We start from the raw sequence: 123,649 nt of genomic DNA, 5'->3' as shown, positions 1-123,649 counted from the left end.
TTCACACTGTGGGCTGGGCTGGCTGAGCTTTTGTAAGTGATTGCCTCCTCAGCAGGTCTTCCAGTCTCTCCTCATTCCCCCAGTGCTAAGGTTATATTGCCTAAGTGGGTGTGACCCAGCACATGTGGGTGGCATCTCACCAGCCACAAAGTGTTGAACTGATGCTGCATCATCTGCTGAATTAGTTCCCCTCTCCTTTCAATGGCACGTTCGTGGCAAGGTCACTACTGCAAAGTACCAAGAGTTATCCTCCCTGCCTCTGCCTTGTCCAGGCAACGGTTAACAGACTGTATAAAACAGGAATAAAAGTACCCATGGAGCTGAACTTGCCAATTTAAAAATCTAGGTAAACGTGTACAAATATGTGAGAACAATGCTAGAGGAAGGCACTGTATGCATGAACTCCTAATATGAGTAGGGCAACTGCATGGGTGACAGGGAAACAACTTGCTTTGGTTTATTTGAATACAAGGGTAGCATTTGTCCCTACAATGAAGACAGATGGCACGTCTGGTGTGTGTGACCAAGGCAGAGCAGAAACTGGTGCTCTGTCCCATCTGAATAGCTATTGCTTTCTCTGGAGCAATTGTTACGGATGTGATTTTTGCTGTAGAGGGGAAGAACAGGGCAGGTGAGCTATATATTGTTTGTCTGATTGCATATGCATGATCTAAAAAAAGTGACTATCCATTTCTCTAAGGATACCTGATGAGCATTAAAAATACAATTGCAAGAATAATCAGGTCAGACTTCAAACAAATGCAGGAAAGCAGATCTGTTGAAGAAACAGATACCCTGTTATGTCACACTTTGTCTGAACGGTTCTTAAAAGCCGATCTTCCTCTTGGAGATCAAACCAAGGTTTTTCAATCTGCTTGCCCACAAGCTCTGAGCAGCCAAGGAGTTCTAATGGGAAAGAAAAGCAAAGCCCATGGTTTTATGGGGCCTCTCCAGAGCTTACAGCAGTGCATAGGCAGGTGCAGGCTTTCAGAGAAGGCAGGGTGGGTGCAGACACAGGGTCAGGATGACAGTGTGTTGGTGGGGGGGACTACACTGTGGGCAGTGAACTGACCTGTCTTCCAGTGGACCCTGTTGCCTGTTTCACGGGGAGAGTTTGAAGGAGAGGCATGAGCCTGTTGCAGTGAGCCCGTGGTACGTCTGCAGTAGCATAAGCTGGCAAATGCCTAGTGCTAAATTGCTATCTGGGCGTGGTTGAGAGCTGCAGGGATGAAGCTTGTTTGTGCTGAAGCTCTTTCTTCCAGCAGACCCAGGGTTAAAAGTGCTGCCAGCTATCTGTGGGGTGTTAACACAGGTGCAGGGAGACTGAATTTCCCTATCCCTCAAAAACAAAGCCAATGATTTCTCAGATGTCCAACTGGGACACTTGTGTAGGCAGGGAACTTCTGCAGATCTGCAGTTGCTGGGTAGGGGCTTAGCCCCCCTGGGCTTGCTCCTTACCTTGCTGGGTAGGTTTACAGGCTGGGGTCTGCCCTGTCTGGTACAGTAAAGCTTGTAGCTCAAACCCTAACTCTACTGAAAAGCAGTAACTTGAAGAAGGAACTATCCATAGCTCAGCTTGTAAAAAAAAAAAAAAAAAAAAAAAAAAAAAGTCCAGATGATACACAAAAATGCCATCTTACAGTCACTTTACCTGCAGAGAGACACTTTCATGCATCACTGGGATGCAAACGCTTGAATAAGCTTCCATTTAAAATGGAAGTTTATCTGGAAATGCAGAAGTCTCCCATGGACATGTCCACTTACCAGAACTGCACTGGTTGACCTGAAGGGCTGTGGCACATGTCTGCAGGTGCCACTATTATTGCTTTACAGCTTTTCTTAGCATGTGAGCAAGTGAGCCTAGCAAATACACTGTGAGAACCATGTGTTAAGGGCTGCTAGAAGTGCTGTGTAAAAGGCAGGGGGTGGGGGAAAGCCTTCTCTGAGAAGATGGGACTGTGTCCATCTAGCTACAGAGCTTGGATTTTGCTGGCGTCCAGAGAGTGGCTCTTGAATCAGTCTCCTTCCTTAGGAACCAGGTGCTGGTGTTGCACAGAAATTCCCAGGGAGCTCCCTGCCTGCTGTTTGATCACTTCTCTGCAGGAATAAACATGCATAAATAAAACAAGCTGCATCGTTGTGCACCCCGATCACTGCTGCTTCTGCTCGGCAATGCTCACCTGGCAATCTGCTATCACCAGTGGAGGTGCTGAGGTTTCTGTCCAACAGGTGCTTTGGTCTGAAAACTGGATGAGTGTCTTGGGGCCTGGATGCGGTGTGGTTCTCTGTAAGCTCCGGCACTTGCCGGGTGGGTGGGGAGAACGGAGGTCTCCCTGCCAGATGCTGCTTTCAGAGTCTGTTCACAGAATCACCACGGTTGGAAAAGACCTGTAAGATCATCAAGTCCAACCACCAACCCAACACCACCATGCCCACCAAACCATGTCCCGCAGTGCCATGTCCACGCGTTCCTTGAACGCTTCCAGTGAGGGTAACTCCACCATCGCTCGTGTTTAACGGCGGCACGTTCACGCCTGCCTGTGTGGAGCCGCCGCAGGCCCTGTGCCCTGTCCCGAGAGCCCCCCCGCGCCCGGCCCGGCCCGGCCGCAGCCGCGGCGCTTCCCCCCCGTGGCGGGCAGAGGGCAGCAGAAGCCGCGGAACGGGCGGCGGAGCCCCGGCCGGGGCGGGACGGCGGAGAGACACCGCCCGGGCTCTGCCCGCGGCTGGCCGGGGCGGGCGCGGAGACACTTCTTTCTGCAAGGGGGGGGACTGATGAGAGCCGTGGAGGTGGGCAGTGTCCGTTGCGGTTAGCCCGGCCTGTTTGGTGAGCTCCTCCGCTGGGTTCTTCCCCTCTCCCTCCAGGCTCCTTCCTTGGGCAAGCCTGCAGGCAGATCGTGCCCCTGTACTCAGCACTGGTGAGGCCGCACCCCGAATGCTGTGTTCAGTTTTGGGCCCCTCACTACAAGAAGGACATTGAGGTGCTGGAGCATGTCCAGAGAAGGGCAACGGAGCTGGTGAGGGGTCTGGAGCACAAGTCTTGTGAGGAGTGGCTGAGGGAACTGGGGTTGTTCAGTCTGGAGAAGAGGAGGCTGAGGGGAGACCTTATCGCTCTCTACAACTACCTGAAAGGAGGTTGCAGAGAGGTGGGTGTTGGTCTCTTCTCCCAAGTGACTAGTGACAGGACTAGAGGAAATGGCCTCAAGTTGCTCCAGGGGAGGTTCAGGCTGGATATTAGGAAAAATTTCTTTCCTGAGAGAGTGGTGAAGCATTGGAACAGACTGCCTGGGGAGGTGGTGGAGTCACCATCCCTGGAGGTGTTCAAGGAACGTGTGGACGAGGCATTGTGGGACATGGTTTAGTGGGCATGGTGGTGTTAGTTGATGGTTAGACTTGATGATCTTACAGGTCTTTTCCAACCTTAGTGATTCTGTGATTCAGATTCTGCTGCTGCCAGCAATACCTCTTGCACTGATCTCTGTAGCTGCTGAGAGGGTCTGTGCTATCTGCAGTGGGCCTTCTGCTGGTATGTAGGCACAGAAAGCAGCAGGATCTCAGCTGGAGCAAATGTGCTTCTGTCCCATGTTAGGAATCAGCCTCATAGCAATGTCATTCCCCTGCAGGACTGTGGCCTGGCTGGCCCTTCAAACATGTCTGTTACTGCTATTGCTCCTGATAAATGAGTGATTTAGGGAGCCTTCCTTGCACTACAAGTAATTCCCTCTTCCAGCCTTGTCTGGGAACTGGGAGGGAAGCAGCTGGTTTTGGCAAAACAAACTTTCCAGCCCCTGGTCAGTCTGTGCAGTGATGCCCAGGAGGTCGGCTGCACCCCTGCAGACAGCACTGTACGCTTGCTGGCCACTGGCTGTCCTGGGATCAAGGCATAGTCCTGCACCAGGCATAGGGATGGGAGTGTGTCCAGCAAGGGCTGTGGGTAGAGCCTGAGAAAACGAAGAGGAAGTGCAGAAGGGAGGTAAGCAGGGGGGAAAACCTCAGTGCTGTGGTGAAGGGAGGCTCTTGGAAATGTGGTGTAAACCCGTGGGCTCCCCTTGGTGCACTGCTCCCTCACCACAAGGTAGGCAGGGCCCTGGGACACTGCCTCTTGGCCCCAGGGCAGCACAGAGGCTGGCCTCGGCTTGGCTCTGGATAGAGCTTTTTCTCTCCAGAGTAGTTGACTCCGGCCTCGCATTGATTTCTATTTGTGTCAGACACTTCTTAAAAGCCCCAGAGGGAGCTTGCACAGCATCTGTATCTCTGCAGTTTCCAGAGCAAGCGTCTTGCCAAGTATCTCGGTGTGTCAATAGCTGAGGGAATCCCTCAGTAACGTCCTCTTTATGGATGCTTCTTTCTAGGTCTCCTGAAACAGGGTATTCTGGTGCTAGTCATTGCCAATGGACAACAGTCCCTTTTGGAAAGAGGCCCTGATGTGCACAGCCCAGTGCCACGCCAGAGGTGGCTTTGCTTCCCTCAGCATTTTGGGAAAATGTGCAGCTATTCTCATGCAGGCTATAATCTCCCAATATCTGAGTAACTTTCACAGGTTTAATCCCACTGTAAAACACCTCTTCTGGATTGTGGTGGTGTTCCTTGGCCTTGTCCTCACGGGCAGGACCAGGTCTGGGTCTGTTCCTTGCAGTGCAGCAATCAGTGCACAGCGCTGCCTGGCTCTGGAGGCTCTGAGGTTTGTCTGTGAAGGGGTGAAGGCATCTTTACTGTTTCTCTTTACTGTCTCATCACAGGGCTTTGTTTTGCCAACCTGTTGATACTACCAGCCCATGTTAAAAAAAGGATCTTTAGGAGCAAGGAATAAACCCTCTTTTTTTTTTTTTTTTTTTTTAAGAGGAATGTCTTAGCACAAGAGTTGAAGCTGATTCAAATGGGTGGTTTCTTGGTGAGAAATAGCCTTCTCTTTCTTTGAATTTTCTCATGCATTTTCACCTGACAGAGCTTTTTAGTTCTGTTTTAATTTTTTATTTTCTAATGGGAAGACTTATCAGGCCTTTCCACCTTCCTCAAAGTGATGGAAACCCCTCATCGCTTTTCTAGTTGGTAAAATGAGAGTGAAAAATGGGACTAAGGCAGTAGCTACTTGCTCAAATATTCTGATTTCTTTGTCACTCAGATGAAGATAGAAGGATAAAAAGCAGAAAAGAACTGAAAAAGATTGTTCTGTTTCCTCTGAAGAATTCATCTTTCTTACTGCTGTTCTGGCTGGTAGAGAGCTTGGAAAGTAGAAACATAGGACCTTGAAGAAAAATGCAGTTTTTCAAAAGTTTCATTTTACATTTCTAAATCAAAGTTGCTGGGTTTTTTTTCAAAAAAGTAGAAAATCCAGCAGAAACTATTTTAAAATGAAAAAGCTGCCAGCATCACATCCTTGTAACTCTGATTCTTACTAGCAGGGCAGTGTGAAGCTTGGCACAGCTGATGTGCAGTGAGGTTCTGTTTGGTTCTTGGCAGCAGCTCCTCGGATCCATCGTACCTTTGCAGCGTCTCTTCCTCCTGATCTCCTTCAAAGGGGTTTAGAGCATCCTCACCTGCTGGCCTTGTCTGCATGCCCCAAAAGCAACAGGCGAGCTGACCACCTGCTTCAGTGCCATGCCCTGTGGAGGTGCTTTGGAGTCAAGACGAATGAAAACTAGCCCAAAAAAATAATCTGAGCTTTGGTGTGGGAAGTCAGTGCGAGGAGGGGGGGAAATAGGTTAGTTCCATGCCAGGCAGGAAAGAGGCCTCAGATAATCCTACTTCTAAACGTGTTAACCGGTATCCTGAGCGCAAGCTTGAGTTCCCTCATGCTAATGGATAGTAGGTGAGATTGAGGCAAAGAGCTTTTGCTGGAGACAGCTGTAGGTTGTGCTGCCATTTTATAAATGTGAATGAGGACAAAGCTGCTATCAGTTTCCATGGGATGAACTTTACGTAGGAGACAAAATACTGGAAAAGAAAGTGGAGTCATGGGCAAGATCCTCTGAAGCTGGGACATAAAGTCAAAGAGCTTCGGCTTGCATCAAACCAAACCACCTGACAAATGATTGGGATGGAAAGCAGTCTGACTCTACCTGCAGGAGACTCAGATGGGAAAGACTAAGTTCACTGAAGAAAACAAGAGCTGCAAATGGACCAGCCTAGCCTGTTGTAGTGATTCAGGGGCTCCCAGGCACAGAAATGCTATGTCCAGAGCAGAGCCCAACCAGCTGCCTGCATAGGTGACCACAAGCGTGGCTGTCTTACACTTCCAATTAAAAACATCACATGGAAGGCAGTAAAGTAAATCCACATGATGAATCCTTTCTTGGCCAACAGCAGTTTGCCATCCGCAGCTGTTCCAGATGTGTTTGCTGTGGGCTGGAGGCCAAGGACAGCTGGCTGCTGATCTGTGAGGTTCAAGCCACAGGAGCAAAATGCAAGCCAGGCAAAGGCAACAGACAGCTGAAAATTACTCCCCAGGGTCTGTGGTGAGACCTCATGGGTGTTGCAATCCTAGGAGGGGTTAGCAGTGCTTGCTGAGTGTGCTTTGCATGGCTTTTAAAATGCCTGGAGTCACTCTAATAGCCCTGCTTTCACATGTGTGCCTCCCCACCAAGAGACGCAGACCTTTCTACTTGCCCACCTTCCCTTTCCCCTGACCTCCACACTCTATATATCTTTTCTTTTATAGCTATGGGGTTTAGAGTAAATAAAGTGCTGGCTCTCAGATTAGCCTTTTCAAGAAGTTGTGCTTCCTTGTAAGCAGCCAAGCTTCTTTGCAAACCTGGTATTCTCTACCTTGATTTCATTAGTCTTTTTGGCCCAACTTTTTCTCTTGGGTTTTTTTTTTTTTTTAGCTTTATTTTAAACCTTCTGCTCTTTACCAAGCTTCTCTGTACTATGTATGCTGATGTTACTGAAATGTTCAGGCAGTGAAGCCTGATGTTTGGGAGTTGGGAGATGAAAATTGAATCTGCCTCTTTTACCATACCCCACTCCATGCTGTGCATATGCATCAGTACAGCCCAATTACCTGACCCCCATGGATCTTCTCTGAAGCACCTCTGCCTCATTGAGTGCACAGGATACCCAGTGCTTGCATTCAATGTGGCTCTTAGGTTTTTTTCTTTTGCCTATTGTAGGGTCTGCTTCTTTGCTGCATGGTAGTACTCATCACTATTGTATCAGACTGCTTTACACATGGTAATTAATTTAATTTCACACCACCACTACTGGAAGACAGGTTATTTTTATCCTCTCTTTGTGAGAATTGACATGCAGAGCTTAAAGTAGAAAAGCAGTGAATGCTTTTGGCTGTCAAGCTGAAGATATCTAGGGTCATGATTTTGGAATACTTAACCTCAGAGGGCTCTCTGCAGTGCAGCTGCTCCTGAGTAACAGTAGTGGGTGCCTTGGCACATCTGTAAGGCAGACAGAGATATATATTTGTCCCTCATTATCTGCAACAAATAGCAGTTCCCTGTAAACAGGAACTGCTGCTACTTCATTGTGCTAATTCAGTCTGGGATAGATGCATCTGGCTGTCTGAAAGAGATGGAGGTCCTGTAGTGAAGTAATAGGATTACATAATTGAACAGTATCATCATTTGCCACCTTTATATCTGTATGTAAAGGCATCAGGGCTGCTCTGAATTCTGGCATTCCTGATTTGAGTGCTTGACTCTACAACCTTGTGGGTATTGCTTCTGGAGAGGCTTCACAGACTGTTGGCAGCAGACACTTGTGGACATAGACGTGTTTATGGACTTTGGTCCCCTCCCCACATGCTTTGGCTGCTGTTTATAGTCCAGGGTCCTATGTCTTCAGCCCAGCATTTGACCAATGTGGCCTTGTCTCAGTAGTTCCTACCTCCCCAGCCAGTCCCAACATCCCTGACTCGAGAGGCAGAGCTGTCAGCTGCTGAACTCCCTCTTGTCCCTTTTAATCTGGAATTCCTACTGTGCATGTTCAGTATGTGCCTATGCCCTTGCTTTTTGAAGGGCATTCAGAAAGGTTGCTTGGGGGCTGAGTGGAGTCCAACTCTCTGCAGCAGTATGGGAAATACTTGTTTCTTTGTCTTTTGCATTTCTGCTTCTGCTAATACTGATGTTGGCCAACGCTCTGTCAGGGATGATGAAGAGCAAGGCAAATATGGACTTTAAGCAATACCACATGATCATTTTCCTTGTGGATAGATGCTTGGGTTGGCTCAGCAACACAGCTACAGAGCATGTGTGTGAGCAGGAAATGGGAGAGGAATGCAAGAGAAAAGAAAGGTGGCAATTCCTGCTGGAATATGTGAATAATTGCTGTGCTTTGAATTCAGGGGATTTGAGAAATGCCCAGGACAGAGGCTGATTAATTAGCGGTGATGTCATTCTGTTAGCAATTCCAAGGCAGGCCAGCTGAAACATCACCTTTGGATGTAGATATAATCTTCAACAAAGTAATTTGCATTAACCAAGTGTAAAATGTGTAGCAACTTTAAGACAGCCATAGCAAAGCTGGAAATACTGCCACTGTTGGGGGGAGAAAGGGAGTTTGCCCTTTTGTTTTGCAATTTGATAAAGGGGTGTGTGTCTGTGCATCTCTGAGGGTAGTCACTTGGGCTCTCTGAGTATCTGTCTGTCCTGGAGAGGTTGCAGCTTCATCCAGTTATCCTGCTGCTCAGCAAAAGCTTTTCTGCAGCATGCCACTCCCTGGCTTCCTCGGCATCTGAAGGCTGCTTCACTAAAACCTTTTTGTAGCTTTTGAACTTCTCAAAGAAACCCACGCAAAAAAATCCAAAGCCCCACATTTTGATCCTTAGGAAGGGGTGAAGTTTTGCAAGTATCTTGTGTTGGTCTGTGTGCAAGGCTGAGATGCTGTGCTTTATTGCCATGCCCTGCAGCAAGAGCCTTGAATTTGGATGAATCTTCTCAAGTTCCCAAAATGGCCCTTTGCTATAAGTGGGCAAAAGTTTCCCGTCTTACTGTCTTATCTGGGGACATCATTCCCTCCTAATAATGCTGAAGTGAAAAACCTGGGAGGACTTGTCTTCCCACAATGGTGTGCCAAAGCCCTTTCTGCCTGAGGGCTGCTTTGGCTTCGTGGAAAAAGGTGACAAGCAAAGGGATAAGCAAAGGACTTCTGGGGCTATTGGGGTGAGGTAGGGTTGAACCTCCTCCTCCCCTCCCAGCCTCTCTTTAGTGTCTTTTTCTTTGCTGATGGGTTCCACTTTCTTCTCACCTGATCTTTTTTCCTCCTCTTTATATGCTTTTTTCAATTTTGTTGTTGGCAGCTCCTCTGTTTCAGAACCTCTTCAAACTTAATTAATGTGCTGCTTATTCCCTCTTCCAGATTGGTAATTATTATATTTAATAAGACCAGCTCTAGTCCTGATCTGTGCATTACCTCCTGCTCTCTCAACACTTTTCAGTTTACCGTGATGTTGCAGCTTACAGTAATGCAATAGCACATCAGTCCATGCGAAAAGGTCCCTACCAATCTGGTCAGAATGGCTTTCTTTTCAAGTAAAGAACAAAAATATATCAGAACTAGGAAAAGAGACCTCTGCTTGTGCTGTTAAACAAAAGGTGAAAAGAGAAGCTGCTGTAGTGGAAAGAGAAGCTGCTGTAGTGGTACTTTTCCTGCAGAAGCTCCTGGCACCTTGGATGGCTCCAGATCTGCAATCCACAGAGCAAGGTCTGCTCTGCTGCTCCTGGCAAAACCTGTGAGCCTGCTCCCTCTGTGAAAGCTGATTGTGGGCTCCTGGAATTGAGCAAAGCTCTTTCTTTTCTTTCTGCCTTCCTAATTATCATCTCTGCATCTGCAAATTGTCAGGTTTTCATCAAAATCTTGGGGGGTTGTATGTGGAGAAATTTCCACTTATGAAAGAAAAAAATGTCCTATTGAAAACCTCTGGCTGGGGACCTTTCAGATTTGCTCCAGAACATGTGCCCTACTAAACACCACCTCCACAGCCTCCCTCCAGACAGGGAAGCTGTCTGGGGGTTGCATATCCAATGCCTAATGCTTCCCACTGATCACTTACTCTTTTGTATAAGAAATGTAACAAAGTAGCCTGATTAACTGGGATTGAAGGAACTAAGTGTGTGTTTGTGGAGATAACGATCAATGAGGTCTCTTTTAACACACTTGTTACTTTGGGCTTCCTTTGATTGGCATATCAGCAGCTACTCACCATAAATTACCTTGATGGATTCCCCTGTGCTTCTGAATTTAAAAGAGATGAGGCAGAGGGTTATTTTAGTTAATATTCCAGTGTGAGATTTGCCAGGTGCTGTGCAGCTTCTCTCTCAACTAGTAACCTCTGTTCTTTCACTTCTAAAGTCCTGTCCATGGAAATAGCACTGCAGCTGTCCTTGAACCAGCCTCTGGGCTTTCTGTAGCTCCCATATTCCTTGACCCAAGAGTCCTTTCTGCCTGGACCATTCCTTAAACAGTATATGCTCATGATGCCTTGAGGAGGGAGCAAGTGCTGTGAGACTGAGGCAGTTTAACTACTGACACAAACTCTTGGCAGGACCTAGTAGGTTCTCCCAGGTGACCAGCTGGGGCTGCTGGCATGGATCCTGGACTGAATTAGCTAAAGAATTGTTCCTGGATGCATGTGGGTCCACAGCAGAAATTTTGGTGCCTCCCCACTGCAGCCCATTAGCGGTGAAGTGAGAGGCTGCCTTCCTTGGATTAGAAAGCACTTGAGGATGTCATTTACTCAGGCAGATTTCCCAGCTGACTAAGCATTCTTATTCCACTAATTACAAATCAAGAGGGTGACGTGTGCAGTGGCTCCCAGACAGGAGGATCTCTTCTCCCTAATGGTGGGGCTGGCTGGACTGGGAAAAGCAGAATGGATCCTGCTAATTATTATACTCTCCCCTCCTATCAGTTGGAATAAAGTAAAGCTTGCTCTGGTAAATCCTGCAAAGTTTGATGCTCCGATGCTGCAGCTGGGGCCCTCTAACAGCTGGGCCCAAGTCCAGCCCTGCAGGTGAAGTGTATCAGCACTGGGGGTAACTCAGAGCCAGGACCCTGGCTCAGACTGGCTGCTGCTTTGGAGTCACCTGAGTAGCCCAGGACCTGGGACTAGGGGCATATGAAGAAAATATCTAACCTGAATCTTTGGTAGGTGTTTGACCAAGCCATTGCAGGACTGCCTTGTTCTGACTGTTTTCAGCTGATGTGGGAAGGAGAAGCCTTAGGAAAAGTTGCTTTTCCAATTTCCCAGTATTGAAGGCTGGTGCGCTTTGGGATATGGGGCTGAATGTAAGCAGTGATGCTCATCACAGTCCAACCAGCCTCAGGACTTGCCTCTGTGTAGGGCTGTTCTGGGTCATGCAACTTGGCCTGTTATGAGTATTGCTGGTTTGGGGGCAATTACAGCATCTCTTTTCTCATCTTGAATGTCCTTTGTTTCCCTGAGCCTGTGTTTTCCTATTTGGCTGAGGCTGGCTGCATTTCCAGGGGCTCCATGTCCCATTGCCAGACAGCTGATAGCGTTGTCCCAAAACTTGGGTTCGTTACCCAGTGCGCATTGCCCAGTTTACACACAGAGTCGAGGTATTTTCTTTCATTACTTAAAGGCGCAGGTACAGGTGCCTGGTCCAAACCAGCACAGCCTGAAATCATGACAAGTATTTAAAACAGTTAGAAAAGTTAGTTACATCCACTGGTCCCACCCCTTAACTAACTATTGGTTAGTTTCTTTCTTACTTCATCTTAAAGATACAGTTCTCTTTTAATTCACTACCCATGCCCAGAGAGTAGGGGGCTTATTAGGGCTGGGGGCTTTTTCTAGCTAGGTGTGGTTTTCACATTATAATGAGGCAGGTCAGCCTTAGGGTACTATTTTGGCACTCTGTTCTATTTTCCTGCCTTCCTTTACTATGCCTTCCTATCATAAAATGCACAACTTCTCTTGCTGCTTGTCTCTGATCTGTTTACACTAAATAATGCTCCTGAAGCAGAAGAGCCCTCAGAGAGCATTGACTATCGGTGGTACATTTGTAGTCACAACTACCGCTGGATTCTCCAAAGCACCGTGCCTGCCCTGGAACCCATAGCCTAATGCCTGTCTGCCTTAGTGTTGGCCCAATTCTGGCAGGCAACTGGTGTAGGGGTTTCCAATGCACGTGTCCAAGGGTGTTTCTGAGAGTGGGGGTCACCATCAGTCCTAATGAAGTTAGGGATGGAGGGGACCTGGACTGATGGATAAGCCAGTCCTGCAGCATGCTTCCACCCCTGGCACCAGCAGTGCAGATGGTGTATGCGTGAGAAGCTGTGTAAGTGACAGGGAGACAGCCCTTGGGCTTTGAACTGCCCCTTTTTTTTGTGTTTCACCACATGCCAGGGCAAGGCTAACAGATGAACCATTTCTGAGCAGTTCCTCCTTTCATTAACTACTGAGCTTCTGGCTCAGCCTCAGCTTCCCACGCAGGTGCCTCCAGGAGCCAGCGGTTGGAGTGTCCTGCCTCCCGCAGCCACCACTCACCATAATACCATGAAGAGCTCTTATTACCTGGGTCTCTGCTGTTTTGTTTCAGCTAATTAGAGCTGATGAGATCCACTCAGTGTTAGGCAGTTGCCTGTACCTCAGCTTCCTGTGGTCCTTGTAAAGTTTACCAAACATGACAAGAGATTATTCCTTTCAGGGACCATAGCACAGGCAATGTGGTGACATTTAGAGCTCTTGTTAAAGTAGCAGGTTCATCTGAAGCCTTTAGGAAACTTCTGCTCTCCTGCTGTCTGACTCTATCTACAACCATACTGCATGGCTAACTATCCTGCTTGATGGAGACAATCCTAATATTGCTGTTTCCATGAAACAGTCTCCAGATGTGGTAGGTTCCTGAGTGCACCAGAATTCATACTTCCCTTGAGATTTATTCTCCTAATGGCCTTTGCACCTGAAGCTCAGCAACATCTTTGCACCAGGAAGCTCACTGTTGTTTGGTGTGCAGCTGTAAACTGAGTTCAGTTTATCAAGCTATGATGACACCAGGGTCTCCTTTGAGCTGACAAAGAAAACTGAGGAAGGTATTTGGAGGGGAGGGAAGACCTGGAATAACGTATTCCATGTAATATGAACATAGGGCATTTTCCAAACACTTCGGCTAGTATTGTCAACTCCTGCAATTTCTAGTGTGAATGTCCTCATATTTGGCCCTGTTTCAAGTTCCAGGTTTTGGCTTCATGCCACTCTCCACTTCCTTTTGAAACAAAAAATGAGTTCACAGCTTTGCAGGTGCAGAGACAAACCCAGAAGGACCCTGGATCAGAAAAGCAAACAAGCAGGACTCTTAAAGCCAGCCTCCCTAAGCACTTGATTTAGGTGAGCGTTAGGTACCTAATGTTAGAAATAGAAATGCTGAGACATCTAAAACCTTATGACTCCACAGGGGGGTTTTTTAACTGATGCTGCTATTGTAGAACTGATGCTGCAGAAGAGAAAAGAAACAGTATGTGAACAGGTCTTTCTCTCTAGGTTTATTTTTGCCCTTGCCAAGGGACTGCAGGACAAATACAGTCTCTTTCAGGCCCATTAGCTTTTATGAATTCGTTCCACTGCCAGCATATAGTTTTTGAAATTTGAGACAGATATCCCTGCTAAAAGAGTTCTGGTACTTCTCCAGGTAGTTGGACCTGGCTTCTGGAGATTTGGATGGACATGTTTTGTCATAGAAACAAGGCTCCAGCTCTTTGATTTGCCAGGATCTGCTGAGACACAGACTTCAAGCTCTGCAGTGTCCTGCAAGAAGGGGTTTTTAGCTCTTTGAGTTGTTGCGTGGATATACGTGCTGAGCATCTATGTAAAATGAAGATATATAGCTATCCCAATGCCCACTTCTGGATTTCTGTGGGCATGTCTAAGCTGTGGGTAAAACTCCAGATATACTGGACCCCTTATCTAAAGCAGCAAGGATTAGATGATCTTATATAGAAACACCACATTGTGCCTCAAGCATCCCTTGGGATTATATACGTAGATCAGTACCTCTCAGGGAATGTGGAAAGGTGAGGAAAAATTATCATCTTTTCCACTAGTGCATGTTAGTGTCATGGATTGCATCTGTGACCTCAAGTGAGCCATTTCATGACTCTGCCTCAGCCCATCGCCTTTCTCTTCCCACCAGCACAGCCCTGCAATGCCCCAACAGCTTCTAAAGACGATGCTTCATTTCTCACTTACTTTGCCAGGCTTCTGTAGTCTAAACTTCTGGTGGTAGGAGCCACCTTTGCATTTGTATTGCCAAGATTTAGTCCCAACATTATCAGGTGCTTGAAATGTATGGATGAAATGACAAAATGCGTAACACATGGGATACAAAAAAAAAGCTCTGAGGTTTAGAGGTGGAGAGTTTCCGCAGCAAGAACATATTTTTGCTGTGTGTTTGAGAGGGTGAAAAGAGCAGCATGTCCTGCAGCCCCTTCCTAGTGCCACAGGGAAAAAGTGTGTGGGAAATTCTGCTCTTGTGGGGACCAGCAGATTCTTACCAGTCACCTACTTTTAACTTGCCAGCGCATGTGAGATAGATAGCAGCCAGTGGGTTTACTGGTAAGGTGGTGCCCAAAGGACAGTCCTGATGAGAGAACATTTTGAAGGGGAGCCTTTGAACTGTGCAAGGGGGAAGGTTGCTCTTGAGCTGTTTCTGGATAGCAGGGACAGCACAACGTTTCAGGTGGCTCTTTGTTCCCTCCTGGCAGGCTTTGAGGGCTTCACCATGGACAAGGAGGGGAGGGGCTGCCTTACCATGGGGGAAGGAGATGCTGCCTTTCTGCCTCAGCCCAGTGCTCTGCCTGTTTGCTGTGGGCTGGCCAGAACCCTGCTCCCTGCCCAAAGGAGGAAGAGCACCAGTTCATTGCTGGTTTGTATGGGTGGCTACAGTTTGCCTGCAAACTAGGAAAACCATCAGCTTTTTGATACTATTTCTTTGGATGACTATCCGACTTTGCTTGAGGCGTGCAAACGTGGTGCCACGGAGGGCAAACAGCAGGTCTGCTGTGCCCGCTGCCTGCATGGGACAGCCCCAGCAGGGAGGCTGGGACAGTGGCAGCAAGGCTCCCAGCAGCATGCAGGATGAGCGGTGACCCCCGTCTCTGACCGAGGACGCAGGCGGGTGGCTGATTTATGGCCAAGGCGAGATAGGGGTCTCTCTGAGTTAAGCTGTAGGCGAGTTGCCATGGAGATGGGCTAATAAAACACCAGGCAGCAGCCAGCTCTGACGCTGCGGTTGCAAAGAGCGGGAGGGTGGGGAGAAGGGGCAGCTGGCCTGGTGGAGATGGAGAGTGAGAATAGGGTAGCACCAGGAGTGGGGCAGGAGTTGAGCCTGTAGGGCTGTTGAGATGGCCCTGGGTGCTTTGAGAGAGGAAGGGGTGATGGGAGAAGAGAGCCCCCTTCTCCCAGCTCTTTGGGAGGAGGGTGTCAGCATGGTGTTCCTTGGCAGTGAGTGGGACCAGCAGCTTTCAGGGAGGGGGTTGCATCCCTATGCAGCCAGAGTATCTTTTTTTTCTGGTCTCCTGCCTGCATCAACCACATGTCTGCTTAGTGACTGTAGGCTGGCTGCTTCCTCTGGCAGCATGGGAGGGCCTCAAAGCGGATGTGGCTGTCAGCTTGCAGAGGCCACCTCATGCAGGACTGCTGCAAAGGACTCTGCTGTGCTCAAGGTTAGCTTATGTGTGGGGAGCACAGGACCTGCTCCATGCCAAGGCAGGGGCCTGCACACAAGGCAGTCAGGACCTTTCTAACTGCAGTGCTCTCCTTGTGCTGATGAGCCTTCAGCCTCGGAGCAGGTCTGCACCACCCAGTGCCCTGGGGAGCTGTGTGTTACCTGGGCATGTCTTCCTTGGCACTCTGCCCTTCTGCCTTTCAGCCCTGGGGAAGGTCACCTGTTCCCTGGCTCAGTCCTCCATCCCAGCCGTTGCAACATAACTGCAGACAGCTCCCTTGGATGCTGAGTATGGGTGTTGGGTGGGATGAATGGGGATGGCATGGACTTGCCTCCGAAGAGGCAGGTGTGCTGGAGCTGTGCTGCACATCCCTAAGCTCTTGCTCCAGCCTGCACCTTTAGAAAGGACCCTCCTGCTTTGCTATAGTAGGGGTTAAATCTGCAATCCCATTCAGCTCAAGGGCACCGTAGCATGGACCTATAACTAAGCATACTTTTATTCTGGCTGGTTGAGCAGGGTGATGGGAGGGAAAGGCTTAGCTAATTATTAGCAAGATATTCCCAGGCTGCTGTACTTCCATTTTGAGAGATTACTCTTCAACAATATGGTGACAGCTATATTTTAACCTTGATGATCCTAAGAAGGGTTTTGCCTCAAAGCCGTCTTCTCCTGGAGTGTGCCAGAGTTCAGGTAGGTGTTCCAGCAGGTAAAGGAGAATGGGGTAGCAAGGAGGGAGGTTATATATTTTAAGAAGGAAATAAAAAGCCTTATGATGGAGTGATGCATTAAAAGATAATTGCTTACAGGTTTCACAAGATGTTTTTATGCCTCCTAAATTGATGCATGTATCCACAGAGACTGATGCTCTTAGTGGAGGGTTACCTTTCCTTCTGAACAGCGCAGAGATCAAGAAAACTCCAGCTAGCTAATGCCAACTATTGATAACACTACCCCTACCTCCCAAATAAAAGGTCATTGAAAGCTGGACTTCTTGAGCTAGCCAATGCCTTCTTTCCCAGACAAAGTGTCTCCCCCCGTGACAGCATCCCCTGTTGTTCAAAGCCATCCTGTGCTACTGCTGAATAGCCTTTGTGTCTTTAACTCTGTCATCATACACTAGCCAGATGGTAGGAGTACTCCCCTCCCTTATGGGTCAATTGGCTTTCGGCATGGGCTGGGACGAAGGAGGACTTCCACTGCCTCCATTGTTAACAGGGCCTCCCTTGATGTCTCTGCAGGGCTAGCTGGTGGGGTGAGCCAGCCAGCCCTTATTGTTGCAACCAAACCATAAGGGGCACAGATCATGCAAAGCTTTGGAGTTTGTCTTGTGCAGCCTCTATAATCCATGAGGGATTTGACTGGTGGAGATTTTGATTATTGCTGTTTGGCAGCTAGAAGCAGGCCTCGCTATGGTGCACAGGTGCCTGCTCTGCCAAGGTTTTGCATGAGCTGATATGGTGTGGATCAGCACATCTGGAGAAGCAGAAAGGGTTGCAATGTGCATGTCCACTGACCTCATTTAGGGTGCTTTTTAGGTGCTTTATCTCTTGCTTTGCTCTTAGCAGCTCACTGTTCATGTGGCTACACCCTTGTAATTCCTTACCTTGTGCTTTCTTTCCTGTCTGACCCCAATTATGGCTACTTCCCCCACCTTTGTAAGGAGAACTTGGCATGTGGTGTGGCTACAAGGGGAGTGATTTCATTTGATTTTTAGATTCTTGGAAAAACTTTTCCAATAAAGGGCCTCGTGCTCAAGACTATTTCAGGCTGCTGGCAGTGTCAGAGGAGACCTCTGAGCGGAGAAGGGAGTCTTTGGAGAAGGCATCTCAGAGTGGAGTGAGATATGTTGCTCCTGGGGAAGTCTGTATGGCTGTTGCTCATGGATAAACAGGCCTCAAGAGAAGCATGGTTTCCATTGCCTGTGACTACCGTTAGCACTACTTAAATCTGTAAATCTTGGAATGTTCTTCAATATGAGCCACTTAAAATCCTGAGTCATTTCTGTCTCCAGATATGCTTGTCTCACTGATTCTGTTTCCTGCCTGTTCTCATATCCAAGGCAGTTCATACCAGCAGCTGAGCCAGTTTAGAAAGGAGGAGGAACAAGTATTAGGGCCTCTTCTGTGTTCAGCCTCCAGGCAACCAGTGTTCTTGCATTAGCCAGGTCCTATGTCTGGTCTCATGTCTGGGCATGGTCATCTCGGTGATATTCTCCAATGGCATGTCACCTTCTAGTGGGAAGATAGTGAACCAGATCCTTAGGTCTTTTAGACAAGTGAATGGCTGTGCCTTGGGACTCCCTCTGAGCTCTTCCCAGTTCCCTTGCCAACACTCTTGTGTTCACAAGCATATAAATCAGGAACGGAGGATGTGCCTTGGAGGAAACTTAGATGTAAGCAGAAATTCAGTGCGAATAAGTATGGCCAACTTGTGTTGCTCACAGGGCTTTTCCTTAGCTGACCATGCTTTGAGTAGGAGGTTGAACTAGATGATGTCCTGAAATCTCTTCCAATGTGAATTTTCCTATGATCCTATGATTTGCCCCAGTTGTGGAGACCAGCAGAAAAGCTCATCTGCTGGCATGCACACACAGCTCTCTTCTTGAGTGATGCTTTACATTATGGCAGGAGGAATTCAATGCAGAAACAGACTTTTTTAAATGGGAACAGCCCCACACCATGTACTAGTTGCTGTCATTCACGTATGAGCAGTCTAAGGACAATTAAAATGTTAGCTGTCCACACGAGATCTCAAAAGTAAGGTCCCTGCAGCTCAGGGAAATATCTTTCAGAGATCAGAAAATAATAACTTGAAGGCCTGGTTGCTGATGCTTCAAAATTGTATTGTGAGTATTTAATCTCCATCGGCTAGGGTTGGATGTGGTGTTGAGGGCTGGAGAAATTTATCTTGATTACATACGTTTCGTGGTAGCCACGAAGTTCCTGCAAGAGAGACAAGTGTTGCAGTAACACTAAGGACTCTTCCTCCTCTGGTCTAAGAGATGCCAGATTCGGTTGTGGGGGCACTGTGTTGGACTAAGCTCAGTTTTTGCTCAAGATGTTGGTCTTCAGATCTTATGAGGCTCATCAGGTCTTGCCTATGGCCCCTATCAGCAGAGGAAAGCAGAAGTCTACTGGCCTTTGAACTGCTGCTAACAGATGTAAGTCTGGATACCTGGATTAGTAAAGACCATGCTCAGATCACAGGGAGCTGAAGTTTTGCTTTGAAAGAGAGCCTATGTTCTCTTCCTACTGTCCAGAAACAAGTCATGATGAATGCTCCTATCTCACCAAAGTCGGGATGGCTGTGGTCTGTAGGGATAAGGTAGAACAGTGATTGCCTCTAACTTTCTCCTGGAAGCCAGAACTGGGTCATTTTCTTATATCAAAATGTGGAGAACTGACAATTAAACTGGGTTTAATCACTTACGCCTTAAAGGCCCTTGCCCTGAAATATGTTTGCATATTATTTTAAGTATTCAAAACCAAGAGTATTTTAGAGGAATTTTGGGATGGTCAGTAATGCCTGCAGTTGTGATCCTTTACCTCATTCCGCATCTTCAGTGATGGAGGAATGGTTGTGCACCTTGGAGTCACAGCTGCGGCTGAGTCTTGCAGTGCGTGTTTAACAAGGAGAGCTCTGCAGGGACAATATATTTTGAGTGCGCCTTCCTGTCAGCTTTCGCCTTCCCAGCTTCACTGTCGCGTGGCTCCACAAAACCTCCAAAGCCCAGCCAGCTCTGTCCAGCGCACCTCGCATCGCCCTTCCTCTGGGATGCCCGCACTGCCACGCCAAATCGGTCCTTGTTTTCACAGCCTACTCCTTGCTGCGTTTTAACCTCTCTTCCTCCTTCCCCCTTCTCCGCATTTGCTTTCCTCTGCGTGCCGTTTTATTGCGATACAAACCTCGGCGATTCCAAGTTGCGGGCCAAACTTACCTGCCCAGCTGGCAGACCCGGGATTTGGCCAGGCCTTGCAGCGAGGAGGCAGGTTGGCAGGAGCTGGGGCGCAGCGCACCCCTTGGGGTGCTGGCCACCTCCTTGCCGAGCACCAGCGCCCTGGGGAGCTCCCCCTTTCAACAGGTAGACGTTGGGAGCCGCCAGCCTTGCTCTGCTCATCCTCCTGCGTGGAAAGGATGGCGGGTGGTGCGGCCGTGCTGTGAGGCCGGGGTTTGGCGGAGGGCCCCGGGGCATTGCTTGGGGTGGTGGCCCCAAAACGGGGGCAGGGAGGGCGGCAGCGCCCGGTCCCCGCCACCCGCGCTGCGGGGCGGGCAGCTCCGCACAAAGCGGGTGCGTAAACCCTCCTCCGGGGTGCGGGGAGGAGGAGGAAGGCGGGGGGAGGCTGCTTCCCTCCCTCTTTCTCTGCCTCCCTCCCTCCCTCGCCGCGGCCGGAGGAGCGCGCAGGCGGCGGCTGGCAGCGCCGGCCGGGCGGCACGGCGGGCTCGGGGGCGCGCAGCTCGGCGGAGCCGTGCGGAGCGGAGCGGGCTCCGGCTGCCCCCCGCTGGGGCAGCCGGCGCGGCGGTGAGTGCGTGCGGGGCGCGGCGGCGGTTCGCGTCCCTGTCCCCCCGGGTCTTCTCTCTCCGCTCCGCGCCTCTCCGGCGGCTGCACCGAGCGGCGACTAACCGCCCCGCCGGCGGCTGGGGGGGGGGGGGCGTGGGGGGCAGTGCGGACCCCCGGCCGGGGATGGGGCTCCCGGGTGCTGCGCCGCCCCCCGGCTATTGTCTACGGGCCGGTGAACAATAGGGGGAGCAGCGGCCCCGCGGGGGAAGGGGGGCTCTGCCCTGCTCGCATCCCCCGGGCAGGGGGGCTCGGGAGGGCGGCCGCGGGGTCGGAGCATCTCCACTCGCGCAGCAACTCCGGGGCGTCTTGCTCTGCAGCAGAGCGCCCGCCCGAGCCGTGCCGGGGTCCTCCCCTCTGGGGACCCCCGGGGCTCCAGCCCGCCCGCCCGGCGCTGCCGGCTGGAGAGCGGGGAGAGGTGGAAGCGGTTGCGATGGAAAATGCCTGGACGAGGACAATACTGAGCCCCGTTCCTAGAGCCGGACAGCGAGTGCAGGGGAAGGGCTGAGCAGGGAGAACGGTGTAGTAAAGCAAAGTCAAATTTCCCCCTGAATTCTGCAGCCAGGCCTAATGGGCACTGATGCTGGGTCGGGGTGGGGAGGAAAGGGGGGAGGGAAAGGAGTTTTGGGGGCTGCAGTGTCTGAGGCTGGCACGGGGAGAAAGGGAAAAGAGCTCCAGATCTTTCCTCCTCTCACCAGAGTTACTAGGACTGAGATATGGATCATTAAAAAGGAGTAGCATAATGCAATTAAGCATTAGACAGACCCCACTGAAACACTTAGCCATTGTTCCTTGCTCTGCCTTCTGCCAGAACGATTCTCATCTGGACAAGAGAAGTATAATTGAACAAATAGTTCATTTCCCTGGCCAATTGCATCCATAGTCTCTCCCCTGAATCTGCTGCTGGCTGGCTGCAAAAACAGCAGCATCCTCACACAGAAACGGAGAACCGGGACCCTCTGGTGAGACTCCCGCTGTCATGGGCTAGCTGGCAAGAGCAGCTCTGAGAGGCTGCTCACCTGAGTTGTTCTGTCAGCAGCCGCAGAGCAGGTTTGCTCCCTCACCTCTTGGTCCTCTTAGCTTCCTTGTGGGAAGTGTGAAGAAGAAAAATAACAGGTGGTGAGGCAGGTCCAGCCTACCACTAGAAGATGCTACGTGTGGTTCAGACAAGTCCTCTCCTTTCTGTAGTCTGTCTCTTAACTTTCTCTTTACCCTGGAGAATAAAGGATTTCAGGCTGTTTTGAGGTGATGCTGTTTTGGTGGAGTGTGCCAGCCTGCCCTTCAGCCTGGGCATTTGGTGGCTGGGTGCCCTGCAGTGCGCACACACACAGATGCACAGAGGCAGGACCGCGCGAGCCCGACACTCCTGCTCTTTTCTGAGAGAGCTCTGAGCAGCTGAAGGGTTTGCGGCTGCATCTGGGCCCCATGGCACATGCTTGGCTGGAGGCTGTGTCCTCTCCCCTGGAATCTCCTCCTGGTTTGCAGCGAGCAGCAGAGCTCAGTGCATGGGTATGCACAGATGCATTCTCTGCACTGCTGCGAGACACACTCAGCACTGGGAGGCTGATGCTTTTCCTCGCTTCTGGAGCTTCTTTTCACAAGTCTGCACCATGCAGCTTTCCTCCTGCTGTTCTTTCTCCTTTCCTCTTTCTTCTTTGTCTGTAGACTGCCGCCTGTCCCACTTCATGCTCAGCTTCTTCATCTTTTCCTGCTTAATCCATTCTTCCACCTCAGTTTCTTCTTTTGTAAGTAGACCTTGTCCTCTTCAGCCTGCTCCTCTCAACACTGGAGGAGCAGCCCAGCCTCTCATCTCAGTAGGAGTATTCCTGCCAACTGTTTACAAAAAGTAGCACAATACCCAGGCTGAACACTGACATAATTACATACCCAGCCAGAGAGTGTAGTAAATAATCCTGCCTTTCAAGCTTTTGCCCAGTGGTGAGTCTTTTGCCATCTCCTTTGCCCATGGGCTAAACGTATTATACTTGCTTGCATTTACTTACATTCTGGAAACACTAAGTCAGTGCAGTCAGTACACAGATACATGGTATCAAAGTGGATGTATGTTGATGCCTTGCACCATATGCACTCACTGTGCCTGTATGCGTTGTGTATCTGAATATGCATCATACGGCTCTGCTCCTGGGTTCAGGCTTTGGCAGTCATGCTTGGCAAGCGCGAGGGCTGTCAGGGAAGGAACAATTGCTGAGGTGTGGATATTGTTCCATCGGTGAAGGAAAGATGGCTGTGGGGTGAAGGTCAAGAGCGCCAGCAAAAAGCACAGGGCTTGGCTAGCCGTGTTAGCATTGGGTAGGGTGCTAGCTAGTTTTTCAAGGATTTGTGTGTATGTATGATTGGAGACTGTGGGCATTGTCAGCACGGTTGTATTTCCAGTTGTGCTTGTGAGCCTGAGTCTGTCTGCAGTTGCTTTGATTGTGAGTCAGTCTGTCTGCAGTTGCAGTAGCTGTGAATCAGTGTCTGCCTGTAATTATGTGGGTGAATCAGTGTTGGCTTGTTACCCTTTGAGTGCAAATGGTTTCCTGTAGCGGTTGTGGGTGTGAATCACTCTACAGTCCCTCTGGATGTGTTTTTGAGCAGAGAGATGCAATACTGGGATTAATTTTGTTTTGATGAGGCAAATTTTCAAGCAGCTCCTCGTTTTGAAAAATTAAAGCTGGGTTGGGAGTTGGGCACGGAGCTTGTTTCTCCGTTACCAGCTTTCTGAAGAAGAGATCCACTTTAAGTCTTGCTCCCAAGATTTCAATGTTGATCTGAACCTTTGATTTCTTTGCCTTGTGCTTCTGGTTCAGAGTGTCCTCTTCTGCTGGCATCTCTTGCAGAGCTGCAGACAACGCATTCGGTAACCATCACGTGTGCCTCGTACCTTATGTGTGTGGCAGATTCATGGGAAGGTTGTTTATGGCTTGTGCAGTGTGTGTGTGGGGCGAGCCAATGTGTGCCTCTCGGGTAGGTAAGCACAAACATTCTCACGCTTGTGATTCGAAGACTCTGTGGTTCCTCTGCCATGTGCCTCTTGCTGTGAGCCAGTGCTGTTTCTCTAAGTAGATGGTAAACAGCAAGTTTGATTCAGGTAGGCAGAGATACTGCTGCCTGTTTCTTGTTTTCCGATTCCTATAAAATGCTGTAGAAGCTTCTGGCCTTCAGCAGCATCTGTACGGAGCAAAGCAGTGCTAAACTGAGAGGCAAGTGGGAGAAATCCAGGCTATCTCAGGTGATGGAAGCAGAGCACTCCCCTCGGTCCAGGCTAACAAACTGAGCCTTCCCCCTGTGCTGGCTGGTGCAGGTAGAGCACGCTGCTGGCAGGGCTGGACTGCTTCCAGTACGCGCTGGCTTGGGTGTCTCTGCCTGCGTTGTGCAGTGTATGCATGCATCCCAGTTAGCTCATTTCAGAACAAAGGCATGCAAACAACCAGTAGGACAAGGGTCTTGTGAAACACCACAGTGTCTTATTCCATCATTTACAGGCTTCCAGATGAACCATGTCTGCTCATTGCTGCCCCTAACCACAAATAGAAAGATACTTTTATTCCAAGGAACCCTCCTTTTTAGCTGAAGTGATTGAGAACTGAAGTAAAACCTCCCCAACAGGGACACAGGGCAGCAGGTGCATCACCTGCATTTATTGCTGCTGCTGCACTGAGCACTTGCTGGCTGCCCATCTCTGCAGAGAGAGCTTGGAGCTTTACCCAAAGAAATGGTAGAAGACAGCAGTGATCACCACAAGGCTGGTGTGCTCACAGAGGATCAGGGACAGTTGGGCAGAGCACAGCCCATGTAGTTTGGATGATTCTGGAACCCTTGAGACGTGTCAAAGGACCTCTCCTGGTGCCTGGGACTTGTTTTGCAGAGACTGCAGTGCAGTGAGGAAGGGCTTTAAGGAGCGTCTTGTGCTGTGCAAGTACACCTGACTTTGGGGGTAAATATGCAGGTGTTGTGAGGTCACCTATAGTGCTGTGCTACTGTGCAGGTGAGTGGATGTGCTTGGCACCCACCGGGTCTAGATCACCCTCTTCTTCCTGCATGGAAGTGCTTGTATCTGGTCTTTTGGACTGAGGCTGCCTCTACTTTCCCGTCTGTTTTCCAGCTGGCTTCCCAGCATCAGCTCCTCAATGCACACCCCTCCCTGAGATACCTGATTTGGCAAAGATGTGGAGCAGCTGCAGGTCCCGGGGACTGCGGGCTGCGTGAGAGCTGTAAGTGCTCAGCACTCCTTCAGCTGATGCCACTGGTGTAGGTGCACGGCGCATGGGCGTGCTGACCTGAGTACACTGCAGGTACGCAGCATCTCTGGGTGCAGCGATAGGGCAGATACGTCCTTTGGGCTGCTTCGTGAATGCCACCTGCATGAGGAGACTATTGCTGAGTTAATCAGGTTGTTCCCTTGGCTGTGCATGTTCCAAGGAGACAGTAATTTGGGAGAGATACTGATGTGACTCTCACAAATGTACCCAGGTGGGTTTATAGGCCTCTTATATCTTCATTCCCTCTCTGATGCTTTCAGTCTCCCCCTCTCTGGGCTGTTCTCCCAGATTTTTTTGCAAGCTTTACCTTTCAGTCTCCACCTCCGGAGCTCTATCTGTCTTTCTCTTGTCAGCAGTAAGCCCTGTGCTAATCACTCTTTCCTAGGAAGGCATTTCAGAATATTTAATGGTTTCTAGAATACGGATTTCTGAAAAAACAGGCTCAGTATGCCAAGTCAGGAGATACCCAATGTTAACATAGTTACTAGGATACCTTGCTGATCTGGAAGGTACCAGCACTTTTTTGGTTCCCAAACCCACCTCAGTAGGAGCAGGGGCTAGAGCATGTTGCTGTCTTGCAGAGAAGGAAGCTTTTCCAATTTCTCATTCCAAAACTGCACATCCAAGAGGAAGGCTGTATTTCTCAGGAGTGTTGTTATGCTATGATGCGCTGGAGATTGGGCAGACTGCATGTGTTGGAGAGGAGTGGGTATGTTTATGGTGCTTTTAGGTATGGTTATAAAGAGACCTGCCAAAATCCAGACTGCACAGAATTGTAAACTTCAAGTATTGCTGGATTCCAGCTGCAAAGCGTTAGTAGGGCTCCTTCGAAAATCTGCATTTGATTCAGCTGTGGAGGTTACCAGCAACTGCAGAAATAGTGATGAATGCATTTGTTAACAGTGACATTAAGAAATGAGTGATGGACAGATGGAGAAAGGAAGTGCAGAACTGCTTTGAACATGTACCATCCCTATAGGCTCCATCTTGCATAGGCATAGACGAGAACCAGAAGCTATAGGGTGATGTTCTTTAACTTATGTGAAAGAGGGGTCAGTCTAAGGAGTTGTACCACTCTTTTCTGACCTTAGAAATCTTTTCATTCTGCTTTTTTCTTCATGGATGCTATGCAGTTTCCTTTCAGTGAGAGCTAGTAAGAGATTTTGGGGTTTTTTTCTTCTTTGAGACTATCACCATCCGATTAACATTCCTAAACCCTCACTCAGTTACATGCAGTTAAATGCCTGTTGCCTGTATCCTCCCTCCCCTTCCTAGAGGATCAAGGATCCCTGCAGGTATTCAGATCAGGACAAGAGCCTTCCTGAGTGAGAAGTGACAGCTGAACAGCATTTTGTTCAAGCACTTTCTGCAAGGACAGCACCAGTTCGGGCTGGAGGAGCCCCGGCGTTACCTTTCCTGAGGCACACTCGTGGGTGTTTCCATTCCTTTCCTTTGCTCAAGATGGTGCTGAGCGCTGAGGGACCCCTTCCTGCCTGCTCTGCCGCGAGCGGTAACTGCTCTGGGGCAGGCAGTCCTCTCCCAGAGCTTTTTGTGCTAAAATCTGAGGAACTCAGTTACTGGGCTGTTGAAACCAGGACTGGTTTTACAAACCTGCCAGGCCAGAAACCTTGTTATTGGAGAGTCTGTGTGGCCAGTAGCTATTGGGCTTATAAGGTGCTTGCACCAGCTGAGACTGTGTGTGACCCTGCGGTTGGTGGTGGGCCTGGACCAGTATGAGCCCCAGGGAAGGGGAGAGGTGATGCTGAGAGTTGTTGTGCTGTGGGGACCACACGAGGCTCTGGCTATGGGGAGCTTTAGAAGATCCTTTAAACTGTATGAAGCGTGAAACCGCCTCCTTGCATCCTCCAGAGACATGTTTCCTGCCTGGCAATAGGGTCATGAGCACCAGTACTGGAAGGGGGTTGTTCCTTCTGCTGCTCTCCCAGCACTGCCTGGCCAGCCTTGGCTCAATGTCACAAGGCTACCAGGGTTCATCTCCAACAGTTAAAGCTCCTGTATTAATTGGGAATGTCAACCATAATCCTCAGGACCGGGTCTGCTTCTCAATCTATCTCTAAGTGTAAAGGAGCCAAAGAACAAGGAGAATGCCGGGCAGCCTCTTCTATCCAGCTCCCCAGGAAAAATATGATACAAGAACCAAAGGAAAGTGGTGGAAAAGAGTGTCAAGCTGTTTTCCATGCTGTGTTGTCCTTTCCGAGTCCATAAGTGCAGCCATAGCAAACGAGCCATCCATGTACTCTCACACCTCATTTTGGGGGCATTCTCTGTGCCAGCAAAATGAGCCATGGCTGGCAAAGTAATCACTTGGGCAAGTGGTGAAAACAGATTTTTCTCCCAGTGCAGGTATATAGAACTTATTCTGATGCTTAAAATGAGACTTAAGCACATATTTCACTTTATTCAAGCAGCCCTGTTGTCCTTGGCTAGCACCTTCCTCAACAGAACTATTGAAAGTAGAAAATTAGCCCTTCATCTCCATATAATATTGAAGGAAAACCATATGAACAAGGTTTGGTGGAAATGCAGTTGTTTAGAGCTTCTTGGCACAGACAGGCATGTCTTATACACACATACATGGAAGGTGTAAGTGCTTATGGCTTTTGTCACTGTTCCTGACCCTATCTCTTTCTGAATTACCTTGCTGACTCATTTTCTGGTTCTCTTTTGTCTAGCTGCTGTGTCCCACCTTTGGTGCATAATCTCCCCAGCCCACGGTCTCACCAAATCTAATAAAGATGGTCCAAAATGTTCTAAAGGAGACAGAACAGTGTTCCTGCAAAGCCAGGAGGCACCTGCTGCAAAACCAAAGGGTCCTCATTTGTGTGGATAACCCTGGTCAAAAACTGGTGCCAGTGCAAATTCTGCCAAAACAAACCATTTATTGAAATCAGTGTTGATTTCAATGAAATTTTTCAGTGTGTTGGGAGGGGAGAGAGAAGCCAGCAATGTGGTTTTTTGCTTTTGGCGAGTGTTTGAAACTGCCTTAGGAAAAAAAAAAATCAATTAAATCCTATTGTATAACATGCAAGTCTAAGTGAAATGAAAGGGAAAAGTTGAAAGGAAATCTGTTGAGCTGCTAATTGAAGGATTTTTGAAATTGTCTTGTAAGAAACATCAACATTTTAGCTGTCCTTGTTGTGATTTGGAAAGAGTCTCCCCTAACTGTTGGAATTTCCCGCAGAACAGATGTTTAGCCTCTTAACTTGTGCTTCATCAGCAAATACTTTAATTTCCAAGCCTGCGTGTCCCTTCTCAACTGGAGGGTGGCAGGAGCTAGAGGACTCATTCTGAATCAAGGCTTGTCTCACCAGAGGTGTAGGTGTGGCTATGCCAGAAAGCTCCTGCAGCCTCTGGTAAGTGTGTGCTCCTTTGGTGTGAAGGCTGCGCTTCCCTAGATAGCATCCTGATTAAATAAGGCCCGAGCACACCAGCAAATGCTCACATGCACAAAATTAATCCATGCAGTGATATTTGCAAGGATTTTAAGTGAGTGATGGGGAGGAAGATAAAGGTAACACATGTCTGAAGTATGCTCTATGCAAGGCACTGCTAGGGCCCAACGCTATTTTTTTTCCTCCTGTGCCTGCCATTAGTGAATATCTTGCCAGAACAAAAGCTGAGGTGGGTGGATAAAGACTTGTAGTGTCTGGCTCTTACCTTCTGCCTGTGTGGCATGTCCTCCTAGAGCTGTATTGAGCTAAAAAGCAAGGATCAGGCACAGCACCCAGGAAGACTGTAGGGCCAAAGTGTTGTGGGGCGACCAGGGGTAGCTAAGTGCAGAACTGTGGCATAACACACAACCCTTCTCCTCTTCCAGTCGTCTGTGGCAGGGGTAGCCAGATACACATCACTGCACATACATGATATATGTGATTTCCAGGTGTTTCCATCCTGCTCGGCTGAGCTCCCTGCACTCTCTGCATGGAATTTCTGCTGGGGGTTCCCATCTCCCATGGCTGTGTGCAGAACCCCCTGCTCCTTGTTAGCACTTACATAGCTCACCTGCTCCTCATCCTGGGGCACCCTCCGTTAGCTGAGAAATGCCGTTCAGGTGGTGGGGTTTGGCTTTCAGCCCAGCATCTCCTTCATTGCTGGAAGGAGCTGCCTGAGGCTCTGCGATGTTGGTGCCTATTGGGTGGGGAAATCCAGAGGTCAGATTTGGCTGGCAACAACATCTTGCCCTGGTTTCTGTAGGCTGTGATTGAAGTGAGCCTTCATTTATGGCTTTGGGGGCTCACACTGGCTGGTTGTCCCTGGCTGCCGCAGTGCTGAGCCTCTGCTGGGCTGAATCCCATATGTGCCAGACATGAAGTGTTGTGTTGGGGAGACATCACGACAAGCTGCATTTATACAGGCTGTTGCTTGGCAGTGCTGTTCTAAGGTATATCCACGTAATGAGATACATAAAAGGGGAAGGCAGTTAAATGTGCAATAACATCACAATAAAAGTAAAACTAAGCATTAATGAAAAATCTGAGCACACTAAGTGCAATACAGTCAAACACTCCCACTACCTTGGGCCTCAGTGTCCAAACTTAATAATAATTTCTGGCAGTGTCATTACCAGAATTAAATGAGGGCCTAACTGTCCAGAAAAAGATGTTTGGAATAAATGGGTCTTGAGACTTTGCAAGTGGTTCTGCTGTGTGGGTAGCACAGGTAGCGGGGGGAGTTGAGAACTGCTGCAAGGGGAGGGCGGTGACTGACAGTACAGCGTGAACAGAAGGAGGAGAAAGCGATGGGTGGAAGAACCACCAGTGCAGTCATTTTGGAAACAGAGCTATGCACTTGCTGCCAGGTGCGGAAGCACCTGGGGAGCTGCTGGATGTGCTGCGAAGATGGGGCGAGGGTTTGTATGTGTATGCACATGCTTGGCTCTGACCCCATGCTGTGGCTTCCCTAGGACCAGCAGTGCTGCAGGACATGCTGTTGCCTATGGTCCCTGAGGGGGTCCCTGGGACTTCAAATACAGGACCCCAGAAATACTGACTGCTGGCTAACATGGATGAACTGCTGGGAAAAACTGAACTAAGTGGATTGCTTTCCTCCTAGTAAATAAAATCTCTTTTCTCTTCTCTCCTTCCCCTCTGTGCCCACCCTGTCAGGTTTTGGAGGCTTGCTTGCTGGTCGCCACGTGCTGACGCCATGGCACTGAGGCTCCCAGGAACGGGGTCGCTCTCTCTCATTAGCCTTGGAGTCCTAGTCCTGGTTTTGGCTCTCCCTGCTGATGCTGGGTAAGGTGGTGAGCACTGAGGCTGTTGGCTAAGGCTGCAGTCCTCTTGCTGTACTTAAATATCCTGGGGCCAGTACCTGCGTGAAGTAGTCCAGGGCAAAGCACTAAAAAGTATCTCTGCTCTGTTTGACCCTCCCCTTGTCCCCGTCCCCATGCCTTTCGCTCAGGGACTGTTCAGTCCCTCGTGGCTGGGCTGACTGATTACATTAGCATTATTTGAGGTGCTCTCACTAAGGACAGTTGTCAGCATTTTTTGCAACAAAACCAATTTTCAGATTTGGCCTCTGCACAATTCACTCTGGGCAAGGACTTGGCTTGGATGAGTTTTAACCTGGAAGAGAGACTCCTCCCTCCTTTAATTTTTTAATACTCTTTTAAAGAAAAGAAAATGAAACTGCTTCAGCTGTTTGGCTGTTTATGGTATAACAACCCACGAGCAGCACACCTGATCTGCTGTAGCACGGGGAGGGGGGCTCTGGCCAGCCCTGGCTGGGCATGCTGCTTGCCCTCTGCCTGGGTTGGCGTCCCTGGGCGTACAGGCTCTGGTTGTCACGGCACAGAGAGCACTGCCACCAGCCTTGGCTTCCCAGTCCCTCAGAGCCATAGGGAGAAGACAAAAGCCTGTTAGTCCGTGACAGGCTCTGCAGCCCTCCTCTGCATCCCACCGGAGCTTCTGCTGAGACTTGGTGAGCTCAGAGAGCCCTTCGAGGAAGGGAGGCAGGAACACCCCCACCACAGCTTGCCAGCCACGGGGAGGCAGGAGCTCTGCACAGAGGGAGAGAAATGCAAATCACTAATATATGATTTCCATAAAAAATTTAGAAAAGCCTTTAGAGTGCCACATACAGACACTGAAATGCTGTCTGCTGAGTTACAAGTCCAGCAGCGATCAAGGATTTTCATGCATGAAAAAATGTCAGTGCTGCCTGCCACTCCTACTTCACCTATGCACCCCTCTGCGTGCAGCCGTTTGCCCAGCTGCACGCTCCTACTCTGTCCTGCCCACACTGCTTCACCTGTTTGGATCTAATTTTGCATAAGCAAATGCATACTGAGCACTCCTTGACATGCAGATGCTGACCCTTGTATCCATGTATGGCTGCCTGCCCCTGCCTGCCTGCATAGGCACAGGCATCCCCAGGCACTGGCCTCTCACCTTCCCCTCCAGCCTGCTGAGGCTGGGTCCCTATCCCCATGCTGGCTGTGGCGGGGTGTCAGCAGCCCCTGTGTCTGCAGCCCTGCCTCTGCCTTCCACACCCCTACCCTTTTGCTTCCCATCACATATTCACTGATGCTGCTGCCGCTGCTCCCTCGTCACCTGTGGGTACCACTCTGGTCCATGGGAGGATTTGTTTCCTCAGTTGCATACAAGGGGACCCTTGTTCGGAGGTTAGCGTGCCAATGTGGCAGCCAGATCTCCAGAGAGCACATGCACAGGGACGGGTGGTGAGGTAATGACTTTTCCTCAAGCCTATCCTAATTAAATTTGCCATAAACCTCTGTCTTCCCTGCCTAAAGGCTTTTAATTATTTTAAAACCATGACCCCCATACCTCTTTGCAGCTCCTTAGAGCTCTTCACTGGGGCTTAGAGAGAGATAAATGAGACCTGGTTTTATGCCTTGCTAAAGGGTAGCTTCAGCTTTATGTTAAGGTTAGGTGAGCCAGCCCAGATTCCTTTGGGGAATTAGCCCAAATCAGGTGCCAGGCAGAGGTGCTGCTGGCTCTCCCCTGCCTGCACCTTTCCCTCACCCTGCCTGCGCCACTCTTTCCCCAGCACCTACTGAGTGAATCCCACGCTGCTCACATCGAAGTTGAAACCTCAAATGTCAGACTAAGTAAAACAGCTTTGAAATTTGTAAACTCATTTTTCCCATCACTGCTGAGCCTCTGCCAGGAGTTCCTTCACAAAAATCTGTCCTCTCACTCTTTATATTACAGGTGATTTTTAAAGATAGCTTATAAAATATTAATGAATGAGCTTTCATGAGCATGCTAGCTATTCATAAGTTATAGATGGTTATATACCCATCAGCAGACACTAGTACAGATTGCTTTTAACCATGACATCTATTGAAAGCTGGTACAATTGAAACCTCACGAATTATAGTAGGCATTTGTTAAATTCCTCCAAATTCTACTTACCTGCAGGGAGTTCAGCTATTTCAAACATTTCAAGTCCAGATGAAAAGTCAAAACCAGTGTTTCGATTTGAATGGGAAGTCTTGAAGTCTGTGATACAGTTCATAATATCAGCGGAGTTTTGATGTTTCGGATCTGACAGGTTGCATTAGGGCTGGGAAGGGTGTTTTTCGGACCATGCCTCACCCCGCTTCCCTATGGGAACTGCAGTTTAAGCACTTTATTACCCTTGTTGGGCTCTGGTAGGTTGAGCTTCCTGGCTTGACCACTTCTCCCATGATAGCAGGTATTGGTTTGCTAAAACAAGAGGCCAAGCGGCCTTGTGAGAAGTGGGATCCAATCCCTGGAGAAGCGAACCTCAAGCACTTGAAATGCAATTTCCCAGAGTGTTTGGTCATTGATGCCGACGCAAATTAATGTCAAAATTGCCCAAAATGGAATATTTCAATTAGCTGCAGCATGCTGAATAGTATTGATTCAGCCTGCCTCTAAAAATATCTATACCCTGCTCCCAGATTTTCCTCTTTTGCTAGAAAATACTTTTTGCTCTTCTTTTATCTTACAGAAGCAGGGTTTTCTGTTGGAAGAACATTTTGATAGAAAACTCCAAACCAGCTCTGCTACTTGTCATCCTACTGACCCTTCACAGAGTATTTACAAATGGACCAGTAGTGTCAGGGGTAACTAGTCTAACCAGATGGGATGCAGCAGGATTAAGCTTTGAACTCCTTAAATCTTATTCCTCTTTCTGTTTCTTTTTCCTCCAATTACTTCCTGATGTATGCTTAAACCAGTGGCTGCACACATCAACTGGAGCAAGAGAAAATGAGTCTAGGGAGGAGAAGGAAAGGGGCAGAGGTGTTAGAAAGCAACAATTTAGGGGCTTCTTTTCCCCCAGCTGTGGGGAGTGGGACCCTGCTTCAGAGGGTCATAGGTGCCCTCCCTAGTAATTGCACCCACGTCTTGTACCACCAGTGTCTCTCTAGTTTGCTGCATTCGTGGTCTTCTTCTGGCAGTGCTCCCCAGTCACTTATATCTCCGGTTAGTGGCATGGGGCTGATTTGCCAGTCAGAGCTGCCCGGCTCCCGAGGGGCTCCTGGTGCTGCTGCTGAGGATTCCTCTGCTCCAGCAGCCTTTTCTGCCCCTGCCTGGCTGGGCTTCCTCAGCCATCCCACTGCCTGTCTATGCCTCTTAATCTTTTTTTTGCCTCATTGGTGTCTCTTTTATTTCCTCTTCCATCTCCCTTGCAATCTGTGCATCCCTATAGATTTTTCTTTTCGTTTTCTGTTACTTAATCTTCTGCCTTTCCATTTGTTTTGGTCTTAACAGCTATTTCTGCTGGGGAAAGCGGTGCTTGGAGCCACAGCACTGGTAGTCTGTGTTGTCTGAAATCTCTTTTAGAGACAGTCAGTTTCAGAAGGATTCGCAGGCTCCTTTTCTGTTGATTGAAAGGGAGATGCAAAATGCAAATGTGTTATTTGAGCCCCTTGGGCTTGCAAAACTGCATTGAAGATTTTGTTTGGTGAGATGAGCTTTGTTTGAGAAATTTACTATTTATTTTATTCCACCTGGGGCAGGAAATGCCTGAGGAAATCATCTTATTCGGGGGCTTCCAGGCTTCTTGTATTGAGCAGAGATAGGAAAGTGAAAACTCATTTGGTTTTATAAACAGGGAAAGTTCAACAAGCCACAGAAATGGTTCGCAAAGAGTTTTAATGATGGACTCAGGCTTCAAGCCTGCTTTACTGAATTCCTGCTTTTCTGCCTCCCTTCCCTCTTTCCAGGAGCAGAGAACTTGGAAGTGGCTCAGTAAGGTAAATAACTGGCATCACTTCTTCCATGCTGCCTATAAGGAGATACTGGCACTTGAGTAACTGAGGTTCCCACAGCCTCTGTTCATAAAATGCCCTTTCTTAGGGACAGGCGAGGGATGCTGGGGCAGGGGAAGGCTCCCTGAAAAAACAGGGCTCCTAAACCACTACCCATGGTACCGCTGGCCCTGGGCATGGACAGGTGGGGAGGGGGCAGTGAGGATGCCTCAGCTTCCAAGGTGAGGGCTGCAGTGCCAGAGACCGGGGGGAGTTGATCCGAGATGCCCTGTGGGGAGTCCCGCAAGCACATCGCCTTATCAACAGGCATGCCCCACCTTGCAGTTCAGGGCCCACTGCAGCACCCGCTGGAGCATGAATCAAGAGCCCTTCATTTCCAGTAACTGTTCAAAGCATGTAAAGAGTAGGTGTCTCTTCTGATGATGTTTTTTCCTCTTTTTTCCCCTGCGTGCCAGGCTTTCTCAGAAGCATGTTTCAGACGTTGTTGATGACAGCAAAGATAACATCACCATTTTCACCCGCATCCTGGACAGGCTGTTGGATGGATACGACAACCGCCTGAGACCCGGACTTGGAGGTCAGTTGGATGGAGAATTGATGTTTTCTACAGCTCTGTAGCTTTAGAAATGAGATGCTGCACAGACGACTTATTAAAAAGTCTGGTGCTGTCAGAAGGAGAGTCTGGTTCAGTGACAGAGTCAATCTGTTGCTGGTTTCCCCATTTTGAGTCCGTGCTATCTTGTTTGATACTCTGTGAGATGAGAGATGCAAGTCTCTGACTGCTGTGGTCTTCTATGACATTACATTGATAGGCCTGTAGATGGAGCAAATATGATTAAACTTATTTCTGCTACTTTTATAGACATTACCGTTTCAGAAGTGATCATGCTGCTAGTTTGCAGGACCTTCAACTCATGTTGGTGTTGCTTTTTAGTCAATGTGCTTTGCTACAGAGCCTCTATCTTGACATCTTCTCAGTTATTTCCTATGTAGCTGTCACCTGGCAAGCTCTTCTCTGTGTGCTGACCTGGGCACCAGGCAGTCAGCTGGGCTCTGCTGTTTCCTGAGCTGCTTTTAACACCACTGCCATTATAGCTACTGCTGCTGAGTTTCTCTCCAAGCACCTACAGATGTTTAAGGTGCTTTAGAAAGCAAAACCATGGTACTCACCTTCCCTCCCAATGCTTATGGCATACATTTAACATGATGCAAGGAGGCAGAAGCAACAGGGAGATGTGTGGGGAAGACAGATGTGAGCTTTCTTGGTGAGATGAGGGAGACATGGGCCTGTGTGGTTTCTTGGTGCATTGTTGCCAAGGGGCATTGCTGTAGCAGAGAAGACGACCCCTCTCAGAGGCCGGTGACTGTGTATCACGGGAGCTGCTGAGGTGATGTCCCTGCACTGCTCTGAGCTCTCCTGCTCAGCTGCGAAGGTGTGCTGTTGGACCACGATTCCCACCCAAAGCTGGAGTCACCGTGTGCTCCCCTATTCCCTGAAGGTCCTGCTACCAAGGGAGGTTGGGAAAGAGCTTTCTTGAGCTCTTGCATGCTGATGGGGGCTCTGGTGGTATAGTGCTAGCCTGGAATTGCACCCTCCATTCTTCAGAGCAGCCTCATTTTCTCTTCCCAGCCCCATGTCCATCTCTGTGCCATGGCCCTCTGCCCTGCACCTGTCTGGGAGTACTTTGATCTCAAGCAGAGACCGTACAAAATCTGGGGAAGAAGGGTTTCTCCAGTGAACAGCCTCACCTCTGATGGGCTGCCAAGCTGCAGGACCCAGACAGGAAAGGGTTACTGCATCTGCATAAGCCATCCATCAGTTTTATTGCTTTTGTTGCTTGTTTCTTTCCCCCAGAATTAACTGCGGTCCCACTAATAGCTTTGCTTCCTCAAGTCTCCCTGATGGCTGTATTGATTTAACTGAAACGAGTTCTGAAAGGGGACTAAGGGGGCATGTATGTTCACTGTAGGCTCTGTGCAGACAGCCCTGTGCAAAGTATTAACAAGAGGACTCCCAAAAGCCCCTTGCTGGGGAAGTTAAAACCTTTCTTGGAACATTGCTGCTCTGTTGCTTTAGATCCTTTAACAATGTGCTTAACATAATAAATTGCTTTTGCCTGAACCAGACATTGCATGTTTAAAGACTGCTTTCACCTCTGATTTCCCCTCATGGAGCACTCTCGCGGACCCAGATGGGAGGTTTTGACAAGGGCTACAGGTTTTGGGGGCTCTTGGCTGGCAATGAGTTGTCCTCAGTGTGTGTGTATGGGGCAGCCTGGTGAGCCAGTCTCTCCCCACTTTTAGCTGGACCTGTTTTTCCCAAGTATGGCCTTTTATTCCTTGGATGTCTGTCAGGGCTGCTATCAGGAAGAGCATTGGAGGGCAAGACCTTTCCCACTGCCACTGGTGGCCAGAGAGGCAGAAATCGTCCTGCTGCAGACTCCAGACATAGGGGTTAATCAAATAGCCTGGGGTGATAGTCAGCAAGAGATAGGCTCCTGCTGTCCAAGGTTATGTGAGATCTGTGAAAGGGATTGCTTTGCTTCAAATTAGCAGTTGTGCTGCTGGTTGATTCAGTGACTTACGAGGCTTGTTGGTTTTCCTGTGAGACAGCAGTGGGCAGTCCCTGTAGACCCAGCACTGGCTCTCCCCATTTCCCCCGGGAATATCTGCCACTTGCTTTTCTGAAGATGTCAGGCGAGAGCATCCATTGGCACCATGCAGTCCTGCCTTGGTGACCATGGAAAGGGCAGACGTGGTGGTATGGTGCCCACGCACAGGCTAATGGAAAGATGGAATGGCCTAAATTGTGGGTAACCGGGAAGCAGGACACACAGGCTCCCTTCTTGCCTTTGGTTTCCCTGCTCTGTATGAGACAGGTCCCCCTGAAAACACTGGGTTGGGATACGAAGGGTTTAGCAGGGTGCAGGGCTGCAGCACCTCTCGGGGCTGCAGGGCGCTGCATGTGCCTGTCACCCACGTTCGGCAGAGCCGTTTCCTTGTGCGCCGGGAACCGAGCAATGTTTGTTTAGGCTTTGGGAAAAGAGACTGTGTAAGCAACAGAGTGTTGATGTGGTGACTTCTCCCCTCAAGATAGCCTCTTTGTATTTATTTTCTTATCCCCTCTGTTTTCACCATCTGCTGCCACCCACTCTAATAGCTCCCATGCCAGAGCTCCTCTTCCTACCAGGATGCTGCAGACACAAACTGAAGCAAACCAGTGCTGAGGCTGCTCGGGAGTGCCTGGCGCTGCAGAGCCAGGCTCCAGGCAGGGTGGGTCTGTGCCTTGCTGCGGCTCCTGACCCCAGGAGGAGGCTCAGGACGTTCTCTCCAGCAAGGAGTCCTTGCAGTCTTGATGGCACGTGGAGGTCGGTGAGCACAGTCCAGGCTAGCTTAGAGGAGGAAAGGTTGGGGGGAAGGTGGCTGTCAGACCCCTCCTTCTGCAGGAATGCCCGGTAGCACTGGGGAGATGACCACTGGTGTCACATAGAAGTCCTCCGTGGCTGGTAGGAGGTTTCTCCCTGTCTCTGCCAGGTGAGCTGGGGCTGGCTTGCACTTCGGGACAGAGCGGAGTCTTTTGTTTGGCCCCATGAGGACTAAAATACAGTCTGGGCTTGGGGAAGGGGGAGCTGCATAAATAAGTCATGTTATAGGACTCAGAGTGGGGGAGGAGAGGAAGGACCTGTCAGCAGATAACCTGTGTTTCCCCTGGGAAAACACAAGGCAGATTGGTTATTAAGTCAGAAGAGGAACAGAAACGGACTGCAAGAGGATGGAGACATCTGTTATCATGGCCGATGTTGCAGGATAAGAAAATCTCCCACCAAGAGAGTTTCTATGGACAGCGCTAGCCTCCACTCCTGGTCTGGAACTGTGCAATCACACAGATCCTCTGCTGAGCCCTGTGGGGGCTGCGGTGAGGGGCATCTATTTATAGGTCTTAAATTCTCTTTGCTGGGGCTCCCTGCAGAGCTGGCATGCGGAGAGGCCTCAGTTTTGAACCTGGAGCTTGCCTTGCTTGCAAGAGTAGGAAAGCGGAGATGTGGCCAGGGGAAACAGGTAGAACTGGCTGACAAAGGGAGAGACATCATATACCCAAAAGGAAGAGATGCTCAAGGAGTGGGATGTGAGCAATGGGACTGGGAGAGATCCTCCAAGAATGACTGATGATCCTCCAAGAATGACAAAAATATCCTTGTGCTGCTTACTGTGAAGAGTGATTGAAGTTCTGCAATCCTTACATGGCCAGCGTGATGCCCAGCACAGTTACCATGAGAAGGGATGCAGTGGTTGGGTTGTTTGAGGTTCAGTGATGGTCCCTGTGCAACTGTACCTCCTGCAGCCTTATTTCCTAACCAATTAAGTTTGGGTCCATTGTACTGCAACCAAAACGCAACCATCTTGTGAATGCCTGGGGAGGGGCAGGAGGGGAGGTTTCCAGACTTGCCCCAGCCTTTTGCTGCCTTACAGCCTTGAGAATCCTTTTAACATGCTTTGGCAATACAAAGCTACCGGAGAGCACCTTACTGCTCAGGGAGGAGGCACGTGAGGCCTTTCCGTAGCTGTTTGCAAAACTGGGTAGGGATTTCTTCCAGCTCAGTCAGAGACTGTCTGCTTCATGGGGGCCGGGGGGGTGCGTCTGAGGTGCTATTTTGTGTAAGGATGAGGAACCCAGAGGGCATATGGAGCAGTGGTGCACAAAGTCTCTCTATCGGGTGGTCAGGGGAAGCCTGCGCTCTAGAAAACTGTTGGCCTTTTCCAGGGAATGCCAAGGAGGAAAAGATTTTGCCCCAAGGAAGAGAAGGAGAGAGTAGGCTGTTCAGTTTTCTAAAAGATGGGCTGTAAACTTTCTAGATAAGCCAGTTTCTCCAATTGCAATTAAAAAGTAATTTGTACCATGTTAAGCAGCTAGGCTAGGATCGATCAGTGTTATGCCTCCTGGATGCAGCATCGCTTACAAGGTAACTCACGGTACTTCCTTGAAGCTTCTGCCACATGTCTCTGGAGACCCTAAATGGCTGACTAGGCCCCGCTGAGTGAGCGGTGGCTGGCGAGCATCCTGCCAGTCTGTGTCTGCACGATGTGCTTCTGGGCAGTTGAGGGTTAGGAGCCTACTGAAGTTTTCAGAGCATGGGGTTTACTGGGACCAGCAAACACTGCCAACTGGATTAAAGCGATGCAATTCCCTAGGCAGAACAAGGCACTTGGCCCTTTAGGTTTCTTCTTCCTTGGGGACAGGGCATGGCACCCATTTCTTGTCCTCAGGGTTGGCAGCAAGTGGGTCCCATCCAGGCAGAGGGGAAGCCCCAGTTTGTACCTTCACAACTGGGTATATGCGGAGAGTGAAAGCAACCCAGGCCCATGGCTACCTCCTCTTCCTCATCCCCACTGGGTCGCTCTTTGTGGCTTGGTGTCAGCATCTCCCTGCCCACACCGGGCTCGGCGCAGATGCCCTTGGGCTCAGGCAGGTTTTGCTGCTCGCAATAGGACTCAAATTAGGGATGCCTGACATGGGCCTACAGTGCCTTTTATCTGGCCTTACTATGTCAGCTCTGCCCTGCTAATGGTTTTGATCTGTAACCACCTGTTAATGTTTATCCTGCTGATGTATTCCCTTTATTCTTTTGTAAGTGAAGCGCACCTCAGTTGCAGTTTTTCTTGTCTCCTCTTTCTGCGGTGCAGTGTTTCTTCCTGCTTTTTTAATGTCAGTGCAGGCTGGCAGGATGGCTTCCGAGCAAGCGAGAAACGTCTGTATCCCTGTCTTGCCACCTGTATTTCACTGATTCAAGTGCTGATGGCCAAGAGGTTTTGGACTTAGGTTCAGAGTGGCTCCCTCTAGTTTGAGACATTCCCGTGAGATGCTTGGTGTGGTACACCTCAGTGCATCTGTCATTTTGTCCTGACCTCCTGCAGGTCTGTTAGTATGTGAGCATTAAGGCAGAGGGGCTGAAATAGTCAGAATAATTAAATCATAGAACTGCCTTCTCTCAAAAGTACAGTGCTCTTCAAGCTGAAACAGTGAGGGCTTATCTGCCTGACAAGATCCAAGAAGAAATCTGTTTGCCGTGAGAGTAACCTGTAATAGTAGTAGAAATTGTTAAATTGTCCAGATTGAAGTTTAGAGAACTTTTATTTCCTAAAATCTGGATGAAATGTTGAAATTGTCCTTTTCTTCTGTGGATAGGTTGCAAAGCCCTGGGGGTGCAAGCTCTTCGGGTGCATGTAAAGTTGCAGCATGCAGCAGCCCAGCTTTCGAGTGCTCAGTGGTGGGCAGAGGAGATGAGTCAAGGCTGTTCTTGGTCCCTTGGCAGAAGCATGGGGCGCTGCCTGTCGCTGTGGGGACACCTGAGCGGTGGTGGCAGAGTCCCACTGCAGTGTGTCCCACTCCCGGTTGCAGCAGAGCTGGTCCCCAGGTGTCCAGGGAGGCCTCGGACTCCGCCTTGAGCTCTTCTGCAGTTTTTTCACCTGTGCATGATGAAGCTGCCTGCAGTTTGTCATAAACTTTATCTAGATTTACTGTTTGTGCAAGAGAAATATTAGATGACAAACCCAGTGGTCCTTTGTGGTTTGTTATGATTTCCAGGGTTTCAGGACTGTGTTTAATCTGTTTTTCTGTCTTAACGTTCCACCTCTCCCAACTTCTCATCTCTTCTCTCTGATTTGATTTCATGCCTTGTATTGATTACTCCAGGGAGGAATTTGATCCTTTCTTAGAAAAAATCCATGTCCTATCTCAGATTTTTGTCTTTATCTGAGATTCCTTGATGAGTTTTCACTTGAAGCTGAGGCATTGCCTGAAGAGCGTTTTCTTCTATTTACCTTTCTGGGCAACAGGGACCCTGGTCTGCCTCATCAAACTTCTGAAGTTAAGATCTGTGCACAAATTAAAAAAAGGTTGTCTTCCCCTTGGGTGGAGCTCTCCAAAGGCAGCTTTGCCATGGATTTGCACAGCCCTGATGCTCTCCTCTCTCATGCAGAAATCCCAGTTTTGCTGCTGTTTAAACCCACGGCATACAGGGAGAGGGAGCTCTGTGTGAAAAGGCATTCACACATCAGAAGGCAAGTGAGGAATACGGGCTTGACAGCTATGCCTAAGGGTGAAAGTCTTCTCTTAAATAAGTTATGAATTTGCTTAGGGCAACAAGCCTGTATCAAAGCTTCAGGGATATCACAAACTCTTCGGAGGGGTCAGAAACCCGTTGTGAAAAGAGATTCATAGCTTTTGGTGTGAAACGGCACCTGGGCTTCAGGTCAGCACTGGGTCCTTTGGGGGCATCTCGCAGCTGCCTGTGCCCCTGCAGTGCTGTGGGAGGGAGCGGACCACGATGGTGGGTCCCTGCCAGCCACCCTCTCCATGGGGCAGTCACGCGGCCAAAGTTGATCACCAGTGACAAGGCTGTCCTTGGGCTGCATGTTCCTGGGCTCTCCAGAGGGGCCACAGCCAAGCCTCCAGGCTGCCGGGGCTGTGGAGAGGAAGGTGTTTCTCATGCTGCTTTGGATGCCTTTTTTTAGATTATGCCTTCATTTGCTGTGTGTGGTTCCAAAGAGGACTCTGCCCCAAGCTGCTAACCCCTCCATATATCCATGCATGTAGTCTAGAAGTAAGATTTTTTCCCAAAGGTTAAGAAATTTTTTTAGCAAAGTGAATCCATTTGGAGGAATTTTTACCCCAGTAATTTGTACTGGAGTAACGTCTCGGGGCTTCAATGCTAGATCAGACACCTGCAGTGAACCAGTGCGAATGTTAGGCAGCTGATCCCTACCCGAGGGGAAGCTGGTGGGTGTGTGTTGGAGACAGAATGATGCTATTTCTTTATAATGACTTTGGAAGGGGGGAGCTGATGTTTAAGCATGTTGAACATGTGTTAGATGTTTTTAAGAACATTAGCAGATGATCTTATAGATGGCTATAAACTGCTTGCAAGGATGTCTTTATTGATCTGTTGGACTATGGCAGCTACTCATTTATTAGAATTTCCATTCGTTTCGTCCCATGTAAAGGACTTATAATGTGTCTTTGATATGGATTGTGAAATAAGAGGGTTTTTTATTAGGTATTAGAGAGTTTAAAACCAACTTTAATTGGTTTATTCTGGGAAGTTGGTGGTGAAACAACTGGTCAAATATTGAGTAAACAGCAGTTATTTTATTCGTTGAGCTAGAGGATAAAATGTTTGCAGCAGATTGTGTATCTATACAGAGGCACTGATTATGTCTGATGAGGCAAAGTCATTGATCATGTTGGTGGTGAATTTCAGCCTGGTTCCATCTGGAAGAAGCAATCAAATCACATCTACCTGGTCCCCCTGCAGTGGGGGAATTAATGCTGCTGATGCAGACCTGTTAGTTTGTTAATGCTGTTTCATTTATTTAAAGGTTGTTGTTTAATTAAATAAGAATATTGGAATGTTCGTGAGGCTCTGGAAGATGCATGGGGCTTTGGGGAGTGAGTTGCTGCAAGACTATGAGGCTAAACCGGGCAGGGTCCCTTCACCAAATGCTGTTAACAGTCAGAGTGAAATTCTCACCCTGTTGCAGTAAATGGCAAAACTCTCACTGAGTCTGGTGGGGCAGGAATTTGGTGTAATGATTTCTTCATCTATGTGTACTAACCTGTAGCTTACTCTGCCTCTGAAGGACATACAGCTAATGTTTATTTAAAAAAAAAAAGTCTTTGTGGAGTACTGGCAATTGTAAGCACAGAGTATAGCCTAGAGAGAGTTTTTAATCTGCGATTTGTGTTGTGAGAAAAGGACACCCCGTTCACTTTACCTTCTGGAAGAACATAATTCAAACCAAAGTGATGAGAACAACAGGCATGAAAAAAGCATACGGTTGTTTGGGGTTTTTTCCCCACCAAACCTGCTGGAAAATCCTACTGATGACGAAGTTCAGACTGAATCAGTGGATGGAATGATTCATGACTGGAGCGAAATAAGTTGTATCTGAAAATTCAAGGCACTATTTCAACCTTGCGAAAGTCATTTCAGATGCCCCTCTTTTGGAAGGATCAGTTCTGATACAAGAAACTTTGTCAAGGAAAGGATCTGATGACCATAAAAAAAAAAAAAAAAACCCAAAACAAAAAAAAAAACCTCAAACCACAGCAATTTGCAAAGGGGAAGGTGGCAGAGGCTCTGCACAAATCTTACTGCATCCATTTGAATTCTGCACTGATCTGAATTTTGCACAAATCTTACTGCACCCATACAGGTCAGATCAGATTTTTGCAGTCCTGCATTCCTACTTACTCACCTGAAGGCATGTCTCCTGCAGAGCTGCGAATGTCACTTTAGCCAGTTAAGGCCACTGTCCTGCAAAAAATGAAGGTGCAAGCTCTTCTTTCCACAAGTTGTGTTTTCTGTAAAGAGTCTATGCACATGAGGCAATTGAATTACAGGCTTTTGTGCTTGAAAGATTAGAGCTCTTCCCTTTGGAGAGATGCACCTGGTCTCGCCTGAGAATTTGAAAAAGCCTTTTCCTAGAAAAGGGCCTTGTCTGCTTGCATGAGGAAGGGTTAAAGAACAAAAGCATGAAATCTCCTTTCCTGATCAATCTATCCATCATTATGAGAGAAGCTTTCTGATAGCTTCTCTTTGTCGTGTAATGTTAATACCATTAAGTCCACTTTGGCAAGGAAAGGGACATATAATTAATTTGCAAATCAGGAAAGTGGATGTGATTTTTATACAAAAGAGAAGGTCTTTAACTGCCGAAGGCATTGTGTGGGCATGGCCATGCTGCAAATGGGACCTCTCCTCTCCCGGCCAGGCAGGAGTCCCTCCTCGAGCATCCCCCTCCCAGCAGTGGTGTTGGGACCCCGACGTCCCAGGCTGGGCTGGTTCCCCCGTGTGCCCCGCTCTGCGCACACACCTTCAGTGGGCCCTAGTTTGCTGCCAGCCAGAAAAGGGACTGAATCTAACAAATAAGAGGGAAACCAGGTGGGGCAGGGGTGAGGTTAGGAGTATGCAAGTGCCTCTAAATACCTGGGGAGCAAGCTAGCTGAGCCAGGTGACAGTATCTTTAAGCCTCTGCCTCCATCCACTGTTCTTTTTTATTAAAGCCTTAGCTCTACTAGAATTATTATTATTTTGATGCAGAATGCATGAAAAAGGGAAAAGAAAAAAAACCCAAACCCTATCCGGACTGATTTGTTCCCAGAAAGATGTTTAATTTTGTATGTATAATTGAAAGGGGCTAAATATAGCTGTATTAATATTTATGGGCCTTATGTTGGAGTCAATACAAGAGTTGCTGTTTGAGGCAATTAAGCTTTACCTTCTCACATCTAGGATTTCAGCATTTGGAGATTACATTAGTTGTGTGACCTGCATCCAAGAGAGAAAAAACTAAAAGCATGCCATTATCTGTCGAATATGATACCCTGTGTTTAATGCTGTTTGCTGACAGGCAGTTTGTCTCCAGCAAGGGTGATCTCTCAGAAGCAGGACTGCTGTCTTAATAGGGGGGGAAAGCGGAGAAATCAGTAGGCTCAGAGGCTTGCAGGAGAACTGTCCCTGCAGCTGATGCTGTGTTTTGGGAGGCACGGAGTGACTAGACTATCTCACAGCATCAGAAAGTGGGCATTGCCCACCTCTGCTGCATCTGTAGCTGCTGGGGATGAGGGGAAAGTTACTATGGCAGCACTTCATGGACTCCATTCATCTTCATGCCACCTCCACCCTGGAGCTGGGGCATGGGAAATGTCACCCTCAGTAGCGGCTGTGTGGAGGCACACGGGTCAGGGAGGGCTGTTTGCACCCTATTCCTGGGCTCAGGCTTTCTGTGCATGTCTGTGGGGCTAGTCACAACCTTCATGTCATTAAAGCACAGGGAAAGCAAATCCTGTCCAGAGATCTGAGCTGCTGTAGGGAGCATGTGCGCGGGGAATTAGGTCGAGGCTGTAACGATAAAAACAAGTCAGTTTGCGTTAATAACAAAGGCAAAATGATGATGCGCTTGATTTCTAAAGCACTGCCTTTCAAGAGAAGGGTATCACTAGGATAACATGACAAGAGTCCTGGCAGTGGTTAAATTGCCCTGCATTGCCACTTTTTGGAAGCTGCAGCTCCTCACTGCTCCAGTTAACAAAGAAGCTATTATAAGCTGTAGAATCTCTCACTGATAAGGACTGTCTGAATCCTGCCTTTCTACTAAATTTGATCAATGTGTCAGGTCTTTTCTTTCTTCTGTCTGGACTCTAATAACTGCCTTCGAGAAGGAGGACTGCAGTAAGGAGCCTCAGTCACGCCTGCTCCGCAGCCTCCTTGGGGAGCAAGGGGTTAACCTGCCCTTGCCAGGGCAGATGCTCACGGCCAGGGCTGCAGATGGAGGTTGTCTCAGCGTGAGCTTGGTGCTCATCCCTTTTCCTAGGACTCGTGTGCCCCACAAATTTTGAAGCTTTGTGTGGGTGTGTTTCGGTTCTTTCACTGGGGCATTGTATATTTTGGTAGCTGGAAGCCTTTTAACCCCCTTCCATAAGCATCAGGGGAATGCGTTTTATGATGGCTTTTGTTAGCTTTTGCTGTTGGAGCACAATAGCTGCTTAAACAGGGAGGGAAAAGCAGAAATCAAACGGCGCACCCGCAGAGGTAAAAATGATGGCCACGCTCTTAGTGGTTGGAAATGAGTTTTCAACTCCAAATGGCCCTTCTGAATCCAGCCTTGGCTCTGGGGATTTGCACCAGGTGACGCTGACCCCAGCAGACCTGTTATTACCAATTACGGGTGAAAACATCCTTGCCAAAAGGTGTTGGCTTTATAGCAAAGGATTGTTCTGTGGTGTGCCTGAGAGTGAGCCAGCACAGGGCTGAGTCCCACCTCATCTCAATTCCTGAACAAGGGCAAGCCAAGCTATATATTAAGGAACAAGGAAATTGCACCAGTTAAATTTAAAAAACTCATTTAGCTAAAGCAGCACAAGCCTCCATGAATATTTATCTGATGTTATGGAAGCATGTGGACTCCCACCTACTTTATTAAATTGATTTTCAATAAAAATGCCAGTGGAAGACGTTTGATTAATGGCTGGTGGGACGGTACAATTAATGTGAAGTCTGGAGTCAGCAAGAAGTGTCCCCTGAGCCCGTGTGTCCCTGCTGGAGGCTTCGCTAAGAAAATGTTTCTAAACTTCTCTGAGGGACAACAGTGGTGTTTATCCATGTGCTTTCCATGATAGAGTGAACAGGAGCTGCTGTTTTGCTGCTGTTTGGCTGGTGCATGGTTTTGTGAGGGCCAATGCCCTGACCTTGAAGCAGGTGTGTGGCTTTTGCTCCCAGTGCTCTGCCTTTTCCTCTGCTTTTCACACCCCTCCGAGCAGGCTGCACCTGAGAATTAAGCACAGCAGCGAGCTTCAGCAATCATGTTGGGTTTGAGTGAGGCTCCCTGGGCCTTTGCATTGAAACACGCCTGGGATTAGCTCCGTCAGCCTCTGGATCCGCTCAGCTCCTACCAATTTACTTGCTTGGATTTGTCTCCTGAAGGAAGGCAATTTGAAGCTGTAATGCTACAGCTCTATTAGAGAGCTCTAGCGCGATTTCCCGCCGGGACCTCTGCCAGGTCTGGTGCCGCCTCTTTCCGATGAGCTGTTGGGAGCTCGGGTGGGAGATGCTGAGCACGGTGGAAGTGAGGGTCACAGGTGCGGTGGCACCCGGGGCTGCACTGAGCTGGGGAGCCTGGAAATCCCTGTGGGGTGAGGGGGCCTCCCTGCCCCTGGAGGGCAGCTGGGCTGGGGGCTGCCTGCACAGCCTGAAATAGAAACTCTCCTGGGGGTCTTGTGAAAAATCTTTGGAAGCTGCTGTGGGAGGAACGTTGCATCTCAATTTCTCTGCAGGGGGTTTCTGAGCCAGAGGTGTAGGTTTTTCGGGTGTGATGGTTAGGGGAGGACTGCGCAGGAGTGGAATCAGGTGGCGTGCCTCAGTGCGGCAGAGAAGGCAGTGTGTTAGGCAGGGAGGCGGGTCCATCTCAGCATCCCTTGGCTCCACACTCATGGAGCCCAGAGAGGTGCCACAGTGCTGTGAACCACTGCAACAGGGGTGCCTGAGTGCACCAGATAACAAAGACCTGGGGCATGAATTCTTCCCCCAGCCAGTGTGGGAGCCCCATGTGCATGCTCCTGTGCTGGGGAGCGGGATCAGTGTTCTGATGTGCTCACCCCTTCCCGGAGGGCACATGGTGCCCAGCAGGCCATGGCCAGATGGCACAAGGAGAGCAGCCGGGGGCAGACAGTGCAGATGCTCCTGATCTCAACAGTCTGAGGCTGAGAGGCTCTTGTAGTTGTCTCTACTTTGCAGTACTTTGGGCTTTTCTCTGCACACAAATGTATAATGCGGCCCGTGATGGCGCTTTGCCTGCAGGAGAAGAAGGGGTCCCCAGGCAGCACCTGTACCAGCAGGCAGTGAACAGATGCAGATACTTCCAGCATGTGCCGAACTGGTTGGGCACTTCCCTGCTGCGCTTGCCTTACTGGGGAGCGGGGCCAAGACTGGGCATGGGTAGAGTGATGGGAACAGAAAAGGAATAAAAAAAAGGAGGCAGGTGCTGGCTAATATGTATGTGGCAGAAAAGGAGGGGAGAGTTCTGGCTGAAAACAGAAGCTGAGAAAAGGCAGATTGGCAGCCAGCATATTTCTGGAGACAGCTTTCTCCTCTGTAGGCTGTGAGTCGCCTAAGAAACGTGTCAATAAAGCACACTCGCAGGCACTGTCTCTAATAAATATATATTTAAGAGAGACATTTCTTCAAAACTTCTGCTAGGAGATGTCTAACTCTGAAGGGATGGCATGAAAAATGGCATCTCCAGTGGAAGCAGAGAGTTGCCATGGGAACTGGAACGCTTTGAATGCATGTAGCTAAAACAAGAAAACATTATCCCCAGCAAAGAAAATTAAAAATTACATCTGGAGGCATCTGCCCTCTGCTTGTCTCCAATGGGAGTATCGGAGTATTATGCAGCATATCGTAATTAATGTAGCGGGGAGAACTGAGAATTCGGTATTTGTTGCCGAATTTTTGTGAGTAACTGTGACAAAAAGCCTTCCTGTCCGCGGGACAGACAATGCTGGTGTCTGAACAGTGCTAGGGAGGGGAAGATTTAGAGCCCTAATGGAATTTCCTCTAAAAGGGTTTAGCTCACTTGGGGATAAAACAACAGCCCGAGTGCACAAATAAGCCTGTCTCGCCGCGTGTGGATCACCCCCCTGCTCCCGGGGTTTGCCAGCCCCATTTGCTGGCCATTTCCTGGGAGGCATGTGGAAGCCAGGCGAGAGAGGATGTGATGGAGGGGCACGGTGCACGTCCGGGGATTTATCTTGTGCTTCAGAGACTCTCTGTTTATCCTTGCAAGTCTGGGACAGCAAACACAGGAGCAGTTATTTCCGTGTGGCAGAGGCGGACTCGCAGTCCGTGCCGTCTAATGCATTTCTTGGTGTGTTGGCAGCAGCATGCACAGAGGTAACATGGGGAGCTAGGTGAGCCTAGGCGGCGAGGAGAGCTTGCCGTGCTGTGTGACAGGACTCCAGCATCAGAGGAGATGCTAAATTGACCAGGGCAAAGCAGTGTGAATTAAATAAATTTATTTGTACGATGTATTGGCATGGCTGCAAACTAAATGAGCAGTGAGCATACAGCCCAGTGACCCGTGCATGATGGGGGAGAGACAGCTCAGTGGAGACCTTGGCTCTGCACCCAGCTCAGCAGTCACAGAGGCAAAGACTGGGTTGGGGAGCATACGGAAGGGAAAGCATTTGTCTGCGTTGCCCTGGGGGGGTGGTGAAGGATGCCAGGAGCCTCACTGGAGGCAGACCATTGCAGGAGCTGATTAAGTTCTCCCGCTGAAGGACTTGCCAGCCAGGAGCTAATGGAGGAGATAAGGGAACCAGAGTGCAAATTACTGTGTTGCTCCCTGCTATGGTTTTCTTGTCTCTTTGTCTCAGTACCTGGCGTTGGCCTCAGGGGACAGGCTTGAGAATTAAACCGACTCTTCTTCTGAGCTATACAGCAAGCCCCAGGAGCCACTTTCTTTTCCTTTTTTTTTCTTTTTTGCACACTACAGTCCATCATGCGGCCTGGCGATCCTCAGCCTGCAGAGCAATGGGGAACAAGATATAGCCAGAGGCATGGGAAGGCAGTGCTGAGGTTAGAAGGCAGATGGGGAAACTGAGGCACAGAACTGCATTACATGCTCAGTGCCATAGTGCAGATTAGCACCAATGGTGGGGTTGGAGCTCAGAGCTCAGCCTGCAGACCCCACGCACTTGATTGAGACATCTTGTTTATTCTTTCTCCCTCTGGAACGACATAAAATTAATGCAATGCAGTGTGTCCCTCATTTGATTTTTCTTGCTGTTTCCCTACTTGCTTTCTGGCTTTCCAGTCTTTCCAGTTGTCTTCTACATATCAATGGTTACCAGGTTAGAAATAGCAGATTTGTATTGCACCCTTGTGCTTATCTTTTTCCTAGGGATCTGCCTGGATCTGGGATGAATTACAACTGCCTTACAAATACTTAGGATTTTACTGGCACTAATCTGAAGTTTTTGCAGCTCCTCTTCAAGTATGTGAGTGACCTGTTGGGAGGTGATGATTTCTGTTAAAGACTTGCTGAAAATGAGTTAACAAAAGGTTCAGTGTCTTTAGGAAAAGGGAGTAAGTGATAACCTGCTGGGGCCTGTCTGCAACCTTCTCTGGAGGAGAAGCTTCAGAGGTGCACGGTGTCCACACAGGTGCTGGAGAAGCCTGGTCTAATGACTGACTCTCCCAGCTGAGTTACACGCGCGTGAAGGGACACAGCGAAGGCAGCAGCCCAGTAGCTGCTTTGTTCTGGTGCCTTATCTCTCCTGTGTATGTGCAACTTCAGCCACAGTACTAGGGCACGGGATCTGCTGCAGTCTTTCTCTGAGGGTGCTGTTCACCAAGATCCCTTGATGTGGTCGACGAGAACATCGCCATTGACCCCTAAAGAGGGAAGTTAACTGAAGATCAGGTCAGGAAGGCAGGCCCAAAACAGAACACAGGTGTTTTGCTGGTAACATGGAGAGGTTTGCCTAATGCTGAAGTACCAGTCTGGCTTTTTTGCCCTCATCTCCTTGCTCCCTCTGGTGCATACAGCCATAAAGGCATCCTGCAGGACTGTGGTCAGCAAAATTCTCCTGGCTTTGGTTTCGTTAGGGCCACAGCCACGCGTACCAGCTGGCAACACAGCGTTGTCTGAATGCTCTTCCCCTGTCCAGGGGGACCGACAGGGATTCCCTTCCCCGAGCGCCTCTGGCTTAGCCATCAAGGACAGACTTTAATACTGAATATGTTAAATTATGCATGCTAATTTACATTCACACATTTTCTCATTGTATTTATGATATGTAACAAACACGTTTATGCAGCATCTCTCTTCCATTACCACAGGGTCTCAAAGCACTGTAGAATCTCTAAAAGCATGCTCATACATACATATTCCTCCTCTGTCTTCGTAGCATCTGAGGGTGTCCTAAGTCCTTAAAATAGTAACTACAGTAGCTTTGTTCATTCCGTCTTTTCTGTCTGTAGCAAAAATAGCTCAACTAATTTGTAGTCTCTGTTTGTAGTCTGTATGTGTGAGAATGAGGGGTGTATGTAAAGCCTCCATGACTGCACATCCTCTAGCAGTTGCTGCTTCTGACTCTCTCTTCTATCTGACTCTTCTATTCCACCTGGACTTTATGTTTATCAGTAACTTGCATCACATCCTGATTCTAACCTCTGGATATGTATTTTATGTCACTTAATGCAGTAATAAGAATACATGTGTGTGCATGCCTGCACAGGGCAATGAGGGAAAGCTAAATTAAACTACATGAGCCAAATGCGTAGTTCTGTTGAGTCTTGCGGTAGTTTTTTTTCCTGGGCTCCTAATGGAGTAAGGGTTATCACATCGTTCTTTCTGCCTTTTGTCTTCTAAAAGCTTTTGAGCCTGTTGGCTGATCTGAACAAAACCTGGCAGAAAGGTAGATACTGCAGAGATTTTAAGTCCCTGCAAGATTTGTGGAATTATGCAGCTGCGTGGAAAAAGACCCAAAGTAGCGAGAGGTTACTGGATGGGATCAACTGGTGTTAGGCATCAGAAAAAAAGGCAGAAAAGCTGATATGCAGGAAAGCAGGGTTTTTTAGCTCTGCTACTGGTAGAGCAGCATCTCTTCTAGGCTGTTCTGCTGGATAGAGCTCTAACCTGCATCCTCCACTCTTGGTAAATGTGAGAAAATGCCTTTCTCCACCATGGGAGGGTGTGAAATCCCTATAGCACCTTCTACAGCAACATGTAGACTTACCTACCACACCAGGTATGCCTAGAGCCCCCTTATCCATCGCGTGTTGAGACAAAGGGACAGTGTAACATGCTCTGTGCAGGGAGTTCAGACCAGAAAACTGGGCTACGCTGTGCTGTTACTCACATGGAAGTGCTAGGGAGGGAGTGCAGTTTCTCACCCAAAAGGGACAAACAGATGTGTGCCTCTCAGCACTGTGCTGTGACACCGGCTTCCTGCCCACTTGGAAGCAAGGAGGAACAAGGTGTGCCTAACTCCTCTGCTTTCAGCAGTAGTTATGCCTTGATCCAAACTCCATAGCCAACGTGTTGCATAGGCATGGAGAGAGCTCAGACCTGGGTCAGAGCCACGAGCCTATGTATAGCGCATTTGGAGTCTGCTTAGGGATTTCTCTTCCAGCAACAGAGCTGATCTTCCCTACATAACCTAAGGAGTTTGTGCCCCAGGTGGCTTGTGCCCCAGGGGTCGCCTGGGAATGAGACATCCATCTAAGCATTACGGTGTGCCATAAATCCTAGACAAGCTCAAGTGGTAACTGGGTCACTTCATGGTCCTGCATCTTATTCCTGAAGAGGACACTGGATGCAGCCATGTTAGAAAGCTGCGTATGCGGTATGCTGTGTGAGACAGGGAATAAACCTCTTCATTGCATCAGCTCTCCCCTGGCCCTGCTAAGAAAGAGAGCCAGGGCAGCAGGCTGTCTCTTTGAGGGATTTCACATGCATGATCTCATTTCATCTGGGCTGAAAAATTAAGCACATGTAATTGCGGACCACGCTGATCTCTCTCATCATGTGTGAGTGGTTTCGTTGTTGGCTGTCTCTTGAGAGAGCCCCTGAAATTCTTTTGAACTTCTTGCTCCCCTTATGCTGGAATATCCAAGTTGCAGGGAGAAAGGAGAGAGAGCACAGCTGGAAGTGATAGCCCATGCATATCTGTGTTTACAGATTTGATGGCTTCTCTCTGGTCTGGCTGGAGGACATGCAATTGTAGACACTGATGTGCCATCACACCAGAGAGAAGGTAGTGATTCATCACCGCGGCTCACAGAGCAGCTCCTTGGGAACTGGCTGTACAGTAAACGCTGGCAGTCCCAGGGGATTCAAGCAGCAGCGGTGGGTGATAAGCCAACCCCTGTGAAAAGATGCCTCGGCACCCCAGGATGGGAGGGACAGGCTTGATGCTTTCATGGAGAGCAGCAGATAGCCTTGTTTCCTATATAAATGTGATGCCTTTTTGATCATAACTCTGTAGAAGTCACTGGGAGTCTAACTGCAGGGGTCAGATCTGTTACAGACTGAGTTATTTCAGCTGTACGAGTGAGACAGGGCGACCACTTCTGTAAGCAAGCAAATAGCCGAGCAAAACTGCATTAGACAAATAGTTCATGACACATAGGCAGAGCTAGATACGGATCTGATCCGAAGGTCTCACTGGCAATCCCCTGCAGGCTTTTACTCACCCCTGCATTTGCTGAGATAAGACATTTGTTTCAGACATTTATATTGTTTCTTTCCTTGCTGTGTGGTTCATTCTGCAGAGTACAAATTTCTCAGTGCTCAGTCCTTGGCTGACCCCATTTTGCAGTGGATGAGCATCCCGTCGTCTTTAACCAGTTGTCACAGGTGGGAGCATGAGGCTAAGGCCAGACTTCATCCATGGGACCCTGGTCATCCTCATCTCTACATTCACTAGAGAGAGGCAGATGCCATCAGAGGGTGTCAGGTCGGGGTGGGCTGACCTACCTCTGGGCTTACCCTCCCCCATAGACAAAATGGAGCTAACGGGGTCTCTGTTGTGTCTTGATGCTTCTGCCAGAGTGAGTTTTCCTGGAGACGTGTTGGTGTTTTAGGTAGTTTGGGGAATTAAACCTGATGTGGTTGTTAGCTCTGTCTGGCCTGCAAAGGATTGGGCCAGCTGCCAGCCCTCCTGATGACACTCTTGGCCGTGATCGCTGCTGTTCGGAATTGACTTCTGTGAGATGTGTGGTGTGCTACCAAAAGCCTTTGCTGACAGGAAGGCTGACAGGACTGAGACACCCTATGTATGTTCTGGGTTATTCTTCTTCTAAGAAGAATATGTGCACACTGTTGTCCACTTCTGGGAAAGATGCCCAGGCTGAACTTGTCAAACCTGGGTGAATGTCTGCAATATGAGACTTGGCTTTTGCTTCTGAACAAGTAATTTTGTATTCAAGGACGCTGAGGCACTAAAACAGCTAAGCAACATCTGAAAATATGTATTTTGACTTTGGGACTGGGAGTTCAAAGAGGTTGACTGTGACCTCTCTATGTGTTGTCTAAGATCCCCAAGTCAAAACCAATTGAGGAGAGCGAAGGGAAGGTGCTGAGAGCTGTCCAGATCTCTCTGTACTCCAGCTCTGCTCTCCCTTTTGCAGATGCTGGAGAAAATGCCAGTACCTTCTCGGTTTTTTGCTGTCTCTGTTCTCCACTCTTCCCCTCCTGACCCGTGCACAGCCTCTGCTCCCAGGATACTTAGTGTGAAAGCATCCCAGGAGCAGTAGGGATGTTTGTGGTCCTGACATTAGCAATAGCTTGTGCTGCTTTGTGGCCTTTCGGTGGCAGGAGCTCCATCAGACTATGTTCTTGAAGTCAGCTTTATCCCCTGGCTGGACTGGACAAGCCCAGGAGGCATTAACAGCACTTCAGTGATGTTCACTGAAATGTTCCCTCTGTGCTGCTGTTCCTGAACTCCCTAGCAAAAAATGCAAGAAAAGCATCTCTAATGTATGTAGGAGAGTCTTGCTGGCCCTGTAGCAGGAGAGCAGCAGTGAAGGCTACATCAGGAGTTTCTTGTGTGTGGTTGGTGATGTAGAAGATGTCATGTCTCCATTTCTGCAGCTCTTGCAAGGGAGGTTGTGGGGAGAGGCAAGGTTACCCTCTCCCCTCAGGCACCTACCTCTCTGCTTGTACCTCCCTGTCCTCTCCCAGTACTGACATGGCAGTCCCAAGGGCAAAGTCACAGAGAGGGTACCCCATGCCACAGAATCCAGAGATGTGCCCTTCCTTCTTCAGTGCCTTTCTTCTTACTGAAAGGAGACACAACTCAGCTCCTACTTCCCCAAAAAAGCCAGCACAACAAGTTAAAAGGCCATCTGAAAAACCAGGGTGGCAACTGGCAAAGGCAGCAGCCCTGGTGCGATGGGACTGAAGCAGTCAGAGTGAGAGGAGGGACCCGAGGCTGGAGTTTCTGGCTGGGGGCTGCAGTGTGCTGCCTCCGAAGGCAAGTGCTGCCCTAGGTTGTGGTGCGGCTCAGCTCCAGCAGGTTCACAGGGCTTGTAGCAAAGGTCATGGAAGCCTCTTTTGTTTCAGAGGCTAAAATTGGAAAAAAAATTAAATCTCCCTAGTGAGAGGCTGAGAAAACAAAGAATGAAACACCCAAAAAGCTTCTGTGTGCAGCTGCAAAAATTACCTTCTGCTGTTTATTAATTAACACGGGAAGGATTTGGAAGAAGGCATGAGATGGAAGTTGGTAGTACAAACCAATTCCTTGTGTTCCCCTTCCCGGGGATGCTGGGTTATCTGTAAAGCACCATCCTGTCCAATGTGCTCGCTTTGGCTTACATGATGTGGGAAAGAGCTACACAGCATCCGCTCTCTCTTCATGGTGACACTGCGCTCACTGCAGGCTGGTGGGAGTCCTTCCCAAAAGATTTTGTGTATTTGAGGGGACACTGGACAGGTCCTTGGAAGAGGATCACTGAATAAGGGGACCTCATCAAGTTGAGAAACTCTTGAGCTGAGGCTAAATGCAGTTGCAGTCTAGAAGGGTGTTAAGGGGCATTATTAGCTTGTTACTGCACTTTTTAGGTTGTGACCATGGATGGAGATGGTATATTGGGCTGGCTGGAGTCCAGAGCCGTTCATAGGGAGCCCAGTGCAGAAACATCTACCTCCAGGAGCTGGGCCTAGGGCAGATTGAGGGTTTGTACCCCTGGGTGCGGAAAAGCCTGAACAGCACCGTCCTCCTTTCTAGTCTCAGCCACGCCATCATGCACAGAAACACCAGTACAGACGGGCTTGTCACTTCTGAGCTCCCTTAGGTCCCAGCACAGCCCTGGGGCAGAGCTGGAGCACTGCCAAGAGGAGCACAGCCTCGAGGAGGTCCCCATCCTCTCACTCATCCAGCTTATCTCTGAGATAAGGCTGTGCAGCCTCCCTGACGTCAGTGCAGCAGCCAGGAATCCCCTGCACGAAGCCGCAGTGGCTTCACCCCTGTTTTAACAGTGCACATCGTTTGGGAGCCTCCAGCGCTTGGATGCAGGCACATCATTTCTGCTAGCTTGTGGCATAGCCTCTGGGAACCCCCGCCTGGGAAACGTGACTGTGTTCAGCCCATCCACAAACCTCAAGAGCGGAAACACAACTGGCCGAGTCAATTATATTACAGCTGAGATTCTTAAATAAACAACACTTGATGAGTGCAGCGGGATGTTTAATAAGAGCCTCCTCAGCCTCCCCGTGCCCCCCGCCTCCCATAATCACTTGTAGAGGCAGCCCTACAACCTATAGCCAGTGCGGGGAGAGGCAGCAAGGCAGTCTAATTTGTATTCCAGCTCTGCTACTGCTCCTAGTGCTTCCAAGAAGCAAGTAAAAATAGCACTCCGTCATTTTGTAAATAATAGCTATCTCCTCACAGGCCCAGGGAGTCAGGAGTACCTAAAAGGGAGATTGCGGGAAGGGGGGTATGTCTGCCTTGAGCCAGGGCCAGGAAGATAGGACATGGGGACTTGGAGGGGGCCACAGGGGAAGGTGGGTGAAATAGAAACCCTGAAGCACCTCAGCAGCAGCCGCTGCTGCTTTACACCTTCTTCATGCACAAGTGAAGCAACCGACCCTGCTGGAGTGGGGCTCGGGTCAGCAGGATCTGGCCCTCCACACAGAGCTAATAGGGTTGTTTATCGCCTGCACAAGCAGCTAGATCTGGCGTAGCACATTCTTGGAGAAGGAGAGGGGTAGCTTTTAAAGAGCAGGCAGGTGTAGGGAATGCCATGGTAACACTGTGGGAAGAGATGTTACAGCTTTTGTTTTACATTTGCATTGCAGATCTGCCCAGCTGTGGGGGATTTCTGCAGGCAGGAGCAAGGTAGCGTTGCCTGGCAGGCAGGGAAGGGCTTTGTACCCTGTGGGAGAAGGGGCAGCTCTGATCGACCTGCAGCACCTTGTTCCTGCTCACACACTTGCTCCAGATGGTTTTAGACACACAGTTGTGCTGAAGCTTGGGAATAAGCTGACCCTATAAATGAGAAAAGCCCTCAGACGAGGGAACCAGCCTCAAACAAATGGCTTGGGAACATGGCGTGCCACTTGGGTCTCTAAATTCTGCCCATGTTCAAACGCTGAACCTAAAAAAATCTCTTGCTCTTCCAGTTTCGTGACTGCTTCAGAGTCTTTTTTTGCTTTCCTAGTCCACATGTGGCAGGAGCTTGGGGCACAATAAGGCTCAGTAGCGTGGTCGGAGGGTGCTTGTGCACGTGCTGAGAGCAATACCAAGCCCTCCGCTGGGCACCAATGCACCAGCCCACGCCATTCCCTAGGGCAGCTGGAGCTGGGCTCCGGAGCTTGCTCTGCTCTGGCTTCCTACCTGAACCAAGTCTCTCATTTTTTGTTTCACCAACTATAAAACAGGACTGGCAGCATCTGCCTGCCACCCCAGGAGGCTTGAAGGCTCAACTCACTTGTGCATGCAAAAAAACTTTGAGTTACAGTCACAGGGAAGGATGATGCTAGGAAAGGAAAAATGCCATTTAATGTTCTGAAACAGGTCTAGGGAAAGTGCCTAACCCTCTACAGTACAGTCCTTAATTATTAAATCTTTGGTGAGAACTGGGCAAGACAGCCAAGCTGCAGTGTGAGCGTGTCTGTGGATTGAGAAGGAGATAAGGATTTCCCTGCCGTGTCTCTGAGCAGAGGAAGGAGATGCTCCTCTCTCAGCTTTCTTTTGCTGCGAAAGCAGAAGCAGTTTCTTCCTGTTCAGGCTCAGGGTGGGTAGGTGTGAGGGTAAGGAACGGGGAGGCTGGCTGAGTAGCTCCTGGTTTCTCTGGAGGTCTCACCATCGCAGAGCCAATGAGCTCAGGCAGGGCTGCAAGCAGTGCGGATGCTCTTGAGCTGTAGGATCACGAAGGAAGCGAATCTCTGAGGTTGGAGCTCGCTCTGTTCTGCTGGTGTTTTACTTATCTCTGGATTTCCCAGCTCTGTGGAAATCCCTGCTTGCGTAGCAATGATTTAATTTCAGAAATCCCACCGAATCCCAGCCAAATCCTGCCCTTAGAAGCACATATTAACAGGGAAAGTTCAGTCTGGCTTTTGCCATGAAAGGTGTAGGGAGCCCATTTTTCTAAGTGCTGGGGAATATCAGTAAGCCAGCGACCGAGCCAGCCCCCCCAGCTCATCCCTGCACCGGGCACTGCCTTGCAATTGCAAAGGGGTCCCACCGAGTTCGGTGGGTTCACATGGCCTGGCCCGGTGGGTATGTCTGCAGTCTGGGAATGGGGAATCCTCTTCTGACCTGGGCTGTAATTAATTATTAATATTAATAAATTATTAATATTAATAAAGTAATGGCATTTATTAATGCCATTATTTTTGATTGGATTTGCCAGTGGATTGAAGGGGCAGGAAGGGGTCTCTGGAGCTCTGTGACAGCCAGGTTACAGCTTGATAAAGACATAAAGGCTCATGTAAAGATAGCACAATCGTGTCAAAAGGTGTTCAAAACTAGTTCTGCCTTTTTACTTCCTCATCACTTCTTGAATCCCTTCACTCGTGCTTGGACCCTGAGGATCACATTGTAAAGCATGGGTTCTATCATGGTTCAGGGGACAATTCATTCTGCACCTCACAAGGACTGGCTTCACTGGCCATGGGCAGCCATGGATCCTGATCTGATAACCCTGGCTGTAAATTATTTATCTTGCGCAAACCAAATGCCAAGAAGGAAGGAGAAGAGGGGAGAGTTTGTGTTTTCTCTAAAACATAATTAGCTTTCCCTCACCATATGCATTAACGGAAAGAGCCTTGCTTCACTAAATGTTATTCTCTACTGTGTATCTCATTTGGGAACTACTTTGTAGGGAGACAGAGAAAATACCCGCAGTGTTTATGTCTTACAGAAGTAACTCATTTTGTTCAGGATGCTGTCTTGTTGGCTTCTGGGTGTTTCAGAAAGTGTACTGCATACATATTTCTCTTTAACCTTCTTTTTATCGCATCAAGATGAGATCAAGGGTTACTTATATAGCACAATAATATCAGCCACAGGCTGCGTCAGAAGCTTTCCAGCCATAATAGCTAAAGACATGTATACGTATATTTTAGCCATTAAGGAGAAAACCCTGCCAGAATGCATTATCTTATTTTTGGATACAAAACTTTGAAGCACAAAACTAAGCTTCATAGTACTGCAAAATAACTGTCAGGGGATGGAAGGATTTCTATAACCAAATTGAGCAATGGGCCATCCACGCTACTTGCAAGCCTGCTGCGATGGCCACAATGGGGTACTATGAATAAAATGTGAACTCTGCTTTGGGGCTCTAAATTGGTTCTTTCTTTGGGAAAGCAGCTCTGAGCCAGCTAATGCCACACAAAAGAAGCACAATGGCATGATCTATCCCTAAAATGGTGAGGATTTATGGTAATGTAATGATAAACTCCAGGCACCTCATTCATAATTTTTTCAGTACAACCCAGTGGGCAGAGCATAGGACCATGAATCTGGCAAATCATTATGCCTTGATTTCCCTGCAAAATGGAACAGCAGCAGAGATTTCAATTAGGAAACACACCGAAATCATCATGAAGTCAAGAATGAGAGCTGTATGTGCTGTTTGGCACAGGGAGGTTCAGGCTGGATATTAGGAAAAATTTCTTTACTGAGAGAGTGGTGAAACACTGGAATAAGCTTCCCAGGGAAGTGGTGGAGTCACCATCACTGGAGGTGTTCAAGGAACGTGTGGACGTGGCATTGTGGGACATGGTTTAGTGGGCATGGTGGTGATAGTTGATGGTTGGACTTGATGATCTTACAGGTCTTTTCCAACTGTAGTGATTCTGTGATTCTGTGAATAATACCTGCTGGTGGCTGTGGCAGGAACTGGGGCTCTGTGGGTTTTGCTGGGGCAGTGAGGCTGCTGTTCAGCATCCACGAGGACAGCGCAGCCTGGGGTACAGGGAAGTGTGTGATGCAGGTGAGCAGCAGCTTTGCAAGAGTAGCTGCTCGCCAGGGGCAAGGCACTTAGGAGAACAGCAAACACGATGGCAGTAAAAGGCAATCAGAATATTGATTCTTTTTACATACAGATAAGCCTGAAGCTGTAACAAATGCAGGGTTTCCTAAAACTAGTGGAACGTTGCTAGGCTCTTTATCAGGCTGGGAGACACAAAGGGATTTCAGATTAGAAGGAGTTTCAAAGCATCAGGGCTTACCTCTGTATTGAAAACATGTGGATCTGTACCACATTATGTATCGTGTAGCCGCATACATTTTGTAAATACACATTTTCTGGCTGTGTGGGACATATTCATCCTCGGTGTAAGTGTGGAAAGCAGCAGAGCTACATCAGAGATGAATTTGCCCAATTATGAGTGATAAAATTGGCCATTGTTCAGGGCACAGCAAAGAGCACGATGCCGGCTTGCTGAGGGCTCGCCAGGGAGGTGCCTGGCAGGAAAAACCACCACGTAACAAAACCCAAACCCTTCCCTGTACAAGCAAATTCAGTTCTCTAATGGCTTTTTTCCCTTTTTTTTTGTCCCAGACAGCGTAACTGAGGTCAAGACAGACATTTACGTGACGAGTTTCGGCCCTGTCTCGGACACAGATATGGTAGGTGCCACTGGCTGGTCACCTCACTGGGCGGGATGGCTTCTCCTGCAGCTGCAGCGGACGTGTCCCACCCTCGTCCCTGGACAATCTGGGCAAAAGCAGGATTTTCCTAAATGACAAGAACACGAGCAAGCATCCCAGCTGCCTCCCCGGGCACGAATGTGTTTCCTCATCTTCTCGAAGGCCAGGGGGAGCTCAGCGTGGGTGGTAAACAGGGATTGTTTCTCAGGTGCATTTGGGCTTTTAGAAACCAATTGATAATGGCAAATGCAACCTCAGAGGGTCAATGCCTTTGCACCGCTCAAGCACGCTGCAGGCTTTAGGATCTTTTTCTTTCCTGCAAGTGCAACCTAAAGAAATGGGGACGTCTGCCCATGGGACCAAGACCTGTACGTAGCATGCTACACCTATTACGTGCCTTGACAAACACCTTCACTGTAGCCAGCTTTTGTTGACCTGACCGTGAGTGGAGGAAGGAGGGTACTCCCTGGGAAGAGGGGAGGATGCCAGAATCTGGCCTGTTTTGGTGGCAGTGCCAGAAGAGAACGGTTCACCATCAAACTGTCCTTAGTGCTTGAACCAGAAGGGAGGCAAAAGAGAAAAAAAAGAAGGAGTGAACTGATTGCAATATTTTGACATGTTCAGGGAAAATTATTAATGAAAAGGCCTGAGGTCTGAATTTAGGCTTGTATTCCCACAACAGTTTGTCTTCTAATTAAAACAGGACTGTGGAGCAAAATTAATAGTGAGCTTTCTCAACAGCGTTTCTTGCAGCTCGTATTCCAAATGCACCCAGGCACACAGAGAAAAGTTAGCTGTTGGTGGGTGCTCAACATTTCAAGGGTGCCACATGAGGACAGTCATGCATTCAGGACTCAGACCTTCCTGCACATCCAGTCCCAGAGATGACCTGGTGCTGGCATAGCCCAGGCCAGTGGTGGGCAGTCCTGGCCTTGAAGGGAGCCCACTTCGGGAGAGGGAGCAGGCAGCTCTCACCAGCTGGGTCAGGCAGGAACAACGTCCTGCAGCTCTCATGGCCCCTCCGGAGCTGGGAGGGTTTCATTTTCTGTGCTCACATGGGCATGAACATCTCTTCAGCTGCCCCACTGACAGTCCGTGCTAGCAAGCAGAGGAGTTGGGGGAGAATAAAATGTCCGTGTTTCATTGCAGTGCTAGCCCCATCACGCAACCCCATGTTGCTTTGGAAAGACCACTCCCTCCAGGGTTAACTTGATGTCAGCGTAGCCAAGAGTATTAATCTCATCTGTGTTCTCACTCTATCTCACTTTCTTTCCTACCACAGCGGAGATCCGTAATATATTCAGCAATCGTAGCCCTTGGGGAGTATCTGATAATTACTTCCAAGGTGGAGCATATTTGATTAAGGGAGCATGTATAATGAACTGTGAAGAAGAAATACGAGGTATTGAAAAGAGGCAGGTATTCTCTGCAATGTGATTTCACAAAATGAATTTAAAATTAGGAAAACAGTTAAAGAATAATAAATTATTTCCCCTTTGCATGCTTTAGTTCCATGTATTTTACAAATGCATAGTGAATGTGGTTTAGTGTGCTGTTCTGGTGCGAAATGCACTCAGAAACATGAGAGAGAGAAACCCCGTCTCCTCGGGAATCGTGGGGAGAGCCTGCTCTTCTGTGGTGGTTCCTTTCATCTCAGGAATGGGAAAGTCCCTCCTTCCCCGCTCGCATCTGCCTGGTGATCTCGCTCCTGTTCCTACCACAGCCATTGCTCATCGTGATGGAAAGCTGCTCCTTCGCATCTTGATGCAGACAGAGACTGTAATTATGATGATGGAGGAGAGGCAAGTAAAGCTGCTGTGGAAAGTGGAGGAGAGCAGCTTGTTACAAAGCGTGGAGGAGGATGTGTAAACCTTTTCCCTGAGATGCTCCAAGGGACTTCTAATCTCTTTTTCAGTTTGGTTTGGAAAGTAGAGCCCGATAGGACCTGGCATATGCCTGAATCTTCGGTAGTGAGCTCTAGCAGCTTTGCCTCAGTCCCCAGGGAATTTAAAAAAAAAAGAAGTTCAAGGGAGTTTTATGCTTTGGTGGATGGACTCTGGAAACAGACTCAGTCTTGATGTTTTTGGTCACTTCTATAAGGCAGTGAAAAGCATAACATAAAACTAAGTGTGCTCCTTGGAAGGGGTGACTTGGGAATGATGCTGTCATGGAAAGAAGTGTAGAAAAGAGGGGAAGAATCTGAACATGATTTGTCTTTTTTTCAGGAATGTATCCTTATCATAAAAGAAGAAAAACAGGGCCTGGGAAGTAGTTATAGAAGTTTTGTTTGTTTGTTTGTTTGTTTGTTTTTTTAATAGGAACAGGGAGTTCTGAATAAGATAGCTCTTGTCCTGATAAGGACTTTTCTCAAACCTACCTCCTGGGACTGCACACAGGTTCATTCCTTTGATTTTATCCCCTTACTGAGCTTAAAACCACAAAGGGAAGATCATTTCCATGAAGGGGGAGAATATCTTGTACAGGGCAGAGCCTGTGGGAACATAGGATCTTCTCTTTTCTTCTCCTAGGCAGGCTCCAGCAACTTCACATTTGAGCAGGAGTGGCTCTGTGGCCAGGGAGCAGGGATGAATTTTACCGAGATGCTTTCATTCAACTGCCATCTGCTGCAAAACCTGTAGGAATTTCTATGACCTATAGGAAATGGATGCGCAGCAGCTTTTAAATGCTGCTGAGAAGAGCTGCAGGAAAGAAATCACTCACCATGATGAGTTTAGTTGGTCCTGCAGCCTCCAGGAACCCGTAAAGACAGACTATGAATCTGCAACGTCAGGGGAAGAACAGCTGGGACAGACAGATTTTCCAAAGCCCCTGTTTCTCTCTGAAAGCCTCGTGAGCTAATGAGATCCTTCATTAGCAAGAGGAGGTGTGTGTCGTACAGCTGAGCAGTGGTGCAGCTCATGCTGACGGGCTGAAGACTTTCCCTCAAGTGACATGGACCCTCAGAGGACACGGGGTGGCTCAGGTCACAGGGAACAGCAGTCCCTTATGCCAGGCACCGGGCAGATTAATTTAATTTTGCCTTGGGGTGGCCGTGAAGCCGTAGCGCCTTTGCTGCTGGGTCAAGTGGTTTCTGAGGCTGCACTTAATGGAGCGAGGACCTGGCCCTGGCTGCAAGGTTTGGAAGAGATGACTTCTAATTGCCCCAACTGGAATTTGGCCTAGGAAATGGGTTTCTACACTAGCTGAAAGAAGAAAAAAGAAAACAAAAAGAAAAGAAAAAAAGGGAAAAAATAGGAACAAGAAGAAAAAAAAAATAAAGTCACAGTATCTTGTAACGCAAGTTTGTGAGGACCCTGTTTCAATGCTTTTCTAGAAGTGGCCTGGGGAGCAAAATAACATTAAGATAATGTCATGAAACCTTATTTCTTTATTTTTTTTAAAAGCGGGGGTATAATTACCAGTATCCTGGCCAAATTCCATCTCCAGGAACTTTATTTCTGCCTTTTCAAATTCCAGTGTAGCTGCACACAATGGCTCCCTCCCCTGAAACATCTGGATAAAGGTGGTGGTGCAGCAGGGCTACCCCAGGACTGGCTACTGGCCACTGTAGGCTGTATTGCAGCTTGTCTGCAGTGGTCAGAAACACTGAAACGCAAATTTTGGCATCATATGTAAGTTGTTATGCAAAATGTGGTAAATGCCCTCTATCCTCCACAGATTTCTCCACTGCCGTTAATCCCTACTTCTTGTTGTGTCATGCTTCATGTCAACCAGGGTGTGCCAAAACACAGTATGCTCAATGACTGAAGATATTTACCATTTATTAAAGCGACTTGTTTGCAATGAAGAGCTCAGTAAAACAAGACTTTTTTTTTCTCCCCTTTCTCCACAAAGGAATACACTATTGATGTCTTTTTCCGGCAATCCTGGAGAGATGAAAGGCTGAAGTTTGATGGTCCCATGAAAATACTTCCCCTGAACAATCTGCTGGCCAGTAAGATCTGGACTCCTGATACCTTCTTCCACAATGGGAAGAAATCTGTTGCCCATAACATGACAACTCCCAACAAGCTCCTGCGCCTGGTGGACAATGGCACCCTCCTGTACACCATGAGGTAAGTTCGTGTCGCCTGGGCCAGGATCTTCCAGGTCCCTATACACATGCAGGCAAGGATGGGACCTCACCGTACATTACAGCAGGGTTTGTGCAGAATTCCACTGACTCTGTTAGCACACTTGAGTCTTACCCTGCTGCTTTCCCTGCTATCCTTGTTTCCTACCCATGTAGCATCACTGATCCTCAACTTAAGCACGTTTTTACAGGTAGCTTTTTTCTCATCATTCATGTTGATTTTTTTCTTTTATGTGATGAGGTAGAGGTGTTGGGATCTATAGTTTATGGAGTTGGTGCACCACCTGACTTATTTTTGTTCCTGACCTCTGATGGTATATGAAGTCAGGTTTCCAGTATTGGTAGGGGAACATTAGGATGGGAGAATTTGTTATTCTCCAGCAGCTTGAGAACAGACCTAAATTTTTTCAGCATGTCACACCAGAGCAGTTTGAAACATCTGATGAGCCCAAACTTGCTTGTGAGAACAATGGGGGTTTTTTTCCTGTTTCATGGAATCAAAAATCCAAATCTGTGTCATCAATGCAGATCACTAGGAAAAAAATTCACCAAAACTGTGCCTTGGAGTTGCCAGGTTTGGAGAGGCCATTGGAAGTTCTTAGTTTAACCCAGCCGATGTTGTCCCCAGCTGAGCTCTCAGTGGGAGTCCCGAACATGAGGTAGCCCTGCAGCATGAGACCGCAGGCAATGATACAGCCTGTGCAACTCCACTGTGAGCTCCAGCAAGTGGGTCCTTCCTTCTAAAATGTGAGTTGCTGTTGGGGAACAATGCTTGAGCAGTCATCTTCTCTGGATTTCTCAAGAACAGCCCTTGTACATACATTTATCACTATGCTGCAACAGGTGGAGAGCATGAAGAGAAACACCTTTGGGTTAATTGTATATTTGTTCTGGAACTATTCAGATATTCCTGTATGCTTGTAAGCTATTCATCCACGTAAATAACGTTTGCCACCTGGGGCTGATGTACTAATTTGCTGTCCGAGGTAAACGGGCTTATAAATGAAACAACAAGCTACTCATAGATGCCCAAGAAAGGTATTGAGTTGGTTTTGGAAAGGTGTAAATCTTTGCTTTCCAAAATTATTTTCTCTGCCTCCATCTTCAAGCCGATCCTAACTAATAACAGGCTTCCTTGTGGATTCTGTGTGCTGAGATGCTGCACTTTTACCTCCATTTTTTGAGGACCAGACAGAATTTCATCTTTTCATAGTTAAGCTGGCTGTGAATCTACATAGCGTCAGCAAGTTTTACAGCCTACATTGATAAACAATGCTCTGCTTTTGTGCAGCCATTCTCAAATATGAGCTAATCCTGCCAGTGCCCTGGGGGTTTAGGTCTCCACACATCAGTGATCTCACGTTACTGAGGCAGATGGGGTAAATGAAGGGAGAAGCCCAACTTGACTTAAGGGCTCGGTTCTGCTCCCGGCTCTCTGACCTGCTTGTGGATGACTAACACTCCCCCCATTTGTATCCTTGTCTGACTGTAAAGTATTATAGGAGCTACTGGCATAAGACAGCAAAAAAAGGACTCAATTTTAGGGCTCTTATATCATTTCACTTCTTTATTCAGCAAACAGCCATTAGCTTCGGCAAGTTTTGTGTGACTGTGAATGTATTGGATTTACTTTTCAGTTTAGGGCTGGGCAGGTGCCAGGATGGCAGCATCACGAGGCTCTTGGGAATGAGCTTCTTGAAGGAAATGGAGTCATGGGATTTTTAAAATAAATTCAACACATCCTTTAGTTTAGCTGTCTCCCAAAGAAGCGGGGGGATGAAGGAGAGCCTGGACCTCCCTTTGCATCTGCTCCTGGCCCTCTTAAATGTACCTCTAAGGCTTTGTAAGTGCTAAAGACCCCACTCAGAGATACCCAAAGGTTGAGGGTTGGATATCAGGCCTCTTGTCACATGTTATATGGCACAGTACCAGGAGCTGTAGTGCATGGAGATCTTTTCCTTACCCAGCACGGATTGCTGCTGTGCAGGTGTGTGTGAAGCTATCCTGGTGGGGCCCCGGGCAGTATCGGATCACCCTGACGCTGGAGATGTGGTCAGGGCTGGCCAGGTGGCCGTCTGGAAGGCACTGCCCACTGCACAGGACAGTGTGTCAGGGGTGAAGCAGGGCTTCTCTGGGTTTGCAGTTCAACACATCCAGGATGAGATGTCTGTCCTGGTGCCTCTGATGATTGGCATCCTCTCTGCTGCTGAAGGAAATGCCTGCTCAGGGCCACACAGGGTCTTTTGAGTGGGGGCTCAGAAAGGAAGATGCAAGGGCACAGACTGCATGGTCCAGGACTGTGCATCAGGCTGAGGCTCAGAGACCAAGTCCTACCTGGCTCTGCCACTCGTAGGCACTGACACCTCAATTCCCCTGTAAAATGATGATGATGGTATCACCCTCCCTTATTAGGTGCTTTGAAACCTCCTCCCAGGAAAGGGCTGGAGGAGACTCATGTGCCAAGTGGCACATTTGCTTTTCTCCGCCACACCCAGGGGCATGCACATGTGTCCTTCTCAAAGGAAGGAGCAGGACCATGAAGCCAATCTCAGCCCCACACAGCTGACATCCAGCAAAGTGCAAATCCCAAAGAGGCACGCTCTGTCCTGCTGACTAGGGAGCAAGTTTGGGCCTCCACCAGGTTTTCCCTGGACTGGCAGGACTGCCCAGGTGATCCCTTGCGGGCTCAGTCTGGAGTGGTACATTGCCAGGCAGTTTGACTCCTGAGACATATCCTACTCCTTTACCTTGTACCAGCCAATATCCTTGAGGGATCAGCTCTGCTGATCCGCAATTAGAGGCACGTCTCTTGCTATTTATCCTGCTGTGAAAGCCAACTTCTCTTAGTCAAGGCTTACATTTATAGATGAAGTTGCTCTGGTGGAACAGCAACTCTGACACATGCATCCAGCAAACTTACACCTGTGTGACAATATTTATAGCTCCTGGAGAGAGCCTCTTTATCACTGACCTGAGCTTCAAGGAGTCGCACACCAGCTGTAGCTGAGCGTCCAGAGATTTCCTTTATTCACGGCACAGCCTCCTTGCGAATCGGTGCAACATCATGGTGCAAACATCTGATCACTGACTCAGGCCTTGGCACCTGGGTGACAGGACGGCCTTTGCGACTGCAGCACAAAATTGCATTTCTCTATTCCCCTCCTTCGGGCTGCTGAGGAAGGGACAGGATTACTGATCCCTCTGCCTCTTCCCTGCTACTCCAGCTGCCTTAGAGGGCATGGGCAACGCAGTTTTATTATGTAGCCCTGCCTCTGCAGTCTTGTTTGTGGAGCTCCTACAAGATCCAAGTAGTTCACAAAAGCCCAGCTAGGGCCTCAAAGCTCTGGTGTCAAACCTGAGTGCAACAAACTGGGAATCATGCGTGGATTTACATAAGGTACAGGCAAAAACTCAGCTGCTGCAGCAATCTCTGGATGTACCCTCTGGCTCGAATTGTGTGGGGTAGACAGATAACGTTCTGGTTCTTCCTGGCCTTGAAGCATATGAAAATAGTGAAAGCTTAGTGCTGTGCTGATGGGATTCAACTTTGTGAATCCAGGCTTTAAAGAGCTCTCCTGCTTTTCACAGGGACTGTCAGAGTGGCATGTTGAGGCTTTGTGGTTATTGTCAGAGTGGTTCCCAGACAATATGTGCTCAAGTTACGCACTTAAAGATGTTTTAACTGCCAGGCTGACACATTCAGCTGCATGCCCAAAGACTTTGCCTCAAGAACCTGTATTGCTAAAGACAATGTCAAGTCCTTAGTGGCAGTGCACGAGCACTTGGGAAGAAGGATTGGTGAATCCCTGGGTGAGGCAGAGGCAGAACAGGAGGGAAAGCTGAGTACAAAGGCACGCAAGGCACATGTAGTCCTATCAGAGCTGTTGAACGCCGGATAACAAGTCTTGTACCTACTACGGCATGCTCAGGGGTTTGAGCTTCCCAGGCTGCTTTTTGAAATCACAGAGCTTTGCAGTGTCTCTCCCAGCAAAGGCTTTGGGTTGTCTTTACTGCCTGGTTTTTTTAACCCCCGGGCAACTTGTGAGAGCTGCAGGCTGGAGCTTGCAGAACCCTTCCACACGATGGAGGTGCAACCATCATTCTCCTTTCTGCAAGAGCAGCATCTGTGACATCCCAGCACCAGCTGGCAAGCTATTTGACTGTATCCCACATCAGGGCTGCTCCTAGACAACAGCATAAATGGACCCAAGCAGACCAAAGCTAGACTGCTAAACATGCAAGCAGACGAATAGACAAGGTGAGATTTGCACAGCCTGCTTTTCCCTGCATTACAGATTCCAGAGTGGATTCAAAGGCAGAAATGATCTATTTTCCAGGCTTGGTTTTGTGCAGGCAGACTTTTGTAAGGGAGCTGTCCCAGGAGGGAGAAATCTTCAGAGATCACCTTATCTCGCTGCATTTCTGCCATCATGGGCTGAAATCTCCAGGGGCTGGGGGAGGATGCAAAGTGAATTCGTGCTTTCAGATCCAGCACAAGGATCCTAGAAGCAATTTGGCTTTCCAGCTCAAACCCCAGCAATTAAACCTAACCTAGATTCTCACACAGCCTAAACTGTAAACACTATTCTGCCTGACTGTGGTTATTAATGAATTTCCTAGAGGAGAAATCAGGACAAAATTCAAGCAATATCCCTGGCATAAACAAAGTCGGTTCTGCTGTGCAGGGTGCTGTCATGTTTTTGTACCACACATACACCAAGGGATTATTACATTTGCGTCCCAGAAATTAGACTGAGACTCTCGCTCATCCTGCAGCACAACGCAGGTAACGACAGGGGCTCTAATGACACATCAAAGGCTTCGCTAAGCTCCTGGTAACCATGAGAACGAAGCTGAAGTGGTTTGTTGTACCGTCAGCCCTGGGAGAGGTATGTTTAGCCTCATTCACAGTTCTTGCCATTGTGTTGAGCAGTTCAAAGGACTTGCCATGACTTTAAAGAGAAAAACATGGTTTCTCTCCTGGATGTTCCACTTTTGGTGCCATTGTGCCAGCAAAGCGAAGAGAAAACATGAGGAGTTTGGAGTTTCAAGACAGTTCTGCATAAGTTATTGCTAGTGGCTGGGACAGATGAGCCAAAGGATGCAACAGCTGGGTTATGTGATTGCTGGCAGCTTGGCTATTTTTCACATGCTGTTTAGGCTTTATAATGACATTTCAGGGCTCAGATGTCTGGACCTCAACAGGGCATCGGAGCAATGAAGCAAACCTCTGGCTAGCTGGCCATAAGCTCCCTTGCACAGGGCAAGGGGCAAAGATGAGAATTTCTGCAACAGGCTCTTTTACCCAAATGCTGCAGAGGCAGTGGTAATTGTCTGGGAAGCGAGATACGTTCCTCTTAGTTTGACATTTTGATGTTTCATTAGGCAAAGCATATGGTGCTGAGGAGTCCTTTGCCATCAACAGGAGGTGGCGGGGAAGGCCAGTGGGAGGGGGAGCGGAAGGGGAATGTGGGCACTCTCTTGAGCGGTGATTGATTCCACAGCTCACCGAAATACCTCTGCTAATTAGCACTCTGAAAGATGAGTGTGTGCAAGAGAGGCTGCAGAAGGGGGGTGAAAGATGGCCAAGGGATGAGGGGGGCAGCGGGGTGAGCAGGAGCAAGCAGCAGTGCATGCACTCTGGTCCTGTGGAGAGCATCTCGGGGAGCCAGCACACCCCGACATGTGCAGGGGCAAAGCAAAGAGGTTTCAGGCAAGGGAGAACACCTGGAAGGGGGAATGCCTGTATTGCTTCCCCCTTTGGCAGGGAAGCTGACTCCTTTCATGTTTTATCTGTGAATGTGGTGACTTCTGGTTGGCTGAAGTTGCTGAACCAGACTCATCTCACTGGAATGATATGACATTTTCTTTTTTATTTAATTTCAGGACACTTAAAAGCTCCTTCAGCTGTAGGTGGAGAAGCGGCAGATTAGGTTGCTTTTTCAGTGGTTTGTTGATGGATTTATGGTGGTGTTGTTTACTGGCTCAGCTAATAAAACATACTTTAGATTTAAAATGTGACTGCTGCATTCCCACACTACCTACGGAGTCATCCAGCACCTGTATAAAGTTGTCTCCTTCCCTTGACAACACTTGCTCTTGTGGGCCATGGCCTGGAGAGAGCAGGAGCGTATGGCCAAGGCCAGCTTGTGCCCAGCTGGTCTCTGCTGCCATCCTGGCCCCCTCTGATGCTCTTTCTGGCTGCTGTAAATGGCAGTCAACTACCAGACCCACAATCTGTGGTCCTTTGAGTTGTTCAGCCTTATTCGTAGTGGCTGTTGATCACAGCCAAGACTTGCAAACAGTACAGTGGATGAAAAAGACCTTTCTGGATTTTTTGGAGATTTCAGGATACCTCAGAGGAAAGCACTGATCAGAGGAGAGGTCCTTTGGAAAAGCCAATTTTGGGAACACCCAGCTAAGAGCCTTTTGAAATAATAAATTAATTAGTGAAGCCAACGAAGGAATAGGAAGGTAAAAAGTAAAAGTCTTGTGTGGCCTGCTCAGGGAGACAGGGGAAATGTATCAACATTTCCTTTACACAAGTGACAGTGACAAATATTAGAAGCAAAAAGTCCATTGTAGTTGGAAAGGACACAGAAAGAATTGAATAGTAAGATCTGTGAGGACATGTTTGACAAGCTTGCCAACCATGAAGCTCCCCAAGTAAATTTCAAGCTGACAGAAGAAAGCATCACAAAAGAAACAGAACAGGAGGAGCAAGGCTGTTGAGTCCACACTTTGTTTTCATACCTGCCAGGTTTTCATACCTGCTTCTTGAAATCCCAATCTTCATCCAGATTACGAAAGAGAGGCATCAGAGCAAATGAGCAATTTGTTCATGGCAGCCTTTGAGTGTCTAGAAGAAAGTAATTCCAATGATGTGCTTGTAGGCTTGTCAAAATCACTGTCAGTCTTTCCATTGACTTCAGTGAGTCTTGGTTGAAGTCCTAAAGATCAGGTCTTCTTCTCTCTCATGTAAAACAGGTACATTCAGTCCAGAGGTGAAGAAGAGATCAGCCAGTCAGAAAGAGTGATATGTTTCCAAGGAAATTACACTGGCCACACAGTGCTTCTTGGGTTGGCTGAGAAAGCCAAGCTGGGGCCAGACATAATGCAAGCAGGACAGTCATCATCACCTCTTTGTCAGTAGAATGATTACTACAGGACATAGTGGTCAATACCCATGTACAAGGATTCAGAAAGGATTGGCAGACTCAGAGTAGAAAAGGTCCTTGGTCTCTGGTGCACTCAATCACCTGGATACAGCCTCTGAATCATGAAAGCTGTAAACCACCCGCTGCTGGGAAATGACAGCAAGGTGTGGTTTGCTCTGAATTCACCCAGGTTTCATACTTCTCTATAAGTATCTACTGGCCTCCTCTACCGGAGGTGGAGTTAACCTGCATAGACCCAATAAACCCTCTGTGATTAACATGTCCAGAGTATGGAGCATTGCATCAGCCACGGTTGGGCTGTGAGCCCTTGGGATCCAACAGTGAATGGTGACTCAACAGCCAGCTCCTCAGGGCTTCAGTGCAGGTAGTCCCCATGGGTTGTACATGGACCATGTCCTCCTGATGCTGAATAGCTAAGAGCTGTTTATCAGGACCGAACCTATCCTGACTGTGGGAGTTGCTTTTATAGGTATTTTCCCCCTGTGGTGTAGCTCCTGGGGCACAGCGGGGTGGATGTGCCCAGTGGAGACAGGAGAGTGGCACCTGGCCCTGAAAAACAGCAGAAATTAATACATGCTGCTGTTGCATTAAGGAGCAGGAAACACTGTGGGGCTGGGTTCAGAAGGTCTGTAGGAAACCCACCACTTTCCTTTGCCAGCTCATACAAGAACAAGATGTAGACTTCCCCATGGTATGAGCTGCTCTGTGGCACTGTGATGCCAGTGACCACTGCAAAGAGGGCATGTGCCTCACCTCCCAGACATTCCCAAAGGCTGGGTTTACTGGGCTTTAAACCACTGCTGTGGGTGCTGCAGGGGCTTCAGGGCACACAGGAGGATTTTGGCCACCCAGCCCTGCCCCATCAAAGTTACACAGCTTCCAGTTCCACTCCTCCACTTCTTGATTTAATACCTCTGCCTGTCTCTCATGGGGATGCCAGCTTTCCTAGACTCTCTGAAAGAAGCAGATGAGGCTGGACGTAGGTCTGAAATTGTGAGGTTAGTTTCCTCACCTGGCAGAGCAAAATTCACAGCCAGCGGAGAGTTTCCAGCACAGCCTGGGCTTCTCTCGTGGCTGACATGGAGCAGCTGTGCAGGAATTTGCTGCTGCTCCATCCCTCGCTTGCGCTGGTGTCCGCCTGTCACAGCACCATCTGCCGCCTGCAGCCACCATCGCTGCAGCCTCGGAGATCCCCTGCCACCTCCAAGCCATAGTCATTCTGCTTCGTTTCCCCACAGGGGTTTTTAGAGCGATTTGTGAAGTGCTTGGTTTTGTCCACCAAGTTTAAAAAACAGTCGTCTTTTTCTTTTTTTGTAGAATCATTTAAGGTTTGTCCACCTAAAAGAAATTACTTTTCTTTTTCTTTTCTTTCCTTTCTTTTTTTTTCTTCTTTGCTTTTAGCGAACAAAATCTGAACCCTTTATTTTTTTCAGGGTTTGTTTTGCATTTGACTAAGCCTCAGTTTTTTCTGTGAAGAATAACTTACCTGAACGTTTTTCCAGCTGAAGGAAAATATCTCAATAGAAGCTTTCCACCGTGCTTCTCGACCTGAGTTTTCCACAAGCCACCTTCAGCCTTAGGGCTGTGTGCTTGCCCTTTGCATCCACCTGTTGCTCCCATCACAGTTTATTTGTTATTTTGCTGAGCCATCAGAAGTGGGTCCTTTTTTCTACAAACGGTTTCTTCAGAGAAGATGATATTAGACATCTCCTGGGAAGCTGTCTGTCCTGGCTCCCCCGCCCCGTGGCTGCAGGCTTTGCAGTACTTCAGGAAGGAACACGAGCTTAGAGCTACCTTTTTTAGAGCCATTTATAACAGAACCTTTTATGCCTGGTCCTATGTTCTGCAGCACGCTGCTTTTATGGTTGTGCCTCCCTCACAAAACCACTTCCTGACAAGGTGTCTTACTGGGATTTGGTGGATGCGTAAAGCGCACAAGTTGTCCTGCACCCCCACAAACAGCCCCAGGACACGCAGCTCTGCGTCTGCCCGCAGAACCCTCTGTGGTGCCAGCAGCGAGGGAAGAGCCAGGGGAGGTGGGATGAGGTGCCCCACACGCACAGGGATATGTTCTACCCTGGTGCAACACCTGCGACTTCATTGCACTGACTGGCTTTGTTCAGCAAGCCCAGTAGCGCTGTGGCTTTCTGACTGAACAATCTGCCAGCCCTCGGCTCCTTCCAGACTGCTGGGAAGAACAGGCCATGTTCCCTGGAAACCTCTTCCCTCTGCCTTCCAGCATGGTCCATGAGATGTCCCCTGGCCCCAGGCATTAATGAGCTCTTTGTGCACAGTGCGTAAGCAAACAGAAGCCCTGGGCTTTGGCAGATTTTCTGATTGCACTGAGTGGATAAAGATGAACTCAGTCAATAGGGTTGAGTTTATACAATGGGAAAGGTGGCCAGATCTGTGTGCCTGCTGTTCTTTCCACAGCTGATGGCCTTCTGCCCGGAGACCCAGAGGTGACTGCATTGAGGCCTTTGTCGCCTTTGATGGATGCAGGGCAAAGACGCTGTGGCAGAAGGGCCAGGTGGGAGCCTCCGCAGCCATGCGTTTCTGATCATGCCCTGTGTTTTGTCTTGTAGGCTAACCATTCATGCAGAGTGCCCCATGCACCTGGAGGACTTCCCAATGGATGTGCATGCTTGCCCGCTGAAATTTGGGAGCTGTAAGTACCCTGATCAGCCTCTGCAGGGAGGTGGGTACAGAGCTAAAGAACAGTCCTTTGTGTGGCTAGTGTTTTCCAGTGTTTTAGTAACAGTGTTAGTAATTATTGCTAATGATAATGTAACCAAAAATTTGTTTCTAATATCTCGTAAATGCAATTCCTACCATCATCAGAAATGGACAGCAAGCAAACGTGTGGTCAGTTCAGGCTCACAGGGTGGGTTAGACACCTATGGTTTTGCTGTGAGTTTTTTAGGGAAGTGGAAAGAGCTGCTTTCTGTTGCCCGCCCTGCATTCGGTGGGCAGCGCTGCCTCTTCAACACTGCCTCTTCAACGCTGCCTCAGAAGGACCGGCATTGCTGGAAAACTCAGATGCTTTTCCTTCATCACAAGGTCATCCTGGGGGGACAGATTTGGAAAGATAGCAGTGGTGTCTGCTGCTAGGTGTCCTGTCCAGCTTCCCTACATCACTCCTGCCAATCTGGGGAGAGCCTGAAATCTCTGGTTGCTCTGGCTCCATGCTCCAATGGAGCTTACACACCCCTTGCTCCCCTTCAGTCTGTCAGGCAGGCTGCTCTCAGGTAAAAGGCTTGGAAACTCTGGGAACCTCAGTCCCAACACTCAAGTGTGCTGGTTTAGGGAAGATTTGCAGGCTGCTGGTGAGTTGAAAGCTGCTCCCAGCCTCCCAGGCTTGCAGCTGCTCATCTGCCTGGGCTTCCCATACCCTGCCTAGGAACAAGTTCCCTCTTTTCTCCTGTATGTAAGTGTAATTTCTTTTGGTTTTGTTCCTAAAGTGAGTGGGAACCAAATTCAAAGCCACTGGTTCACCACAATGTGGAAATAAATTTCCTAGTCCCGCTCTGCCTGGAGTCTCCTCCAGGTCCAATGAACTGAGCACCACTATCAGTCTTTGTTTCTGTTAGATGGAAGCGTTACCCACCTCCAACTAAAGAATGAGCCGCCACCAGTAATCTCCCTTTTGGACTCTAAGAAAACAGAGGAATCACAACCTTTCTAAACTGATCCTTCCTGTAGCCATTTGGGAGTTAACTAAGGAGAAAGTTTAAAAGTTTGATTGACAGTAGAAGAAATCATGTTTATCATGTGCCTCTGCTCCTCTGCCTCATGACAAAATGCATCCATGAAACTGTATTATTCAAAACTACTAAAATAAAGTTATTTCTTAGGCAGCACCTAATTAAATGTAGAACTTATTGCCACAAGACATCACTAGGGCCAGTAAAATAGCAAGCCTTAGAGAAGGATGAATTATTAATGTTAATTGACCTTGTGAGGAGGGATATAAAATCTCATACCTCAGGCCTAAACTCTGGGATTATTACAAGACGTGCAGGAAGGCTGATTACTCCACATCTAATTGCTTATAATGTTCCTTGGTGAGGAAAAGAGACTAATGTGCATATTTCTGCTGGAACACCCTTTGGAGGTCTTCTGGATATTTTTACTGATTTGGTCTCTGAATGACGAGAGTTTTGACACAAGCAGCTCAGAGAGCTGCCCCTCATTAACATTAGTACGGCTTTTTCTAAAGCACCCATCTGCATAGCATCTGAGCTTACCTCTCCTGTGTTGGAGTAGGATTAAACTAGTGTTTTCACCAAAAAACCATCGACAGCTGGAAGCTGCTCATTTGCAAGAAGCTTAGAGTGGGGCAGATTTGTAAGAAGGGCAATGCCAGGGCCAGACACGTGCTGTTCAAAGGGTAGCTGAATTTGCCTCAGTGACCACCTTCCAGTGATCCCCAGAACCTGAATGGCTCATCAGTGGCCTCCTGTCCCTGTGCCACCATGGCAGCCACCCAAAGAGGGAAGGCAGAGAGCTTGCATAAGTAAGGGCATCAGGCATTTCAGATAGCTTCAGCTGCCCACCTGCATCGTTCCTTGGACCAAGTGCAGCGAAGGTGATGGCTCTACCTATCACCATGCTCCCTAGAAGGTGGATGTACACAGCAGAGAACAACTGTTTCTAAGCCAGTCATAGGACATTTGTACAGCGGCTGTCTGAGGCTAGGCTAGCAGATGTTGCTGAAGGTACCAGCTCCACTAAATGTCAAAGAGCTGTCCTTGTTTGGATTGGACTAGACTGCATTTCAAGCGAGGCATTGAGCAGAACCAGAACAGCTTCATGGCATTAAATATGTTCCAAGCATCCATGCCATGCCTACGTGACAACAGATACGCTTCTGTCCCAGACGACCAGCTATGTAGACAGCTGCGTTTTCAGGGATGATGGCAATGAAACTGTGGGCAAGTTTCCTTTGTAGACTGAGAGTGGCAGTGGGTGAACTGTGTCTGCTAGAGCACAAGGTGCTCCCATCAAGGTGGAAGAGCATTGGCAGAGCTGTACAAAACTAAGCCTGAAAGAGGATGGGTGTCTCCAGAAGCATGCTGAGAGCTGGAAGGAGGGGCTGGAAAAGCAGAGTGTTACACATCAGATGAGAGGTGCCAGCCTGCATCAGAAGTGCTTAGGCAGCACGCTAGCATGCTGAGAAACATTGGCTGATCATCAAAACCACTCCCCCAACTTTGCACAGCGCCTGCTTAGTATTTAACAGGTTTGCCAAAACCTACAGTGCAGGGATAACAGTGGTTGTTTTAAAAAGATCAGAGAAATCTGATTGTCTCAGGACACAATCTTCCACAAAGCAGGGGCTGAGACATTTCTGTAGTAGACCTGACCCATTGCTTGACCTGACCCCAGCCAAAGAATTCCTTGATGTCATAATAGAAGAAGCTGGTTATAAAAATCAATTAAAAACTTGTTTTAGTGAACTTTGTTCTTGCCTAGAGTGGGTATGGACAGGAAGCTTGGGCATTATGGGGAGGAGTAGCTCCTAGTAGAGTCAGGAGAGACTCAATTTCTGGATACCATAGGACTGGCAAAACCAAGAGCATGCGGGCGCTGTTGGGAAAGGGAGTGGTTATGAGGACAAGCAGGGGTTTGGTCACAAAGGCTTCTGAAGGTGATGGTGCCTGTATGTTAGAAGGAGGTGTTTGCATATGGGGAGTTGGGCAGGTGGGATAGAGAGGGGGACTTGGAAGCCCCTGGAAGGATGCCCTGGCCCTAAGCCCAGCGCTACCCCACGCAGCAGTCCAACGGCACTTGCCTGCTGTTTCTCTTGCGATGTGCAGGCAGGCGTTTCTCAGCACTGCCCTCCCTCGCTGCCTGGCAGATTGGCCTGGAGGCTGGCAAATGCAGGCTCATGCAGGGGAAAAAGCATCTTGGTGGGAGGGCACACTGCCTCCAAAGCTGAGAGGCTAGGAGAGGGTTGCTTCTGAGTGAGGGTAAAGATTTTTAACTTTTTCTCCTTAACCTAAAATTCAACCTCATTTGCATTTAGCCTTTCTCGCTACCTGCTGCCAGCATGACTTTCCTGGTCCCTGGCATGGCAGGGCTGTGGCCATCCTGCTGCCCCAGCAGCCTGCTGGTATGGACACCTTCCTACCTTTTCTCTGCTTGGAGCCAGCCCTTGCAGAGTCAGCATGTCAAGGGGACAGCGTCTCTCAACGGCAATGCTCTGCCCCCTCTTCCAGCTCCCGTCCAAAACCACCACTCCCCTTTTGCTCATTTGATTTAACAGTTGCTGAACCACCTTGGTCTCTGGCCGTGCTTGGCTGTGCTCAGCCACGTGGCTCTGAGGAATGCACAGCAGGGATTAATTTGGCTACAGGCTAATTTTGGTATATTTTAGGTCAGGCAGAAGCACGAACCTCATTCTTCTTTCTCCTCCGCAGATGCCTACACAAAGACGGAGGTGATCTACACCTGGACACTGGGGAAGGATAAATCAGTGGAAGTAGCGAAGGGTGGATCTCGCCTGAACCAGTATGACCTGCTGGGCCATGTTGTTGGGACAGAGATGGTTCGATCCAGCACAGGTACTTGTGGGACTACAATACGATGCATGGGCTGAGCATACTGTCAGACAAGATGGACCCATGGGCTTTGAATGCCACAATTTGGCTAGAGGCAGCACCTGTGGGCAGTGAGCTCCACAGTACTTTCCAAGCCACATACTACTGGGGAATATGGCTGGGGACATCCAGAGCAGTCACCCAGAGGCAGTAAAGGGTTTAGCTTTTAGTGGTTTCCACTGAAAGAGTCTTATTGCCTGTGCCCTCTAGAAAACTGATTTCAACCATCTAAAAATGATCCGTTGTGTGGAAAATTTGCCTCACCTTGCCCAGCTGGTTCTTGGTACTGTGGGTTCATTTGTCTTTGATCCCTTTGCAGTCCCTCAGGAGAGCATTGCGGGCAGGGGAGGCGAGTGTAACATAATGTACAGTGTGATTTTCACTGCATCTGCTTACACAAATATTATCATAGCTAATAGAAGATTATCCCAAACAAATGTTTCCCCTGATTAATGACCAATATTAATCATCTTTCTCTCCCATCTGCTGCTCCTCCCTTCCCCTCTGAATCCAGGTACTGATAGCTTTTGTTATCTCATGTGTGTCTCTCATATTTCTTTTTTTCTTTTCATTTTTTATTTTTTTTTTTTCTGTATGCACCAGTAGTTTTCTCATTTGAGGATATTTCCTCTCTGGTGCACTTGATTTTAATAGTGTCTGTCTGTAACAACTCGTATCACCTCCCTTGGGGAAATGTGGGGAGTCCAGGGAACTAAATGTCATAATATCTGGCCCATCTCTCTACTTAAGTTGTAGTAAAATGTACAGATGAATAACCTGAAGTGGCAAGAAAGCTGCTAAAGGCAGTGTGTAATGATTTAGCAGAGCCATGCTCACAACAAAAAGGCACAATAATCCAACAAAATATCCAAAGCTTTGAGTGGAGGAATAGGGCATTGAGGGAAAATAGGGACAGTTGCTTCTTTGGTTTACAGCCCAGACCTTTAATGACAGAAATTGCCCTGATTTTTGAGATGGTTACAGTGAGGAAAGGTGGAATATTTTCAGGATTGTCAGAGAAAATAAAATGCTTTGTCCTGAAAACCTACTGAAGCACTGTTAGAGTCCCTCTAGGCTTAAGGGATCTTACCCACCACGTGGCTTCCTGGGCTGGAGCAGAAAAGGGATGGGAGCTGGGTCAGGAGAGACCCCCAGAGGCGTCTTGTACCTGGGGTGACACAGGGAAAGCCTAATGCCCGGTTGTTCATTGGCATTGATTTGCCTTTGTCCCACAATTGTTTTGTAATGAATTAAAGAAGTCTCCAAACAAGTGTTTTGAAAGGACAAATGCTATGTGGAAGTCACCCAGGCTACACTGGGGTACATGCCTGGTGCTTCACAGCAGTTGTGTGTGCATGTGCAGGACAAGCAAAGTCAGTGCCAGCAGTGTGCTACAGCATGCATCTCTCCTTCACATGGCTGTTAGGGTGGCCTGCAGTAGTGTAAGATACCAGGGCATGCCAGCCAGTAACAATATGACACACACACACTGCAATTTCATCTAAGAACTTGAATGTTTGTTCAGGACAGATCTTTAGTGGTTTAGAGATGGATTGGTGGTCAGCTGGCCCCATCCTGGAAAGCATTGGCAGCTCAGCGTTTCTAACTGGCTCTCTCTGCAGGGGAGTATGTCGTCATGACCACACACTTCCACCTCAAGAGGAAGATCGGGTACTTTGTGATCCAGACTTACCTACCCTGCATTATGACCGTCATCCTGTCCCAGGTCTCATTCTGGCTTAACAGGGAGTCCGTTCCTGCCCGAACAGTTTTTGGTGAGTCTGGGAGCATGGGGGCATCCTCTCAGGTCAGGGGAGAAAGGCACCACAAATGATGAGAAAGAGACTCAGCATCTGAGCTGGTCTTCTCCAGGCCTTGACCAGCATCAGCGAAGCTGCTGGTCGTTCCCCAGAATAGCTCTCAGTGTCTTCCCAGTGCCTCTGTTTCCACCGAATCACTGCAAAAATACTCCTGTCCATGTTTCTGCTACAAGCCAAGCCATAAATATTAACAGTAATCAAGGTATTGATCATCTAATTATATGCATTTGGCTGTGTCTGCTTATCTATATTGGCTTTTGAGTTGAGGAGAGGATAGGTACATGGGGAGGCATTTAAAGCTCTGCCTTTGAAATTGCTAATGTGCCCCTGGTCAGAGCTCTACATAACAAGTTCCTGCGATGAGGCAGTATAACTGCATGGTAAATATATTGTTATTATTTTCTTCAGCTGCTTTCAGATCTTCTCTCTGAGGCAAAGTGTCAGGCTGGCATTGCACATATATTAATAGCTTTTACAAACATTTAATAACAGAATTGCTTTGTGCTTTCCTGCCAAGACCTTTAGTTCAGGATCTACACACACATACAGTCACAGACCAGGTGTGATGCTGCAGGATTGTATTTCCTGGAAATAACAGTGCCCAGCAGATACTGCTTAACAAAAGGTATATTGGACAAAAGTCATCACGCAGAGAGGGGATATATGGTACCACCTGCTCATGTTTTTGAATAAGTCAGAAAGTGGTGTGGTTTCAAAGATCACGAAGCATTTTCTCTGTAGCAAGAGTCGTGATAGAAATGCTCCCACAAACCTAACACGGCTGATGTCCTCCTTTCCAGACCCTCTCCACAGGCCTGGACCTTGTTCCAGTGCTGTGGACTGCAACAGGACGCAGGGAGGGTCACAGGTGGTTCTGCACCCTCCTAAATGAACTAGAAGGGAATCACGATGGTTTTTGTGCTCACTGGGGCTTGTGAAATGTAGGCCATAAACCAGCTTTAAAATTTACAGTTGACGCCAGCTTCTCCCCGTTAGCACCAGGTTGCCTTCCCTTCCCTGGTGATGCAAATCCTACAGCGATCCCTAGGGTCGAGTGCAGCTGCAGGGAGCTGGGCGGTTAGTATGACCAAACTGGTTTGTGCAATCCAGACTGCAAGAGCTGCATTGAACAGTAATAAGAGTGAAGAAGAGGGAATATGGCCCCTTAGCACCCATTTTTTGGTGTTTTCATCCAGCAGAATGGAAAAGGGGGGGGCTCAGACTGTGAATCATTTGCAACTAAACCCCACAGAGTGCACACCTGGACCCCATGTCTGTCCATGTTCCAGGTGGGCTCTTACATCTTCATTGGTTCTGGAGTGTTTCTGCACTCCCGACACTGGGGGCGAGCCCTTCTCTGAGGATATTTGATTCCCTCCTATGCTATCCTGAGATTTGCAATTAGACAGGTTTCCTCGAGTAGCAGCTCAGATGGAGCAGGAAAGAGCTGACTGAAAAATTAAGACCTACCTTTGTGAAAAATGTCTTTGCTCCCAAATTGCCTTGCTTTCCTATTAAGAAAATAATGAGAACTCCAATTGTTTATTCCTTTTTTTTGCCCCTCAGAAAGTATTGTCAACAATATTATTGAAACTCTTCAATTATCAGGAGCATGGCTTAAGGGAAGTGAAAATTAGTCAATATTTTTATAATGTTTTTAATGTATTTTTAATTGAAAAGCACATTATTGAGGAAAACGGATAGCAATGGTTGCTTGCTTTAATGAAAAAAGCTTTACAAGGCATTTTGCAACAGATCTTTTTTTAAGGTAAATCATAGTGACACTCATTCTGGCAGCTTGGGCCACTGACGGGTGCCTGGCCGTGCTGGCAGGACCCAGGATCCCAGGTGTCCATCCATGCAGGTCACAAGACACTATTTCCAAAATGTTGAGAGAACCACATTGGATGAGTGGCCAGTTTCTGGTCCTCCATGAAGTTCCCAACCATCTAGCTGTCCTTTTTACTGCTATTTTACTGTTTTTATTTTATTGCAAAAGCAACCAGAGGCTTCTCCATGGCATATTCTACATCAGGGAGCTGGGTCTAGCATCACACAACTTACCCAACTAGCAGACGAGGAATTGAATGCAGGTCCTATGAGATAGGACTCTTTTATAGTGACCAGAGATCTAGTTAATGGAGTTTGGGGAAGATTAATCTCATCCTAATGCAGATGTTTGCCATTGATTCTATGAATTGGAGATATTCAAAACTGAACCAGAGAAGGCCCTGAGCAACCTGAAGTTGGCCCTGATTTGAGCAGGGGTGGGACAAGCAGACTTCCCTTCCAAGCTGGACTGTTTCGTTATTCCATGAATTGCACCACGGACTTGTGCTGGGTAAGACTCCCTTAATTACAGCAGGAATGTGGGCCACATGGCTTAGAGGATGGCTCCTAAATTTACATGATGGAAATGCCAACTGTGTGGTTTGAGGAGAAACTGGGTGGGTACAAGTGTATGGTCTCACACCATCCCTGTCTCCTGCTGTGTTTCCACAGGTGTCACCACCGTCCTCACCATGACCACACTAAGCATCAGCGCAAGAAACTCGTTACCTAAAGTGGCGTACGCGACGGCCATGGACTGGTTCATAGCCGTCTGTTACGCCTTTGTGTTTTCTGCGCTGATCGAATTTGCCACTGTCAACTACTTCACCAAGCGCAGCTGGGCTTGGGATGGGAAGAAGGTGCTGGAGGCCCAAGAGATGAAGGTCAGCCCTGTGGCCAAGGCCAGGGAGGAGGGGGTGGTGAAGAAACGCTGCACGAGAGAGCTGCGCCAGGACCAGGAGTGGGTAACATGCAGCCCCACAGCACTCCGGGAGGCTGGATGCTACTTACTGGGGTCCCCAGCTCAGGTCTCAACTGAAGCGGTTCTTGAGGGTTGAGGGAGGAAGGGCTTGGAGGGCTGGTCGCTGTGCTTAGCTGGAGAAAAACACTCAGGCATGACTGCTCACTTTTCCCTCTGTTCTTCTGCATGCCCATTTGCTGGTGGAAACGTGAATGCATGCATTTTTTGGTCTTGCTCCGCCGATGGTCTCCTCTCTCCTTTCTTCTCCCCCCAACCCATAAATGCCCCGCTCCATGTTGCTAGCATGCCACACAAACCCAAATATGCCACGGGATGCCAGACACACCAATGGAGACGGTCCCACTCTACTGTGTCCCCTGTGGCTGCTATGCTCGACTGCAGGTCTCCCCTGGCACGGGCAAGCATGGTGCAGCGATGAGGAGGTCTAACGCTTGTGCTGTTGCCCATAGCTGCCAGCAGCTGCTGCTTTGTAAGCTCAGGCCAAGAAGGTGGGTGGGAAGCAAGCAATCAGAAACAGCAACTGGCAGTAAATTAGTGCCTGGCGTCACCCATGTTTTCCCTTCTCACTTGGGATCAGCCTCTCTGGCAGCTTCCTTCCTGACAACCACGGCTACTCCTGCTCATGCCCCCTCCCTAACTGATTTAATCTCATCCTTCCGGAGAAATCGCTTACTGTAGCATGCTGCTCCTTGTTTATATTTATTGAATCAATTTGAAAATCAGCTTTGTCCTTGTTCTTGGTTCTGGAGCCTTTATATTTTACTCCTTCGCATTTTAATGTGTTGTTTAAAATTGTTGTGGGGCTGTATGCAAATACCTGGCAGAATTGCAGTAACTTTTGGGAAGACAACAGCCATCTCTCTGGTATGCAGGTCAAAGCAGGAGAACATAGGCCTTACGGAGAACTGCAGCGATCACTGGGTGTTGAATGCCTCTCTCTTGTGTTTCTTGGACTCTTTCTATCTGTTTGCTTTTGCAGCTGTGGTCTGAGCCACAGACTCATGGCAGAAAGGCTCCAGAGGATGATGGTCTTCCACCTCCATCAAGAACAATAATGCTAATCTGGCCTCTAGAGATGAGAGAAGCCTTTCCTGGTCATTGGCATGAGTGAAGGATCAGAACAGGTCCTCAAAGAAACCATGTCCCTTTCAGGGATGGGCAAATGAGCACAAAGTCAGGATTCACACAGCCTTGGACAATTACGTGAACTGGGCACAGCCAAAAAAGCAGCAAAGGCTCAAAAGCTTCTGTTTGTCATAGAAGAAGCATGATCCTTAATTTATTCATTGACCCAGCACTGCAAGACTAACAGTGCTGAAACAATAGGGTAAGAGCATGCAGAATGTTTGTGCATGTGGTAATCAAACAAGAAAACAAAGCAGGACCAGGAATGTTTCAGAGGGAGTGCTCTTTGTGAGTTTGCTGCTATTGGTATCAGCCTGGAGAATCAGGAAGGACTCCAAATTTATGGATGCTTTTTCAAGCCAACCCTGATCTTTATCTTAGAAGGCTAACCCACTCCTGGTCTTTGCAGCTCAGAGAGCTCCTTGAAGAGTGGTGGGCTTTCAGGAAGCTTAGGAATATGAAGTGTCACCATATTTGCTTTTCAACTTTATTCCATCAAATATTTCCAAGCAGTGAATTTGCTACGCAATGAAGGTGCCTCACTGGCTCAGTCTCAGCCTTTAATTAGCTCTTCTTGAAACAATTGACAAGCCAGGTGGTTGAAACCACAAAAGAAAGAGAAGGCATAAGAATAACTATTGGCATTTTAAAGTGTTTGTACCAGCAGTAAAACTATCAGTGACAAGTCCAGGCTGAGCCCTGGTCTCTGGAGAGCCTTCCCCCCAGCCAAAAAGAACACTCTTTATTGATGTGATGGCAAGGATTGTCACTCCAGGTTTGATTGTTTCCTTGCATGAACGTGAAAAAAAACCAATAAGCATCAGCCCTTCCCTCACCTCAAATGTAGGAAGCAGCAATGCTTCCCATTTCATTTGAAAGAAATCACAATCTTGCAAAAGCTGCTGGTTGCTGAAAGGCACTCCCAGCATGTTCACTCTCTCAGGGCTGGTTCCATTCTTTCTTCCTCCCCTTCAGCCAACCCATCGGTTTAGATGGGAACAGAGCATTTTTTTCAGGTAGAATCTAATATGATGGGCTGATCTTGGTGAACTGCTGATCTCTGCATCGTAAATGATCATGATGATGTTCTGGTTGTAGTCACAGTTGGGTTCTGGTTCTAGCTGGGAGCTACTCTGTACATTCTCTGCAGTTCTCTAATGAAAGGCAGGCAGATATCACCATAGATGTCACCAAAACCTCCCATTAGTGTGCACTCTAATAAGACTTGACTAATGCTTCTTGGACCCAAAGATTTTCCAAGCCTTTTCTGCCTGCCACCAGTAATCGCTAATTGTGGATGAATGATTTCCTCTCTTTTTGTATGGTAAAGTGGCTGCAACCAACCTAAAACTTGTTGGTAAAAATGATTTTTAAAAAAACATAATCAGGAGGAAGGTGGGGCATGGCAGTAGTTGGGGAGGAGTGAGAGGCCGAAGAGATTGAAGGATGAGTGGTTTCAGTAGCCAGCAAAGCTCCCTATCTCCAGCATTCTCAAAATATCTTGTTAAAAAGATCCACTTCAGGACAGAAGGGCTGTGTCTGAACAGAGTGAGATCCATTGCATCCCATCCATCCCAACCATAGGGATGGCCATCTCTGGAGCGAACAAGGTCACTTGCTGAGCAGCTGTTACAGTAAGGATCTGGAGAGACAACAATTAACGGTGACTTTGCCACTGGGAAACTCATGAAGTCTGCAAGGATGACATTTACCAGGGAGTTTGCTGCAAAAAAGTGTTGTCTGTTCCTCAGGATAGAAGATGCTTTGGATCTTTGGAAGACGCTTACATAAACCCACTTCTGCCTGCAACGCAATATTTATGCATAAAATCTGATCTAGCTCTGTATCTGTTCTTGTATGACACTGCCCTGAAATCCTGGGGGGCAAGAACTAACAAAAACAATACAAGTAGCTGCAGTCAGACACATGAGAACAAGTAAGAACACACTTTGGATGGAGGCATAGTCCTGGATCTTTATCCTTCTCATCCTTAAGACAATAATCCTGTAGTGCGTGGTGAGAAGGTTACGTCCAGGCTTTTTATGTATTTTTCACATGTCTCTTCCCTAAGAGAAAGTCACCAAAAAGCATCCTCCAAATGTCTTTTTTGATATGATAATCATGGTTTTCTTTCCTGTATTTTGGAAGTGACGGGCATGCTTGCCATTTGCACTAGGTGCCTTTTCCACTGACTGAGTAAAGCCTAGCTTTTTGTCCAACCTACTCTTCAGCAATCCTGAAGTTTACCCTTTGATCCAGGTCACTTGGGAATCATTCTTCTTTCTCCTTTGTTTCTTTCCATTTGTGAAATCTTTGTTTCAATCCCCTCCTTGCCAACAGAGGGGAACTAGAACCTTGACAAGCCACCATTTTCAACCAGTTTGAAATCTTACAGACTCACAGGGTGGTTCAGACCTATCTCTTTTTTTTCTGCCTCACTATGGTAAATTTGGTTTTGCTGTGACTTTCCCTTGCTGACCATGCTCTGCAGCCCATGTGTCCTTTGTCCTACTGCACTTGCAATCACCTGTAGCTCTCCATAGCACTGCAAGTGATTTACATTCTCAGTTTCTTCACCAGAATCCATGTATCATTCTTCAACAACATTTCACCCTCTTTCCCTCAACTCTATCTGTGTGGTGGGTTGGGCTGATTATTGACTCCATCCAACCTCTGAGTCTTCATCTGGTGATCCAGGGAGCATAAGATCATTGGGCTCAGTCCTACATAGCCTGAATGAAGAGATGGGAGGGATGAGTGATGCCAAAGGTTACACCAGCAGCTGACAGTAACCTGGCATTGACGTAGCCTGCTTGTTAATGCAAGATTGCATTGTTCAGCGCCTTTGGCTCTGCTGGGTACAGGTGTCTCAGAACACTTTGCTGCTGTTCTCTGATAGGATCAAGTCTCTGGCACACTGCAGAGGGGAACTTTGGCTGGCATGAGGAAGGAGTGGCATCTTTGCTGCAACAGCAACCACAGTTGCTGGGCTTTGAACTATAGGCTACAAGTATGTCAGAGACTAGAGCTGCTTGGAGGTCATTAAAGTGACTTTTCTCTAGAATGGCAAGTGGCAGATACCTTGCATTTCTCAAGTACTGCAGATATTAGTGATGGTGACCTTCACAGTGGCCTGTCAGAGGGATAGTGCTTCCAACCCAAATTTCTAGCCAAGGAGCAGGTGCAGAGAGCTAAATCTCCAGCAGATCATAGGCAGAACCAGTAGTTCCCATAATTTAGAGGTTCAGCCATTAGCTCCTCAACAGAGAGGTTTGAAGACAAGAATATTTAACAAAAATGCTATTATTTTCCAGTATGTGTGCTGTGGAAGAACTTGTCAGACTGCAATATCCAGCGAACATATTTATCTCTAGACCAGCTTTCACAGCCTCCTCCCTCAGGAGAGTAGTGCAGGGACAGTTTTGTGCAGTGGTTCAGTCTCCCTATGCCCAAACAGGGCCATGAATTCAGGAATTGCTTTGCAACACAGGTGTTTTCAAAAGGACAAGTTTTCAAAGCAAATATGGGGTTTCCTCCTGTTTTTCCACTCTTTCCTTCTGTTTCAGTAGGACGTGGAACTCCTCACAGATAAAGGTGCAGGGGGAAGGCTGGGGGCTACTCTGCAGCTGACAGCAATAATCACATTTTGCTTTGATTGTCAAAATCTTGCCTGAAACACTTATTTATAAAGCACAGCCCGGTAAACTTCAGGCTGAACCATTTCTTCTGACATCTCAGGAGTGGAGCACATCCAGAGCACACACATGTGCATTGGTATAGGCAACGTGTGCTCTGGGTGCTTCCCAAAGACTACCCAGGCTCCCAGCTCTGACCAGGGCTGAAGACTACATAGGCAGCCGGAAAAAGGCCCTGGCTATAGGCTCCCAAGCCTCTGCACTACCAGAACAGCCTGACTTGAGGTCCAGAGAAGCCCAAGTTGATGCTTGGGGGCTCTGGATCACACTAATAGGAGCAGTAGTTTGCTATCACCACCCACAGCATTCATATTTGCCTGACTTCCCTCTGTTTCAGCCTGCTGTTTTCAGATGCCTTTGACCAGGCAAGATGGATCCACTTTCCAAGCTCTGGGGCAGAAAAGCTAGCCAGGTTGAAAGTGTCATGTCACTTGTAGTCATCTTATTCCTGGAACAAACAACGTGGCTGATTAGTACTAAAATAATCACAGTGCACTTCAAATTGCATTCTGTGAACAACAATCTGTTTTTCATTTCATTACTGATTATTAATTATTTTATTACCTCCTGTAGCTGTGTTAATAAGTAATCACACTTAAGCATATTTAAATGTTTTAGAAGGTGAAACATCTTTAGTCCTTTATTTGCTTCTTGTCAGCTCTTTAGCAGGAAAAGTTCACCTCCTGTGCAGGGGGTACAAGTTAGCATGGCTCTAATGATTGCAGAAATCACTCACTCAGTTAATCATTAAAGATCATAACACCCTCTCCCGTAAAAGACTATGAATAGGGTCTGATCAGTGGTTTAGTCTGATCTGGAGTCTGAAGACATTTAGACCTCCTTCTAACAGCAAGTTAATTTCTGTAATTGCTGACATTATTACAAGGCTGCAGGCCTGGCTATGATATTATTGGAGAGGGGCTTAAAGATTGCACAGCAGTCTGCTTTTAGCGTCCCTCTGAAAATCACTGTGGAAAATTCATTTCCGAAGGTAACCAGAAATATCCACGGTGATTGTGGACACATTTAAAAAGGAAGTACAGCATGAAAGCTAAAGCCCTTGGAGTATCTCTGCAGAACAAACTGGGCGAATCTAGCCTTAGCAGCTCCCAGTGCTACCAATTTCCAGGGTAGGCTGGGGAGATGAACAGGTCCTGCTGGCTGCACGCTCTCCCCTTCTCCTGACGGTCACTTTGTATGTGGTTCCCTCACACGTACATGCAGGACTATGCCAAGCACCCCTGGGAAATGCCTGGATGAGCCTTATCTTGTGTTTCAGTTGCTTTTGAATAGAAAATGAGATCCAAAGTCACACCATGTTCTGAGTTTGGATATTAGATTCCCACCATGAGTCATTGCTGTGTCTAATGCTGCTCTTGGTGTAATTACAGTGGACACTGCATGGAGTACATGAGCGCTGGGACGTGTAGGGTGTCTGATGTCTGCATATAAATAGATTTCATTCAGTGGGCTTCTCCTGGTAGACCTGGATTGCTTTATACGATATGGTCTACAGTGCAGCTGGTCTCAGGTCTCTGACAGCGACAGGAAGATCCCTAGAGTAGGGGCAACACCTATCATGACTTCCTAGCTCTGTCTTCCTGTCCACTCCTCTTCATTAACACCTGAACTGTCTGTCTTCAGCATCTTCCATCATCCTTCAGTACATGATGTCTGACACATAAGTGCCTCTTTTGCCATTTGCTATGCAAGCTCTCCTCCCTTCAGCCTGGACAGCATGGCTGTCCCTGGAGCCGTGTGGGAGGGGTGCACTTATCTCCCTTGATTTGCAGCAACCCATAGATATGAAGGCAAGACGAAAGGCCTCCCTCTGCCCTATAGTGCCGTGTTGAGCCATCCTGAAATCCAGAGCTAGTGCAAATGCCTTCCATCTGTTCTTTATCTTACCTGGGCAGGTCATGAGGTGCTCTAAAGGGTCCCTGAGGCATTTTGGATATCATGATGTTAAATTTTGAGGTATTCCTGTGAGGTATTCGGGGCACTGAGGCAGTGTATGGTATGGCCTTGTAACACGGTGCAAAAATATTGCGATGCTGTCACCCACATTCTTAAAGCCACTGGCTTTCTGCTACAAAAAAAAAAAAAAAAAGAAAGAACTATAATCCTCTGTGATGTCTCCTCCTCTCACCTGACCCAGGAAGCAGGGCAGCAAAGCAGAGAATCAAGTTCTCCCCCCAGGATGACCACACCGGGGTGTCATTCTTTTCTAAAGACTACATTCCTGCATCGTCTCTCCATGGCTGAACCTTACACACAACAGATAACACCGTTCAGTTGAGAGAGAAAACAAGGAGTCTGTATGGTTTGAGTCTGCATTCACTTATACTGACCTGGCAATACGCAACACAGACCTGGCGGCACTCGGCCAATCAAGGAGTCACCCGTCTGGGGCAGCTACTGCTCCAGTGTGGCTGCACACACCTTTTTATACCACTATTCTGGTCTAGAGGGGCTGCAAGGAGGCTAAAAACCCAGCTATGTGGCTTCAGTAATTTGACTTGCAGCAGGACCTAGCTGCCAGGCCAGGACTTCTTTGTGCTACGTGCTGCATGCCAGGCTTACACGAAGTAGCTGTCTACCCTAGTCCAGCACATCCTTGTGCTCCAGCAGCCCTCACGTGGCAGATGTCATGGGTTCTGGCCATCTTCTCACCACATCTTCCTTCCCTTCTTGGTCTTTTGCTCCTCGCACCCTTTTCCATCTTCACATCCAGGCGAGCAGGTAAACTCAGAGGACAAAATGTTCTCCACGCAATTCTACAGTCACTTCATCTCTATTATGTTTTTTTCTTCCACCTTCCCTAGAAAAAAGAGCCAGTGGCACTAGCGAAGAAAACCAACAACACCTACAACATTGTTGGCACCACATATGCCCTCAACATTGCCAAGGACCCTGGCCTGCCCACCATCTCCAAGAGTGCTGCTGCCACTGCTACTGCCAACGTACCCCCCAAGATGCCCCGCATAGAGGAGAAGCTCCCAGAGAGTAAGAAGACATACAACAGCGTCAGCAAGGTAGACAAGATGTCCCGCATCGTCTTTCCAGTCCTCTTTGCCATTTTCAACTTAGTCTACTGGGCCACATACGTAAACCGGGAGTCAGCTATCAAGGGAATGATCCCCAAACAATAAAACCGGTCACATAAACCTTCCATCAGTGAGCACCATCCAGGCAGGAATTCTCCAGGGCTTTCTTCTTTCCTGTTTTTTTTAATTATTATTGTTCATTTGATATTATTATTATTATTATTACTATTAGATCGTTCTTTTATAATGTAAACAAAACTGTGATTTTAATTTAATCCTGTATACTTTAGGTTCGTTTTACTTTGTCTCTGATGATGAAAGGGAAAAAAAAAAGGATCATAACAAGTTGTGCCTCTAACATCGTGAGCCTGATGTCCCCCATCTGTCGAAGTCACCCTGTGCTTCCATCTCTCCATCTCCACCTCCTGCTGTTCCCACGGTCTGCATGCCACTGCCATTCCACACTCCGCTTTGCTGGGGGCTGCTGCTGCAGTCTGCCCCCCTCCTCCTCTTCTGCGATGGACTGCCCTAGCATGGTGGATGCCCCTGGTGGCCTGGGCTCAAGGATGTGGAGGCCTCCAGAGTCAGTCAGTCAGCCAGGCTGCTCTTCAGTGCCTGGCGCTTTGTGCTAGGTGGTACTCCCTGGGCTGTGGATGCAGGTGAGCTGGTCCCTTGAGGGAGCAGTGCGGCATGGGCCAGCTTGTAGCTCAACGCCTGCTGGGGTCAAACCCACCACTGCTGTGGTCAGTGGAGCCATTGCAGGGGTGGAACAGGGTGGCAGTATCTTGTAGATATCTACAGGGCTTCTTCCTCTTTGTCTTCACCAAACCCAGCGGTGGTTCCCTCCATGTCTCTCCCCAGACAAGAACAGGTGAGAAAGGTCTTGTCTGTCTGCCATCCTGCTCTCTTGGGGCAATTCACGTTAGAGGGTGGGGTGGTTCCCACCAGAGAAATAATTTTTCTCAGGGTCAGTCAGGAAGTCAAGACAAGAGCTTTATAATGCCTTGGAGGAGATAGTAGCTGTGAGGCCATATGCATTCAGCATCAGGACTGGAAGCCATAGAGTTTGTGTTCAGATGGGTGGTTTATCACTTTCTCTTGGCCCCATCCACTTATCCTTTTAGGCATCGCCTCTCTGTCCTAGACCCTTTTTCCAGCTCCTTATTCATCTTCCTTTGGCTACTCAGCAGCCCTCAGTAGTATCTCACTGCTCGTGGGTAGATTTAGGCAGGGAAGCCCCTGCCTCTCAGGTAAGTCACACTGACAGGGAGCAGCACAGCCTGGGGAAGTCCAGCTCATGGCGCATCCCTCCTCCAGTGCACCAGAGCAGCAGCGATGTTGGTTCGGGCCAGCTCAGGTGCAGGCTATTTCCTGTGGGATACACCAGGGGCCACTCTGCTACCTGTGGGGGTGAGTCAGGGGACAGTCGGTCCCCAAGTACCTCCCTGCCCCTGCGAACAGATGCAGCTGAGCATCCTCAGCACCGCGGGAGGACAGCAGAAGGGGCTCTTTGAAACAGCAGGGTGATACTGCTGTCCCAGAGAGCCACGTGAGCCAGGTGCCATCCCAGAAAGCCATTGAGATAAGATGCAACTCTAACACCTGCACACTCTTCCAAGGAAAGCCCTCCAGTGCCTTGGAGAGAGGCTTTTTCTCCCTTCCAGGCCACCACAATCAAAGACCCAAACCAGCGGTTGTCCCCTTCCCAGCAGCAGCACAAGATGGTGGCATCCAAGCCATCTGCCCCCCGACCCTGGTGCCCGGACCCATGGACACACCATCCTGCTACAAGAAAGGACACCCTGTGCCTGGTGAGTTCTCGTCCCCAGCCTGTGGGCAGCAATGATCCTGCCTGCAGCTCCCAGGGTGGGATACACCCCCTCTTTCCTGGGCCTCCCTCTGACCCTCTGGCTGCCCCTCCTGAGCTGCCCCCAGCACATTTTGGGTGCGTGCAGCCAGGCCGAGGCCCCAGCACCCCCAAGGTGATGTTTTCAGCACTGCTTTGAGCTGCTGTGCTGAGCTCAGTTTCCCCCTGCCCATGCAGGAGCGGGGCTGAGCACAAGGCACAGGATTTGCCCCACCTGGAATATCCATGGGGACAGCAGGACAAAGCAGGGAAGGCCAGGACACTTTGTCCTGCGGTGTGGCTGGCATTGGTGCGTGTCCTGCCTGTCCCTTACAAATCTTGCTGGCTCAACAGCAGTGCAGTCACTCCCCCTGCCTACAGCTGCGGTGACGAGAGGATCTGGAAGACATTTAGCTCAGCCCCTAGTGCATTCAGTCCACGAGTGCATCCACACCAGCAGGCAGCATCAGGCAAGAGGTGGCAACCCCTGCCCCAGGCTGATGCTAAGGAAACCAGCTCTCTCCCCATCTTCCCCCCCAGCATCTGCACCCCAAACTGCCCATGACATTTCTACAGTGCCTTTCATCCCTGAGGGCTCCCTTCTGGGTGGCGAGGAGGGGAAAGCTTGGGACATGTCCCCCTTTGCACCCAGCATCACATTGGAGGGGCAGAGGAATGATGCACCATCCCCAGCCCTTCTGCTGGGCAGGGGGCACATCCCAGCTCCTTTTGTACCTGGGGCACCCAGTTCCTTCTGGCACTGGCTGCCTGCTGCTGCTGCAGCCACCCCGCTCCAACAGCCCAGCCGCCCCAGCACTGCCCTGCCGCAGCCCTGTGTCTCTCACCACTGAGACCCCCTGCACTCTCTGCACGCCAGCACCGTCCCCTCCAGCAGTGAGTGCCATTGCTGCTGTCCTTCTGCTCCCTGGGCTTTCCAGCAGGAAGTGCTATGCTAACTGGCCATGAGGCTATTTGTTTTGGAAACTACTTGGATGTCATTTTCTTAAATAAGCTGGATGAAGTGCAGGTCATAAAACATTCATGTCACTATAATACTCAGGCCTAAGTGAATGGAATAGAAACCCTATAAAAAGCAAAACAAACACAATAAAATGGTAGCAAAGAGTATATTGTGTTTACTAACAGAATTACATCAAAGGCGAGTTTAAATACGGGATCCAGTGACTTAGCCGACTTGAGCTGGCCCCAGTGCAGAGGTGGTCTCCTTTACTAGCTTGGGCATTCCCCAAAATCTCCTCTACCCCGAGGGCCATGACCTACTGCACGTCGCCTTGCTACATGTTTCTGTGTCTGTTGGTGCCTGCTTCGCAGAGCTCTCTGTAAATCATCAGGTCTTACCGACGGCTTCTCAGCAGCCGGAGCACCCGCAGTCGCTGCCGTTGCTGCCTGCCCGGGGCCACACAGGCTCAGTGTGTCAGGGTGATGCTCAAGGTGCCAGGGTTGGACCTCTCTGTGGTGCCAGGCATAGCGCTGGGGCAGCATCTGAGCCTCCTCCCTTCCTGCAGGTGATCCAATCTGTCTTGCCGAACTGTCGGGATGTCTCTTCTCCAGTCCTTCCCTCCCCGCGACACCAAGACTCTTGTCCCTCCCCAGGACACAGCCCACCGATCTGGCTTGCTGGTGACACCACCCATCTGCTGGCTCATCTTTGCTCTTCCTGTCTCCAAAAAATTTGTCCTCTGCCTGATAAAAGGCTGCCTTCCTGGATCTGTGTTAGCACGCCTTGAAAGCTAAGTCTGTTCCCACCAAAGCCTGGCACTGGCTCTGAGTCTTTTTGCCAGCTGGAAGCAGAAATACCAGCATCCTTTGGTTAAAGACAACAAACCAAACAGGATTTGTACTTTGGCTTCCAAGCAGGGAAGCATTTTGGGAAGATAGTTATAAATAAGTGGTTTAATATCTCCTGCCAGCAGACATCATAGAGAAGATAATGTTCTTTTTTTTCTAAATCTGTCAGTGGCTCAAATTGGGACATTTCCTTCCCAGCTAACACAAGGTTGCCAATGGGGGCTTCTTCCAGGGACATGCCGGGCCAGAGCTAACCTAGCATCAGTTAATGGGATTTACTAGGTGATAGTATCTAAGGGCTCCATTTTTATAATTGGTCCTGTATACGAATAGATCTGTACGTGGCCATTGATAGTCTAGTCCACAGTTGTGCACAGAGTGGGCACTTCATTTCGCTGTGAACCTCAATACTCCAATATTTCTTTTTTTCTGGCAAGGCCCAAAGCCTCACTGACTAGATGAGAGTCTCCCAGGCAGGAATTAGAAGTCTTCGAGGGTGATAAAAATTATCTGTTCCGTCTGCGCTCCTGTTTTGTAGCTTGCACCACCTGGGACACACACAGTGCACTCCAAGCCTGCAGTTGTATTCTTTCCTGAAAATGTCAGCACACATGTTGGCGGTGTCAGCTTGCCTCTTCCCTCCTCTGAAACCGCACGTGGGCAAAAGCAGTGCGACTTTTGGGAGCTCTGCGCCCTGGGGAGGTGAGGGACTGTTCAGCTGAGGTCCTCCAAGCCAGCAGGGGAGGCAATGCGTGGTGGCTGCAAGCGCTGTGTTAGTGCTGAGACATTTCTGCGGGGTGATATGAGAGGGATGGGGGAGAAGTGGTCCCTCAGTGCCACCCCTTCTTCTAAAGGGCTGATGGAGTTACCCCCATACAACATCTCAAAAGCTTCTTGAACATCACTGAGCAGGACTGTGACGCCCAAGACAGAGCTTCCCGGTTCTCCGCTGTGCACTGAGCTCAGCATAAGCAAAGCTGGCTTCGCCACTCCCTAGGTTTTGCAGACAAGTGCTGTGGCCAACACAGCTCATCCCCATCCTGATTCCCAGCAGCTCAGTGGCACTCACAAGAGTCCTAGTTTGTTTGCTGTAGGACATCCCCTGTGCAAGCAGACCCCACGCTTGCTGGTCCCAGACACAAGCCATGCATGCAAACAAGGTCGCAACCAGCCTGTTTCTGCAAGCCTATCCTATGGACACAAGGTGCATTCATTTCTCATCTGCTGTCTTGATGTCTTCTGTCCGGATCTTGGATTCCTTTCGGCCATCCCTTGGGGACGATTATAGGGCTGCATCATATAACAGGAAGGGGTTTCTCTTGCTCCAGATCACCTCTCATGAGAAGACCCTCTGTTCTGTTAAGAACCTCTCTGAGACCTCCAGAAACCTGGAGCTGTTGCCTCTCCCAGAGGGTGCTGTAGAAACAGCCTCTTTGCAGTGCTCTTTGCAGCTGCTGGAGGAACAGAGCAGTTAAACACACACTGCTGTTAAAGGAAGGATCGTGGTCAAAGGTGAGTGGCTATTGAGGACAGGTACTGAGCTCTCCCAGCTTGCCAGGGCATGCCATGAGCAGGAGAGGACCAGGCAGCTCCTGATGGGCTCACTTGGGAAACAGATTGGCAGGGACGTGCTAGAGCCCCTGTTCCACATGCATGGTCCTGGGTGCGGTAGAGAGCCGGCGTGGGGCTGTGGGACTGGGCTGTCACAGCATGCAGCATCAGGCCAGCCCTCGCTCCAGGCCCTCTTCCCCAAATTGTATGCCTCCCTGGGGCCACACTTTAACCCACCCGATCAAATATCTGTGTGGATTTTGCAGACCGGAGAAAACCGTTTCCCTGCCTTCTTGGTGGCTCTTGGGGGTGGGGAGGGCACAGCCAGGGTGAGGGGCACACTCATGAAAACATAAATGCTCTATTATTGTCAAAGTAGGGAGAAAAAACCCCAAACAATTCACCAATCCTCTCTCCATATCAAGCTAAACTACTGAAGGCATTTTGGCAAGAGGCCACAGCACAGATGAGATTGATGGCTTCCAGGTATAAATATTTACTGTTTGACCTTGTTATTGTTCAGTCAGCCAAAGGTTTTTACATATATATATATATGCATGTGTGTATATTTATGCTCACAAACTCTTTATATATAAAAGTCAAACCTCTTTCTCTTTGAAAGAGAAAATGGCCACTTCCAATTATTTTACTTCCCTCTCATTCTCTTTGGTAAATCTTCTGGAAGGAGGTGCATCCTTCTTTGCTGGTCCTCAGATGGCTTTGGGAGGCACAGGGAACAAAGGGAGCAAGGGAGAAGAGCCTCTCAGTCTTGGTGCAGGCTTGCTGCATGGACCAAGGCCACTGCTTGCAGTACTGCCCAGCACCTTTCAGAAAAACTTAGTCCTAGATGTCACAGCTTGTCCAACGCAGCCCTTGTCCTGCCCCAGACCCTAGGATGGTCCCACGAAGGCAGCATGGCTTTTCAACAGCTGAATGCCATAAGCAATTAGACCTCACCCCATAGCACAACCAGGGAATGTGTAGCTGAACATGGCAAAAGTGTGTGAGGTCTCCACCCTGAGTCTGCTTCAGGAGGGAGCACAAAACCTGGTGGGATCCATTCCAGCTGTCCCCAGCCAGAGGAGCAGCGCAGGTAGGAGCTGTGCTTCAGCTTAGGCTCTTCTACAAAGCAAAGGGAAGTGCTGGCACTTGGCCACTGCTTGCTGCTCATCCAGGTGGGATGTGCTGATACTTGACTATGTGCTAATTGTGGGAGGGGTCAGCAAAAGCGTAGGCCTTTGCTGCTGCTGTGTCCTGGACCCACACCTGATCTCACCTCAACACAAGCAGAACCAAAGACAGATGCTGGGCAGCCTGCGAGTGGTGGGGCCATGGTAAGTGAGGGGTGTGCAGCCCCTAGCAATGGTACCCAACATCAGCTCCCTTAATGTCACCCCTTTGTCTCCCCCTGCCTTAGGAGAAATGTTTAGGCAATGATCCTGCAACTGCATTTATAGCTCCTATATTCCCTCCTCTGCTGCTGGAGAAAGGTCCTTGTGCTCAGCGGCGATTGCCGCCTGTGCCTTGTGGTGTCCCAGCCATGAGAATGAAGGATGTCACCACCCATAAGCAAACAAAACTGGTTCTCTCTCTGGGTCTATGCCTGCCTCCCACCACGGGAATTTGTGCTGCTTGAAACAGCAGGGAGCCTTAGGCTTGGATTAGTCCTAACATTTGACCTGTCATCCTTCACCACAAGCGGGGTTCTGCTGGTTTTTGCTTATGAAGCTCTAGGACAAAATATGATGTTCTAGCTACTCTTTCCTATTCCCCACTGTCCCGGTCCCCACCACTGCAGATCTCTTCTGTACACAGCTTTAATGATCCCATCTGTCTAGAGAGGGAAGCTTGGTCCCAGGTTTGCTACGTGAGCCAGGATGCTCCCACAGTCTTCAAAGGCTCTTGATTCTTCTCTTCACTGCTTCTTGAAGGTCCCATCAACTTGGTAAGTCCATTGGCTCATGCTACACTGCTAGCAGCACTCTGTTTCCTCTGAAAAGTCTGTTGATTTCTCCTGTCTTTTTGCAGGGCACCCAGCAAACATAACAGCAATCATACATTGAACAATCTGATTTTTGCAACCACAAAAAAGTAGGGGCAGAGTTGGGAAACCTGAGTCATTGCCACATTGCCTTTGCCAGGCTGTATTTAGAGTTGAAGGGCTCCTCTCGGTTGTCACGAGGGAGTTTCTCAGCCCACCAAATCCAGTCAGGTGGCCACAAGTATCCCTTCATCAATTAGATTTTCACTGTTGACTGACTTGGGGATAGCCGCAGGTGAACGTCCTGTCTGTAGGTGAGGACACCTGCTGCTTCTTTGGCTGCAGTCCTGGTGCCCAGGGTAGGGAAAGTTGCATTAGCATCACACTAGGGCAGCCCACCATGGGAAAGAGCACAACGCAACAAATCGCCAGGGAATACGTTCATTTTCACTGCCTTAGGTTCTATCTGTGCCCCAGTATGTCTTCTGCTTTTTTTTTCCATCTTGTGAGACTCTCTTTACTCCACTATGAGAAAGAATCTAGCTGGCAGCAGTTTAATGCATGACAATCCTGTTATTACAGCTGTAAATAACTAACAACTAGAAAAAAATGCATTTTTAAAATTTTTTTGTTGACTTTATTTTCTCTATTGACAAGCTGGTAGCCACTTTCTTAAGGGATTTCTCATGGAAACTGTGACCTTTCTTCTCTCTATTTCTCTCTCTCTTTCTCTCTCTCTCTCTCTGAGATTTGTGTTTCAAATGCTTTTTGGTGCAATGTTCAATGCCTGTTTGTATTTTTGAATCATATTTTTCAACCTTTGCTGGAAAAGAAAAATTGCCCATTCTAATTGGCAGGATTTTGAGTCCTGCAATTTTTTTCAGCTTTTAGCTTTTTCAATAAGTTAAAGCAACAGAAAAATGTCTCAAAAAATTACAGTGAAGTTCTGAAGAGAGATTAGAAAACATCAGAAACAAGAACTACATGAATAAGGTCAGCAAGCTGAGTGGAGGAGGAGGACTCTTCTGACCACCTACTAACCTCCTGATCTAACACACAAGGCAGGACTAGACCTCTTCACTGAAATAAATCACACTGCTTTTCCACTCTACCCACTCTCTCGAACTCAAATCAAAACAAATAAAAATTCATATTTTAAAAAAAATCTGTTTCATTGTTTTTTCCATGGTCTGTTTCTCAAAGCCAAATGATTTTGACATACAAAGGGATGGGGAGCCCGGGGAACCAGTCCTCTGGGCTTCAGGCTACCTGCACATCTGGGGAGTTTGTCCTAGTGACAAGCAGACAAGCTACCCATGAAAAAATAAATATTCCAGGGTAAAATAAAAAAGCTTCAGTGGTTCCCATTGTGTCGCATTTAAAATGCTTTCCCTTCCAATGGCAGGGGAGTGGAGGGCACAAGGTATGCTCAAGGCAGATTGCCTGGGGAGTTTGGGAACCAACTCAAAGGTAGGATGATGGTGGTGTGATGGGTGGGCAAGCAGGAAACCCTGAGGTGTACTCTTTCCCTGCAGTGCATGACCCATGGTTAGACTTTGCTTTTCCAGTAGAGCTCTTTGGTATTTCTCTATGTACAACATGAATCAAGCTTTCCACTGCTCTAGGAGCAACCAGAAGAGGCCTTGGCCAAGATGCTGGTTTATCCAACCCACCACATACACTTCTCCAGCTGAATCATGCTTTAAAGAGACCCTGGTGCGGAGAAGGACGTGGAGGCCCTTAGCCCAAATGTCTTTGGCCATGTGGTAAATCAAATGTGTGCCAAGGAAAGGTTGTGGGCAGTTCAACCCACCCTGCTATGCTGTTCAGCTGTTACCACGACCTCCACTGTCACTTTGGTCCACCCAAACAGCTTCCAGACATGACTTGGGATTTACCATGGTCCAGAGACCTTCACTGCAGGGAGTTTTGATTGTGGCTACCCTGATTTTGAAGATACAATAGCACAGAGCTGGCCGTGCCATGTCACTTGAACAGTGTGACATGTGTCCAGGTGACTGTGTGGTCTGTTGGCAAGGAAGTTCAAGGTGAGGAGATTTCATTTGGACACTTCATTGCATCTTCTTGGATGCACAGTAAGTTATATTTAGCAACTAATAGAAAGAAGGATTTTTCTCACTGGGTAGGAAGATCTGAAATGAAGTAAAACTCTTCAAATGCAAAATCAGAAGGAAAATCACCTGCAAAAAATGCTGAAGTTCTTCCTGTTGCACTGTTTGAAACACCCTCTGTTCCCCTGTGATATTTTCTGCATTTTTGGCTACTTTTTTGTTAAAAATATCGATGATTTACCCAATTCCCACATATTCAGTGAGGACTTTTCCCCCCCTCAATTACCCCTGGGAAATAGTAGGAGAAGCAAATAACTCCAGTGACATTGTCAGTTGTTTTCCACACCTGATGAAGGAATGAAATGCCCTCCCCCGTTCCCCAGATTCCCTGAGCACCATCTGGATGCTGCACCCGGGACTTGCTGGCAGGACAATATCTCCAAACGTATTGCAACCTTGAACAAAAAAGTTATGCATTTGAATTTGCTGCATACAGCTGAATCCTCCTTCTTGCTCAGAGATTTGGATGACAGAAGAGGCTTGGGAGCGCTGGGGCTCACTGTGGCAGATGGATAGTTACCACAGATCTTAGCAGTACAGGCTGCATACTTATGTCTTCCCAAGGAAGGAGCATAGCTTGTGACCTCGGCAAGAGCAGGCAAGGAAGGAGCCCACCACTGTTTTAAACCATAAAAGCTGGAACCTGAAGTTTTCACCCCTTTCCCCACCAGCCCCCTGCCTGAGTCCTTCCTCAATCAAAACTGCACAGGTTTGGTCCCAACCTGAAAAGATCTTCCTGACTCAGAAGACAAAAATAAACAGCGATGTGAAAAGCTTTCCTGCATTATCACTTCTCTATTTGAACCTGGAACAAGGGCCCTGAAGAGGAACAGAGTGTAATTGCAGTGTCCACAGAAAAGAAATACTAATGAAAACAGGCAGAGCCAGGAGAATTGGTGGAGAAGAGGCATAGCTGAACAAGTATTTATTACCCTGGCACTTAGTGCTCAGGCTGACAGGTGTCTTAGGAATGCAATAGCTGGGTTTTATTATTAGGTGCTTATACTACAGCAGTGCTCGGGCGGAGGAACTGTTGATGTGTGGCTACTGAGGTGCCAGATGTTGGGGAGCAGATAAATGTGTCCCCGATGCCAGGCTGTAACATGGCCGTCGGGGACGGCTCAGTCCCACAGCCCCATGACGGAAAGGGTCCCCTGGGACACAGTGGTCATCTTCTGCCTTCGAAGGGTGGCTGTTCCAGAAACCTCTCCTGTGAACCACCTCCTCAGGAGGTGGGGTGAGTACCCCAAAGCCAGCCCTCAGCTAGCCTTCATGCATTTGGGTGGTATGATTGGAAAGCCCAGCACCAAGGTAGGGTTCACTCTGCAGAAGGAACTCTCTTCTCTGGTTCCTTCGCCCTGTAAGACAAGTAGGTCCAACGCTGCGGAACTCCCATTCATGAGCCTCTTCCCAGGACCATTGCTGTGCTGGCCGCCTTGTAAGCAAACAGTGCTTTCTTCTGCAAAGTGCAATTCCTCCTGACCGAACTCATCCATCAGCAGCTTGTCAGCAGGAACATGGTTTGAGACTTTGTGGTCGCCCCACTCCATGGAGAACACCCTTGCTTGGCAGATTTGTGGCTTGCTAGGATTCATTCTCCCTTACACTTTCACACATTGGCAGGCTGCGGGCTGCAGGGGCCTCGCAGGGGGATCCGAGGCTTTGCTGCCGCAAGCACATGCTCACTGCAATCAGAGGTGGGAAAAAGTGGCTGTGACTTTCCTCCTGCCCCCACCACCTTCCCTTTTCACGCTCAGCGGACGGCTGATGTGTTAACAGCAGCCAGAGCAGCAAGGAGCAGGGGGCTGCTTCCCAGCACAGATGTGCTGAGCTCCTTCTGTTGATCCTCAGTGTCCCTCATGGGGATGAAGATGTCCTCTTCTCCTCCACCCCTAAGCAGGCAGCAAGTGACGGGCTGTGGAGGGGACCAGGCGACGTGCCTGGAGCAGTGGGCATGGGTCTCAACCACAGCAAAGCACCTTCACCCCACAGCAGCAGGGAACGCCTCCCTGAGCCCCCCCGGTCAGGGGAAGCATGAGAAGGAGCCTGCTCCAGCTCTGCTCTGACTCCAGGGCAGGGTAGACATCTCCAGTGTGAGAACTGCAGGGCTCCTTTGGTCTCATTCTTGGACAACCCTGCAGTGTTACCAACAAAGCAGGTGTCTACCCCGCGTACTGCCGTGGTCCCTGCTCCAGGGGAGTACCGCAGGTGGGACTCAGGTCTCCCCCTACACCCCACCCTGGGGCTACGATAGGTGTTTTGCATCGGGGGTGTGTGGAAGACACAGCCGTAAGGCACTCGGGCAGAAGAGGGGAATCAGCCAGCCTGGGGAGGACAGAGACCCTGGGCTGAACAGGGCTGCGCCACCCCATCCTCCCAGCCACCCTTTTGGCTAGCAGAGAGAAAATGTCTCCAAAAAAAAGCACTGGGTTATTTTCTTCAGAAGGGGAGAGGTGTAGGAGCTAGCTGAGCATTAGGCATTTTATAAAAGCACTTTGGGATCCCTGATAAATAGCAATCTAGGAATTGACAGCAGTGGTTTCAGCAGAGGCAGTATTACGGCCGTGATAGTCTAAGGATGTAAGTGAGGCAGGGCTGTTAGGAAAAAGCAATATTTTTTTATTACACAGATAGCACAGCTGGGGAAAAGAAGCCCAGCTTTCAGGCCTGCAAACTCTCCTTCAGATGTGGTGCCGTAAACTTCAGGCTTAGGCCTGGGAAGGACTGGTCTGGGCTAGCTTCATTAATGAGACAATCAGAAAGCAAAGGCTCCTAGCTCCTATGCAGAATGGCAAGTTGCTTGTAAGAGGAAAGGTACTTCTTGGGCTTTTGTGAAGAATGGGGGAGAATAGGAGAAAAAATATTATTGCTGAGTTTATTCAGAGAAAGAAAGAAAAGCATGCAGTGATCTGGATTAAAAAAAAAAAGAGAGATAAAAATGCATATAATACAGACAGAAACCTTCTCTAAAGTCAATGCACAATTTTTTCAGCACTTGCAGGTTTTACACTTGTTCAAGAAGCCTGGGAGCAGTGAGACTGCAGTCTGACCCCAGCTTAGCTATACATCAGCCCAGAACTGAGCTGGAAATGACCGTAACTCATCAGCTGATCTCCCAGCATTCGAGGGAAGCGCTGTTTAGGCTCCTCTTACAATTTCTCTTTGCTATTGTGAATCTAAACATCTGTGCCAGACTGTAATCCCCAGTTCGACTGTAAAGCTAGCCTTTGCCTTTATACTGCCTTATTACACCCAGCTTAAATTATGAGGGGTAGTGAGACAGAGTTGATAAGGAGGATTTATTATGCTTGAGTGACCATCTACAGCAACTCATTGCTGAGTGACTCCCTCTCCCTCCTCTGGAGAACAGTGGCTGCCAGAAAACACTCATTTTCAAGTGTGAACCCTCAATCAGCTAGGATCGAAGGACAACCTTATCAAGAGGGGAGGATTGGGTTCACCTGACCATGGTTATAAAGGGAAGCATCTCTAAGCAACTGGCTTGTGAGGGCCCTGGCCCAGAAGAGATGTGGAGGTTGATCTGCAGGTGGTCCTGGGCAGAGGAAGCCCTGATGTGGGGGTCTGTCATCACATGCTGGTGTTGTGATGTCCTGGGTAAGGAGCAGAGATGTGTAGAGTTCCTTAGCTTGGGGTAAGAATGCTCCAGGTTCTGGGGGGAAGGAGCCCTGGGTGCATCATGCAATGGCCATGGGGAGCTCTAGGTGCTAAGAAGCTGCATTTCATCCAAGGCAGCAACTCCTCTCCCTCTTTGGGTTTCCATGTAGACAGCATTATGTAAACCAGCTTCCTGGGAGTGTGCTGGGAGTTAGTATCCCCACTGGGAACACTAGTGGCTGTCTGCTGGGATGTGTAGGCAACCATGCCACCTCCCACGGTGGAAACCAAGTCCAACTTGTAACAGGGCAGAGCTGGTCTACTTTTGTAGCCCTGCAGGGGTACTGGGAGGACGTCAGCCTTTTTGGTATGTTTTTTAAAGAATTATTGCTGGGGAGTTGCGTGACATTTTCCTTCCTTTGCTAAGTTTAGATTGTAATTGTTATGCTGCTTGTTTGGCTTTTTGCAGTCCTGCTGTCTGGGGATCTCATTTGCGTAATTTTGTTGGGTCCTGGCTAATAATGACGTCATGTAAAAACAATTCATTCTGCTGGACTGAGAGTGGGCTTTGTTGTTATGGTAACCTTTGATTCGGAGACTTGCAGGAAGGAGACAGGTAAGTGCTTGAAATTGCCATGTTTCAGCGTGATTTCAAATGTCTTAGAAGTCTGAGGCCCATTTTCCATAAATGAAATTTCAAGTCTTGTTGAAGTACTTTGTAAACAAAATTCATTTATTGCCTGAAGAAAATGGAGCGGAATTTAGTTGAAGAAAATACTTTCAGAAAAACTAAGGTTTCATGAAGCGCTCTACGAAATAACGGGAGTTAAACACAATCAGGATGGGCTAATGCTTATTTGTTCCCCAAAATTCAGCCCTGGAGAGAAGAGATCCTTTCCCTGTGAGGGGAGATAGTCCAGTGGCCCTCAGGGCTGGCTGAGAAAGGAGACCTATGTGCTGGGGGTGTGTGAAGAGGGACAGAAGCAGGTATGAAGGGAACACTCTTTAATTAGTTTCAAATGCATCCCCCACAAGTGTGCTGTGTTCTACCCAGTCTGAATCAATGAGCCTCTCTGTTCCAAAATTTGGGTCAATGTGTACTACATTAGTAAAAATACTCCGGAAGCCAAGATACTGAGGTCATCCTGACCTCAGTGCTGGGGAAGATTATGGAGCAGATCATCTTGAGTACCATCACACAGCATGTGCAGGACAACCAGGCGATTGGGCCCAGTCAGCATGGGTTCATGAAAGGCAGGTCCTGCCTGACCAACCTGATCTCCTTCTATGACAAGGTGACCCGCCTAATGGATGAGGGAAAGGCTGTGGATATAGTCTACCTAGACTTTAGTAAAGCCTTTGACACCATTTCCCACAGCATTCTCCTGGAGAAACTGGCTCCTCATGGCTTGGACAGGCACTCTTCGCTGGGTAAAAATCTGGATGGATGGCTGGGCCCAAAGGGTTGTAGTGAATGGAGTTAAAACCAGTTGGTGGCCAGTCACAAGTGGTGTTCCTCAGGGCTTGGTACTGGGGCCAGTCTTGTTTAATATATTTATCAATGATCTGGATGAGGGGATTGAGTGCTCCCTCAGCAAGTTTGCAGACAACACCAAGTTGGGCGGGAGTGTTGATCTGCTTGAGGGTAGGAAGGCTCTGCAGAGGGATCTGGACAGGCTGGATCCATGGGCCGAGGCCAGTTGTATGAGGTTCAACAAAGCTAAGTGCTGAGTCCTGCACTTGGGTCACAACAGCCCCATGCAACGCTACAGGCTTGGGGACGAGTGGCTGGAAAGCTGCCCTGCAGAAAAGGACCTGGGGGTGTTGGTTGGCAGCCAGCTGAATGTGAGCCAGCAGTGTGCCCAGTTGGCCAAGAAGGTCAACAGCATCCTGGCCTGTATCAGAAATAGTGTGGCCAGCAGAAGCAGGGAGGTGATCGTGCCCCTGTACTTGGCTCTGGTGAGGCCGCACCTCGAATACTGTGTTCAGTTTTCGGCCCCTCACTGCAAGAAGGACACTGAGGTGCTGGAGCGTGTCCAGAGAAGGGCGACGAAGCTGGTGAGGGGTCTGGAGCACAAGTCTGATGAGGAGCAGCTGAGGGAACTGGGGTTGTTCAGTCTGGAGAAGAGGAGGCTGAGGGGAGACCTTCTTGCTCTCTACAATTACCTGAAAGGGGGTTGTAGAGAGGTGGGTGTTGGTCTCTTCTCCCAGGTGGTAGGACAAGAGGAAATGGCCTCAAGTTGCACCAGGGGAGGTTTAGATTGGATATTAGGAAAAATTCTTCACTGAAAGGGTTGTCAGACACTGGAACAGGCTGCCCAGGGAGGTGGTGGAGTCACTGTCCCTGGAGGTATTTAAAAGACGTGTGGATGAGGTGCTTAGGGACATGGTTTAGTGGTGGACTTAGCAGTGTTAGGTTTACGGTTGGACTTGGTGATCCTAAAGGTCTTTTCCAATCTAAACAATTCTATGATTCTATATTCACTCAGAGCTAGATATCTACATGCTTATTTGGAGATCTAATTATGAATGCTTGTGGATTCTCTGAAAATCAGACCGAGATGATGTTAGCCCCTCTGGGTATGAGCTAGTCTGAACTGGCATTGTAGGGAGACATTTCCAGCTGGAAAGCCCTGGGCTTTTGAAGAGAGATTCCTGGTTTGGAGACACTGTGTAAAATCAGCTAAAGCTCTACAGTGCTGACTTCCTTTCAAAGTGAAAATCAGCCTGAAGCCAAAGGCATGCCACAAAAGGCAAAAGTCAACATTTGGCATCTGGATCTAGCCAACGCTTTGTTCAGGGGTCTTCGATTCTGTAGCCCCCTAAATATTCTCCAAGGGGACATCCAAGGATCTGCAAGTGAAGTTGTTTGGCCAGACAATAGTATGAAAGGAGGACCTGGTGCATTGCTGTTAACGGCATCTGGGTTGCAGCGTTTATCCAAACCCTCTTTGGCATAATTTATACCCCCCTGAAATGCTGTGTCTCTTTCCTTTACCTGGAGTAGGGTGGCCATTTGGGGGAACTTGCCTCCAAAGCTAAAATAATCCCTTGGTATGTTAACTCATGCATAGAAAATCTAACTTTCTTCAAGGCCTGTGGGAAAGGAAGCTGTTTCAGCTCAGCTACAACTAGTGGTTTGGGGAGGGAGGGGGATAAAGAGATGAAACCCAGGTGGGTCTGTAGAAATCAACTGCCCAAGTTGCCAGCTTGTTGAGCCCCACAACCGCTGCAGGAAGCAGAGGCAACACGTGGAGACTATTTAGGACACGGCTCAAGCAAAGGGGTCTCTGGGACCTGGGGAGCAGGCTGGAGAGGACTGCAGCTGGTGCAGGGACTGTGGCAGAGCTGGAACTGTCTTGTGCCTGTTCAGGGTCCTGCTCCAGCACAACGGTTGTTCAAAGCAACGCCTGTGAATTGCACCAGCCCTGGCAGGGTGAGAGCAGGTTCCCACAGCACGATGGAGGAGGGAGCTCTGGGGAGATGTAACCCCAGGGGAGAGCAGCAAATTGGGTCTGTGCTTCTTGGCTTGCAAGGAGTCTATCCCTGGTGCATATGGAAAGTGCCTGAAATAGAAGCATTTTGGAAATAGCGAAAAAGGAGTGGTTCCGAAGGACTCCAACCCTTCTCCGTGTGATTTGCTCAACCCTTCAGAGCATTTGTTGCTTTTTTTGGTGGCGGGAGCTATTAATGGAATTTGACCTGAATTTTTGCATCACTTTGGATGCCTAGAAATTGCATTTATTTCAAGTAAATAAGTCATTTTCTGAAAAAAATATTGCCCAGCTATGTGCAGGAGAAAAGGCAGGTATTCCTAAAATTAATCCAACATTAGTGCAAGTGTTTGCTGGGCTCACAATCTGCACGTACAGAAGACCTGCTATACTGGGAGAGCCCAAAGCCTTGTCTAAACAGTGTCTGATTTCTGATAGCAGTCAAACAGCACATGCTTCCTATAATCTTAGGCTCTCTTTCATTCTCATGCATTTTGCAGAGCTTCACTGGATACTCTCCCAGCCTCCAGCAATCTGTGGCTCAGGGACTTGCCACATCCTTATATTTAATTATGTTATTTTACCCTTATGTTAAGGAGGCTGAGGGTTGACCTCATTGCTCTCTACAGCTTCCTGAGGCAGGGAAATAGAGAGGGAGGTGCTGATCTTTTCTCCCTGGTAGCCAGTGACAGGACGTATGGGAATGGTTCAACGCTGTGCCAGGGGAGGTTTAGAATGGACATTAGGAAGCATTTCTTTACAGAGAGGGTGGTCAAACACTGCAACAGGCTTCTTAGAGAGGTGGTCGATGCCCCATGCCTGTCAGCATTTAAGAGGCTGGGACAAGCTGTGCTGACCGTTGAAGATGAAGGCACAGTGTATTTCCTTCTGCCTATGCCTCTGAGTACAGCAGCTCCTGAGCAAAAGCTGAGTGCTGGGGAGCTGCAGCATGGTGTATGTGTGACCATGTCCAAAGAGGCAGGGTAAATGTGATACCCGTCCAGTGCTAGTCATCTGTGTGCCTGCTGCTCCATGCCTGACTCAGGGTTCTTTGGAGTGCCTTTGGTGATGTTTCCTCCAAGCAGAGCCCCCAAGTTCCTGTGCTCATGTGCCAGGATCTCCCCTTGGCCAGTGGGATGTGCAGTGCTCCTGCAGCGCACCCCGGACGATGGTTTCTAGAACAGCATTTCAAAAAATGGGTTCACATCAGCCTGGGAAACCCCAGCACATGCTAAGACTTCTCATGTGGCATACAGGCTCAGTCCCCTTTCTCCATTGATTTCCCACTGCCTGAAAGGGCTGCAGCTCTCTAGTCTTGCCCAGGTTGTGGTATTCACACTGGTTGTGCAAAGTGGCTTCCCAGCCAAAATTTCAGTAGGAGCAGTTGACTGTAGCCCTCCTCTCTTGGGATTAGTCACCTCTCCCCTTGGTCTTACAGGCTGCAGAGTCACAACCTGTTGCACTTGAGGGCTCTCCACCTCCTGGAAGGAGCTACAGAAGAGCAGAGCTTGGTTTGCAAAGTGTTGCGTTTTGCAGGAGCTGACTGAACGAGTATCATCATGCTGCAGCTCTTTCCTCTGTTTGCATCATTTAAGGTAAATGAGGCTTACGTAAATGGGGGACAGACGAGAGCTATGGGGGGGGCAGTGGTGGTGCATGGAGATGCTGTCTCTGAGCCTCCTTCTGCCCTGAACCCAGCTTCCCTGCTATTCTGGCTCGGGCTGCTAATGATGCTGTCACAGTTCTGACGAGGCACCTCCATCCCCACCTGCACCCCTAGCTATTCTGACCTCCTCTTCACCCTTGCTCTGCTCAGCAAGGGCCCTTCAAGCTCAGACTGAAGGGCTGCTGTGGTTTTGCTCCCAGCTGCTGACTGCCAGTCATGCCCAACAATAGCAGGGAGTTTTAATGGTGTAGATAAATATTTCTTGAGAGCACAGAGTTCACTTTATTAGCAATCGGGACAGCTTTTCAGGGACAAAACATGGATTTAGAGCTTAATCCCTGGTTCCTGCTGTGTTGCAAGCACTCTCTAAAACCTTTGTGGACACCAAAGCCATTTTGGAGCTTCAAAGTTAACCAATCCCTCTCTCCCCCTCCTTGTAAACACCAGGAGGACTGGAGAATCAAAGCCTCAGCTGTGAATATATTCTGGTTCTTAGGTGTCTCCCTGCCTTAACCTGCTTGTGTGGCATGACTCCAGATCTTCCTAGCTTATTTCCTGTGCTCAGGAAATAAGAGCAGGCCAGAGAAGTTCAAAACAATCACAATCCCCCTGATGCATGGCTATGATGCAAACAAAAGGGACAGTGAATTTTAGCATAAATAAATATTAATTTGGGTTTTTTGAAACTTTTCATTTATTTGCCATCTGTGATTCTTCTGATTAAAAAATCATCCCATCATCCAGTCAAAGACAGGAAAGGACTATCTGGGGCTTTGCTGGCTGACCCTGTGGCAGAGAGATCACCTTGCAGACAGATGAACCCAACGGTTAACCTGTGCCTGACACGCTGAAAATGGCTCATCAAAGGTACTGGGCAAAGAGTTAAAAATTTGCCAGGGTGAATTCAACTGATGCAGTCAGACTCCAGTGCAGAGTTAATGTCCCCTTTACAAGTGGGGATTGAGATCAGCGAAGCCCTTGCTGTGAATTACGCTTTCCTGGCCACCCCTGAACTTCTGGAAATATCCTCCAAACGGAGTAATAAGATGCCTGAGAAGAAAGAAGGGAAACACAAAAGGTAACCAATAAAGTAATCTGCAAGGAAAAAAAAAATCAATGGACAAAAGGCTTTGCTTTGCCAGCAGTCGAACCATTCAGTCAGCCACAATAGCATGCTCCCTTCCCATTCTTTGCACCCCAGCCCTGTGCATTTGTGGTTATTATCTCGTCTGGACCAGATTGGTGTTGACAAACAAAAACCCAGGTAGCTTTGATTTTCCTTGTATGCATGGTCAAAGGGAAGGAGTCACCTGCCCCTTGGTGTCTGATTTTTCATTGTCCTCACTCTGCTTTATTCCCTCCACACCATGGCATGGAACAAAGACTTAAATTACAGCAGAAGATGAATGAAGTCTTCGAAAAACTATTAGAATAATTAGGCACTGAGGCACGGTGCAGGGGAAGAGCAAAGGGGTCACCACTTTGAGGGCTTGAGTGCCCTGAGTTTTGGGAAGCTTTGGGCTGGCTGTGGAGCTGATCCTCTGGAGGGGAAGCAGAAGGACAGAAGAAATGCAGAGAAAAGCCAGGAGTGGTGGCAGCTGCTGCCATCAGCTGTCCTGTGACTGGCTACCTCAATAAGGTAGCCTGACAGCAGTCAAAGTCTTTTTTTTGGCTCTGCTTCTCCATCCTGAGCTGATGTGGGAAGAAATTCCCAGCCCTGCCAAGGAAGAGGAGGGAGCGAGAGCCCAGGAAAGCAAGCAGACAACAGGACAATGGCAACTCATGAGAGATGACTTGCTGAAACATGGAGGGTCCTCCTGGAGAGGGAGGAACCATCTGTATACCTGCCCCTTTCCTTAGCATCTCCTCTGGGCAACCACTGGGAGATGGGACAAGAGGCATGGTGAGGACTTGGCTTTATCTACTGTGGCCTCTTCTAAAATGTGCTATTACTGTGTAGATCTCCTTCCAAATGTACTTGGAAAGAAAATTTTTAACGAGGACAGTGGTCGATGATAGCAGTGCAGTGTTCCTCAGTGCTAAAGGCACATGCTAAAGATAAGGATTATTTCTTCCACTACACAGCTGGAGAGCTGAGCATCAAGAAATCCCCTGCAGGCTCTAAGCAAGACAGTTTCAGAGCTGCAAACAGCCCTCGACCATGATATTTTTCAATGGATGATGCTTCTTCACATGATGGGAGGAGGGTCTGGCAATCTCTAGGGCATTTAGATGGCGAGCAATAGCAGTGTGGATGGGGGAGCAGAAACAAAGACACACAGAGTCAAATCGCTGCTGGAAAAAATGCACTGAGGGTGAAAAGGTAATAACCCTAGCATGGCACTGCCATTAATTTAATGTTCATGAGATGTGATGGGAGGTGGGGTGATGTATAGGTTTCCCTTCTGTGCTACTGTCCCCAGAGCACTCCCTTTATCCTTTAGACCAGGCTTGGAGGAAAGCATTTACTCTCCCAAAATCAGACTTTGTGGCAATGGAAAATGAGATCATGACTCTCTTGCTGGCAGAGTGGTGTGAAACAATGGTGATAGAAAAAAAAATAGTAATCTCTTTAGAAGAGAAAGGCCTGGTCTTGCTTGGCAGGTGTTATTTATTTTTCCTAGAAGAGGGAGCAAGAAACTGCAGCTGGAATCTCCGGTTGGCTTCCCAAGGTACTACTGTGACATTTTAATGATCTAATTCCCCTCAAAGGTGGCATTTTCTCTTGTTCCCCTGACCTATCGCTGTACATTTGCTGTGAAACAAACTGTCTGCTATCAGCCCTGACATCTAAGGCTCAGAGAAAAAAAGAAAGGCTGTGACACTAATGGATGAATAGGCTTTTCACCCTGTTAATATTTATGAGGATGTAGTTGGCCATCTTCCCCACATGCTCTAGGGCCATGGGCTCTTCAGGAGCATGTCAGCATAATGCCGTTCACCTCTGCAGCTCCCACTGGCAGAGGCTGTGACTCAGGGTGCACCTGTGTGATGTTTCCTGGCCCATTTACACTCTCCTCCTGCACAGCTAAAGGTGATGTTCATGCTGGTGAGACCCTTTTCTTGCTCTGTAGTGCGGCTCTGTCCTGTTTGGAGGAGTCACACCAGGCTGAAGTGTTGTTTGTGATAGGCATGTCTTGGATGAGATGACCTGCAGAGGATGTGTCTTGCAGGATGCCCTGCCCCACAGCCAGGCTTTCGTTTCCATTCTCTGGAGATAAACTAGTTCATGCTGGTGTAAAATGTGTGCAATGAATAACACAACTACAGGAAAATAGTTTATGTAAAGCGCTGATGTGGGAGAAGTTTCATAAGAGGTTTCATAGCTCAAAAAGGCTTTTTTGTCAAAAATAGAAGCATTTTCTCTAAGAAAAAAAATACGAAGTTTCTTGCACAGTCTTACTGTCATGCTACTGCTTTTCCTAGCTGCCATGGAGACCCTCTTTTCTCACAGAGTGAAAGATGCTGTTACGGTCCTTTTCTGAGCAGGACAGAAAGCAGAAGCAGCCCTTTTAGGAGTGACTGGGCTGGGGACACCAGCTGCCACCCACCGGGGCAACTGGCCCTACAGCAAAGCCCATTGGGGGCTGAGCTCTTTGTCTGAGTGGTTTTGATGGGGCAGGCTGGTTAGGGGACATGAGTGGGGGCTGCCAAGCGAGCCAGTCTGCGAGGAAACAGAGAGCCCAGGGACAGGGGAGCTGCTGACGTGACCTGCGAGGGAGCAGAGATGGGAAAGCTGGTGGGGAAGCATCTGCCTCCGCCTTGAGACTGGCTCAAGCAAAAGCAGCTCAGTGTGTGTGCTGCTAAACCTGCAGGTAAACACTGGCGTCCAGCACCAATATTTTGTTTTCTTCCTCTAGAAAGGAAACAGGGATACAGCAAAACCCCAGATAGGCAAGACTCTGGTGCTCCTGCTCTGAAGGGGCAGGGCGGCTACAGGGATGGGGAGAATCCAGACAGAGAAACCAGGCCATGGAAATCAATGCAAATGACTTTGATCGCAGAGTTTCAAGCCCATTTGCTCTGTAGGAAGCACGGCTGTCAGCAGGGATAGGCAGTGAGAGGGGTGGGATCTCACAGCTTGCAAGATGAAATGGAGAATCTGGCAGATGCTTTTTTTTCTAGCTTTGGAGGGCCCTTAGCAATAAGCCCCTAGCATCGCTTTCATGGACCAAAGGGGGATGATTTCAAGCTCCAGCCCCATACACCTATATTTCTGTCGGTGTAAGTGGCAGCACGACGGGCAGCGTTGGTACTGCGCCTGCATGGTGATGGGGCCAGCGAGTGACGGACACCAGATGGGACTGGTGGTGGGGAGGCAGCGGGGCCCCAACAAAGCACCTCTCCCTGGGGCACCGGGAGGCTTGGTGCACCAGAGACCTGCAGCAGCCACCCAGCAAAGCGGCAGAGCCCCTCCATCAACAACAGCCAGCAGCATGGGAAGGGAGATTGCTACCTACGCTCTGCGCCCTGCGAACTGCCCCTGGGGAGCGCTCGGGTGGGGAAAAACTTCAGTTGTGTCACTCATCATTTCTAGGCATTTTTTAAAAGAAAACCCTCTGGGGCAGGGGCTCTGTTTTAATTTTGCTCCACGTGATGGGACGTGTGCCTCTGCTGTAGTTTCTGAGTGCCACTGTTGTTGTAAGTTAATTATCATTAGTAATTAATCATCACCACCCACAGAAAGGCTTTTCCCTGCTGGTCAGGAGTCGCATGGAGAATTAACAGCTTTTTTCCCCTGCAAACACAGCTCCAGTTTGACCCAGGGACTCCTCTGGCCCCAGCAGCTGCCTCAGAGCTGCTGACCCTTGGAGGGTGGATGGGGGGAGTCTGGATTGTCCTGCCTGGTGACTTTTTTTTTTTAAATATAGTTTAAACACAGCTAAAATCTCCCCACAGCCATGCGAAGCTTTGCCCAGGGTCTCCTAGACTAAGTCTTGTTGACTTTTTCCTTCTTCTAATAAAATCCAGCAATATGTCCAGTGGTAACACATCAGTTTTCAAAGATGTAGCTTTGAAATGTACCTAATAACTGTAGTAATTGCTCTCGCTATACTTAAAAAATAAAAGAAAAGAGAAGGAAGGTGGCATCAGGATGTTTCTGTTAGGGCCACCCCAGGGAAGGAGAGACCCTGGGAGATCTGCTGGCCTTGGGGTCACACAGACGTGGGCACAGCCATGAGCTGCCTCTCCTGGCAGGAGCTACTTCCAGCACTGGCCTCTCCACAGCTCTTTGGGGTTAGGTTTTTTTCTTGCGGATCTAGCTGCCAGATCCTAAAATGGGTCAGGCATATGGGATCATGGCATGAGCGAATTTGGCTGGCTCAAGTTCAAGTTTATAAGGAACTCAGTTGCCTTTTTATCTTCTTTTTCAACTCAAACCAAACCCCAAACATAAATTATGGGAACCAGGCGCTTCCTGGCGCCTGCAGCTGCTCAGCAAAATTGACTTTTCTGTCAGTGCTGCCGCTTGTAGCGCAAACCTGGCAGCTGAGCACCGCACCCAGTTGGAGCCCTGCTTTTCAATTCAACAAAAGTTCAGCCAACTTGGAGCATTTCAGACTCAGCAAATTATTTTCTGACAAAAATGGTGGTTTATTGGGAAATTTCCGGCTGGATCTAATTGGGACAGCTGTTAAGGCGGCAGTTTTCACAAGAACCAGAAGTCGCTTTCAGATGACTACAGCTCTTAAAACGGCTGCTGCTTTGATAGCTGCTCGTTGCCTTTCTTGTCTGATTATTGAGCTTAGTATCTCCCTGCAAGCTTAAAAAAAAATCCACTTTGCCTGTTTCATCTTTCTCTTCTCTTTAAAAAATATTATCTTCTGCTTCTCCTTCAAGAAGACTCTGTCAGTTCGAATTTGACCCTAAATTTGAGCTTTGCAAAGATTAATGTGTGTAGCATTTCAGATTAAGAGAATTTATCTTTTTTTTTCCCCTCAAGATTCCCAGCGTTCGCAAACACTGTTGAAAAGTCAAAGCAAACATTTGCCTTGTTACTTTAACATGTGAGATCCTGCCAAGAAAATTAACAGGGCCTGTCTCCACAAAGGGAACAAACTCATCTAATTCTGATGGTGGTACTGAGAGACGTGCAGCTTGCTAGCTTTCCGTAATGACTTGGTTTTTAGTTTAATTGTTTTTCCTTTCTAATCCCACATACATTTTTGCCACCAAAGCAAGGAAGTTGAATAAAGCATATGAAGGTTCCTAAATAGCTCGTACAGTCCCAGAATCTATGAGCTGGAAATTTTATATCCTTAGGGAGCTGTAAGGGCTTGACAAAAGCCCTTGATAAAACAATATTATGAGTCTTACTCTGATCTGCTGGGAATTCTCACTAAACCCACCTTGTTCCCCACATGGCGATGGGAAGACCTGGAGCTCCAGAAGCCCCTGGCACATCCTGGCTTTGTAGTTCTTGCAGAAAGGATGAGAGCAGAGATGCAGTATCCCCGGCTATAGCCCCATAGTCTGGGCGGTGGCAGCCACTCTTGCTTGGGGACAGCACAGTGTCCCCATCTCAGCCAGGGACCCAATGCTGCTGGGCTTCCCACAGGAGTGGGGCCAGGCTGTCCACTCCCCCCACTCTGCCCTCGGCCATCTCGCTGCTTAGGGGTCTTAATTTCTGCTGGCGTTTTACCACCGGTGGTCACTATTTCTCTCGCAAAGCTGGCCCCGTGCCGGATACCGGATCGCTGCTGAGTTGCTTTAACAAAACTGGCCGAGTGTTCCTTGAACACCCCCTTTATGCCAGCTCCGGCTGTACCAGCTCTGGCTGTGCATGCCGAGAGTGCGCATGGGGCTGGGGCTGCGGCGAGAGCTGTTCTCCAGGGAACATTGCTCTGGAGCAGGGTAAGGAATGGATTATTCGTTTCAGATTGAATCAAAACATCTTTTTTTTTTTTTTTTAATATGGCTTTCCAGTGAAACAGGGAAAATGAAAAAAATTCATCTTGTCATCTCAGTATGTTATTCAAACCAAAACAGTGGTTCTTTTTCTACCCTTTTTATTTAAAGAAAGTCAAGTTTTAAATGAACAATGGTGTGCTGAATTGGAAAAACTTGAAGCATTTAATTTAGAAAATGGATCGATGAAACATTTTGGCATTCTTAAGCAAAACATTTTATTTCAAAACAGGTTGCAAAAAGTGCTTTGATTGCAGCTGTTTTTTCTTGGATTGTGGTTTTGTTTGTTTTTCTTCTCGTTTTAACTAATTGCCAAATTCTGCCTAAATTTGCCAATTGTTTAGATGCCTCAGGACTCTGTTGTGCAACACATTTTTTTCATTTAAAATGACAAATCTGACTGCAAATCACGCATATACAAGGAGCTAATGGGAGAGCCCTGACTTTTGGGTCCTGATGTGCAGTTTTCTGCAGCTTGCGCTGGGAATGGCTACCTGACAGCAGTGCATCCTGTAATTCCCCTACAGGCAATGCCCCATGGAGTGCAGTTTTGCTCCTGTTCATAAATAGGCTGCTAGAAAACTGTGCGATGCCAGCGCTGTCCCTCTGGGCTCTGTGCTAGTGCCTCTGCTGCTGCACAGCCCGTTCTCACCAGAAGAGCCCAGCAGCTTCCCTGGGGTTCCCAGCCCTCCCTGAGCAGGGTGGGGGGCCCTTCTGCAGGACTCTGGGACCTACAGAATACATACAGTGTCTTGCACCCAGCTGTTGACCACAGTCCTACCCCTGGGTGGCAGAGGGAAGGAATTTAAATAAAGAGGAGTGAAGTTTATATTTAGAGCTGGAGGATGCTCCTTCATCAGATTACGCCAGTTTTAAGTAGGTCAGGCAGGAGACCCAAGATATCCAAGTCCCCTTCAAAGGCATCCGTCCGTCACTTATTATTCCAGGCATTTCCCTTTCGTTCTGCTTTCCTTTCACAGCCCCAGCCCTTTGTCGCTGCTTCTGGGCTGCGCTGGCTCTCACCATGCTTCCCAACACTTGCTCCTTTCATTGCCTTTCCCAGCCCTCATCCCCCCCGGCTCTGGTACAGCGGTGGGGACAGCAGTGGCCTCAGCCATGTCATTAAGCCAGGAGGTGCTCAAGGCCACTGTTTTGGGGTGCAGTCCAGCAGCTGGAGGCCAGAGGGGAGGCTGCATGCATGGAGCGCTCCTCACAGCACCATGTCCCCCCATATCTGGGTTTTTAACCCGAATACGAATGGTTTTAGGCGAAAGCAAGCAACGATAACAATGAAAACGTCCAAAATACAAAAGAATTCCCCAGACCCTCTCATTTAACCCTTTTATTCTGGGAAAATAATTGTCTGCCCTGATCAACCTGAGACCACCTGCCTGCTCTCCCCAGCAGCATCGGCATCCAGGCATCCTTTCCAGCCAGTTTCCCCTGTAATCAATCCTAATAATAAAGGCTCTGGACACGTAGAGGACCTTTCTTGCACACTCCCAGGCTGCTTCGCAAGCAAATGGACAGCGAGAAGGAGAACAGCTTATGGGGTCTTGTCACATGGCTTTGAAATGCAACCCTGTCACCTTCAATACCCAGAAAGACTTAAATCCCGTCTCCTTCAGCATGGGCAGGTCTGACATGGGCGAGGGGATCGGTATGGAGCAGTCCCCCAGGCTGATCCTCCAGCAAAGCATTTCAGTGTGCATTAAGTCGTTTTTTCCCAGCTGACTGGGGTTATTTGAGTGCTCGTGATTATGGACTTTGTAGGGTCGCAGCAGGGATCTTGCACCTGGGAGGAGCCGGGCTTTGCCGCTGATGGGAAGGAGCCTGCAGGCAGGTCAACAGTGCCTCATGCCGTCCCTGAGGGCAGGCATTCGTGCCGGCCTCCGAGCAGGTACGACGCAGGCTGCGCTGGGGCCAGGGATGCTCCGGACCCTTCTGTCGGCCGCACTGACACGTTCCCGCTTGTTTTTATCAAGCCATTTTCTTCACTTGCTCTCAGCCTATTACATTTTTCAACCCTCAGTGGAATTTTTATTTTTTTTTAACTCAAGGCCTCCTTCGAGCTGATCACAAGGGAATGCTGAGTGCTTGTTTTTTAATATTCTGACAGGTGCTATTTTGTTATTTGCTTGTGATGATTCAGGACATTTGCATCTCTTTGTCCTTAATTAAAAAGCACTTCACCCTTGCTGCAGGGGTATGGCAGATTTCTCTTGATCTATTCATTTTGGGGGACTTTTAATCAACATACCCGCTCTATCGGTGCGGGTGCATTTCTGACAGGGGGGTGAAGCTTAGCGCAGTGTGGAGAGCTGTGTGGGTGTAATTATGGCTTGCTCTTTTTTTTTTTTTTTTTGGGTGACTTTGACTGCTGTTGAAAAGCGTTTTCTAACAGCCTCCTAGAAGACAGGAGCCCCCTGTCCACCAAACACATGGGTGATGACAAAGGCAAAATTTGCTGCAAAGCCTGGAGCTGGCAGAGCTGCCTGGGCAGTCGGTGCTTTGCCTCCCCACTTCAGGCTCTAGCCGAGAACCTGCAGAGAGGTTGCCCCCACTTTGTGGGACCCCCATTAGATGCCACCCTGCTTGCACAGACACGATCTGGTTCAGCTTATCTACATCTCTGTACCATGACCCCTTCTGCAAACAGCCCAGGGCTGGGCACATCCCTCTGCAGTGCACAGGACAAAGGTGTGCGTGCTTGGCGTGCCGCGTTGGGGTGCGTTTGGAGTATGCCAGGGATAATCCCTGGTCTCTTCCACACACACACACTTTTTGCAAGGTGAAAGGGCAGCACCTTTCATAGCAGGGCCTTATTTGATGGCAGCACGTGTTGCCTTGGGCTGGCAGGGAAGCTAAAAGTAACTGTGAGCTGAGGAACGGATTCAGCAGCAGCTCGGCGGGCAGTGACAAGTACATAGTGTGGAAGCAGCTTCCACTGCAGGAGCCCCACAGGCCTCAGGGGAGGACACAATGAGAGGGGAGACCCCTCCACTCATGTCCCTTGTGCGAGGGTGAGAGGGTGCTGGCACGCGGCTGTCTGCAGGAATGCTGCAAGGCAATGGGATGCGGGAGGGCTGCGGCAGCCCCAGGCAGGGTGGTGGCAGCAAGGTGCTGCGCTGCCCTGGCTCCTTGTCCTGAAAGCCCAGGATGATGGGCAGCAAATGCCCTGCCTGGACGTAGGCAGAGGCCATCTGCCTGAGGCGACGCCTTCCATCCCCCCAGAACAGGTTGTTTCTTTGCAGCTCTTTCCACCTGGCTGGATCCTGCTCACAGGTGGGCAGTGGGAAGGGACCGCAGACATGCCTGGGGGGTCTCACGCAAGGAAAAATGTTCAGCCCCTTTATGTGCCGATGCTCCGGATGCTCCCCAGCCCACTGGGGAAACAGGAACTGGGCTTTGCCTCGGGGACCTGAGCCTGCCAGGCAGCCGCAACCCCAGGGATGTAGTCCCAGCGGAAGGGGTCAAGCCCTGGGTGCTGAGATCTCGGAACTGCTTTCTGATAATCCAGCCTTAACTCTTTTGTCTCCTCCCACAAAATACCAGACTCAAAAACAACTCCAGCATGGCTCCTGCTACTATTATCTGTTCTGCTTTTCCAGGCCAGGGCATGCAGGCTCGTGGGAACCTTTGAAGATTATTTCTCTTCAGTTTTCTGAAGAGACTTCAGCCTCCTCTTGAATCTTTTTATTTTACCTCCTTTAAACGCATCGGCCCGATTTCTCTGAGACTTAACAGCAACAAACAAGATTAAGATTGGAGCTTAGTGAGTATTAGAAGATCTCTCATTCCTGACGTGCTGGCAATTACCAGATCCTAGTGCCAGCATCTGTCTTTTGGAGAGGTGCTGTGTGTGTGGGCATTTCTGCTCCGACGACTTTGGGAGTGCGAAAGCCACAGCTTACAGTGTGTCGGCTTCTTTGCACTTCAGCTGCCACTGATTGCTTTCGGTAACCAGAGGGGCTGGGATGGAGGGGAAGAAAACTGAGGGTGAGGGGGACGGTGGATGCTGGGCACTATGGCACTGTCTGCATTGGCCGGATGGGATATGGATTTCCACCCAACGAAGTGTGAGGACTCTTCAGTTGGAAAATAAAATCCCAAAGAGAGAGGGTACCTGAGTGGGGCTCACCGTGCCCGGCAGCCACAGCAGCACAGCCCGAGCTCGTGTGCGGCGCAGGGTTGATCTAGGTCAGTGTTTCACAGGAGATCCTGAATGCGAGGAATAGAGCAGTGCTGGTATTTCTCCATGTACCCTTGTGCGGGCACGGGCTGAAGAGCATCACGGATGCTCACAGGGTGTGGAGGTGGAAAGGGTGCAAATGGCAGCGCCAGCAGCGGGAAGCGGATGGCTGTTGGATGCAGTCAACTGGGAGAGCAGCCCTGCTCTGCCATGGACTCAGGGGGAACCCTGGTGGCATGACCATGGGGTGCTCTCAGAGCTGCCGTGGGGGCAAACTGTCCTGCTGTGTCCCACCTGGGCCAGGAGGAGATGGAAGGAGAGGCAGTCCCATAGCTTCCCCCCATCTGGGAGCGGGTAATAGCAGCACGGAGGATGCTCTTTTCCCCCGAATGAATGATGCTTTGGGCCAGGAGTGGAAGAGAGGCTGCTGAGCTGCTCCAGGAGAGGAGCCCTGAGCAGGCGTGTGCTGGGGAGCCCATGCACAGGATGGGCAAAGTGCATCGAAGTGTGCCAAGCCCATTCTCAGCTGGTCACTTCCCCAGTGAGCTCTTGCTAATGCAGCCCTGTTGGGGTGGCACTGTGGACCACAGTGCCATGGTCCCAAGCACTGCCTCCCTAAAAGACAACAAAAAACACCCCCTCCAAAATGTGTTCCTTGAGTTCAGGCACTTGAGCAAGAAAGGCATTCCCTTTTGCTGGGGGAGCTTCACCAGAGCTTCACAGGAGAGGAAAATAAAGAGGCCCTGAAAATTCCTAGTAGTTCCCAAGAAGGAAAGAGGTGTGAGAATATGGGCTTGCTGCAGGTATCTGTCCCGAGGCTTCGGAGTCAGTCCCATAACAGACAGCAAAGCAACATAGCTCGTGTGACCCCAGATCACCTGGTACCTGCCACAGGAGGGACTGCGTTCTGCCTCTGCTCTGGGAGGAAAGCTTGTTTCACTGGTTTCTCCACTTGCCAACCACCCTGCATTACCCTCAGGCTGACAAAATGTCAAACCGCCAGGCAAACCACAGAGATGGGGCAAGAGGGAAAGCAGAGTGCAGGACCCAGACTAGCTGCTGGAAACAGTTATAATTGCAAGAGCTAATCTCTGCCACAGATGAGCAGTTAATGTTATTTACTGGTGTATAAACATTCCCCAGCCACTGTAGTGAGAAGTCATTGAAATCCCCACATCTCTGGACAGAAATGCCTAAGGGTATTAACAATAAAAGACAACTGTGCCTCCCTCTCTCACTCTCTTAAATCCTGCGAGGGAGGCCAGTGGGTGGTGATGTGCCCTCAGTTGTGCCTTCAGAGCTGCAGTACGGAAAGGGTCAGGCAGGGTTACTGCTGGCCAGGTTCGTCCATGGGGATTTGGTCATGAGCACCATCTTCTGCATGTGTAGGCTCTGCTCTGAATCCCGGCATGTTGCCTGAAGAGACCGGAGTGCAGGTTTTTCCCAGCTATTGAGCAACCCTGGGAAAAATCACTGTGTGAAAAACAGTTTGCATCCCAATGACAGTTTTTGTTGCCTCCATGACCTTCCTGGATCCTTTTCCACTGCCCTAAACTATTGTGGCACGAGATGACAAGGAGCTAGTGTGTCTCCATCCACAGGCAGCCGCATTTCTACATGAGTGAAGAGAAGCAGCTGCTCTTGTTCCTGCAGCTGCATGTCCCCAAAGTTTGTGTCAGCAGTTGCATAGTATTTAAAATACGGATGTACTGCCTGGGAGTTATTCTGGGGGCAACACGCCAAACTACCAGATCATCCTCCTGTACTGGACATACAATATCAGATGTACGGATGGCATAGCTGTGAATTCCATTTGAAAAAATATTGAAACACCTGATGCTCAATTTGCTGAGACTTTTCCCTTTTTTGTTAAATGCTGCCAATTCTCTTCCCCTCCCCACCCTTTCCCATGTACATTTTCTCTTTTCATGTATTGATCCCTAGAAGAATGTAACGTGTTAAGCCCTGAGCTAGGGTAAGTGCCAGAAGAGCAGAACCACAAAAGCGCAGGAAATGGCATCTTTCCCATGCCCACGATGACAGCGAGAACCATTCTGACACCCAGGATCAGATCACCTATCAGTTCAGTGATCTCTTCCCACTAAGCAACTAATTTTGAAAAGGGACTGTCCACAGTGGAAGGGATGTGGAGACTCCTTCAGGCCTGGCCTGACGTAGCAGTAGAGGATGAAAGTAAAGTTCTCACTCCCATCAACGCTCTTGTCAGTCTCTGGGACAGCTTGCACCAGTTCTTGCTACGGCCTGGGCTGTCCTCCCACACCCTTCATTCTCCTTTGAAAATGTTCACATCACATTTGTTCAGGCTCCAAACACATTTTTTTAATCTGTCAGCTCTGCAAGTTCACTCCAGCACCTAAAAACCAAACTGTGTCCTGTCTGCTTCATATATCATTGCTGTCCATAATGGTGGGAAGCCAGAGCCCAGCTGGTTACTGATATCGTGTGAGCCCAGATGCAGCATCTGCTGCTGTGACCGGTCTGCCTGGTGAGCCTGAAAAAGACAAAACCTCAGCTATGTTGAACAAATGTCCTGGTAGAGTGAACAAATGCCCTGGTAGAGTAAACAAATGTTTCTACCGTGCACGACGTGCCCCAACTCAGAGAAAAGGGTTGACGCTTATACAAGGTTTTTCATCCTCCAAGTTTTCCAAAGGGACCCTGTAACCAGCTTCTCCTTGGAGGTCCTTCCCTGCTCTTGTCCCAAGCGTGTTGGCATACTCAGGCTCATGGATGCTGCTGTAGGAGACTCACAGCCTGACCAGCCTCTGCCTTTCGCCAGAGCCCACAGCTCTGGGAACAGGGAGGAAATCCATGGGAAACCTCAGCATGGGAACCTGTGTTGTTCCTGGAGGAGGCGCTGGCTAGATAACAGCACAAGCCCCGGTTCGTTACCAGGAGGAGAGTGAGCATCAAGGACAGTGGCTCTAACTGTGCTCTGTCCTCAGATAGATGACGTGGAGCAGTGACAGGAGAAGGGGAAGGCAAATTCACCTCCATGCAGCCCTTCAGATCTGTCTGCTGCATAGCCCTGGCAGTGGCTGCCTGCAAATACCCTGGCAGCTCTTTGTCCTGGTGTCCCCAGCTCTGCCAGCAGTGCTCTCAAGCCTGATCTGTTCCTGCAGAGGGATCCTGTGGCATTGGTCTCTGCCCAGGGTCCTCCAGTCCCGCTGTGGGTCGCCTTGCTCCTCCACCCTTGAAAGATATCTGTCTGAAGAGGATTTTGCAAATGCCAAGAGCCTGAGTTTTCTCAGAAACAAACTCCTAAACACCTTGGGTTACTACTTTTCTCCACTTGTATCTATTTTCCCTCAGTACAGCACTCCTGACATAGCCCAGAAGAGCAGTCTCCTTGGAGAGAGACTCCTTGTCTTTGGCATTGCCTGAGGCAAGGACTGACCAGCCCCCTGCACAAGGAAGAGGAGGGCAGAGCATTGCCTCCTGCCTTCACCTGCTGCTCCAGCCTGCAGTCTTAAACACCACCCACCAACCCAACGAGGGAGCAGGCAGCACGGATTTCATGACTGACACTGCAAAGGATCTTTTGAGAGAGCACAGCGGGATTCAGAAAGGGTTGCAGATGTGCCCAGACTCATACAGGACTCCCTCTGAAAGGACTACCAACCTTGCAAGGTTTGGGATCCTGGGCCAGGGCTGGAATTGTCTCCTTGTCTCCCAGGGCTAAATCCTGCAGTGAGGACTGCAGGATCAAACCCTCATATACTGTGGCAGCATACCTGCCCTGGGTTCTGTGCTCATGAGGACTCTGTAAATAATAGGTTTTATTAGTTTGCCAGTTAAACTGAAATACCAGAAGGGACAAAAAGCATCTTGAATAAAACATTTCATCTTCTGTTTAAGTTTGGAGAATCCCATGATAGTAGACCTCAAAACAAATGTCTCTTCCAAGTGGAAAATAGGGGCTGTTTCCTCCCAAAACACTGGTGCAGGACATATCGTCCTTCTCAGCATTTGGACTGACGGTGGTTTTTCCTGGTCAAAATCATTCACCATGAATTTGAAATGGATTTCTCCCAGGCTGAATCTGTGCTGTTGATAAATAAGGTGTTTGCTTGAAAAGCAGCACTCTCCCCTTGCCTTCCTACACCATCAACACTCTTTGTTCTTATCCTCAGTCCAAGTAAAAGACTCAGTACCAGTTACCACTGTAGATGAAGGAGAGGACCGGGGAGGACTGCTGCTCAGATGCTCCCAGTGCATACAACT

At 48.7% G+C, this 123,649-nt stretch overlaps 1 protein-coding gene across 1 annotated transcript; it reads left to right on the top strand.

Annotated features, from left to right (window-relative positions):
* Nucleotides 1-19,996: 19,996 nt before the first annotated feature.
* Nucleotides 19,997-90,314, top strand: GABRA3 (gamma-aminobutyric acid type A receptor subunit alpha3). Its single transcript, XM_059824644.1, has 10 exons — nucleotides 19,997-20,152; nucleotides 29,577-29,705; nucleotides 34,129-34,250; nucleotides 59,749-59,816; nucleotides 63,693-63,913; nucleotides 73,694-73,776; nucleotides 77,531-77,674; nucleotides 79,333-79,485; nucleotides 82,033-82,244; nucleotides 89,988-90,314. The coding sequence occupies exons 2-10, from the start codon at nucleotides 29,617-29,619 to the stop codon at nucleotides 90,312-90,314; spliced, it is 1,419 nt and encodes a 472-aa protein (XP_059680627.1). The 5' UTR covers nucleotides 19,997-20,152; nucleotides 29,577-29,616.
* Nucleotides 90,315-123,649: the final 33,335 nt, after the last annotated feature.

The sequence above is a fragment of the Gavia stellata genome, chromosome 14 (genome assembly GCF_030936135.1).
Source record: "Gavia stellata isolate bGavSte3 chromosome 14, bGavSte3.hap2, whole genome shotgun sequence".
NCBI lineage: Eukaryota > Metazoa > Chordata > Aves > Gaviiformes > Gaviidae > Gavia > Gavia stellata.
This window is presented reverse-complemented; position numbering and strand designations above follow the sequence as displayed.

Excerpts from the sequence above, each read along its gene's own strand:
- GABRA3 (XM_059824644.1), top strand. The coding sequence starts at position 29,617 with ATGGCACTGAGGCTCCCAGGAACGGGGTCGCTCTCTCTCATTAGCCTT. Across the intron at positions 34,251-59,748 it reads CCTGAGACCCGGACTTGGAG|ACAGCGTAACTGAGGTCAAG; the intron begins GTCAGTTGGATG and ends TTTTTGTCCCAG. Across the intron at positions 63,914-73,693 it reads ACCCTCCTGTACACCATGAG|GCTAACCATTCATGCAGAGT; the intron begins GTAAGTTCGTGT and ends TTTGTCTTGTAG.